The sequence below is a fragment of the Salvia splendens genome, chromosome 10, assembly GCF_004379255.2.
Source record: "Salvia splendens isolate huo1 chromosome 10, SspV2, whole genome shotgun sequence".
NCBI lineage: Eukaryota > Viridiplantae > Streptophyta > Magnoliopsida > Lamiales > Lamiaceae > Salvia > Salvia splendens.
Window position 1 is genome coordinate 27,559,549 of NC_056041.1, and position 136,015 is coordinate 27,695,563.

General features: G+C 40.1%; 5 protein-coding genes, 1 long non-coding RNA gene and 2 pseudogenes across 14 annotated transcripts; 3 read left to right on the forward strand and 5 right to left on the reverse strand.

Moving 5' to 3' along the window:
• Positions 1 to 8,414: 8,414 nt before the first annotated feature.
• On the reverse strand, positions 8,415 to 26,402 carry LOC121752861 (annotated as a pseudogene).
• Positions 26,403 to 29,814: 3,412 nt separating this feature from the next.
• On the reverse strand, positions 29,815 to 31,261 carry LOC121751540. Its single transcript, XM_042146295.1, has 2 exons — positions 30,224 to 31,261; positions 29,815 to 30,017 (listed from the first exon to the last, which is right to left on the reverse strand). Exons 1-2 carry the CDS (start codon positions 31,255 to 31,257, stop codon positions 30,014 to 30,016), a joined length of 1,038 nt encoding a protein of 345 aa, XP_042002229.1. The 5' UTR covers positions 31,258 to 31,261; the 3' UTR covers positions 29,815 to 30,013.
• An 8,645-nt stretch (positions 31,262 to 39,906) lies between these two features.
• On the reverse strand, positions 39,907 to 44,137 carry LOC121751501 (annotated as a pseudogene).
• Positions 44,138 to 60,203: 16,066 nt separating this feature from the next.
• Positions 60,204 to 61,895, forward strand: LOC121752862 (serine-aspartate repeat-containing protein I-like). Its single transcript, XM_042147952.1, has one exon. It carries the CDS (start codon positions 60,204 to 60,206, stop codon positions 61,893 to 61,895), a length of 1,692 nt encoding a protein of 563 aa, XP_042003886.1.
• Positions 61,896 to 83,247: 21,352 nt separating this feature from the next.
• LOC121753217 (cAMP-regulated phosphoprotein 21-like) lies at positions 83,248 to 86,904 on the forward strand. 2 transcript variants are annotated; one of them, XM_042148427.1, is made up of 4 exons: positions 83,248 to 83,529; positions 84,758 to 85,370; positions 85,553 to 85,829; positions 86,677 to 86,904. In XM_042148427.1, exons 1-4 carry the CDS (start codon positions 83,409 to 83,411, stop codon positions 86,728 to 86,730), a joined length of 1,065 nt encoding a protein of 354 aa, XP_042004361.1. In that variant the 5' UTR covers positions 83,248 to 83,408; the 3' UTR covers positions 86,731 to 86,904. The 2 variants fall into 2 exon arrangements, with proteins under 2 accessions (XP_042004361.1, XP_042004360.1); XM_042148426.1 differs by having other exon boundaries at positions 83,250 to 83,529; positions 85,547 to 85,829.
• Positions 86,905 to 91,897: 4,993 nt separating this feature from the next.
• On the forward strand, positions 91,898 to 102,392 carry LOC121751268. Of its 2 annotated transcripts, XM_042145984.1 has the most exons (6): positions 91,898 to 92,440; positions 92,772 to 92,844; positions 96,094 to 96,243; positions 96,366 to 96,395; positions 100,235 to 100,405; positions 101,907 to 102,392. In XM_042145984.1, the coding sequence occupies exons 1-6, from the start codon at positions 92,391 to 92,393 to the stop codon at positions 101,961 to 101,963; spliced, it is 531 nt and encodes a 176-aa protein (XP_042001918.1). In that variant the 5' UTR covers positions 91,898 to 92,390; the 3' UTR covers positions 101,964 to 102,392. The 2 variants fall into 2 exon arrangements, 1 of the variants encoding a protein (XP_042001918.1); XR_006040041.1 differs by lacking the exons at positions 91,898 to 92,440; positions 96,094 to 96,243; positions 96,366 to 96,395; positions 100,235 to 100,405; positions 101,907 to 102,392 and adding an exon at positions 92,936 to 94,835 and having other exon boundaries at positions 92,770 to 92,844.
• Positions 102,393 to 104,001: 1,609 nt separating this feature from the next.
• LOC121753206 lies at positions 104,002 to 110,432 on the reverse strand. 6 transcript variants are annotated; one of them, XR_006040360.1, is made up of 6 exons: positions 110,144 to 110,432; positions 109,143 to 109,369; positions 108,827 to 109,050; positions 106,522 to 106,921; positions 104,660 to 106,252; positions 104,002 to 104,571 (listed from the first exon to the last, which is right to left on the reverse strand). It is a non-coding gene; the product is annotated as an uncharacterized LOC121753206 (long non-coding RNA). The 6 variants fall into 6 exon arrangements; XR_006040356.1 differs by having other exon boundaries at positions 106,444 to 106,921; XR_006040355.1 differs by having other exon boundaries at positions 104,660 to 106,921.
• Positions 110,433 to 124,027: 13,595 nt separating this feature from the next.
• LOC121752196 (probable mediator of RNA polymerase II transcription subunit 26b) lies at positions 124,028 to 127,093 on the reverse strand. Of its 2 annotated transcripts, XM_042147139.1 has the most exons (9): positions 126,324 to 127,093; positions 126,158 to 126,226; positions 126,009 to 126,091; positions 125,659 to 125,711; positions 125,433 to 125,557; positions 125,302 to 125,329; positions 124,805 to 125,169; positions 124,620 to 124,710; positions 124,028 to 124,493 (listed from the first exon to the last, which is right to left on the reverse strand). In XM_042147139.1, the coding sequence occupies exons 1-9, from the start codon at positions 126,708 to 126,710 to the stop codon at positions 124,372 to 124,374; spliced, it is 1,323 nt and encodes a 440-aa protein (XP_042003073.1). In that variant the 5' UTR covers positions 126,711 to 127,093; the 3' UTR covers positions 124,028 to 124,371. The 2 variants fall into 2 exon arrangements, with proteins under 2 accessions (XP_042003073.1, XP_042003072.1); XM_042147138.1 differs by having other exon boundaries at positions 124,805 to 125,329.
• Between the last annotated feature and the right edge of the window lie 8,922 nt (positions 127,094 to 136,015).

The window sequence follows — 136,015 nt, forward strand, 5'->3', positions numbered from 1 at the left end:
ATTTGTCAAAATGTGCTTTATTAAGAAAACAGAGATTTAATTTCTAATTAGACTGTACAACTGTATTTACAACAGTATATTTCTCAAAATTGGCACTATATATTACATTGATTAGCAGCAGAATTGAGAGTCAAATGTCAATTCCCACCATACAAATATCATTAATTCTAAATAGCAAAGTAACAAGATTGGCTCTTTCCTTTGTATCTAAGTTCTTTCCATATTTAGTGGTTCCGTAACAATGGTATGATTTGTTCCTCAAATACCGCTAGCCATTTCAGAATAATCAAATTATAAATTTAAAATATTTTTTTTACCAATATTATATATACAGGTATCGAAATCCAGTCTAATTCTTATTCGGATACGCTAACATTTCCAAAATTATTAACGTATAACAACCCATAATAATAAGATAGCATACATAATTACTCCCTCCGTCTCGTAGCGATGGTGTTATTTCCATTTTAGAAAACGTTTATTTTTAATATGACAACCCAAAAAGGAAAACGTTTCATTTTTAATGAGACAAAGGGGTATTCATTATTTCACTTATTAATTTTACGTTTTCTTTGGAATACAGGGTTTAAATTGCAATTATAGTTATAATCGAGTCAATTTAATTATGTAAACCTGTTAAGATTTAGTTGCTTTTATTATAGAATTTATTTGGAAATATATTTAAATTACACAGATTACTATACTAGCATAAAAAAACAAAATTCGTGCAAATAAATGAAATTAAAGAAAGCAAATAAAATCAGAATAAAGAGTAGTACTCACGTCCCACTAAAGATGATTCACTTTCCTTTTTGGTTTGTCCCAATAAAGATGACTCATTACTATAAATGAAAACACTTTTATCTCAACTTTATTCCCTCTCTCTTACTTTCCTCTCTCCACAATTGCATAAATTTTCGTGCCACACATCTTCCTTGGGACGGAGGGAATAGATGATAAAGAAATGAGAGTGTTAAAGGAAAAGATGGCAAATAGAGAGAACAAAATTGGGCACAAAGATAAAGCATAATGTAATATTCTTCATAAAATTATGACATACTAATTGCAATTTTTCCACAGCACGATCTCGGTTGCGGCTTGTAGTAGATTAGATCTCTTGAGTTTCCTGGAATAAGATGGTTGAGAAAAAATGAAATCAGCAGGATGCAGAAACCAATGGAATAAGAATAATTGAGATGGATGAAATAATTCAAACCGAATTTTGAGGTTTGAGAAATCGGGTGATTAAAGTTTCAAAGGTTTCTATAAAGATCTCGATTTGATTGGCTATTTTGAGTTCGGTGAAGGATAGTTTTTGCAATTCAGTCTCGAAGCTTTCCGCTTTAGTTTGGCCGATGAGATTAAGGTTGTCGGCCACCGTCTCCGCTTTATCCATGTACCGGAGATAACTGCTCAGCGTTGGGTAATTTTCCTCTTTCAATCTTTTCTTCTTCGAAACTGATTTCTGCTTCAATCTTTTTCCTTCCCTTTTCTTATTCGAGACGGATTTCTCCATATTTTTTTATTTTCAATATTTACTGTAATTTACCATAGTCCATATATATAATGCATCTCACTCCTCCATTAGGGCATCTGCAATGGGCGGACGATAGCACGCCCGATGGCGCGCATCGTCCGCGTCATCCATCGTCCGCACCCATTGCGGGTGCGCGTCATAGGGCGAGGACGATAGTCGCGCCCTATACTTCGGTCGCGGAGGATAGCGCGGACGATGGCCATCGTCCGCGCCATCGTCCGCCCCATTGCGGCTGTCGTGGACGATGGCCACGGACGATTGCCATCGTCCGCGCCATTGTGGAGGTCGCGGACGATCAACCGCGGACGATGGCACGCGGTTTCGTTTTTTTATAAATACCTGTTCATTTGTAACATTTCATTTCACTCGATTTCATTTTCGAAACTTACATTTACATAATTACTACGAAATGGATTCAAGCCCCAATAGTCCTACGTTTAGCGCAGGGGCGCATTGGCCGGGTACAGAACCCGGCGATTATCGTTCGTTCGACACCAACACCCATTACGATCCCGATTTCAGTACGAAATCGTATGGGTTGTCTGACATGGAGCCGTCTCCGCACCGCCCAACCGCAGCGGCCGATCCCGACCCCGCCGCGACCGCTTCCGCCCCAGCCAGAAAGAAGCGGAACCGACAGCTGGCTCAGAAGTTGCCGCCTCCCGGTGATTGCGATGAGTACGCCCCCGGCCGTACGAACTACAACGACGACGAAACTCTCACTTTGGCCCGGTGTTGGGTAGATATATCGGAAGATTCGATATTCGCGAACAACCAGCGACAGATCGCGTACTGGGAACGCATCGCGGACCTCTACAATTCGGTCAAGCCGCCGACCGCGTACAAGCGCAAGCATGAGCAACTCCGCAAGCACTGGGATCAAGTCAAGAAGCAAGTGAACTTGTACGCGGCGGAGTTCAAGAAGTTCACGCGGTCACAGGGGAGGGCGAGAGCTTGAGCGACGTGCGCGCTAAAGCACTGTTGTCGTACCGGTCGATGTACGGCGACTTCAAGCACGAGGCCATCTGGGAGCTCTTGAGGGACAAGCAGAAGTTCCAAGGTGGAATTCTGCACACTGGTGCGTCGAAGAGGACGAAGACCACTGAAGCTAGTGATTACACGAGCAGCGGCAGTGGCAATCACCCGGTTGACCTCAACCGGACGTACGTGGATGAAGAGAGTTCCGGCACACCGGTGTCCGTCCGGCGTCCTCCCGGCGTCAAGGCTGCGAAGGCCAAGGGGAAGGCAACCGCGACCTCATCGTCGACCGCTGCAACCCAAGCTCCGGTCCCGGTAGAGCTCCCGACCCAGACGGCCACCGCGTTTGAGTCGTTAGCAACAGCGTCGATGGCAAGGACGATGTTGCAGACGCACAGGGCCCTAAAGAAGTGTACCGACCCCGACGAAGCCGAATATCTCCGGGCGTTACTCGATGAGCTGCGCCGGAAGTTGGGAATTGGTCCGACTTAGTTTTTTTTTTTTATTAGTTCAATGATGTAACTTTTTTTTATTAAAACTTCGCCGTTTGTTATTTAGACCGTTTTTTATTTACTCGTTACTTGTTATTTGAAAACAGTTAAATTAATTAAACAAAACAATAAAATGATGATGTGGCGCACCTTAGGGCGCGCCTTAGGGCGCCCCACTGCAGGTGGGGAGGTAGGAGGATAAAACTGCTGACGTGGCGCGCCTCATTGCTAATGCTCTTAATGTGAAATTAAGAATGCTATACTTTTGTTTATTGCCTTTTCATCTATTATAGTATTATTGGAAAATATCCTCACCGTATCCAAACAAATAATACTCCCTCCGAAATTTGCCTATTAATTCTGCTTCTTAATATTTATTTATAACTTAGATAAAATTACAACCCAAATATCCTGCCTAAGTAGGATTGATCTAGAACTCATTGGACTTGTCCAATTGACATTTCTACTTACAAATGCCTTTCAACTATAAATCATAAATGAGTTGTTTTTTTGTTAATTATTGAGTTGTTTTTTTTATTTTGGAAGTTCTAAGATAATTTTTGACAAAAAGTAATATTCTCTCTTACTTAATTCTCTCTTATCTCTCTTATTTTATTCATCATCCACTTAACAGACTATTATTCTTCTATTAACAAGGAAAGGAGGAAAAGGAGGAAATATAAGACTTTACAAACCATGTTTAATACCTTTTCGACACTAATGCATTTAAAATATATAATACCTCTTGTTCTTTTACAAACCATGCATGTTTTAATTTTATGCGTATTTAACTTTTTTTTATCATTTTTCTACTATTATCTTGTGCAGCATCTTAATTCTTTTTAATAGATTTAATTTTATATTTTCCAATGAATTTATAATTTCTAATGCATTTAATTTTCTCTTGTATTTATTTTTTTTCTAATGCATTTATTTTAATTATTTTGTTAAGCATTTTAATTTTTTCTTTGGTGCATTTCATATTGTTTTCCTTTTTGTTTCTAATGTGTATTTTTTCTACTTTTTTAAAACAACTAAAATTTTGTTTAAATAAATCAAAAAATGATTTCTCCAACAAAACAACATATCCTACAAAATTTTAATTAAATTATATGTGATCTATAAATCTAATAATTTCTATTTTAGACTATAGAAGTTATCGAATCGTAACACTAGAAATAATTGGTTGTCGAATAAAAGAGTCATCCAAGTAGTAATAAAAAAATCATCAATTTGATAGAGTAATGTTTTTCAAAAAAAAAATAAATATATCAACAAAAAGATAAAAGATTTGTCAAATTTTAAAGCTCCTTATTGGTATGATTAATTTTTACACCCTAGACTGAATATTCTAGATCCATCATTGCTAATATATTAGCCGCGCTAGGTGACACAGTAGTCATACAATTTAGCTTCTGACCCAATTCAACGATCCACTCCTCGAACTAGAAGCATCAACTATAACCTCTGATGCTTCTAGTTCATTGAGTTTCCTAATTATGCTATGCTCCTAAGCTAAATCCACGTTAAACAGACGTTGATTGTAGCCAAGTTCTAGCTATAATGCTCTGAAGCACAATAACATAGTAATTCAAGCATAATATAACTCATGAAAACTTGAATCATTCAATAAAGGAAAATATGTTTTAAGTTACGTACTAAAACTAGAAGTAATCCCAAACGTGTAGACATATTAATTTTTTTAACATTATATTTTTCATTTTTCTTTTCTGGAATAGGATAGTGTGAACTGAAATGTGTAGTTATTGACGATTGGTAGGGACAAAACTAGTGGCTGTTGGGCATTCCTTTTTTAAAAATACTTTATTTGGTTGAACTATAACAATTATTTATGTTTATTAAATATTTATATATAAGTACTTTAGTTTTGCCTTAATTCACGGTATTTACATCTTCATTTGTATAGCTAACATATTTGATCTCAACTGCTACTATATTTGATGCTACTAGTATTAACTCACGTACTATGCACGGGTTATAGGATTTTCATATAATGGATATTAATACAAATGAAACTATAAAATATAAGAATTCAAAACAATAGAAAGATTTACAAAATCAAAAAATGTACTTATCATATCCCACTCTAAATCAATAAAAAAAAATATTCCTTCCTAATAAATGAAAACATTTCAACTTTAGCAAACGATTTTATACAATTTTAATTTATGATAATTTTAATTTATGATATAAGTGGAGTAAAATAAATGACAAAGAAGAATGTGCAACTAATGTTCAAGGAGTGTGAGTTAGTTAGACTACTATACACAAATAAAGAAAATATGTGTGAATAGAGATAAAAAAGAACAAATCAAATTATTATATAAATATAATAATTATATAGTTTAATTGGGTATTATCAAATATAGAGTACAGTTTTCATATATCACATGATAATTAGAAAAATCTTGAAGTTTGTAATAAAAAGAAGATATTTTAGCAACCTCCAATCTTCAAAAGAGATAATGTTAAAATATTCATATAAGTATATTTAAGAATTATATACTACATAGCAAGCATACTAAATTTAAATGCATTACATCTATTTATATTGTATTCTATAATTTGAATAATTGATAAGTATTATCTCTATCCAATTAAATATGAAATATTATTCATTTTATTATTTATCCTAACAGTCAAATTTCTAAAATTGTTAGAACCTAACTTTAAAGTATAATAATCATGGGTTATGAACACTTTCACTTGTTTACTAATTAGAAATCCCAAATTAAGACCAAATCTCAACCAATAGATTAGGAGATCAGTGGTTGAAATAATGCCACATGAATTATATTTTAAATTAAAAAAAATTATTAAATAAACTTAAATGGTATTAATGTTAATTCTTAAATATGGTAATTAAAATTAACCACTTTCTCTCGCCTCAAAATCATCTTAAAATTCATAAATTACGTAACTCTCTCGATTTAAATGATTATTTTGTAAAAAATATATCAAATTAAATGTAATTTCATAAGGATTCCAACAAGATTTCAATTGCATATGTCCCGACAATGATCAGATGAAGAAATTTTATAATTTTTATTTAATTTTCGTATATGTTAATAAACAGATTATATCAATAAATGCACCAGACAATCTCAATATAATGCATGTACAATATCAATAAAACTGTGTTGATATTTTCTGTGTTGAGATTGGCGTGTCACTGTGTTGATATTTGTAATACATTATGTTGATATAAAAAAATTCGTGAAAATTAATATGTTATAACAGATTAACTATATTACCCTTTTGTTGATATTTTATATACTATTTATTGAAATTTGTGAGCTTTAATCTCATCCACTTATTTTAAGATCCAATGATGTAGGATTGGTTTTAGTTGTAGGATTAATTTTAGTTATGGATTGGATACTATATGCATTTTAACACCCTAATAATCATTAAATAGTTTAACATAAAGTATTTAATCAGAAAGAACATTAATTATATAATACTCCTTTAAGAGCCCAAATTATATGCTACATTCAGAGCCCAAATTATATGCTACGTTCAAAGCCCAAAATTAGAGCCCAATTAGTATACGATAACTAATACTCCCTTCATCCCTGAAATTTTGTCACATTTTTCTATTTCCGTCCGTCCCACAAAATTTGTCACATTTCACTTTTTACCGTTTTTGATAATGGATCTCATATTCCACTAACTTATTCCCACTCATATTTTATATAAAACTAATACTTTAAAAGTAGGACATACATCAACTTTTTTAACCCACTTTCCATTACATTTCTTAAAATCCGTGCCCGGTCAAACTATGATAAAATTTGAGGGACGGAGGGAGTAGTATTCCATGAAACCCTAAGTCAAAATGATGCGCCTTATTTCTCTCTCTCCCCCTCAACGGATCCCACTCCTTCCGCCCTGCCATGCGCCGCCGCCCGCCTCCTTCAGCTTGCCTCGACAGCACACTTCCTCGGCACGCCTTGCCTCGCCGTCCATCGCCCTGATTCACCGCCCACTTACTTCCACCCGCCACACTTCATAGCTCGCTCAGTCGTCGTTCCCCGCCTTCGTCACCTGTCGCACCGCTGCCTAGCCACCCTCACACGCCAGCCTAGCTGTGGTGCACTCCGGCGGCTCTCTCGGTCATCAGCCGACCTCTCCTTTCCTCATCTCTCTTTCCGTCGCCGTTGCCCATCGCCGCCGCTTTTGACGTCACTGTCGCCACTGCAATCAGCGGCTAGACTCACCGCCGCCGTCACCGGTGTCGTCTCTATTCATGCCAGTGTCACATGGGTTATTTTTCTATTAATTTTATTTCATGTTTTCAAGAGTTCTAATTTAAAACTTCTGTTTTGGTCATTTGGTGTTCTAAAGATTTTACCTTTGTCCCTCACTGGACAGACAGTTGCATCACTGACGCTTCCTCTTCATCTTCGGCATCTCTATCGCCGCCTCTCTCGCTAGCCGTCGCCAGATTCCAAGCAGAACCACACATGTTATGCTGCAAGCCTGCAATCATAAAATCAGTTCACAAAATTCAGATTCTAGTGCATCTATTTAAAAATGTTTTAAATCTTCTCCAAGAAGTTTACATTTGATTGGACCTTTTTTTATCCAATAAATTTTGACATGGCTCTAGGTAGTACACAATAGATACCACTCAAAAAAATGGCAACATTTGTAAAAGAAAAAAATAATCAATTACACAATGAGCTTTTCATTTTTCCTCCAAAAAGATTCCTCCAAAAAGAGTATAAAAGTGATATCACCCAACTGCCCCTTTTAATTATTATAGATTATTGATTGAGTCGAGCTTATTACTAAATTGAGTGATTTAAATAAGTTACATCAAAATATTGGCATTTGTGGTCTCTTATCGGAGTCCGGGTTCAAGTTTGGGTACTTATCTGAATATTGATTGGACGTCAAAATAGCACCTTCTTTATATGATAAAAAAAATGATTTAAAATGAGGTTTATATATGTTTTGTATATTTATCATGATCTTATCATGTTTTGGTTCCCTAGTTTGACCGGCCTTTTTGACATTACAAAAATCGTGCCGAAATTGCAAAATACACCAAATATTTTGGTTTATTAGGCCATTTATCCTAAAAACATCCATAGATTTCGTATCCAAACACTATATTCTACTCCAACATTCTATGCAAGATCCTCGAACAAGAAACATAAACATATGAAAATTAGCTGTAATAAGAGAACAGAAAATAAAACAAAAAAGGAACTTGCACGTATATTACTACAAGGACCATGGTACATCACCTAACATCGGTCTACACTCGAACTTATTATGCTAAATTCCAGTAACATAAGCAGTTAACAAAGTTATACACTGATCTTCTCATTAACAAAGGCTGCGCCTTACACTATCTACAAAACCGGTGACCATATATTTCACGCAGTTACAAGATGAGGAGCAGCCTTGAAAGGAAGCATGCACGAGTAAGTGACGTACCTGACGCTGTCCAATAGTACAACAACAAAGATTTGTGACAGGGACTTCGTCCCCATCACGCCATCCGCCTCAGCATCAGATACCTCTCTGGGGTCAAAGAGCACCGAGACCACCATTGAAGATGTATTTTTGTTTAAGTTCAAATCCTCTTTCTCTGATCTTCTTCGTGTATGCTCGCCAGAGATGTTGTGAGAGGACTCTGGAAGTGGGATTGGATGGAGGATCCGCCTGTTTCTTGCCTTGCTTGGGTTCGTGGAATTCATACTCTCTGCTTCAGATATGTTTCTTGAAGTACTGGTGGGGACTATAACTCCAGATGCAGAAACAGGCGACACGTCAAACTGGAAAACTTCTGTGCACATACAAGCGACAATTAAAATGAGCAGACCTGGGGATGGTAAAGAAAGAGGCTGTTATGCTTTTTGGACCGCGACAATTAAAATGAGCAGACTTCACGAGATAGTACAGTAAAGATAGCTTGTTATAGAGTAAGAGTTCCTCATTACACAAGTACATAAGTTTACTCATAAGTAACAAAGTAGCTAATACATTGAAACACATGGAGAATATAACAAATCATGTTCGAAACATATTGCATCTATAGTCGGATAAGACCAACAAAAGTTGTTCCGCACCACATGAGTTGCAGCGTTGTTGAAATATTCAAATATACAGGAAAGATTGCAACAACATCTTGATGATATTTAGCAATATAAAGACGTTGGTTTTGAAAAATTCACGTGTAAGGTATCAAAATTACCGGCCAGGCCTTCACTAAACCACTTCTGAAGCCTACCATCAGTTGCTGTGGACTTCATACCATCCTTATCGACTGCACCAAGAGCTCTTAAAAGGGGATGTCTAGCACCATTTCTTCCCACATCCTGACCAGGAATTGCAGGAGCTAAATCTACAGGAACTGCCAGGCCGGTCTCACCACCTCCATTCTGGTTAGATGCCATAGCCTTTTCACTTGCCAAAACGGAATGGATGATTAAATTCCCATCAATCTTAACAAGCTTATTGTTCATGGGTACATACAATGACGCTGCAAGAGGTTCAGTGCCATTGCCCAAGCAAACAGATTCATCTGCTCTTGGATCCCCTGGACTTTCCTGGCCTCTTTGACCGTGATATACACTACTGTAATCTCTTCTACCACTATGTTTCTCATCAAAACCAGTACCATTTACCATCAATACTCTCCCAGGATGGTTCTCACTGAACCCGCCCGCAATATAACTTTCTCCACCTCTGAATGCTTCCCTAGCTCCTCCATATCTAACATTAACCATTGGAGCCAAGCCTCTGAACAACATTATGAAGAACAGCAATCCAAGAAAACTAACACCTGCAACCTTCTTGGTCTTAAGCCCATCATTCTTCTTGGTCTTAGGCTTCTTCTTGCTTTCCCCCTTCTTGCTCGTCTTAGGCTGCTGCGGTTTCAACCTAGGGATTGGCACCAACGGCACTTGAGTGCCCTACGACTTGACCTTATAAGGTTGAGCATATGGCATCCACGGATACATCATGGCTGGATGTGTGTACATCCCAGGAGGAGGCACAACGGCAGGGGGGGCGGTAGAACCCACACCCATCTGTTGCTTCATAGTAGCATTTTCTGCCATGATGTATGAAATCTTGGAATTTAGATCTTGAATTGTTGAATGCATGCTCCTCACTTTATCCTCCAACTCCTCTACATAATTTTTCTTCCTCTGTCTAGACAATTGGGCACTCTCCCGATTCCTCAACAGCCTTGCCTTTCTTTTCTCATCCTCCTCACTCAACCCCTAATTACTATTGGTACTTGTATTAATCTCTGCATCACAGATAGATTTCCTATACTTAATCCTTGGGTCACTATGCCTCAAATCATCACCCTCTTTTTTCCTTTTCAGCAAAGAAATACTGCTAACGTTACTAGCAGGCTCCTCTAACTTAATCTTCTGATCAACAACACTATTTCTAACCGAACTGTTACTCGAATTAGGCGAAGAACTTGCCCGATCTGGCAACACGATTATTTGAATCCGACACAAAATTCCCGGAGCCCTGTGAGTCTGGTGAGGGGCAATTCATCTCCTTCACTCCACCATCGCAATTCGATTCGTTTGATTCGGGCGACGGCATGTTGAGATAGCCAGAAATATGCTGCGACTCTGAATCCGGAGAAGCGGAATTCATGAGCCCCGAACCATCGCAGCTCCGCATGCCATCTCCAGAAAGGTGACGCAGCTCCGAAGACGACGATATGAAAACAGAATGCATTTGATCGTAATTGGAACCAACTTGGGCGAAACTCGGATCTGCGCCGTGTAGAGAATGAAACTGCCGCAGCTGCGAATGGTCAAGGAGGTGATCGAGATCGTCCGCGGGGGGAGGCCGAGATCATCGAAGGAGAAATCGAAATCGAGGGAGTTTTTTCTTTTTTTGTTCTAGAATAGAGATAGTATTCCTTGCTTGTACTGAACTTTTTTTTTGTTCCGGGTTTGGGAGAGACGTCCGAGAACAAGAAAATGATTGGGCCAAAGCTGACGTCCGAGAACAAGAAAATGATTGGGATGATCGTCAAGAGGGATCACAAGATGAATTCACCGGGGATGAAGCTTAGGCCAACCGTCAACCGCCGCCGGCCAAGCCAAATAGGTAAGTAAGGTAAGAGAACTACGTGGACTTTGATTCCCTAATGCAAATGAGCAATTGGGATACGTAGGCACCTCAACTTAAATTTTAAATTTAAGTTGAGCTCAAGTCCTTTTTCTTTTATTTATTTTTTTCCATTAATTCCTACTTTAAAAATATGCAAATACAATTACATACTTGTATTTGTATATACTCTAGTCGATGAAGTATATTTCTCTATACGGCTAAATGAGGGAAACTTTTGACAATTCTACTATAATTGTTGATTGTTAGACGAAACTCAACATTTAAAGTTGAATTGCTAAAGGTGTCCTTAATTTAGTTATGTAGAAAGATCTTCTTCGCCGGTTAAGAGTATATATATAATACACTTATACGTTTAAGAACTTCAATGTCGTTCTTGTCATTTGTAATTAGTTGTTGACTAGTAGTCTCATTTGTATTTAAATTTTGTTTAAGACTTCAAGACCGGCATATGTTTTCGATTTGTAATTGTTGTAACTTGTAAACATGGAATTTCAATAAAATTGCAACTTTAGTCGTATTTTTTTCAATTTTATTTACTCGCATTTCATACATAAACAACTTTGAAAGTGTAATGTAATTTGATTAAAAATTGAATAGTTGAAAAATGAAAAAAAAAAAAGTCGACGAATCGTCGAACCGGCCCAGAACCGGCGGTTCAAGCCGAAAGCCGGCGGTTTTGAACCGCCGCGTAAACCACCGGTTTTTTGAACCTGAACTGGAACCGCCGGGAGCTAGGCGGGCCGGTTCAGGTTCAAGCATTTCCTGAACCTTGAACCGCCGGTTCATGAACCGGAACCGGCGGTTCGTGACCCTTGTGCATGCCTATCTCCTCGTTTGGGGATCGATTAAATCAGGATTTCACCACCTCCGGTGACTTCCAATGCTGCCTCCGGCGATATTTGAAGCCGCTGGCGATGATTCCTGGGCGGAAAATCCCATTCTCCGTCGAAGTTTGAAGCTGCTGCCGGTGATTCTTGAAGGAACCTCAGTCCCATTCTTCCTCTTCCTCCCTCCCCAGATTTTACGGAGCTCCGGCGACGTAACTTAGGTGGAGAGGGGAGGACTCCATTTGTTCGATTGAAGACCAGAACTGACGAAGAAGAAGGGGTGTCTTGATTTTGTGAAGTTCGGATTTCTCACCGTCGCCGCACCTCTCGAAGACTAGTAGCTTGCCGGCGATTGATTTCAAAAGGCGAAGTGAAGAGGCAGGTCCAACAAGTAGAGAAGTGGAAGGCCGACGAAAACTCCACAGCCACACTATCGAGACTAAGATCCCCTTTCCTCTCTTTTTCAATTTGGTTTTCAGTTGAGTTTCTGCTGGATTGTGTGTTCATTTGGCTTCTGTTATCATCGATTTTGATTGGTGATTAGATGGATGCGTCTCTAAACGTTTGAATTAGTTAAAGAGACCTTACTAATTAAACATGTTTCATAGTAGTGGTAAATCTCCCTCGTTATTTGATCATTTCTCCCTCCATCCTTCTCTCCCTCTATTGCTTGATTAGCTTGTGTTTAAATTTCTCCCTTGCATGTTGGAGTTTTATTGCATTGGAATTCGATTGAGATCCTTATTTGGTATGACGTTTAACTGATGTAGTCCAGTTATGAAAATCGATATAGTCCCAATCCTCTGACTCCATTATCACCAATGGCCTCTCCATCCGCTCTAGATCAACATGAATCTATGCTTTAAACAACATTCCAAAGTGCGCTATTGTAAACAATGCCTTCAGCTGAATATGACCACAATTACATTTTTATACAGCTTCTTCTGTGGATTATTTTCCTTTTTATTTTGCAACTTCCAATATTTTATAAATGTACAATAACCAACATGTACTTTGATAATAAATTAACTAATTACTCTACCAATATAAATATAGAGAACATAATAGCAATGTCATAATGAGGTTAAAATAGCATTTTAGATTATTTTAGGATTTTATTTAAGAATAAAGATATATTAACAAAGATTGTATATACAATATACCCTTATATTTTAAACCGATTTTTATTTAAACCAGTTTTTGTATTAATTATTATATCTTCACTAAACTACCCTTTTATTATATTTGTAAAGTCAACTCATTACCAAATTGCATGAATTACATAAGGTATGAAATTATATACCATCAATGCAATTAAAACGCTTCCATTTGTTTAGTCAAGTGTCAAATATTGATGACCCCTTTATATTTCAAATTATACAATATAAATGAAATTATATACAATCACTGTAATAATACACTTTCATTTGTTTAAGAAAATATAAAAAATTGAATTTCTTGACTACTAAAGTTTTTGTTTAACTAGTACTATACTATTATCGAAGTGATATCATCAAATTTGAATTCCCATTCATCTAGGGAAATTTCATAAATTGAATTTCTTGTCTAATAAAATTTTCATTAAACTAAAATTATCATTTAAAAATGGAAGGGATGCCTTAAAATTTCAATCCCCATTGATTTAGGAAAAACTTCATACATTGAAGATAACAAAAATTATCATTTAAAAAGGAAGAGATACCTTTAAATTTCAATCACCATTTATTTAGACAAATTTCATAAATTGATTTATGAATTTCTTAACTAATTAAATTTCAATTTAACTAGAATGGAATTAATACGTTGCATTTCAATTCTATGATATATAAAATTTCTCGTTGAAAACTTTCCATTTATTTAACATAGCACAATTACATTCAAAATATAACATTTGTTATAACTTTTACACTTATTTTTACTGCAATTGCTCATTGATCTAATGCACCATTCAACGATAATTTATTTTGTAGAAGAGATAAAGTCATTCTTGTAATGGAAGAAGAAAAAATGAATTGATTAGGAAGATGTAATAAATCATTTCCTAAAATGTATAAATGTTGATTATGGAATGATTAAGTTTCCTAAATGATCATAAAAGGGTAGTAATATAATACCTTAAATTAATTAATCATTATTAATTTATTGTAAATGTAAAATTACTAAAATACCCCAAATTGTATATACAATTTTGTTAATTTATCACTACTCTTTATTTAAATATATGTTTTGTACATATATCATACTATCCTTATGCATATAAAAACATTTATTTATATTTAGAATTACTTGTTTAGGAAAGTTGTGTGTATTTATATGGATGGCATGATTTAAGCAAATATATACTCTAATCTTCTCACCACAATCTCCAATCTCTCATACCTAAACCGGCTGCATCATTGGTTTAATTTTATACTATTTTGTTTAGGAAGTGTACATAAATGTAAAAATTTTAAATACTCCAATGATGCTAAATTTTTGAATTATTCTTTCCAACTTCACTCACGAATTTTTTTTTTACAAATTTAATCTAATATAATGAATTTAAACTTTATTTAAATAATACAATATACAATTAAATTTTTTGAATTCTAAACTTATACGTACTTAATAGATTTAATACTCAATCTTAATTTTATTATTATAAAACATTATTGAATCTATAATTTTTATTTATAAAATTAATAAATCAATTTAATTGCTTGAGTTCTTAGAGCATCAAAATGATAGATTTATTACACTAGTTAATAAATCTAGTGATTTGAACAGAAGAGAAACATGAATATCAACTTGTATTATACATAATAGGAGGAGCGGAGCATCAACTTACATTTAAGATGGTTGACACCATAAATTATAAATATAATTACTAAAATAGTAAACATATAAAACAGTGATAGGAGTAAAATGTAAATTTAGAAATAAATAAAAATTTGTTTCCAAACGGTAAACAAACAGCTAGGGTTTGAGGTGTTTGATTACCAAACAACGAAACCTGTATGCGAAGTTTTCCAATTTACGGGCGATAAAAAATTCAGCTCGATATATTTTATCCCAAGAATTCTCAAAGCTTATGCAATCTTGTTTGGGAATCATACGCAAATACTCCTCTACACGCGCTGATGAATCCGCGAATTTTTGATGTTAGTAAATGCTGGTAGAGAAAAGAGACTATGACACAATGAATTTACGTGGTTCGATTTACTGAAGTAAATCTACGTCCACGGGAAGAAGGGAGGGCAAGATTGTATTGCTTGATCTGGGATTACAGCTTACAACACAGACTTGCTATATCATTTTATCTCTAGAGAGCTTAACCTTTTTCTATCTGATCTAAGTTCTATTTATATATTGAACTAAGATCGTGGCTTGCATCACCACCCTAAGTCGTGGATGTCGTGTAGGTCATGGCCTAAGATCGTGGATGTAGCGTAGGTCATGGCCTACGATCGTGGCCTGAGTTGACACCAAGTGGTAGTGGGTGTGTTGGAAGTTGTGGAAATCCTGTATGGGTCCACTAACTCCTTGTTCGGTCGAATACTGAGACCGAACTGCTTTGGTTGCCGATCTGTGAGCAGAGCTTGATGCCGACCTGAGAGCAGAGCTTGATTGGTTGGCTTTTACCGAGCTGTAGGCTGAGGCCGAACTCTTTGTTCGGTCGAATACTGAGACCGAACTGCTTTGGTTGCCGATCTGAGAGTAGAGCTTGATTGGTTGGCTTTTACCGAGCTGTAGGCTGAGGCCGAACTCTTTGGTAATGCCGAACTCATACTCTTCCTTGGGCTTTGGGCTGATGGGCCGTCATTGCTGTTGGGCTTGTTTAGTACGCACCCCATCACTACCCCCCCCCCGAAGGGCGAAGTGAATCACTTCGGCGAAGTGAGTCACTTCGGCATTCTGGATAAAGGCAAGGGGGAGGCTGATGTCAGGGGACGTGCCTTGCATTAAATGCGACAGTAAAATCCGGCCGTTGAATCCTGAAAAGGTGGGATTCGAAACGGTGCGACGATTTTGAAATCTTCGCCGAATCTGATAAATACCTCCTTTCTTCATCATTGAAGCACTTTTGCGACTGCTTCTTCTGCACTCTCTCTTTTTTGCGAAAATTCTCTCTCCGCTTTTAAGAATTTCTTCAGACTTTCTTCACCTTCAAAAAGTAAGAAAAATGTCTTCTTCTTCTTCTTCGGAGTCGGGTATCGGTAGGAGAGGCGGTAAGGGGTCTTCTGGCCGGAAAGAGTCCGGGGAGAAGACCGTAGAGTATTTCCATAGTATTTTGAGTAAGGATACTGTGATATCCCTACCCGAAAAATACTTTTTTCCTGGGGGGAAGGTGGTGGTACCTGACGGTGATCATAGGGCTGACTCCCCGCCGGAGGGTTACGCCACCGTGTACGAGGCCTGCTTAGAATGCGGGCTTCGTTTCCCCCTCCCTTCTGCCTTTATAGATTTACTAGATTTTTTTCAGCTTCCTTTAGGCCAGGTGACTCCGAACTCTTGGAGGCACTTGTCGGCCTTCGCTGCCGAACTCCGTAGGTTAGGAAGGGATTTGTCTTTGAAGGCGATCCTTAAATTCTTTCAATTTAAGAGGAAGGGGTCTTGGTTTTACTTGATCCCTGTACAGCCCTTTAGGGCCTTTTGTAAAACGAAGTGGCCGAAGTGGCAAAACCGCTTCTTCTACTATGATAGGACCGCGGCTCCTAGTTTTCCCTGGAGAGGGCCGAAGTCCGTTATCCGTCATCCTCGGCCTGAACCGTTGGACGAGCTCGATGGCGAGCTCAACAAGATTCCCATAGTTAGGAAACAATACACGGAGTCTGAGCTCGTCAAGGGCGACGTCGTGTTCGACATCTCGTCTTCGGACGAAGAGGCCGAGGGTGAGGATTTCTCTTTATCTTTATGCTCTACTGCTTTAACGAAGAAAACTAACCTTGCTTTCTTGCTTTTTGGCAGTGTACATGCTGAACAAGGCTATCCGAAAGTCCTCCGAGCTTGTGGAGCCGGAGAGGCAGAGAGCCCCTCGCTCGGCGTCTGAAGCCGAGAAGAATCCGAAGAGGCAAAAAACCTCTTCTTCGGATCCGAAAGTGCCGGAGTCGTGTTCGGCTAAAGGGAAGGGGAAATTTCATGAGTCCCCAAGAGTGCCGGGGAAAGACCTGGTCATCTCCGAGGTGGTTGCAGACATCCCGGAACACGTCCCTGAGCCTTTTCAATGGCCGACGAATTTTGTGGAGGTAAGCTTTCTGACTTGGCTTCTTTTCCACATTTTTTGATGGCCATTCTGTTGAGTTTTTTCCTTGTTCATCTTCAGAGAGCCAAGCTCGTCTCCGTGGAGCTCTCCAAAGCATCCCACGACTACGAGGAGATGCAGAAGGAGTTGCATCTTGCTCGTAGTCTGGCCGAACAGGCTGAGGCCAAATTTGAGAGGGCCCGAGCTGCTAGGATCTCGGCTCAGGATGAAGCCCGGTCAGCCAAAAACCAGCTCATCATCCTGCAAGAGCAGACGAAGCACCGGGAGGCTCAGAAGGAGGCTGCCGCCGTGGCTGCCCAGGGGGAGGCTCTCCGTGTTTACACGGAGAAACTCTTTTTGAGCAGCCAGTTCTCGGCCTTTGTCGGTAGTCTGGTAAGGCTAATTACCGATAAGGGCGAGCAGGGGGCCGACGTCGTGCTGCCTCTGTACAGCCGAGAGATAGCAGCTCGGCTTCAGAATCTGCCGCTCCTTGAGGAGCTCGCTTCATCCTCGGTCCTGCTTTCTGCAGACCGAGTCCGGAGTTGTCGAGCTGATCGGGACGAGAACCTGGAGGCTATCTTTGCCTCCGTGGGACCCGTTTCACCCGCTTCGACTTACAACGGAGAGGGTGAGGCCGAGCCGCTGGAGCGGGAGGCCGAAGTCGAGCGGGCCGGGCATCCGGAGAAGGAAGCCGATCAGGAGGCGGAGGCGAGGCCGGCAGGATGCGAGGCCGAGGCTGAGGTAGTTCAGGAGAAAGAAGCTGAACCAGGCCGAGGAGCCGGAGACGAAGCTGGCGGAGTATGATTTCGTCTCCCTTCTCTTAGTCCAGTTTCTTCCTTGTAAAATGGCTTTGAAGCCCTCCTAGTGTAAAAAATTTTCCTTGTGAATGAAAAATTCTCTACACTTGTCTTCGTATAGCTTTTCGTACTCGCCTTTATTCCTGTTGTATTCTACTATCTGCTCGGTACAGCTGCCGAACTAATATAGCTGCTTTGTACTCAAGGAGATGGAGATACTTCACTGGAAACGGCTGTACTCTTCGGCTTTAGACGAAGCTGAGAAAAGAGCTATAGCCGATCAGACGAAGAATGACGAGCTTCTGGCTCGTTTAGTGAAGCTGGGGGCCGATAATAAGGACTTAGAGTCCGATAAGAAGGATCTGGAGGCCGAGCTGAATACGACCATTGCTGAGAGGACTGCGTACGAGGATTACATCCGTGTGCGCGGGGGAGTGACCATATCAGATGTTCAGAGTCGAGTTGACGAACTGTGGGAGGAATATCATGTACTCCGGAGGAACAATGCGCTGGAGAGCTCGGCTTGCCAACAAGTTGTGAAATCATTACGGCGCTGGGCTTCTCGGTACGACATCATTCTTTCCCGGCGTCCCGCAATCGAGAGATTCCTTAGGCATTTCCCGCCAACAGATGCTCGTACTCCAGATCAAGCCTCTGGTTCCCTTGTTCAAAATCCTACTCCAAGTCAACAACGAACTCCGGAACAGCCGGAAACGTCAAGACGAGAACGGGCTCAGGAGCAACCGGAATCGTCAAGACAGGGACGGACTGAAATTCGCCGAGGAGTTGTGACTATGAGCGAGCAAGATCAGCAGATGCTTATTGCAGAGACTCTTCATCGCCGAGGGGTTAGAGCTTCTGGGGCTCGCGGAAGAGGTGTTGGGTCGAGGATAGCGTCTCGTCGACCTGCTTATTCTTCATCTGCTCGGAACAACCGAACTCGGCTTCCAGAGGATTTTGCAGATAGGTGGCTTAACTTCAGCAACCCTGGACAGTAGAATAGTCCTTTGTAATAGCGTAACGCCATTTTGTAGGGTAGCTGAGTTGTATGCCGAACAAGATTTGAAAAATGAAATTTTGTTTTCGCTTCTAACACTGTATTTACAGCTTAGCGAAAAAATTTCATCGTACTTGTCCTCGGTCTTATGAAGTAAACTTCTTTGACCGGACTTGGTCCTTGGTCTTGTGAAGTAAACTTCTTTGACCGGACTCGTCTTTGGTCTGATGAAATAAACATCTTTGACCGGACTTGGTTTGTGTTCTAATTTGGCGATTTTTGTCGCCGGGATCGAACTTTCCGTTGTCCTAATTTGGGGATCGGACTTTCCCTTGTCCTAATTCGGCGAGTTTTATCGCGTGGATCGGACTTTCCCTGTTAACCGAAGTGGTCTCATGCAGTAAACCTCTTTGACTAGACATGGTCGTCCCCGGTCTTATGAGGTAAACTTCTTTGACCGAACTTGGTCGTCCTAATTCGGCGAGGTTTATCGCGTGGATCGGACTTTCCCTTATTGCAGTTCGTTTCAGACGAAGTGCTTATTAAGCTGAATTGCGGTCTTGTATCCTCCTTGGAAGCTTGGACTCACAATCGTTGGCTTATTGCAGTTCGTTTCAGACGGACTGCTTGTTAAGCTGAATTGTGGTCTTATATCCTCCTTAGAAGCTTGGACTCACAATAGTCTTTAATAATCGATCTAAAAAGGGGATCAGTCTTTAAAGAACGATATACCTTGGTACCATTTGTAAGAGACGACAAGCACATAGAGACAGAACACATAGAGAAAAAATGAAAAAGATGAAGGAAAAAAACTTTAAACTTTTTTTTTTTTAAAAAACGACAAGTAAAAGGTACAAGTAAGAAACAAACAAATAAAAACACATACCCCTATGACCGAACTAGACACGAGACGGACTGACCGGACTTTTGTCTCTTACAAGTGGAACTTCTTGAGGTTGGAGACGTGCCATGTTCGGGGTACTTGTTCTCCTGACATGTGAGTCAATTTATAAGACCCTTTGCCGAGGACTTCTGACACCCGATATGGACCCTCCCATGTGGGTTCGAGTTTGCCCAGCTTTTCTGCTCGGCTTACTTCGTTGTTTCTCAAGACGAGATCTCCCACTTGAAATTGAAGCTTTTTCACCCTTTGGTTATAATACCGGGCTACTTGCTCCTTATACTTGGCTGCTTTTATGCACGCCAATTCTCTTCTTTCTTCGGCGAGATCTAGTTCTGCTCTCAGTCCGTCGTCATTCATTTCTGAGGAGAAATTTAGAGTTCGGGGACTGGGTACGCCGATCTCCACGGGAATTACGGCTTCAGTGCCGTACACCAGACTATACGGAGTTTCACCGTTGGAGGTTTTGGGTGTAGTTCGGTAGGACCATAGGACTTGAGGGAGATTTTCTACCCATTGTCCTTTGGCTTGTTCTAACCGAGCTTTTAACCCTTTCACCAGAATCCGGTTCGTTACTTCCGTTTGTCCGTTTGCTTGGGGATGGGAGACCGAAGTGAACCGCTGTTGAATGTTCAGCTCTTGGCACCAATTCTTGAACGTCTTGTCGGTGAACTGAGTCCCATTGTCCGAGATGAGGATGTGGGGTATGCCAAATCGGCACACTATGTTCTTCCAGACGAAGTCCAATGCCTTTGAGCTCGTTATCGTAGCTAATGGTTCAGCCTCCACCCACTTCGTGAAGTAGTCCACGGCAATGATAAGGAATTTCATTTGCCGAGGAGCTTGAGGAAGTGGTCCCACTATGTCTATGCCCCATTGCATGAAAGGCCAAGGGCTTTGCATAGTGTATAGATCGGTCTGCGGCATCCTTGGGACATTTGCATGAATTTGGCACTTCGTACACTTCTTGACGAGCTGCACTGCCTCTTGTACCATGGTTGGCCAATAATATCCCCATCTCAGAACTTTTTTAGCTAAAGCTCTGGCTCCGATGTGGCTACCGCACGATCCTTCATGAACTTCTCTGAGGATGTAGTCCGTCTCTTCTGGTCCTACACACCGCAATAACGGCTGGAGGTAAGACTTTCTAAAGAGGACTCCTTCATGAAGTTCGTACCGAAGTGCTCGGCAAGTGATCTTCCGAGCTTCTCTCTTATCCTCGGGCAATTGTCCTTGATCCAGATACTGCAAGATCGGCGTCATCCAGTTCGGCGAGCTGGATACTGAATGTACCTCGGCTTCATCAATGCTTCGATGCATTAATTCTTCCGCCTTTGAGCTCGGATCTGAGGCCAACTTACTTAAGGTATCTGCTCGGCTATTTTCCGCTCTGGGAATGCGGATTATCCGAAAATAGGAGAAACTTCGGCTGATGCTTTGCGCTTTGTCCAAATACTTCTTCATTCTCTCGTCACGAGCTTCACTTGTACCCAACATGTGATTTACTATGACTTGTGAATCACAATAGACTTTGAGAGATTTGACGAGCAGACTTTGCGCTAACTGGAGTCCGGCCAGGAGGGCTTCGTACTCGGCTTCATTATTAGTAGTGGGGAATAGGAACCGAAGTGAGTAGGTTACCTCGTGTCCGTCGGGAGCGACAAGTAGAATACCAGCTCCACTTCCCATCTTGTTTGAAGCTCCATCTACGAATCCGCTCCAGCAGTCCGGCGGCTCTACTTCGGATTCCAAGGGCTGTGCTAGTTCGGCATTGGCGGAATTCTTCTGTTCGGCAATAACAGGAATTGCTTGATCGAACTTTGCTTCTGCAAGAAAATCTGCCAAGGCTTGTCCCTTGATGGCTTTCCGAGGTAGATATTCAATTGTGTGCTCTCCCAACTCTATAGCCCACTTGGCGATTCTGCCTGATGCTTCTGGTTTGGTCAACACTTGCCGAAGTGGCAGATCAGTTAAGACGCATACCTTGTGAGCATAGAAGTATGGCCGCAGTCTCCTTGCTGCATTTACTAATGCCAGAGCAATCTTTTCCAGAGGTTGATACCTGGTTTCTGGACCTCTTAATGCTCGGCTTGTAAAATAGATGGGAAGCTGCTTTAGGCCTTCTTCTCGTACAAGCACCGCGCTGATGGTTTGATCCGATGCCGCTAAGTATAAGAATATTACTTCGGCTTCGGTTGGAGCAGAGAGAATAGGAAGCTCGGCTAGATAACTTTTGAGCTCGTCAAAGGCCTTTTTCTGCTCGGCTCCCCACTCGAACTTTGGTGCATTTTTCAACACCTTGAAGAACGGCAGTTGCTTTTCGGCTGCTTGGGAAAGGAATCGATTCAGTGCGGCTAGACATCCGGTTAGCCTTTGCACGTCATGTATGGACTTCGGCATTGCCATGTTCTGAACGACTTGAACTTTTGAGGGGTTTGCCTTGAGTCCGTCCTTTGAAACCCAACAACCCAGAAACTTTCCCGAATCTACCAAAAAGGTACACTTTTGGGGATTAAGTTTGAGGTTGGCTTTCTTGAGCACGTTGAGAGTGGACTTGAGGTTGTGCTCGTACTCCGAAGTGCTTTTGCTTTTGACGACTATATCGTCAACATACACTTCGACCTCCTTTCCAATCAGGTGCCGAAAAAGCTTGTCTACCATCCTTTGATAAGTGGCTCCGGCATTCTTTAAACCGAATGGCATCTTTTTATAAGCGAAAATGCCGAAATCAGTAATGAAGGCCGTCTTTGAAGCGTCAATCTCATCCATTAAAACTTGATGGTATCCTTTGTATAGATCAAGAAAACAAAAAATTTCAAAGCCTATCAAAGCTTCTACTTTTTTATCTCTGTTCGGAAGGGGATAGCAATCTTTGGGACAGTGCTTATTTAGATCGGTGAAATCTATGCACATCCGCCATCCTCCTTCCTTTTTCTTGATCATGACAGGATTGGCCACCCACGAAGGATACTTCACTTCGAATAACACATCCGCCTTCAATAATTGACGGACTTCGTCATGGATGACTTGACTTCGTTCTGCCGCAAAGAGTCTTTGCTTCTGTTTTATCGGCCGGACCGAAGGATCAATATTTAAACGATGAGTGATTACCTCGGGGGGCACTCCGGTCATGTCCAACGGAGACCATGCAAAGACGTCTTTGTACTCCTTGAGGAGCTGGATGGTTTTTTCCCGAAGTAGAGGCGTTCCCGCGAAGCCGATCTTAACCGTTCTGGATGGATCGTCTTCGTACAGCTGAACTGTCATCGAATTCGGCTCCGGTATGACTTCGGTCATTGCCTCTGACTCCGGCTGCTGTGATTGCTATGCTTGGTGGTGCCGATCTGAATGCTCGGCACTTCTAAGCGCAATTTGCAGACATTCCTTTGCTCTCTTTTGGTCACCTCGGATGACCGCTATCCCTCCTTTAGTAGGGATCTTGATGGTGAGGTGATAAGTGGAGCAAATGGCCCGAACTGTGTTGAGCCAGTCTCTTCCCAGGATGACGTTGTACGGGGACCGAGCTTTCACCACGAAAAACTCAATCATCGTACTGGAGCTAGTAGGCGCTTTCCCCACCGTGATCGGAAGGCTGATAATACCTTCAGGGCGGGTGTCCTCCTGGGCGAAGCTCTTCAGGGGAAGCGGAGCCGGGCTGAGCCGAGCTGGGTCCACTTCTAGTTTGTCGAAGCACTCTTTAAAAAGAATGCTGACTGACGCTCCTGTATCCACAAACACCCTGTGGATCAGTTTGTTTGCCACTCCGGCTTGGATGACAATGGCGTCTTGGTGAGGAGAGATGGCCGGGACGGGATCAGCATCCGAGAACGTAATCACTTCGTCCTGCTTCAGCCTTTTATGCGTTGGCTCCTCTCGATTGGAGCCCCTGCGCTCTGACTTCAGGGACGACTTGGTCTTCCCGGCAGGGAGAGCGTCAATAGTCAGGATTACTCCATCATATTGCGGCTCGTCATCGTCTTCGGGATCCGGCTGCCTTTTCGGATCCTGAGGAGCGCAGTTCGCACCTCTCTGCTTCTTATTCTTCTTTGACTGCTTGCTTTGGTATTTTTTCAATGTTCCTGCCCTCACAAGAACATCGATACCTGCAGCCAAGTTTCTGCACTCCTCGGTATCGTGACCGTGGTCTTGATGGTAGGAGCAGTAGTTATCCTGGGGTCGGCGCGCGGCTGATTTCGTCATCCGCTTTGGCTTTTCGAACAGGTCAGAGTGCAGTTCGAAAATTTCCGCTCTCGGCTTGTTCAGCGGTACGAACTGAGCGGGCGGCTTCTCGGGATTGAGACGGGGTCCCAATCTGTCTTGCACCGGAGTCCTTTGAATCCTTTCAAAAGGAGTTCGGCGAGGATGTCCCTGATCGCCAAAAGGAGTTCGGCGAGGAGGTCCCTGATCGCTATGATCGGGCTTCCTCCTGTCTCCTCGGGATGAGCTGTCTAAAGACCGTTTGCGACGGTCAGCCTCATCGGCACGGGAGAACTGGTCCGCAATGTCCCACATCTCTTGAGCTGTTTGCGGACTGCATTCCACGAGCTTTCTGTAGAGAGCTCCGGGCAGGATTCCATTTTGGAATGCCGAAATGACAAGTAGATCGTTGAGATCATCTACTTGTAGGCATTCCTTGTGGAATCTCGTCATGAAGTCGCTGATCCTTTCGTCGCGACCTTGACGTATAGAAAGCAGCTGAGCCGAAGTGATCCGGGCTTCCGCTTTCTGAAAGAACCTCCTGTGGAAAGCATCCATTAGATCTCGGTAAGATCTAATGCTGCCTTGGGGGAGGCTATCGAACCACCTTCTCGCGTTCCCGATGAGCAGCTCGGGAAACAGCTTGCACATGTGGACCTCGTTGAGACCCTGGTTCGCCGTGTTATATTGATAGCGTCCCAAGAAATCATGAGGATCCACGAGTCCGTCATAGGTTATCGACGGAGTTCGGTAGTTCTGTGGTAGGGGAGTTCGGGTAATATCGTCCGAGAACGGAGTCCTCAATGCTCTGTACATGGCGAACCCGACATTTCTTCGGTATGGAGGAGATGGAGTTCTCCTGTGATTCCGGTACCGAGGATTCTTTCTCCTGGAAGACATGACACTACTGCGGTAGTGACTATCTCGTATGGAGGGAGAGGGGGAATCCGCCGTTTTCGTCTCCGGCTGCTTTTGGCTTTTTTGCAGGAAGGTTAAGAATTCCTCCTGCTTTTCAGCCAAAAACTGCTTGACAGCCTCATTCAAATCGGGCTGCTGGGAAGACTCAGTGGGACGATTTTTGGAGCGGCTTGTTCCTTCGCCATGAGAACTGGTGGTGGATTTATCCCTAGGCTGTTTTCCAGACCTATGGGATGGATTGGCTTCCTCCTGGTTCTCACGGGCAGGAATACGGGTACTCTGCGATCTGGTATGCATTTTTTGGGTGGAAAAAATGGATCAAAAATTCGCTTTATCACAAATTTTGTTCTCTGGTTCCCACAGACGGCGCCAGTGATGAATCCGCGAATTTTTGATGTTAGTAAATGCTGGTAGAGAAAAGAGACTATGACACAATGAATTTACGTGGTTCGATTTACTGAAGTAAATCTACGTCCACGGGAAGAAGGGAGGGCAAGATTGTATTGCTTGATCTGGGATTACAGCTTACAACACAGACTTGCTATATCATTTTATCTCTAGAGAGCTTAACCTTTTTCTATCTGATCTAAGTTCTATTTATATATTGAACTAAGATCGTGGCTTGCATCACCACCCTAAGTCGTGGATGTCGTGTAGGTCATGGCCTAAGATCGTGGATGTAGCGTAGGTCATGGCCTACGATCGTGGCCTGAGTTGACACCAAGTGGTAGTGGGTGTGTTGGAAGTTGTGGAAATCCTGTATGGGTCCACTAACTCCTTGTTCGGTCGAATACTGAGACCGAACTGCTTTGGTTGCCGATCTGTGAGCAGAGCTTGATGCCGACCTGAGAGCAGAGCTTGATTGGTTGGCTTTTACCGAGCTGTAGGCTGAGGCCGAACTCTTTGTTCGGTCGAATACTGAGACCGAACTGCTTTGGTTGCCGATCTGAGAGTAGAGCTTGATTGGTTGGCTTTTACCGAGCTGTAGGCTGAGGCCGAACTCTTTGGTAATGCCGAACTCATACTCTTCCTTGGGCTTTGGGCTGATGGGCCGTCATTGCTGTTGGGCTTGTTTAGTACGCACCCCATCACGCGCCTCTTCTGGAAAATAGAGGCGAAGATAGTTGCTCAACAATGGATACTTCTTCGCCCTTGTTTTCTTCTCTCTCTTCCCAAAACCCTTCTCTTTTGTTTCTTTCATCTCTTCCTTCACTTTTATTTCTTTCCTCTCTTCCTTCCCTTTTGTTTCTTTCAAGCGCTGCGCCGCCTTCTCTTTTTTTTCTTTCATACGCTGAGCCTTCTGTTTTTCGCGTCTCGCCTTCTCTTTCCTAAGTTGCGCCTTCTCTCGCTCTGTGGGTTCATAATCGGAATCCGAAGACACATGGAATTTCCCCATCTTTGTGTTCCACAATATTATAAGTATATTGTTAGGATCCTATATAAAAAGAAGGAGCAAAATAGGATAATAAAACATTAAATAAATTTGGTTTTACAATAAGTTCCAACTCCATCTTCAACAACAAATTTCCATGGTAATTATTCTGCGAAAGGGGAAGAAGAATTGAGATTTGAAAGCTTACTTTATCGGATTCAAGCGGCGTGAGAGTGAAAATGGAGAGGGGGCTCAATTCTGATGAAGGGTTATTAATATGTAATCTCTTTTTAAATATGTTAAGTTCCTTTTTTATGCTTTATTTTCTAATTAAAATTCAAATTTATCCCACTTCATACAAAAATACAAAACAATCTTTACCTTAAAATTATATGTTGATATTATTGGCTGTGATACAGTATTATTTTTGTAGAACTATACTCAATCTCATACGGATTATTGGCAAAATGAAAGGATATTATATTAAATTTGAATTTTAAGGAATAAAATCACCCGCCTCATCAAAAAGGTTGTTATATATAGACTCCTATTTCATAACTAGGATTTCGCTTGATTTTATTTAGTTAGGAATAAATTAAGAATTAGTTATATGTAAAGTTAAATACTACTATTTTCTTAGACAAGATTGGAAGAAGATATGATTGAGGGATCGGATTAATTGGAGGTGTGGATATTTTATTTCTAGCTAGTTTATATTCAAACACTTTGTTTTGTTGCATATTCTTGAATTCAAAGGTGAAGGTGAAGGTGATGGGGAGAGATGTGAAATTTATAATACGAGTGGGGGAAGATTATAAACTGGAGAAAGCCGTGTGCAACCATGGATGGTTTATGATGGCTCCCAACAATTGGGATCCTTCCACCAAAACCCTCACACGCCCTCTCCGATTAACCAATCACACCTCTCTCACTACTTCCATACATCAACCTTCATTCCTTAGCTTCATTTACGTCACGGTCCAACTTGATTCTCATTACGCGCTTTCGCATCACGACCAACTCTTCATACAAGTATTAATTGGAGGATTTATTCATTAATTGATTAAGTCTATTAATTGAAAACTCATTTCATTTTCATATACATCTATTTTTTTTGTAGAGCCAGGTGGAACGCATGCTTCGGATCTCAAGTGAAGATGATAGAGCCGTGCATGAGTTCCATGATGTCAATCCAAGGGCAAAGGAAACCGGGTTTGGTCGCATTTTTCGTTCCCCAACCTTATTCGAAGACATTGTCAAAACCATTCTCCTTTGCTATTCTTCGTAACTACATCTTTCATTGTCACTTACATATATTTTCATTTTGTCCAAATTAATTTTGTATTTAATTTTGTTTTAGATGGCCTAGGTCGCTGGAGATGGCTGAAGCCTTGTGTAGTCTTCAACACAAGGTATTATGTTGTGGAAGTAGAAAGAAGAGAAAGCATTGTGATTGTAGTGGAAATTTTCCAAGTCCAAATGAGATAGCTTCATTGGATTTTGAGACTATTAAACGACACTGCAACCTAGGAATGAGGGTTTCTACCATTCTTGAATTAGCACGAGATATTCAAAATGGAACCCTCAACTTGGACGATATTTCTCCCCCTATTATTGATCCACCTCAAATTCACGCCCGCCTCATGAAAATCAAAGGATTTGGTTCTTTTGTTGTTGCTAACATTATGATGTGTCTTGGTATTTATCAATACATCCCTATAGACACCGAGACTATCAAACACTTGGAACAGGTGATCATTTATCTTAGTACTATTTTATTTCAACCTAACTATTCACCTTGTTTAATTATAACCTTTTTCATTGTTAGATTTATTAAATGGTCCCTTTGTTGGTTTTATTCTTGGTGACATGTTTAGTTCTTGGTTCCAATTCCAGGTTCATGGCAAGAAAAAAATAAAAGGCAGGAAAGCTCAACAAGAGGTTGTTGCACAAATTTATGATGAGTTCGCACCATATCAATGCCTAACTTACTGGTAATAATTAGTCCATTTGAAATGATTAATTGTTTCGATATTTATTACGGGATAAAGCAACTATAGCATGTATATCAAGCTGAGGGTCTAATCTGAATTGTCAATTGTATGGATAGGATGGAGCGCGTGGATTTCTATGAGAAGCAGCTAGGAAAATTGAGCGAGATTCCACGCACTGAATACCGTTATGTAACTTCTACCATCATTGAGAATGTTGGCAAAACTAGTCTTTTTAAATAATAAATAGGTCTCTTATACTCCCTCCGTCCCGGACTATTTGCATGTATTTCCTTTCTGGGCGTCCCAAGTTATTTGCACTCTTTCCATTTTTAGTAAAAATTATCACCTACAGCCGCAATTGTTGACTTTGCTATACACTCATTCCTTAATCTCCGTGCCGAAAAGGAAATGTGCGAGTAGTCCGGGACGGAGGGAATATTTTACATTAAATAAAATAAGAGCAAGAACATTGGACAATAGTCCATACAAAGCTATCAAACTACTATCTTGATGATACCCACAAACCTATATGAGTTTACGTTGGGCCTCGTTAAAATCTCCTAAAGACAAACTATAACATAAATAGTTGCATGCGGCCTCCAGTGTCCCAATGTCTCACTTCTCTGGTAAATGAATATAACATAACCATGTGTGCGAACAAAGAGTAAAGAACGTTGTACATCTTCAATTCACTTCAAAGGCTACCCTCTGAACATCAAATGGCTTCGCATTAAACACAAGTGTTTTGCGTGCCATCCATATAAAGCGCACGAACAACATCAGAGCAATTCACTTCGCCCTCTAGACTATAAGTGAACCTTTATTATCTCGCGACATCCACTTGATAGCAGTCTTGATTGTGGATAGTCGTTCTCTAAAGACCAAGTCAAACCTTCACCTCTTCCTACACCTTCTTCGTCTCTATTTGTTTTTTCTTTTTTTGTAAGTAAAGTATAAGCATGACTCTGGTATGCCTGAGTGATACAGCTAAAATGAGATACACTAAACTCTCTTGTTTTGACATTCTAATGATTTATAAATAGTTATGTTTGTCTATTTCTGTCTAAGTATGAATTTGCTTAAGTTCCCCTTCTTCCCCGCTTCTTAAACCCTTCCTTGTTGCGATCAATCGTGCTTTGTATCCATTGAAAGTGCGGGCGTGACACTAGCAAAAGTCTTCGGCGCAAATTTTACAAGCATATTGTTTCATTTAAACGAGTTAGAATTTAAATTAAGATTTATGTTGGACGGATACAACCTAATTTGTTTTAGGCTTGTTGAACCTATAAATATCATAAAACAGGTGCTAGAATTCGTTCTAGGCTTGTTAAATTATGATTTAATTTTTTTTAGGACGCCTCAAAGTTGATGCAAACTATTAACCTTATTAACAAACAAATTCCATTTTTATGTTAAGTGGCATGTCAATTACAAACAATAAAATTGGTAAATATCAAACAGAATTGATATAAGCAAAAACTACATCAATTAATCCTGTTTCAGAAAATGACGAAAATAAATGAAAACGATAATAACTAAATGAAAACGAGAATAAGTAAATGAAGTTCTATCAACTTCTCCTTCTCAATCTCCATGATGGCTTTGACTCCTTACTAAAATTACTCCGTGATGGCTTTGATTCTAACTACAAAACAGAAAATATATAGGGCTTATGTGACTCGTATATGTGAAAGATCTTAGTATACTACCTATGAGTATAAAAATTGATACATAATTAAATCATAACTTAGAATCATACATATGAACAACATGGACTAAAATAAATTGCAAATTTATAGTTAATTATATGCTAATATATAGAAAAAGTGACATAAGAAATGAATGAAGTACCTGTCCCCGGGGTGAGTAAGCTTTTTAAGCTCGAAGCGGAGCTGCTGAGCTTTGAGTTCCCTCCACTCGTCTTCGAGTTCTTGAGCGCACTTTCTCCCAATCGAAGCACGTTCCTTGATGGAGAGCTTCGGACAACCAGGCATCTTAAATGAGGCACACAAGTAGGGATATTCACACTCAAATTCATCCAATCCAATCTCATCCTCTCGCTCTCCTTCACCAATAGCAGGAATGGTGTTGGCCTCATCTTCATTGGTCTTCGTCTTCTTATTGTGTTTGATTTTCTTGTATGATTCACCGGTAGCAAGAATGGTGTTGGCCTCATCTTCATTGGTCTTCCTCTTCTTATTGCGTTTGATTTTCTTGTATGATTCACCGGTAGCAAGAATGGTGTTGGCATGATCACCTTCATCGGTTTTGTTGTATGATTCAGCAATAGAAAGAATAGTGTTGGCCTCATCTTCATTGGTCTTCTTCCTCTTCTTATTGTGTTTGATTTTCTTGTATGACTCACCGCTAGCAAGAATGGTGTTGGCCTGATCATCTTCATTGGTTTTGTTGTATGATTCATGGAAAGCAAGAGTGGTTTCATTGGTATTGGTCTTCCTCTTCTTCTTGGGTTTTCTCTTCTTGTTTTGGTCATTCAATTCATCTTCCCACAACAATTTGGAGAGCATGTACACCGTGGCTTCATGAGGGTCCGATGGCTTCACCCGAGCATAGTGGAACTTGTCATTGAGGCTTCGGATCTTCTCGGACACCTGGCGGTGCGTATATTCTTTGGAAAGATCATCCTTGACGAACCGGTGGAACTCAACCCACTTGTTGCTCTTTCCACTAGCCCAGAAATCGGCCAGCCTTTTCAACAAGCAAACGACGTCGTCCTCGCTGAATATCTTACCGTTAGACGACATCTTGCCACCCGACCCGGCTTTCGCTTTCAACGGCGTGAAGCACTCTTCCGATTCTCCGGATTTGGAATTAGTGACTTGATGTGGAGAGTGAAACTCATCTCTTTGTGGTTTGGGCGCCATGGGATTGGAGGAGAATTGATATTTAAAGGTTAGGGTTTTGTAAACCTTTTTTGTGAATAGATGTTAGGGTTTGGCCTATATAGTCTTTCTACTTTTTTGGATGATATATGGTATATCATACGTGATTTGAATTTGAGATCATCGTTTTATGGAAAGATATGCTTGATGGAAGATCAAGTTAAATAAGGTTAATATCAATCAAAAAATATTGTTAAATATAAAATCATTTTGATCTTGATTATAAATTCATAGTACATTTATTTTGAAATAGCGCTATAGCCCTCTAAATTTGTCAAAATGTGCTTTATTAAGAAAACAGAGATTTAATTTCTAATTAGACTGTACAACTGTATTTACAACAGTATATTTCTCAAAATTGGCACTATATATTACATTGATTAGCAGCAGAATTGAGAGTCAAATGTCAATTCCCACCATACAAATATCATTAATTCTAAATAGCAAAGTAACAAGATTGGCTCTTTCCTTTGTATCTAAGTTCTTTCCATATTTAGTGGTTCCGTAACAATGGTATGATTTGTTCCTCAAATACCGCTAGCCATTTCAGAATAATCAAATTATAAATTTAAAATATTTTTTTTACCAATATTATATATACAGGTATCGAAATCCAGTCTAATTCTTATTCGGATACGCTAACATTTCCAAAATTATTAACGTATAACAACCCATAATAATAAGATAGCATACATAATTACTCCCTCCGTCTCGTAGCGATGGTGTTATTTCCATTTTAGAAAACGTTTATTTTTAATATGGGACAAAGGGGTATTCATTATTTCACTTATTAATTTTACGTTTTCTTTGGAATACAGGGTTTAAATTGCAATTATAGTTATAATCGAGTCAATTTAATTATGTAAACCTGTTAAGATTTAGTTGCTTTTATTATAGAATTTATTTGGAAATATATTTAAATTACACAGATTACTATACTAGCATAAAAAAACAAAATTCGTGCAAATAAATGAAATTAAAGAAAGCAAATAAAATCAGAATAAAGAGTAGTACTCACGTCCCACTAAAGATGATTCACTTTCCTTTTTGGTTTGTCCCAATAAAGATGACTCATTACTATAAATGAAAACACTTTTATCTCAACTTTATTCCCTCTCTCTTACTTTCCTCTCTCCACAATTGCATAAATTTTCGTGCCACACATCTTCCTTGGGACGGAGGGAATAGATGATAAAGAAATGAGAGTGTTAAAGGAAAAGATGGCAAATAGAGAGAACAAAATTGGGCACAAAGATAAAGCATAATGTAATATTCTTCATAAAATTATGACATACTAATTGCAATTTTTCCACAGCACGATCTCGGTTGCGGCTTGTAGTAGATTAGATCTCTTGAGTTTCCTGGAATAAGATGGTTGAGAAAAAATGAAATCAGCAGGATGCAGAAACCAATGGAATAAGAATAATTGAGATGGATGAAATAATTCAAACCGAATTTTGAGGTTTGAGAAATCGGGTGATTAAAGTTTCAAAGGTTTCTATAAAGATCTCGATTTGATTGGCTATTTTGAGTTCGGTGAAGGATAGTTTTTGCAATTCAGTCTCGAAGCTTTCCGCTTTAGTTTGGCCGATGAGATTAAGGTTGTCGGCCACCGTCTCCGCTTTATCCATGTACCGGAGATAACTGCTCAGCGTTGGGTAATTTTCCTCTTTCAATCTTTTCTTCTTCGAAACTGATTTCTGCTTCAATCTTTTTCCTTCCCTTTTCTTATTCGAGACGGATTTCTCCATATTTTTTTATTTTCAATATTTACTGTAATTTACCATAGTCCATATATATAATGCATCTCACTCCTCCATTAGGGCATCTGCAATGGGCGGACGATAGCACGCCCGATGGCGCGCATCGTCCGCGTCATCCATCGTCCGCACCCATTGCGGGTGCGCGTCATAGGGCGAGGACGATAGTCGCGCCCTATACTTCGGTCGCGGAGGATAGCGCGGACGATGGCCATCGTCCGCGCCATCGTCCGCCCCATTGCGGCTGTCGTGGACGATGGCCACGGACGATTGCCATTGTCCGCGCCATTGTGGAGGTCGCGGACGATCAACCGCGGACGATGGCACGCGGTTTCATTTTTTTATAAATACCTGTTCATTTGTAACATTTCATTTCACTCGATTTCATTTTCGAAACTTACATTTACATAATTACTACGAAATGGATTCAAGCCCCAATAGTCCTACGTTTAGCGCAGGGGCGCATTGGCCGGGTACAGAACCCGGCGATTATCGTTCGTTCGACACCAACACCCATTACGATCCCGATTTCAGTACGAAATCGTATGGGTTGTCTGACATGGAGCCGTCTCCGCACCGCCCAACCGCAGCGGCCGATCCCGACCCCGCCGCGACCGCTTCCGCCCCAGCCAGAAAGAAGCGGAACCGACAGCTGGCTCAGAAGTTGCCGCCTCCCGGTGATTGCGATGAGTACGCCCCCGGCCGTACGAACTACAACGACGACGAAACTCTCACTTTGGCCCGGTGTTGGGTAGATATATCGGAAGATTCGATATTCGCGAACAACCAGCGACAGATCGCGTACTGGGAACGCATCGCGGACCTCTACAATTCGGTCAAGCCGCCGACCGCGTACAAGCGCAAGCATGAGCAACTCCGCAAGCACTGGGATCAAGTCAAGAAGCAAGTGAACTTGTACGCGGCGGAGTTCAAGAAGTTCACGCGGTCACAGGGGAGGGCGAGAGCTTGAGCGACGTGCGCGCTAAAGCACTGTTGTCGTACCGGTCGATGTACGGCGACTTCAAGCACGAGGCCATCTGGGAGCTCTTGAGGGACAAGCAGAAGTTCCAAGGTGGAATTCTGCACACTGGTGCGTCGAAGAGGACGAAGACCACTGAAGCTAGTGATTACACGAGCAGCGGCAGTGGCAATCACCCGGTTGACCTCAACCGGACGTACGTGGATGAAGAGAGTTCCGGCACACCGGTGTCCGTCCGGCGTCCTCCCGGCGTCAAGGCTGCGAAGGCCAAGGGGAAGGCAACCGCGACCTCATCGTCGACCGCTGCAACCCAAGCTCCGGTCCCGGTAGAGCTCCCGACCCAGACGGCCACCGCGTTTGAGTCGTTAGCAACAGCGTCGATGGCAAGGACGATGTTGCAGACGCACAGGGCCCTAAAGAAGTGTACCGACCCCGACGAAGCCGAATATCTCCGGGCGTTACTCGATGAGCTGCGCCGGAAGTTGGGAATTGGTCCGACTTAGTTTTTTTTTTTTATTAGTTCAATGATGTAACTTTTTTTTATTAAAACTTCGCCGTTTGTTATTTAGACCGTTTTTTATTTACTCGTTACTTGTTATTTGAAAACAGTTAAATTAATTAAACAAAACAATAAAATGATGATGTGGCGCACCTTAGGGCGCGCCTTAGGGCGCCCCACTGCAGGTGGGGAGGTAGGAGGATAAAACTGCTGACGTGGCGCGCCTCATTGCTAATGCTCTTAATGTGAAATTAAGAATGCTATACTTTTGTTTATTGCCTTTTCATCTATTATAGTATTATTGGAAAATATCCTCACCGTATCCAAACAAATAATACTCCCTCCGAAATTTGCCTATTAATTCTGCTTCTTAATATTTATTTATAACTTAGATAAAATTACAACCCAAATATCCTGCCTAAGTAGGATTGATCTAGAACTCATTGGACTTGTCCAATTGACATTTCTACTTACAAATGCCTTTCAACTATAAATCATAAATGAGTTGTTTTTTTGTTAATTATTGAGTTGTTTTTTTTATTTTGGAAGTTCTAAGATAATTTTTGACAAAAAGTAATATTCTCTCTTATCTCTCTTATTTTATTCATCATCCACTTAACAGACTATTATTCTTCTATTAACAAGGAAAGGAGGAAAAGGAGGAAATATAAGACTTTACAAACCATGTTTAATACCTTTTCGACACTAATGCATTTAAAATATATAATACCTCTTGTTCTTTTACAAACCATGCATGTTTTAATTTTATGCGTATTTAACTTTTTTTTATCATTTTTCTACTATTATCTTGTGCAGCATCTTAATTCTTTTTAATAGATTTAATTTTATATTTTCCAATGAATTTATAATTTCTAATGCATTTAATTTTCTCTTGTATTTATTTTTTTTCTAATGCATTTATTTTAATTATTTTGTTAAGCATTTTAATTTTTTCTTTGGTGCATTTCATATTGTTTTCCTTTTTGTTTCTAATGTGTATTTTTTCTACTTTTTTAAAACAACTAAAATTTTGTTTAAATAAATCAAAAAATGATTTCTCCAACAAAACAACATATCCTACAAAATTTTAATTAAATTATATGTGATCTATAAATCTAATAATTTCTATTTTAGACTATAGAAGTTATCGAATCGTAACACTAGAAATAATTGGTTGTCGAATAAAAGAGTCATCCAAGTAGTAATAAAAAAATCATCAATTTGATAGAGTAATGTTTTTCAAAAAAAAAATAAATATATCAACAAAAAGATAAAAGATTTGTCAAATTTTAAAGCTCCTTATTGGTATGATTAATTTTTACACCCTAGACTGAATATTCTAGATCCATCATTGCTAATATATTAGCCGCGCTAGGTGACACAGTAGTCATACAATTTAGCTTCTGACCCAATTCAACGATCCACTCCTCGAACTAGAAGCATCAACTATAACCTCTGATGCTTCTAGTTCATTGAGTTTCCTAATTATGCTATGCTCCTAAGCTAAATCCACGTTAAACAGACGTTGATTGTAGCCAAGTTCTAGCTATAATGCTCTGAAGCACAATAACATAGTAATTCAAGCATAATATAACTCATGAAAACTTGAATCATTCAATAAAGGAAAATATGTTTTAAGTTACGTACTAAAACTAGAAGTAATCCCAAACGTGTAGACATATTAATTTTTTTAACATTATATTTTTCATTTTTCTTTTCTGGAATAGGATAGTGTGAACTGAAATGTGTAGTTATTGACGATTGGTAGGGACAAAACTAGTGGCTGTTGGGCATTCCTTTTTTAAAAATACTTTATTTGGTTGAACTATAACAATTATTTATGTTTATTAAATATTTATATATAAGTACTTTAGTTTTGCCTTAATTCACGGTATTTACATCTTCATTTGTATAGCTAACATATTTGATCTCAACTGCTACTATATTTGATGCTACTAGTATTAACTCACGTACTATGCACGGGTTATAGGATTTTCATATAATGGATATTAATACAAATGAAACTATAAAATATAAGAATTCAAAACAATAGAAAGATTTACAAAATCAAAAAATGTACTTATCATATCCCACTCTAAATCAATAAAAAAAATATTCCTTCCTAATAAATGAAAACATTTCAACTTTAGCAAACGATTTTATACAATTTTAATTTATGATAATTTTAATTTATGATATAAGTGGAGTAAAATAAATGACAAAGAAGAATGTGCAACTAATGTTCAAGGAGTGTGAGTTAGTTAGACTACTATACACAAATAAAGAAAATATGTGTGAATAGAGATAAAAAAGAACAAATCAAATTATTATATAAATATAATAATTATATAGTTTAATTGGGTATTATCAAATATAGAGTACAATTTTCATATATCACATGATAATTAGAAAAATCTTGAAGTTTGTAATAAAAAGAAGATATTTTAGCAACCTCCAATCTTCAAAAGAGATAATGTTAAAATATTCATATAAGTATATTTAAGAATTATATACTACATAGCAAGCATACTAAATTTAAATGCATTACATCTATTTGTATTGTATTCTATAATTTGAATAATTGATAAGTATTATCTCTATCCAATTAAATATGAAATATTATTCATTTTATTATTTATCCTAACAGTCAAATTTCTAAAATTGTTAGAACCTAACTTTAAAGTATAATAATCATGGGTTATGAACACTTTCACTTGTTTACTAATTAGAAATCCCAAATTAAGACCAAATCTCAACCAATAGATTAGGAGATCAGTGGTTGAAATAATGCCACATGAATTATATTTTAAATTAAAAAAAATTATTAAATAAACTTAAATGGTATTAATGTTAATTCTTAAATATGGTAATTAAAATTAACCACTTTCTCTCGCCTCAAAATCATCTTAAAATTCATAAATTACGTAACTCTCTCGATTTAAATGATTATTTTGTAAAAAATATATCAAATTAAATGTAATTTCATAAGGATTCCAACAAGATTTCAATTGCATATGTCCCGACAATGATCAGATGAAGAAATTTTATAATTTTTATTTAATTTTCGTATATGTTAATAAACAGATTATATCAATAAATGCACCAGACAATCTCAATATAATGCATGTACAATATCAATAAAACTGTGTTGATATTTTCTGTGTTGAGATTGGCGTGTCACTGTGTTGATATTTGTAATACATTATGTTGATATAAAAAAATTCGTGAAAATTAATATGTTATAACAGATTAACTATATTACCCTTTTGTTGATATTTTATATACTATTTATTGAAATTTGTGAGCTTTAATCTCATCCACTTATTTTAAGATCCAATGATGTAGGATTGGTTTTAGTTGTAGGATTAATTTTAGTTATGGATTGGATACTATATGCATTTTAACACCCTAATAATCATTAAATAGTTTAACATAAAGTATTTAATCAGAAAGAACATTAATTATATAATACTCCTTTAAGAGCCCAAATTATATGCTACATTCAGAGCCCAAATTATATGCTACGTTCAAAGCCCAAAATTAGAGCCCAATTAGTATACGATAACTAATACTCCCTTCATCCCTGAAATTTTGTCACATTTTTCTATTTCCGTCCGTCCCACAAAATTTGTCACATTTCACTTTTTACCGTTTTTGATAATGGATCTCATATTCCACTAACTTATTCCCACTCATATTTTATATAAAACTAATACTTTAAAAGTAGGACATACATCAACTTTTTTAACCCACTTTCCATTACATTTCTTAAAATCCGTGCCCGGTCAAACTATGATAAAATTTGAGGGACGGAGGGAGTAGTATTCCATGAAACCCTAAGTCAAAATGATGCGCCTTATTTCTCTCTCTCCCCCTCAACGGATCCCACTCCTTCCGCCCTGCCATGCGCCGCCGCCCGCCTCCTTCAGCTTGCCTCGACAGCACACTTCCTCGGCACGCCTTGCCTCGCCGTCCATCGCCCTGATTCACCGCCCACTTACTTCCACCCGCCACACTTCATAGCTCGCTCAGTCGTCGTTCCCCGCCTTCGTCACCTGTCGCACCGCTGCCTAGCCACCCTCACACGCCAGCCTAGCTGTGGTGCACTCCGGCGGCTCTCTCGGTCATCAGCCGACCTCTCCTTTCCTCATCTCTCTTTCCGTCGCCGTTGCCCATCGCCGCCGCTTTTGACGTCACTGTCGCCACTGCAATCAGCGGCTAGACTCACCGCCGCCGTCACCGGTGTCGTCTCTATTCATGCCAGTGTCACATGGGTTATTTTTCTATTAATTTTATTTCATGTTTTCAAGAGTTCTAATTTAAAACTTCTGTTTTGGTCATGGTGTTCTAAAGATTTTACCTTTGTCCCTCACTGGACAGACAGTTGCATCACTGACGCTTCCTCTTCATCTTCGGCATCTCTATCGCCGCCTCTCTCGCTAGCCGTCGCCAGATTCCAAGCAGAACCACACATGTTATGCTGCAAGCCTGCAATCATAAAATCAATTCACAAAATTCAGATTCTAGTGCATCTATTTAAAAATGTTTTAAATCTTCTCCAAGAAGTTTACATTTGATTGGACCTTTTTTTATCCAATAAATTTTGACATGGCTCTAGGTAGTACACAATAGATACCACTCAAAAAAATGGTAACATTTGTAAAAGAAAAAAATAATCAATTACACAATGAGCTTTTCATTTTTCCTCCAAAAAGATTCCTCCAAAAAGAGTATAAAAGTGATATCACCCAACTGCCCCTTTTAATTATTATAGATTATTAATTGAGTCGAGCTTATTACTAAATTGAGTGATTTAAATAAGTTACATCAAAATATTGGCATTTGTGGTCTCTTATCGGAGTCCGGGTTCAAGTTTGGGTACTTATCTGAATATTGATTGGACGTCAAAATAGCACCTTCTTTATATGATAAAAAAAATGATTTAAAATGAGGTTTATATATGTTTTGTATATTTATCATGATCTTATCATGTTTTGGTTCCCTAGTTTGACCGGCCTTTTTGACATTACAAAAATCGTGCCGAAATTGCAAAATACACCAAATATTTTGGTTTATTAGGCCATTTATCCTAAAAACATCCATAGATTTCGTATCCAAACACTATATTCTACTCCAACATTCTATGCAAGATCCTCGAACAAGAAACATAAACATATGAAAATTAGCTGTAATAAGAGAACAGAAAATAAAACAAAAAAGGAACTTGCACGTATATTACTACAAGGACCATGGTACATCACCTAACATCGGTCTACACTCGAACTTATTATGCTAAATTCCAGTAACATAAGCAGTTAACAAAGTTATACACTGATCTTCTCATTAACAAAGGCTGCGCCTTACACTATCTACAAAACCGGTGACCATATATTTCACGCAGTTACAAGATGAGGAGCAGCCTTGAAAGGAAGCATGCACGAGTAAGTGACGTACCTGACGCTGTCCAATAGTACAACAACAAAGATTTGTGACAGGGACTTCGTCCCCATCACGCCATCCGCCTCAGCATCAGATACCTCTCTGGGGTCAAAGAGCACCGAGACCACCATTGAAGATGTATTTTTGTTTAAGTTCAAATCCTCTTTCTCTGATCTTCTTCGTGTATGCTCGCCAGAGATGTTGTGAGAGGACTCTGGAAGTGGGATTGGATGGAGGATCCGCCTGTTTCTTGCCTTGCTTGGGTTCGTGGAATTCATACTCTCTGCTTCAGATATGTTTCTTGAAGTACTGGTGGGGACTATAACTCCAGATGCAGAAACAGGCGACACGTCAAACTGGAAAACTTCTGTGCACATACAAGCGACAATTAAAATGAGCAGACCTGGGGATGGTAAAGAAAGAGGCTGTTATGCTTTTTGGACCGCGACAATTAAAATGAGCAGACCTCACGAGATAGTACAGTAAAGATAGCTTGTTATAGAGTAAGAGTTCCTCATTACACAAGTACATAAGTTTACTCATAAGTAACAAAGTAGCTAATACATTGAAACACATGGAGAATATAACAAATCATGTTCGAAACATATTGCATCTATAGTCGGATAAGACCAACAAAAGTTGTTCCGCACCACATGAGTTGCAGCGTTGTTGAAATATTCAAATATACAGGAAAGATTGCAACAACATCTTGATGATATTTAGCAATATAAAGACGTTGGTTTTGAAAAATTCACGTGTAAGGTATCAAAATTACCGGCCAGGCCTTCACTAAACCACTTCTGAAGCCTACCATCAGTTGCTGTGGACTTCATACCATCCTTATCGACTGCACCAAGAGCTCTTAAAAGGGGATGTCTAGCACCATTTCTTCCCACATCCTGACCAGGAATTGCAGGAGCTAAATCTACAGGAACTGCCAGGCCGGTCTCACCACCTCCATTCTGGTTAGATGCCATAGCCTTTTCACTTGCCAAAACGGAATGGATGATTAAATTCCCATCAATCTTAACAAGCTTATTGTTCATGGGTACATACAATGACGCTGCAAGAGGTTCAGTGCCATTGCCCAAGCAAACAGATTCATCTGCTCTTGGATCCCCTGGACTTTCCTGGCCTCTTTGACCGTGATATACACTACTGTAATCTCTTCTACCACTATGTTTCTCATCAAAACCAGTACCATTTACCATCAATACTCTCCCAGGATGGTTCTCACTGAACCCGCCCGCAATATAACTTTCTCCACCTCTGAATGCTTCCCTAGCTCCTCCATATCTAACATTAACCATTGGAGCCAAGCCTCTGAACAACATTATGAAGAACAGCAATCCAAGAAAACTAACACCTGCAACCTTCTTGGTCTTAAGCCCATCATTCTTCTTGGTCTTAGGCTTCTTCTTGCTTTCCCCCTTCTTGCTCGTCTTAGGCTGCTGCGGTTTCAACCTAGGGATTGGCACCAACGGCACTTGAGTGCCCTGCGACTTGACCTTATAAGGTTGAGCATATGGCATCCACGGATACATCATGGCTGGATGTGTGTACATCCCAGGAGGAGGCACAACGGCAGGGGGGGCGGTAGAACCCACACCCATCTGTTGCTTCATAGTAGCATTTTCTGCCATGATGTATGAAATCTTGGAATTTAGATCTTGAATTGTTGAATGCATGCTCCTCACTTTATCCTCCAACTCCTCTACATAATTTTTCTTCCTCTGTCTAGACAATTGGGCACTCTCCCGATTCCTCAACAGCCTTGCCTTTCTTTTCCCATCCTCCTCACTCAACCCCTAATTACTATTGGTACTTGTATTAATCTCTGCATCACAGATAGATTTCCTATACTTAATCCTTGGGTCACTATGCCTCAAATCATCACCCTCTTTTTTCCTTTTCAGCAAAGAAATACTGCTAACGTTACTAGCAGGCTCCTCTAACTTAATCTTCTGATCAACAACACTATTTCTAACCGAACTGTTACTCGAATTAGGCGAAGAACTTGCCCGATCTGGCAACACGATTATTTGAATCCGACACAAAATTCCCGGAGCCCTGTGAGTCTGGTGAGGGGCAATTCATCTCCTTCACTCCACCATCGCAATTCGATTCGTTTGATTCGGGCGACGGCATGTTGAGATAGCCAGAAATATGCTGCGACTCTGAATCCGGAGAAGCGGAATTCATGAGCCCCGAACCATCGCAGCTCCGCATGCCATCTCCAGAAAGGTGACGCAGCTCCGAAGACGACGATATGAAAACAGAATGCATTTGATCGTAATTGGAACCAACTTGGGCGAAACTCGGATCTGCGCCGTGTAGAGAATGAAACTGCCGCAGCTGCGAATGGTCAAGGAGGTGATCGAGATCGTCCGCGGGGGGAGGCCGAGATCATCGAAGGAGAAATCGAAATCGAGGGAGTTTTTTCTTTTTTTGTTCTAGAATAGAGATAGTATTCCTTGCTTGTACTGAACTTTTTTTTTGTTCCGGGTTTGGGAGAGACGCATGACCCTCATGCGTCTCCTTTTAATGAGACGCATGACAATTATGCGTCTTTATGGGAGACGCATGAGGGTCATGCGTCTCTCTTTTTTTTCGATTTTTTTTGAACGACGCACGAGGATCATGCGTATTAGGGTCTCTAATGCGTCTCTAATTTGCCAGCCACAACCTACTGCCTAGCTGCTTCATCAACCCACTGCCTACATTTTTCAGCTACTTGGTAGGTTTCTGAGGCTTTTTTATTTTAAATGGTTGAAAATGAAGTTTCAGCTCATAGAGTCTCGAATTCCAAGGAGGACACATTAATTGGAATTTTCATGCGTATTATAAAATCACTAAAAGATAACTCAAATTTATTTTGATGATTGATATTGATTAATGAATTAAATAGAGGTATATCCAATAAGTGAGTCGTGCCCATATTTATTTTTATGATCAAATAATATTGAAGAATTGATTAATGAATCAAATAGAGATGTATCAATCAATGAGTTAAAACATGTAGGAGTGATATAATATTTTTGGTGTTTGAGGAGTGATAGAATATTATTTGAATTTGAACTTGCTTGTTGAAGACATAATCTACGTGAGTTGGTTTCTTTTATCAATGTAATTATTTGAAATTTTCAAAAAGTGCACTTGCAATAGTCAATCAGATTTGTTTGGCCAAAAATATATCTTGATGTCTAGTTTTTTTAGATTAACACCCAAAGCTTTTTTCATATGTCCGTTGGCCATCATATGAATCAAAATTCATAAGAAACAATTGAAGTAACATTCTATGTTACAACAACAACACTAAAACACAAGTAACAACAAGTAATGTCATGTGTAAAGTAGCCCATTTCATATTAAGAATCACAAACATTATCATTAATTAATATACATATTTTTTACAAAATACCGTTTTGTATTCAAATAGTAATTAACTATTATTATTATCTATGACTTAATTATAAATAGATTTCTCTCTCAAGAGAGATGACCAAATTCAAACATGTAATTGTCACAAAAATCTATTTTTCAGTGTGTGACGTTACCAAAACATTTATAGTAATTATAAGGAGTATAGTAAATATATTGTACTGGCGCCCAGAAACCTACCACACATCTATGAGCTGAAACTTCATTTTCAACCATTTAAAATAAAAGAGCCTCAGAAACCTACCACGTAGCTGAAAAATGTAGGCAGTGGGTTGGTGAAGCAGCTAGGCAGTAGGTTGTGGCTAGCAAATTAGAGACGCATGAGGATCATGCGTCTCTCCCTAAGACGCATGATCCTCGTGCGTCGTTAAAAAAAACCGAAAAAAAGAGAGACGCATGACCCTCATGCGTCTCCCATAAAGACGCATAATCGTCATGCGTCTCATTAAAAGGAGACGCATGAGGGTCATGCGTCTCTCCCAAACCCGGAAAAAAAAAAAGTTCAGTACAAGCAAGGAATGCTATCTCTATTCTAGAACAAAAAAAGAAAAAACCCAAATCGAGGTCCTCCAGCGCGACGACGTCGTCTGTGCCGTTTTCCCTGGCCACTCCATCGCCATTGAAGACGTGATGCGAGAAGAAACCGTCGTCGAGAGGCGCAATTTGCAGGCAAGAGTTGAAATCGCCAAAGTCCGACGGCATCTCCGTCGGTGGATCCACGGCGACCACCGTAGCTTCAGGCATTTAGTCGGATTGGAAATGAGAAATTTGGGGGAAATTTTTCAGGATTTAGGAAAGGGAGAACACTTGGTCTAACTCCAAACTGTGTTATTACATGATTTTTTCATTTGAGTTTATTTCAAAATGGAAAAGTGTCAATTTTTATGAGTTTATTTCAAAATGGAAAAGTGTCAATTTTTATTAGACAGTGAGCATGATTTTCGCCCCGGATCACCTCCAACATTTTATAAAACATCACGTAATACACCAACAAGAAATTGACACGTGGATATTATTTAAAACATCATAATGTGGAAGAATAAATTCATGGTTATACAATGCACAAAAGAACAAATATGTAAGAAGAAAAGAGACGGGAAGTTTTTCAACATTGTTTTGCAAAGCTTTTGCATTCTCTTCTTCAGGAGTGCATGTGGCAGTAGTACTTCCAATAGGTTGTGAAATTCTTATTTTTCTTTGTTTAGAACTGACCGTGTTACCTTAAATTGGACGATGCCCACAACCGGTCTACTAAAACAAAGACTTAGACTTTGTTACGTTTTCTCATACATTTAAATATGCAATAAACAACCATTAAATGTAAAACATAACAACATTATGACAAAAATAATCTGTTGCATTTATTGGAAAATAACCATTAGAGTTTTACAGTATGCAATCACTCAAAAGGTGATTTCTAGTATACAAAAAACCCTAACAATCTCCCACTTATACTCAAAACAGCTTTCGAGTATACAAAATGGTAGTGCACACGTCTAAATTTCTCCCACTTATACTGAAAGCGAGTTGAGGTCTTGAATGAGTCGAACTCACATCCCTTCAACGTGGCAGTCGAACGGTTTCACCGCCAAAGCCTTTGTAAAAGGATCTGCCAGGTTGTTCTCTGACGCAATCTTGACCACTTTTATGTCTCATCTCTGCACTATATCTCTAATGATATGATACTTCCGCTCTATGTGTTTGCTCGCTTTGTGAGCTCTTGGTTCTTTCGAGTTTGCCACAACACCAGAATTGTCACAATAAATGGTGATGCTCTTGGGCAGATTCGAAACCACACCTAAATCCATAAGGAAGTTCTTGAACCATACAGCCTCTTTTGCAGCCTCCGAAGCGGCCACATACTCGGCTTCCATGGTCGAGTCCGCGATGCATTTCTGCTTCACACTCTTCCAAATTACGGCTCCACCTCCTAAGGTGAACACATATCCTGAAGTAGATTTTCTCGAGTCCTGATCAGCTTGAAAGTCTGAGTCAGTATATCCCAAAGGACAGAGATCGGCTGCATTGTAAACTAGAGCATAGTCCTTAGTCCGTTTAAGGTACTTGAGTATGTTCTTTACGGCAGTCCAATGTCCTTGGCCCGGATTCGACTGATATCTTGCCACCATGCCAACAGCAAAGCAAATATCAGGTCTAGTACAAAGCATAGCATACATGAGACTTCCAACTGCCGAAGCATATGGAATCCTTCTCATTTCCTGTATCTCAGACGGCGTTTTAGGGCACATCTCTTGAGATAAATGGATGCCATGTCTAAAAGGTAAGAAACCTTTCTTGGCATCCTGCATGCTAAAACGACTAAGTACTGTTTCGATGTAAGATTCTTGAGATAAGCACAACATCTTCTTCTCTCGATTCCGAAGAACCTTGATCCCGAGGATGTGTCCCGCATTTCCCATATCCTTCATCTCGAACTGGTTTGATAACCATGTTCGAACTGATGACAACATCTTTTTATTGTTTCCAATTAGAAGAATGTCATCTACATATAAAACTAAGAACACTACATTCCCCTTATCAACTTTCTTATACACGCAGCTTTCACTTGGGCACTTTTCGAATCCAAACTTGCAAACAGTTTGATCGAAACATTGGTTCCACGATCTAGATGCTTGCTTGAGGCCATAAATGGCCTTCTTAAGCTTCCAAACCATGTGTTCTTTGCCCTTTATGGCATATCCTTCGGGTTGTTCCATGTAGATGGTCTCCTCAAGACTGCCGTTTAGAAACGCAGTCTTAACGTCCATCTGCCATACATCCCAATCCATATAAGCTGCAATAGACAACAGTATCCGGATCGATTTGAGCATGGCCACTGGGGAAAAGGTCTCATCATAATCGATGCCTTCCTTTTGGGTATACCCCTTGGCCACTAGTCTTGCTTTGAAGACTTTAACTTGTCCATCGGGTCCACGTTTACGTTTATATATCCACTTGCTCCCAATGGCAGTACAGCCTTCGGGTAGGACGGACAAATCGTAGACGTCTTTGTCTATCATAGATTGTACCGAATCCATTGCTTTCACCCATTCGCAATGATCGACATCTGTCTGCGCCTCCGCAAAGTTCCAGGGATCTAATACATTGCTGTCCGAGGAGTGATCCATAGATTCTCCCAAACCAATGTATCTGTCGGGCTCATGTGAGACCCTCCCACTGCGGCGCGGCACTACAATATTTTGAGTAGAAGTTGAAGTTTCGGGAATTGTTTGTACACTTGGTACTTGTTCTTGGTTAATGGAACTTGTGACAGAAGTTAGCTCATCAAGAGCCACTTCACTGCTGGGTTTATGATTCATTACATAGTCTTCCTCTAAGAATGTCGTGTGAGTACTCACAATGACTTTCTTGTCTCGGAGGCTAAAGAATTCATAGCCTTTCGTCCCTCTAGGGTACCCTATAAACAAACATACCTCCGTCCTAGATCTTGGCTTAGTTGGATCCTTTTCCAATACATGAGCCGGGCAACCCCAAACCTTGAGATGTGCTAGATTGGGCTTACGCGCCAGGCCACAACTCATATGGAGTTTTAGGTACGGATTTTGATGGTAAATTGTCTAAAATGTGACTTGCAGAAAGCAAGGCATGTCCCCAAAATGAAATAGGCAGACGTGCATAACTCATCATCGATTGAACCATGTTTAACAAGGTCCTGTTCCTTCTTTCAGCCACGCCGTTCTGCTGGGGCGTGCCCGGCGCAGTCAGTTGGGATTCAATTCCCGACTCCGATAAGTAGTCCAAAAATTCGGCACTGAGGTATTCGCCTCCACGATCAGATCGTAGGCATTTGATATTCTTTCCATGATACTTCTCCACAAGAGTCTTAAAGTCTTTAAACTTGTCAAAAGACTCTGACTTGTGACGCATCAAATAGACATATTCAATTTTCGAGAAGTCATCAATAAATGTGATTAAGTATCGAAAATCACCTCTTGCCTCAGTAGACATTGGTCCACATACATCGGAATGAACAAGCTCAAGTACTTCCTTGGCCCTATTGCCCTTAGCCTGAAAAGGCCTCTTGGTCATCTTGCCTTCTAAGCATGACTCACACTTATGAAAAGGTTCCTCCTCTAGACCTTTGATAAGATCTTGTTGAACAAGAGAATGGATCCTCCTTTCATTGGCATGACCAAGTCTAAGGTGCCACAAGTACGTTTCGTTCATTGAACTTGAAGGTTCCTTTCGTTTCTTTGAAATTTTTGATGTTGTATTGAGTTCTGATTTGCGATTATTAAACTATGTAGAAGTGATTGTGTACAGATTATTTTCCATGATACCACGACAGATATAAGAACCATCTTTCTTAATAACGCAGTTGTCATTAAAAGAAATCGAATATCCATCATAAACCAATTTAGAAACTGAAATTAAATTTCTTCTAAAAGAAGGTATCAACAAAACATTCTTCAAAATCAAAAATCTATCACTACTAAAACGCAAATAAATGTCTCCCACTACAACGGCCGCCACTTTGGTAGCGTCGCCCGACTGGACTTCGATTTCACGATCATGTAGCCGTCTTGTCACCTGCATTAAGTCAGGATCAAAACAAATATGATCAGTGGCTCCTGTGTCAATAACCCAAGTGCAAATTGATGTCGAAGTCAAACAAGACTCGACAACTAGAGCCTGGTGCATACCTGTAGCCTTGCCCCGTTTAGGACAGTCTGGCTTCCAATGCCCCTTCTCTCCACACTTGAAACACTTCCCCGTGGGATTCTTGTTAGCCCTCTTCTTCTTCATTCCCTTAGCTATCTTGGCCAGTCCTGAGTTCGGTGCCTGCCTTTTTCCTTTGCTAGGCTTTAAGCCAGAGGAACGAGGCGCCGAAATCATCATGGCCGCTTTAGCTTGGACCATAAGGTCCTCTGCCGACTGAAGTTCAGTCAACAGCTCTGCCAAGGTGTAATTCCTTTTGTTCATCTCGAAGTTGAGCTTGAACTGTTGGAAGCTAGGGGGAAGACTTTGAAGGATGATAGTCACCTGGGACTCGGGATCGATGGTTCCTCCCAAGACCTCAATTTGGTTGAGGTGGCCCATCATCTCGAGGACGTGATCCCTCACAGATGAGCCTTCCTTAATTGTCTTCGACATGATACTCCGAAAGGCTTGAGATTTAGCCGTTCGATTCTGAGTACCAAAAAGATTTTTGAGATTCTGCATAATCTCGGCGGCTGTTTCCATGGCTGAATGCTGATGCTTGAGTAAGACATAGAAGCCAACATGTAGCACTTAGCCATCTCATTCGCCTTATGCCACCGTCTGTGTGCATCTCTGACTCCTGCCGCAGCGTTAGCCGGCGGCACTGGAGGTCGCGGGGTGGTGAGCACAAAGATGTACTCATCTGCTGTGAGAAACGATGTCCAAATTTTATTTCCATTCTATGTAATTTTGGCCCTTGAGTTTATTTTCTTTGAGAATTGCGGAAAGAGGATTAAACGACATATTGACGATTTGATTTGCACTGCAAAACAGAATATTTTACTATTGTCATAAACTTATGTAAGAAGTTTGATTAGATTAACCATAAAACTTTTCAAAATCTTACAACTGTAAAATTAAAATTTTGTACCCTCCAGAGGAAGTCAATACGCATTAAAATCTTACAATTTTACTGGTCACAACGCCGACGAATAGTCAAGACACCACAGAGTGGCATGGCCGCCTAATGTTGCCTAAGCAAGACCATCTCTTTAGCATTACAGAGTCTCATTTCTACAACACACTCCCATAACAATGCTCATGTGCTGCTAACAAGATCAAGCTATCTCATAAATCCTGTGTGAACTTCTGAATCTCGCAGTTTCTTAGGATTATTGTCCCCACAGAGCAGGTGGCGATAATACTGGAAACTACATTCTAGTTCATACTATTTATATTTGAGAAGTCCGCCCTCATGAACTTGCTATTTCCTTAGGATTATTGTCCCCACAGAGCAGGTGGCGATAATATTAGAAAAAAGGCTTCATAAATTGCAGACCAATTGATGGAGACCATATACAAACATTGAGTTCGTAATTATAGCTTAGATATTTTGGGTTATGGTTTTACTTTAATTATCCTTAGCCTTGAGGCAGTTTAAGGCTTAATTAAATTCTGTTGGTATTTAATCTACTGGATAATTAAATCTTTAGATTAATATTGTTATCTTCCTGTAGGAAATTGTTAATCTAAAATTTTATTCTCATTCATGTCTACTATAGGGTATATCTAAAATAAACAAATTATTTAATCCTTAATAAGACATGAAAAATAAATTCAAATTATTTCCTTGTTCTAAAATAAACAAATTATTTTATTATTTAATGTATTCATACATATCTATCCTTATTAGGATCTTAGATATATAAAATTTTAGGAAACTATTAAATTATTCTCATCCATATCATTTAGGAATAAAATAATCATTATTTATTTCCATAGATATAGATAATAATAAAAATATTCCTTAAATCTAGATAAATATTAGGAAACTATTAAATTATTCTCATTTATATCATCTAGGAATAAAATAATATTATTTATTTCCATAGATATAGATAATAATAAAAATATTCCTAAAATCTAGACAAATCTTCCAAAAAGATTTTATTTCCATTAAATAATAATATTTTAATGATATCTTTTAATAAAATAATCAAATAATCATTAAAATAATCATTCATCGTTATCTCATCGCACGAGGTTTGCACGAACGATGAACGATGAAAATTCAACGAGTTCGTCGTCGGAACACGAAGCACGTAGCGTCTAGGCCACCGGCGCGCAGGTGGCGCGCCAGCGTCTCAGCCCGTCGAGCCTTCGGGTGTCGTCGCGTCTCGGCCAGCGGCGAACGCCCGTCTCGGTCGTGTCGACCGTCGGGTGCCGACGCTCCTCGGCCGTCTCGGCACGTCGGGTGACGCGGTCCTCGGCCAGGAGCTTGCTCGGTGGCGCGGCTCCTCTCGGCCAGTGGCTCGTCGCCCGTCGCGGCCTGCCTGTCCAAGCCACGATGCTCCCACTGCCTCGGCACACGGTGCGCGATACCGCGCGTCCGTCTCGGCCAGCGGCTCGGAGCCCGTCTCAGTCCTTCCGCCTAGGGATTGGCCTGGTGTCACGCGGTGTCTCGGTGGTTCTCGGACGAAGCACCACTCCGCGTGTGGCACCACCTCGTTGATCTCGACCCGGGTTGCGTCTGGGGCGTGTGGTTTCGGCCGACGGCGCGCACGAGCCCCACTCGTCTGCGCGTCGCCCCGTGATCACGGCTCCCGGCTCACACTGTCTCGACATCCCTACCTCGATCGCACGTGGTGCGTTCGAGCAATTCAAGTTCTTTGATTCGATAGTTCTTGAGTTCATCATGAATAAAATTAAACAAAAACACCAAGAACATGCTTCGCAATCAAGTAACACATGCATACATGAATTTCGCGAAATTTAAATCCAAATAATCAGAGCCAAAGGCTGGCTCTGATACCAATTGAAGGGGTGGGCAGCGAAAGCGTGCGTTCAATATCCGATCACATGAATTTGATCTATTTAGCAGATTATTTAGACAAATTCTATTCCCGCAATTTTCACATGTATCATGCTCATAACTTGAATTAAAACATGCTTTAGCATATAAAATCCCTAAAACATGCTTACTACGGAATTAGCCAGTTTACCTCGTAGATTCAATCAAGAATCGATGATGGCTTGCTCCGTCTCCACGTGAAGATCTTCAATACAAGACCTCGGATCTTCTGATTGGTGTCCCGGACTATACGCTGATATTTGTGTGGACAAATCTCACCAACGTACTAGGACTCGAATAATGGAAGACACAAAAATTGCTCACGGAGGAAGCTCAAATTTCGAGCTCTCTCTTTCTAGAGGGGGACGAAAATTTTGTGTATTCAAAAGTGTATTTTCTGTCTCCTTTATTCTCCTATTTATATAAGTCACATATTGGGCCCAGTCAGGGATCTAAGGAAGAATTTGGATCAGGCCTCACCCAATTAGCTTTTTACTAATTAAATTGAACCCACAATTTAATATAAGCTTATATTGGAATATTACAAGCAACCACTACAGAAGTAATATTGCACTGCCTTTCCAAATCCGAAATTACAAGTATTCCGGGTTTCCTTTATTCGCGTTCAATTTATTTCCCGTGCTTAAGATAGAAACATCCATTAATTAATTATTGTCTGCTATGGACTTAATTAATGAACATATTTTATTCTCCAAGAGTGGACTCAGCAAGAAACTCTTATTTATTATTCATAGAGTAATCAAACTCCAACTAGTTAGGTTCCGAATAATAAAACCTCGTTTTGAGCTCCTCTTGTGGATGTTATCAAACGAGACTCTCCTCGCGCACGTTTCAACATAATAGCAATCCTAGCACCTCTAGATAATGATCACCACTACCCAATATACCTGGATCGTTGGGTTACGAAAAACCCGCACCTTTGGTAAGTGATAAGTCGTATTCTAGGCCTTGGTTACTAGTCAGTATGATGTGCATATTTGAACTTTATCTGCAAAACAAGTTGCTTAAGTGTGCAGGTTGAGTGTTCTAGCCAGTAGGCAAAGCTTCAGATACTTCAGGTGAAAAGGGCGTCAGGACGATTACGTACTGACCAGTATACATGCAAAAATGGCTCGAGATGGAGAAGAAGGATAGCTGGGACTGATCAACCACAATTAAGGGCAAAGAAGTCATCTCACCATAAGGTTTTACCCTAAAATCAAGGGTAAGCCTCCCTATAAAAGGAAGCCACTTGGAGAGAGAAAGGATCATCAACAGATTCATCATCATCACTCTTAGGTAGAATTCTCTCGGTAGTTCAGTCCTTCAGCCCAGTCCAGAGTCTCGTTCCTCGCCACTGCCATGGTCACTTGAAGGTCGTGAAGAAGTTCCCGGAGTTCCAGACGTTCTCATCTAGTCAGCAAGATCGTAGTTAGAAGTTCCATCGCCCGGCGTGGCAAAACACTTTTATTTCGCTTTCGTAGTTAAATTGCTTGTTTTTCCTTACGCTGGATCTTTGTTTGCTTTGAATTTCATTGCCTAGAAGTACTTTGTTTGCAGATCCAAACTTGTTTTATGCTATGAAATTGTTTTCTGTTCAGTTTACCTCGCTGATCTCTTTTCCTTCTGCCTAGTTAGCTTAGATCTAGAGTTTCTGGTTGTTTTAAGTGTTAAATCGGTTGTTGCTGTTTTCGTCGTAATTTTCTCTGAGTTAGTACATTCAAGAACTGTTTGATTGTGAAGTAAATCGTTGCATGCAAAGTCTAGTTTGAGTTTCGATTCGTTTTCATGTTGACCGGTATGCGGAGTTACAGTGTTGGTGTTTGATTTCAGATTTGGAATTTTTATTTGTGGATCTGTGTTCGTGAGTTGTTATTCTGTGTTTTACGTGGCGAATCTGGAGTTGTCATTTAATTTTGATCAAGTGTGTTGAAGAAGATGATGTCCATGTCAATAGTTGGGGACCACTTTTACTTTTTAGATGCTTTTTGCCTTTTGTCCTTCACTTTTAGTTTGTACTCTGCAGATCTGTCAGCCTAGTCACACAATTCCCACTACCTTCGGATATTCCGTTTGGCCCAAAATAGAAACCCAGTACTTCTCGAATATTTTCTGTTACACCATGATTACCCATTTCCACTTACACAGCTGCACCTCTACACTTCTCCCCCATTCTAGTCAGTAGGATACTACTTTTAAATTCTTGCCTAGGTAGAGACTCAACCCGAGCGTGGTAGCTAACCAAACCCTCCAGAGTATCACCGCAATAGTTTTAGCGCACCATCTCTGTGGGATTCGACCCCTACCTTCACTATACTACCCAGTAGAAGAGGGTTGAGGATTCTTTGAAAGCAGGTTCTAGGCTAGCGGGGATTCTTATACTGATCAGTAGGATAGATCCTTGCTTGAGCGACATCTACGCAAACTTGAGATCTTTCAAATGGCGCCGTTGCCGGGGATGAATGCCGTTATTTGAAGCTATTGTGTGTGATACTTTGGCGTATATATTGTGCATAACGTTTTCCTTTTCTTTTTATTTCAGTATATGAGAAGCAGCTCGGCTCCTGACCAGTGGAGGCCGAAGAAACTTCAGCGAGGATCTATATTCGTAACCACTCGATCCGGTTTGTCGACGGCTCTGTCTGACTTAGGTTCGAGTAGCGACGAGGAGCAATACACCATAGAAGGACCAATACCAGAAGAGATACCACTGTTGGAAGGCAACCCAGGGGAGATGGCTGCCAACGGAGATGATGATCCAGAGATCGGTACCCTGAACGCGCATACCGAGGGAGAACCACCGCAAGCCATTGTAGTCACCCCGGGTCAGACTGCCTGTGATGTGAAGCCCCATGTTATCGCAATTCTGCCTACATACTGCGGAAAGAGCTATGAAGGACCTTACGAGTTCCTGCATAAGTTTTGTAAGATTTGTAGGGCGCAAAGGAGGCCAGCAGAGGCGACCGAGGATGACTATAGATTGAAGGCTTTGCCGTTTGTTCTAAAAGGGGAAGCCAACACTTGGTTCATGCGTCTGCCACCCAACTCCATTGAGAGTTGGGCCGATTTCAAGTCAGCATTCTTAGGCGAGTTTTTCCCATCGTCGAAGACAAGTGCGCTGAAGAGAGAGATAACTAATGTGAAACAAGGGTACGATGAGCCTTTGAGTGATTACTGGGCGAAATATATGAGCCTCTTGAATGCGTGCCCCAACCATCGCATGGCGGATATTGAAGTACACCATGTCTTTTATGAAGGGATGAACAAAGCAACCAAGGATCTAGCGAATTCCTCGTCAGGAGGAAGCTTCACGCAGCTAAGGGTCAGCGAAGCTAAAAGGGTCCTAGGGAAACTGTTGAGCGCAAAAAAGGAGTATGACAATTCCAGAGATGGTTACAGCAGAGAAAGGATTGCCAGCGCCTTGTCTACTGACCAGGAGTAGAAGATAGAACAGAAGATGGATTTGAAGATGGACGAATTGAAGAAGACGCTCTTGAGCGCAATCGAGAAAAATGCGCCACCAACTTCCCCAGCTGGAAACTACAAGGGTGCAGAACAAGGGAACCAAGGGCCGAGCTATGATCAGCCCAATGACTTCGTGAATATGGAGCAAGTCAACGCTGCTGGGTATTACAATTCTAGTGGGCATTGGATCCAAGGGAGACAACGGGATGCACCATGGAGGGATCATCCGAATTTTCGATGGGGAGATGGGAGCCAAAATCAAAACCAAGGTCAGAACCAATAAAACCCCCACCCGAACCAGAATTTCAACCGTGGCCCGGAAAATCCAAACAACCAGTTCAACTGGTCGGGAAGGAACCAACAACTCCACAGTCAACAACCTCAAAACCAACACCCACAAAACCCAAACCCTGTTTATGTACCACCCCACCAGAGGAACTTTCAAAATTATCAGTCAACCTAACCAAGGACCACCACCTCAGCAAAACCCAACCCAGTTCCAAAACCAGAACCAGAACCAGAACCAATATCATACTGACCAGTACAACCCTCCTGGCCAGTATAACCAATACCCACCTAACCCGAACCAGCAAAATTTTCAAAATTTCCAGCCCAACCAAAATTCCCAGTATAACCAGCACCAAGGGCCGAATCAATCCCAATATCCTAGCAGGTCAAGGAGATCTATGGAGGACTTGATGGGAGAATTGCTCGCATCGCAACAAGGTATCAAGGGTGAGTTACAATCCCATAATGAAGTAGTGCAAGGGATGCAGAGTGCCCAGAAGGAGCATAAGGCGAACATGGATATGATGAATAGGCAGTTGGCCCAACTAGCCAGTTCGATGGGTGAAATGAAAGGAAACTCAGGGAAACTCCCGTCCACAGTCCATGTGCCTGAAAAGGCGAATGTGAGCAAAGTCACACTACGATCCGGTACTACCTATGAAGGACCCCAGCCAAAGAAGTCTAGTGGAGAACCAAGTGGAGCAACATTATTGGGGGACGTTGTCTCGGAAGAAGAGCTACGCAGACCTCTACCCCAGATGCAGGACCTATTTTTCTTGGGAGAAACACCATGTGGAAAAGGCGAGCCCGAGAACGTACTGGTCAGGAAGGAACCCCATCAAGAGGTAGAATCCAGAACGAAGGAAACTCAGACCCAGAATCTGCCCAAGGAAGGTCCCAAGAAGGTTGCTGAGGGACCGATAGAGGAGAGAAAGGGGGAAAAACCATTCCCTTACCGTTTCGTAACTAAGAGGAAGAAAGAAAACCCAGTGGATTACTTGTCAATTTTCGGGAAGCTGGATGTTACCATACCATTCCTCCAAGCCGTGAAGATACCCCCACTTGGGAAATTTATTAAGGAGTTCATAGCCGAGAAAGCCCAGGAGGATGGAAAAATTATGGTAGAAGGGATCGCGTCAGCAATAGTGCAGGAGAAGCTACCGCCCAAGAGGGCCGATCCAGGTATGTTCACCCTGCCTATAACTATAGGAGATGTGAAAGTCGAGCATGCAATGTGTGATCTTGGATCTTCTATTAATGTCATGCCTTTGTCGATCTATAACCAATTGAAGGGGGTTAGATTGTCGAGTACTAGGGTGTTGATCCAACTGGCTGATAGGTCATGCATAAGTCCTGAGGGTGTTTTAGAGAATGTGTTTGTCAGAGTGCATGAGTTTACCTACCCTGCTGACTTTTATGTGATCAAAATGAGTGAGTCTGAGGCTAGGGAATCTAGTGGAATATTGTTAGGTAGGCCATTTTTTAGAACGGCCAAGACGATAGTAGACATGGCTGAGGGAACAATTTGCATTGATTTTCATGGGGAGAAGTTTACCTTTGATATTAATGAGGCCATGAAAAAGCCTATCGATTCTGAAAATTTATTCTATGTTGATGTGATTGACCCCTTAGTCCAAGATTTTCTTGAGACCGAACTATTGCAGGAAAAGCTCCAAGCTTTAGATGTCTATGAACAAGCTGACGTAGAAGCCGCTGCATGGTGTGATCTGATCAGTAGCCAAGGGCTGACTGATGAAGAGATAGAAGGAGCAATTAAGGACTTCTGCCAGAAATCAGAGTTCATTGGAGCCGCAGGGGCTCAGCTACCAGTCAGTATAGAGGAATCTCCAGAGGGAGAATTAGAGAAAGGAGGAGAGGCTGAGAAAAACCCTCTACCCGAAGACACACTTCCACCCCAAGTTGAGCTGAAGCAATTGCCATCGAATTTGAAGTATGCCTTCCTCGGAGAGGAGAACTCACATCCAGTGATCATCAGCAGCAGCCTTACGAAGGAACAAGAGGCTAGGCTACTGACCGTGCTGAGCAAGAACAAGAAGGCGATTGGATGGAGTCTCACATATTTAGTTGGAATTAGCCCCGACGTCTGCATGCACCACATTAGGTTGGAGGAAGGAGCAAAGGCACATCGAGACGCTCAAAGGAAGATAAACCCTAACATGCGAGAAGAGATATTGAAGGAAATCTTGAAGTTGTTGTCGCTAGGGATTATCTATTCAGTGCCGGACAGCGAGTGGGTCAGCCCCATTCACATGGTTCCAAAGAAATCAGGGATCCAAGTCGTGAAGAATGAGAAGAATGAGCTAATACCAACGAGGCTAGTCACAGGTTGGTGAATGTGCATCGATTACCATAAGCTGAACAATGCGACCAGGAAGGACTATTTTCCCTTGTCTTTCATCGACCAAATGTTGGAGAGATTAGCTAGGAAGAAGTACTTCTGTTTTCTGGATGGGTACAGTGGTTACTTCCAAATTTACGTGGATCCTGAAGACCAGGATAAGACCACCTTCACTTGCCCATTCGGAACTTATGCATACCGACGCATGCCTTTCGGTCTATGCAACGCTCCAGGTACGTTTCAACGATGTATGATGAGCATATTTTCCGATTTGATTGAAGACTGCATAGAGATATTCATGGATGACTTCACGGTCTATGGAGACTCTTTCGATTCTTGCCTTCATCATTTGGGTATAGTTCTAGAAAGGTGTCAAGCAAAAAGTCTGGTGTTGAATTTTGAGAAGTGTCATTTTATGGTCACCGAAGGGATTGTTCTGGGACACGTGGTTTCAGAGAGGGGAATCCAGGTGGATCGAGCTAAGGTGGATGTTATATCCAAATTACCGTTCCCTACTGATCAGAAGGGGATAAGGGGTTTTCTAGGGCACGCCGGATTTTATCGAAGATTTATCAAGGATTTCTCAAAGATTGCCCAACCCCTTACCCGACTCCTTCAGCATGAAGTAGAGTTTGTTTTTGATGAGCAATGCAAGGCTGCGTTCAACCTTCTCAAGGAAAAGCTGATATCCGCACCTATCATACGGGCTCCTGACTGGGACTATCCTTTCGAAGTGATGTGCGACGCCAGCGATTATGCAGTGGGAGCCGTACTGGGACAGAAGATCGATGGGAAGAGGTACGTAATTTTTTATGCATCTAAGACTCTGAATCAAGCCCAGCGGAATTATGATACCACTGAGAAAGAGATGCTGGCAGTGGTGTATTCTTTCGAGAAGTTCCGGCCATACTTGTTGGGATCCAAGGTCATCGTTTATACTGACCATGCAGCGATTAAGTATCTGATTGCCAAGAAGGAATCCAAACCCCGCTTGATCTGATGGGTCCTTTTGTTACAAGAATTCGATTGGGACGTGGAAGATAAGAAGGGAGTCGAGAACAAGGTGGCGGACCATTTGAGTAGAATAGTGCAAGAGGGAAACAGCGAAGAAGTGTATGACAAGTTTCCAGAAGAGCATTTATGTGAGGTAAATTTTGAGGCCAGGAAGATTGACTGGGAAGAAGTGATGAAGCTTACTGGCCAGTACGATACTGAAAAAGGAAAAGAAAAGGTAGGGCAAGAGCCGTGGTATGCAGACCTGGCCAACTACCTAGTGACTGGAGAACTTCCAGAGGTGCCGAGTATTACCAAGGCCCAGAGAATGAAAATCAAGAGTGAGGCAAAATACTACTTTTGGGACGACCCCTATCTGTGGAGAGTAGGATCCGATCAAGTGATAAGGAGGTGCGTTCCTGACTGGGAGCAAAGGGACGTTGTGACACATTGCCACTCTTTGGCATGTGGAGGACACTTCGGTCCTAAGAAGAAGGCAAGGAAGATTCTGGACAGCGGCTTTTATTGGCCAACGCTCAACAAGGATGCGTACGAGTTCTGCAGAACTTGTGAGCGCTGTCAACTAACCGGAGGAATATCTGCCCGGGATGAAATACCGCAGGTACCCGTCATTATTTGTGAGCTGTTCGACATATGGGGAATGGATTTCATGGGTCCGTTTCCTTCGTCCTATGGCAATTTGTACATTTTAGTTGCAGTGGATTACGTCTCCAAATGGGTGGAGGCCAAGGCCACAAGCACGTGTGAAGCAAGGGAGGTGGCCAAGTTCCTAAAGAGTCATATCTTCAGCCGGTTCGGAGTACCAAGAGTGATCATATCGGACCAAGTTACACATTTCTGTAATCGCACAATTGAAGCATTAATGAAAAAATACGACGTACACCACAGACTATCAAGCCCCTACCATCCGCAAGCTAACGGTCAAGCGGAGATTTCTAACCGCGAGATAAAGAAGATCTTGGAGAAGACTGTAAATCCTTCTAGGAAGGATTGGAGTGCAAGGGTAGAGGATGCTCTATGGGCATATCGTACAGCCTACAAGACCCCCATAGGAATGTCCCCATACCGGATCGTTTTTGGGAAGATGTGCCATTTACCGGTTGGAATTGAACACCGGGCATACTGGGCAGTACAAAAAGTGAATACGGATGCTACAGCCTGTGAAGAGGAAAGGAAGCTGCAGCTGCAGGAGCTTGAGGAACTTAGATTGGAGTCGTTTGATTCAGCTATGTGGTACAAGGAGCGAACCAAATTGTGGCACGACCGGAATCTGAGGACCAAAGATCTCCATGTTGGGCAGAAAGTACTACTCTTCCAGTCGAGGCTGAAGCTCATGCCTGGGAAGCTCAAGTCGAAATGGACAGGGCCTTATGTCATCACCTCACTCCGTTCCAATGGAGCAGTGGAAATTTCAGGGAGTTTTCCTAACTCTGAACCTTTCATAGTAAACGGACATAGGCTAAAAATGTTTAGGGAGAATAGTGAGGTGGGTGTAGTGGATGAAATTCCACTGCAACCACTTACTACGGTTGTATACTGATCAGTAAGATAGGAATTTAGAGTTCCACGTGGCTAGTTTCTTTTTGAAAATAGTTTGCATATACTGGCCAAGTAGAATTCCAAATTGCCTAAGGAAGATGTAAATATTGTAAATACGTAGTTAATCTCTGCATGCAAGATAATTTCTAAAAATCCAAATATATTCTCGGGCCTAATTTTAATTTGGAATACGTATTGAAAAAAAAATAATAAAAAAAAAAAATTTGCCTATCTGGTGCTATTTCATTTTTTATTTAAGGGCACATTTGATTTATTTTCCTTATTAGGTAAGTATAGGGGGGGTTATGGAGAGGACGAAAATTTGAATTAAAGTTGGTGCAGCTTTTGTAGGGTGGCAGTGGCTGGGAGTGGCGCATGAGCAGAGAGAAGGGACACGCTGACCAATCAGAGGCCAGCAATCTCAACCGCCTCCCATCTGAAGCGTCGCGACCGGCAACCCCTGATAACCGGTTACAACCACCTGCAACTGCTCTCTCTCTCCCAAATTAAACTCACCGTCCCAACCCTTTTCCCTCACAAACCCTCATTTACATTTTCTCTCCCAAAAGTTTCTTTCCCATTTCGACCAGTTCAATCCCTACTTTCCACCACCAAATCGTAAATTTCCGATCATGGGGAAGAAAGCGTTCGCCAAGAAAATCAAACCTCACCGCCAAGAAACCCCGGAGGCACAACCACAGCCAAATCCACCACCACCGGCACCGACCGCTCAGCCGCCACCCATGATTTCCTTGGATGCCATGATGGCATTTCTTCGCCAACAAGACCCGACAAGGGACTGGATGACGGCGCTGACCAGTTTCGGCCAAATGGGGGGCGTAGGAACCGCACCCAGTGAAATTCCGCCTGCGCCGGTCAGCCATAAAGCAGTACATTCAGAGGAGGGAACTTCCTCGGCGACCGCGCCATCGGAAACCTCAGTACCTAATTCGGCGGAACTCGACGCCATCGCTGCCCACTACGACTCCGGCCTTGAGGAGCATGAGGAAAAAACGACTCAAGAGGGGAGCGGCGGAATGGAGAAGACGCCCGAAGCGGAGCCGGTATCTCAAGAAGTGGCAAGGGAGGACTTAGATCTGAACGAGTCAGCCCAGAAGCGGACTCTTATGACTGATGAGGAGTTCGATTCCATTTTGAACCAAGTGAACCAAGCAGCACAAGCTACTACCTCGGAGGCTGAGGGTCTAGACCCCGCTTCGAAGGCAGTAGGCGTGAGTGAAGAGACAGGGGGGGTAAGTGAGCCAGAAGGCCCGGCATACCAGCCGGAAGAAGAGAAGGGTAATACGATTACAGAAGCCAAGGAAACAGAAACAGAAACAGAGGCAGCAGAACCAGAAGTAGAAGCACATACCCCAATGGCACCTCAGGTAGTAAAGCCGATTCCCGTCAGGCGGAGACTGGTAGTGAAGACAGACTCCACGGTAGACCGACCCAAACCACAAAGGGTGTCGCAACGATGTTTGGGTAAGTGGGCATCCAGCAGGGCGGAACCGAACACGGCGGCAGATCCGCTGGAGATCGTGAGTGACGACGAACGGACAACTCCCACAAAACCTGGGGAGGAGTCCTCACCTTTTACCGACCCAGAGGATGCCGAAATGGTGGTCGAGGAACCCTCTCTGGTGCAAGTGGATCAGGGTGTGGAAACTGAACGGATGGCTGAGGGTCCGGACCTCGCATCCAAGGTAGTTAGCCCCGAAAGACCGGAGAAGGACGACGCCAAGGTAGAGAGTAGCCCCACTACCCAGGAGGAAGTCCGATACAAAGAGGAGAGGAAGCGAAAAGGCAAGGCCATTATGAGGAAACAACCTAGTACCAAGAAACCGCGTGTCGTGAACACCAAAATCGTCATTACTGAAGCAACTCAAAGAACTCCACCAAGTCGGCGGGAGTTGAGTGACGACGAGTACACAGCCAGCACTGAATCATCTTCTGACAGCAACATCTCTCTGGCCGATGAGGAGTACACTGAACAACAGCTCTTGGATGATCATAGAGAGTTAGTCCACCCACCGGTAGAGAGATTAAGATACCGGAAGTGGACGGTTGACCTCACTGACGACGTGGTAGAAGAGATGACGTTGTTCGATTCCAAGGAGCTCAAGTCTGCTTACCGCACCAAGGACGACAAGAGCAAGCAAATCAAGAGTGGGAAGGTACTTCATCTCCCTTCTTTAGATAAATTGAAAGCTCGCGAATCATTTCTCGCCCTTTTGCATGCGTTGGGTTTCGAATGGCTGTTGGAAAATGAGGTTATGAATATCCCGGTTAAGCTGGCCAAAGAATTTTTCTCGACTTTTTGATTTAAAGTCACCACTGGACGAGGAGTGCATCAGTTTTAGGGTGTTTGGGAGTGAAATTAAGCTGAGTATAATCGAGTGGACGGTAAGAATGGGTATGTGTACTTTGGAGGAGGCGTTGAGTTCGGAGTGGAGGAATAGAGAGAGGGGAATCCCACGCAGGCATGTGGAGTTTGAACCCCAGGAGGCATGGGCAGAGTTAACCCACCCAGCTTCGGGAGAGTTCCGGTCCACCCTCTCGCGGTCCATCCATTTCAACGACCCTATTTTACGCCTGGTGCAGCTGTTTTTAGACTTCAACCTTTTAGGCCAGTCAAATTCGGCAGTGAGAACATCGATGACGGAGTTGTACCTCTTGTGGTGTGCCAAGAAGGGCAAGAAGTTGCACTTGGGATTCTGGGCCGCGTACCAATGCCACCTCATCGCCACCCATCCAGCACGGAATCTTTCCCTCTGCCACTTATTGGAAATTTTTGTGAGAAACAATATAACCGTCTCGGAGGGAGAGGACTTATCCCCCTTGACAATGGTGGACGGCCCAGGTTTGTTTGATACCCCCTGTTCATCCGAACGAACGCGGTCCACTTAAGGCAAGGCGTGCCACGCTTTTATGCAATGGGGGAGGAAGCTTTGCCCACCGGACGGGCAGCAGCAGCCCGGGAGGAATCAGCACAAGAGCAGCGTCAAGAAAGGATTGAGAAGGCTATAGACGAAATAAGAGTAGAGAACAGACAGATGAGAGTAGAGATGATCCGGTTAGCGTCGGTAATGGAAAGGATCCTAAAGGAGTCTGCGGGACAGCGTATACTGACCCAGAAGCAAGCTACTATGGAGACGATAGTGACCGAGCTAGGAGAGGAGAACCAGCGGTTGATAACTGAGATGAACAGGATAGCATCTGTGATAGATGAGATATTGGAGGAAGTAACCAGCCAGAGGAAGGAAGAAGCTACAGGAGACAGGGGCCATAAAGCCCAGCATCCCGGACCAAGTGTACCAGTAGAACCCGAGACAGAGAGAGGAGAGGCCGAGGAGCCGGCGGACGTAGATGAGGAGCAAGCTGGGACCGAGAAGGAACAATCTCCTGCACCACCTGCCCCGCGAAGGAGCAGGCGACACAAATAGACCACACCCCCCGACCACAAGTTAGTTTTTCTTTTCTTTCTCTTTAGTTTTTCGTATTTTTATTGTTTTCTATGCTTTTAGGTAGTATAAATTGTGTATGTGCGCACACCCCATTCCTAACACTTAGCCTACTTCATAGTCTAAGTGTGAGAAGTAAAGGGTTTGTTTCCGGGCGCATGCTTTCTGTTTTTCTGTTGTTTGTATTTTTCGTTAGCATGTTTCCTCACACTTAGCCCATTGTCTGGCCTAAGTGTGAGGAGTTTGTATATATATGTGTTTTGTGTCTGTTGGTTTCTGTTTAGGTTTTCAAACTCTTCCACTTAGCCTATTCCATAGTCTAAGTGTGAGAAGTTTTAGTGTTAATATGTTGTGTTGTTGTTTTATCTGTGTGTCCACCATACTGGCCATTACCTTTTCCACTTCACAGCCTTATCTGAGGGCAGACACTTGTGAAGTGGGAGGGGGGACGCAATGTCCAGTATGATGTATGTGTGGTTTCTGTTTGTGCTTGTGTTAGTGTTTTGTTAGGTATAGTTTTTTTTTTATTTTGTGTGTTGATTGGGCTTAAAACTCAACTGTCTTGAGCTGACGGTGAGGGGAATTGAGGGAAATAAGACATGCTGGAAAACAGAAACCACCCCCCTTAGTACCTCCTAGCCAGGATAGATGATGTGACTATGAGAGAAAAGCCCATACTTAGAGCCAAACACGAAAGCCCTTTAAAATGTGAGTTATAAGCTTAAGTGGAACCACTTTCCACATGTTTAGAAAAGAAAAGAGCGGCTGCCACAAATTGCCTAGGGTGTGACTGCGTGTAACAACACTGAAGGCAGTAGGAACCCCCCCCCCCAAAAAAAAACCACCTTTAGAACCTCTTTTCTAACTCTTTATACCCAGATAAATACCCCTAGCCACTGGGACTGTGTGTGTGCAAGGCATGAAGCGAATGAAGCTTACTGGCTAGAAGGGTGTACAAGAAAGCAGAATCCAGCTGGACAAGAAAGTTTGGAAGAAAATTGGCCAGGGAGTCATCCCAGGCCCTAAAAGAAGGTATAAGGGTGGCGAAGCCACGGGGGAAAAAGAAAAAAAGAGAAGAAGAAAGAATATGAAGAAAATGGTCAGAAAAAAACTCGGCCACAAAAAAATGAAGAAGGAATAAGGGTGGCGAAGCCACAAGAAGCTACTGACCAGTTGGAGATCATAGCCAGAAGCGCCAGCTGAGAAAAGCAACTGATCAGAAGCCTAATGCACACAGTTCTCCCACATCAATAAAGAAGAGGTTTTGAACCTTAGAGCCTTAGGAACATCCACCCCAAAACACTACAAGCCAATAGCCCATTTACAAGCTTTTAAGTCCTTCAGTCGCTGCACGTGAGATCTAAGTCTGAAGCATTTTGTGGTCCAGCAATTAGAGAGAACAGTCCTAATACTCCTGGTGAGGTATGAGTGACTGAGTGAACCTAGTGTTCGGCCGAGAGTGTGGGCGATCTTGACAAGCGGATGTACTGACTGGGAAAGAAAAGGGGGGCGGCAGAAGTTCAAGGCTGTCTAAGGCCGGATAGCACCTGATCCCAAGGGGAGGGATGGTTGAAAATATAGCCCGATCTTTCTGTTTTAGTCTTTTTATGTTTGTTTGTGTGTTTTTCTATGTTTGTTCAAGTGTTTTTCTTTGCATCGTAGTATAGAGTCTAGTTTAGGTAGAGTCGGTCAGGGGAGTAACCAGACTAGAATTCGACTTATTTCTTTTTGTTTGTTCTTCACACTTGAGGACAAGCATGTGGTAAGTGTGAGCAGTTTGATAAGTCGTATTCTAGGCCTTGGTTACTGGTCAGTATGATGTGCATATTTGAACTTTATCTGCAAAACAAGTTGCTTAAGTGTGCAGGTTGAGTGTTCTAGCCAGTAGGCAAAGCTTCAGATACTTCAGGTGAAAAGGGCGTCAGGACGATTATGTACTGACCAGTATACATGCAAAAATGGCTCGAGATGGAGAAGAAGGATAGCTGGGACTGATAAACCACAATTAAGGGCAAAGAAGTCATCTCACCACAAGGTTCTACCCTAAAATCAAGGGTAAGCCTCCCTATAAAAGGAAGCCACTTGGAGAGAGAAAGGATCATCAACAGATTCATCATCATCACTCTTAGGTAGAATTCTCTCGGTAGTTCAGTCCTTCAGCCCAGTCCAGAGTCTCGTTCCTCGCCACTGCCATGGTCACTTGAAGGTCGTGAAGAAGTTCCCGGAGTTCCAGACGTTCTCATCTAGTCAGCAAGATCGTAGTTAGAAGTTCCATCGCCCGGCGTGGCAAAACACTTTTATTTCGCTTTCGTAGTTAAATTGCTTGTTTTTCCTTACGCTGGATCTTTGTTTGCTTTGAATTTCATTGCCTAGAAGTACTTTGTTTGCAGATCCGAACTTGTTTTATGCTATGAAATTATTTTCTGTTCAGTTTACCTCGCTGATCTCTTTTCCTTCTGCCTAGTTAGCTTAGATCTAGAGTTTCTGGTTGTTTTAAGTGTTAAATCGGTTGTTGCTGTTTTCGTCGTAATTTTCTCTGAGTTAGTACATTCAAGAACTGTTTGATTGTGAAGTAAATCGTTGCATGCAAAGTCTAGTTTGAGTTTCGATTTGTTTTCATGTTGACCGGTATGCGGAGTTATAGTGTTGGTGTTTGATTTCAGATTTGGAATTTTTATTTGTGGATCTGTGTTCGTGAGTTGTTATTCTGTGTTTTACGTGGCGAATCTGGAGTTGTCATTTAATTTTGATCAAGTGTGTTGAAGAAGATGATGTCCATGTCAATAGTTGGGGACCACTTTTACTTTTTAGATGCTTTTTGCCTTTTGTCCTTCACTTTTAGTTTGTACTCTGCAGATCTGTCAGCCTAGTCACACAATTCCCACTACCTTCGGATATTCCGCTTGGCCCAAAATAGAAACCCAGTACTTCTCGAATATTTTCTGTTACACCATGATTACCCATTTCCACGTACACAGCTGCACCTCTACACTTCTCCCCCATTCTAGTCAGTAGGATACTACTTTTAAATTCTTGCCTAGGTAGAGACTCAACCCGAGCGTGGTAGCTAACCAAACCCTCCAGAATATCACCGCAATAGTTTTAGCGCACCATCTCTGTGGGATTCGACCCCTACCTTCACTATACTACCCAGTAGAAGAGGGTTGAGGATTCTTTGAAAGCAGGTTCTAGGCTAGCGGGGATTCTTATACTGATCAGTAGGATAGATCCTTGTTTGAGCGACACCTACGCAAACCTGAGATCTTTCAGTAAGTCAAAGTAGTGGATACTCAATATCGTATGCTCAATGCTAACGTACATTGATTAAGAAATTAATTATCAAGACCTCGTCTTTCAGTAGATAGCATAAAGACTCGTCTTGCTGTTAGATCCATTCAGTGCTATACCACACCAACGTCATCTTATTTCAATAAGGTTTAGAAATAATCGGACTGACATTGCAACCTTTCGCGATAGGTAGTCTAGGCCTATCTAGGTTGTGAAATTCTTATTTTTCTTTGTTTAGAACTGACCGTGTTACCATAAATTGGACGACGCCCACAACCGGTCTACTAAAACAAAGACTTAGACTTTGTTACGTTTGCTCATACATTTAAATATGCAATAAACAACCATTAAATGTAAAACATAACAACATTATGAGAAAAATAATCTGTTGCATTTATTGGAAAATAACCATTAGAGTTTTACAGTATGCAATCACTCGAAAGGTGATTTCTAGTATACAAAACCCTAACAGTTCCTTGTTCCGCTTGTATGCCCACATCGGTTTCACCGTGTTGTATCTGGCCTCAATGGCCGTCTTCGTATAGTATATCAAATCCTCTGATATATCAATCTAACACTAAGCCACATTCGTGTACTCTTCCGGGTTGTAGTCTTAATGCCCCACGGCGTACTCATTGTTGGGATCATTGGATGGGAATGGGACGGCTGGCGCATTTTCCTTCCGGGACATCCTCTTCTTCTGCGTCATCGTCCGAGGCTCCGGAGCAGAAGGTTGCCCACAGCTCGGCTCCATCTCATCGACCCTGTAGGAGTCGGTGTTGAAGAACAGATCGAACTCAGATTCCGACTCGAATGTGGACACTATAGATCCAGGAGTCTCGACCCTATAGTTTTTTGTGGCCCGGCTAACGGGCGCCGCCGCCACTGCTGAACATCAACATACCCTCGTCGACACTGTTCGGGTTTGAGAAAGTGTAGAGGAGTGGAGTGTGTGAGGAAAAGTGAATTGAGGAAGTACAATAAATGTTTGAAAAATAAAAAAAATTTTGATAACGCGTCGCTCGTCCGTGGGAAAGCAATGGGCGGACGAGGCGATGGACGAGGCTTGCGCGCCCCTTTGTCCACGCCTGAAAGTTCGGGCGTGGCGATCGTCCGTCGCGTCGTACGTCGACTTGTAGTGGTCGGACGAGCGCGGATGATGGTGCGGCGGGGGATCGTCCGGACGAATTTCACAACATTGTGGATGCTTTAAGGCGGCATCGACGAAAGGCGTTGAGAGAAGGAAGAAGAGACAATGCGTTTTTAGAATAAAAGAGGAGTATTCCAAGAAAGAGAGAGTGATGGAGAGGGGTTTCAACTCCGGCTTGCACGCCGGTATTAAGGTAGGCCGCGGTGGAGGCGGCATAAGGGCAGCAGTGACATCTACGGCGGATTGTCGCGAGATGAAAGAGACAACGCGAATTGAATAGGAGCCAGAAGAGAACGGAGGTTGGACGTGAGTATCCCCGACCAGAGATGCGAACGGAGGCTGTTGTGTTTGATCGCTCCAACTGCCTTGAATTCAGCAGAGACAGCAACGCTGCGCGCGGCTGTGAGTGAGAATTGAGGTAGAGATGAAGAGGTTTGGCGGCGGTAGAAGCGTGAATGCATTTGGTCGAGAATTGCGGACTGAGGAGCTCTCAGTAAAGAAGGAGCTCTAGAATTGCGGATTGTGGAGCTTCAAAATTGCAAATTGCATCTACAGTAATTCTTTGAAGATTTTTTTATTTAATTTTAAGTTTTAATTCAAAAAATAGTGTTATTTCACAATCATCAAATCGGTTTCCAAGTCATATTTACGGTTGTCCACGTTGGACAATTTTGCACCGGAGATTTGGTATTTGGGTCGGGTTGGTAAATTGCAAACAAATCGAAAGTTGGTGGTTTTAAAAATGATCTTAAAGTTAGTGGGGAAAAATGGAATTAAGATAAAGTTTATGGATTTTAAGGCCAAAAACCCTTTTCTAGAATAATTTGAGGATCGTGTCAAATAATTATACCCTTTCCGTCCTATAAAAATATAAGTTGTTAAATTATAGACTTATATTTTTGGGACGAATAGAGTATTACTCCCTCTGTCCGCTTTAGCAGTCCAAATTACTTTTCTGCACTCGTTTTGTAAAATTGATAATAAATAGTTAAAGTGGAGAAATGGTAAAGTAAGACAGAGAATAATGTAGATAAGACTTATACTCCCTCCGTTCATTAAAAAATGGATCCATAACAAATGAAATCCTTGTCGATTCGGTCCTTTTTTATGGTTATGTCAGTCAACCGCCGATTAGCAAATTTTTTACCCGATTAGGCTTAATTTGGGATTATTAGTCATCAAATTATTTCTAATTATTTTTCTAATTATATTGTTTCCTATTTCTTTTCTAATCCTTTTTCCATTCCTTACTCAAAATAAGAATGATCATTCCACACTCCAAAGTGAGAAACGAATCGACTCCCTAACTCTTTCTTCTCATCGTTCTCACAATCCCCACAAACCCTAAGTCCAATTCCGACCAAGAACGCCGCCGATTATCTCTTGTTGGCCATGAGTTGGGAATGGCTGAACCTTTACTTTCGCTCCACCGGCGGACTTGTCAACGTCAAAGCGGCATATTCGAGGCAGGGGAAGTCCAACCGCCTGAAAATCAAAGTGGAAGTGAAGGGAGGTCGGAGGCCGATTCTAACAGACACCATTCTCCTCCGAAGCAAATTGAACAAGGTCCGTCGGTGAACCCTAGTGCCAACACGGAAGTCAAGCTTTCTCCAATTCCAGAAGTTGAGCCCGACGGTGAAGTCCCTGAGGAAGAAGACGATGCAAGGAGGAGGAGGACAAACCCTATTTCTTCCGACCATGACCGTGGAGCTCCGCCGTTCCAACGTCCAATTTTCCAGAAATCGACAAGGATATTCCGAAGAAGAAGAATTAATGAAAGGGTGTTTGGCATTGTCATGTTCATGTTGTCTATTTCTGAAGATGGTTTTGTATTAATGAATACTCTAGATACTTTTTTGTTAGTCACTACTTGTTTTTATGGTTACTAATTTTTTTTATGTTGATTTTGATTGTGCTAGTGCAATAGAAACCTGTTTTTGACATCATTCGACATGGCCTTGAATTCAATTGTAAAATATCCAGGACCTATTTGATCTTGATTATGAATAACATAGACCATTTTGTCGTTTAACATGTTGATGGTGTGTACTTGTTTTATAATGGTAGGTACTATTTTTTATGGTGGATTGAAAAGTGCTTGCTTTGTGTCTTTCTTCTTCGTGTGCATTTGTATCGTTGTGGACTGCTCAAGTCAAATCATTAAACTGATCCTGGCCAGCTAATTCTATGCCCTTCTACCTGTGAGAACAGGTTAGTGGATCCAGTTGAAACTCAGGCTGATCACCTTGATTTACTCCGACTCAAGAGAGAAGAAAGGAAGAACTCAAGACAAGCGTGCTTTCAAAACCTTAACCTACTAATACTATTAACTAGTATAGGAAAGTAAGGATTGATCCCACAGAGATGAGACGTTTGAGATTTGCATGCTAGACACGAGAGGGGAATGGCTGCGGCCACGCTTCTAGGGGTGGGTTAAGTTAACTACTAGACTAAGAAGATTAAAGCTATTAAACTGATCAACTCATAAAGCTTAATTAGTCTACTTGCTCAACTCAGCTGAACTTTCCATAAATGGACAAATAGAATAAACGAGGGGCTGTCAGTCCCCTCCAAAATGTACGATAAAGTAAAAACTTTGTAACGGCTTCATCTTCTTCGCAAAATCAACCTGGAAAACTGAGCAGAAATGTAGATCTGAAAGATCAAAGAAGATTAAACTTCAAATCAGCTCATAAACTACATCAACTTCTAAGATCTAAACTACAACTACGTAAAACATGAAACTAACCCATAATCATGCATGAACTGAAACAGAAACTACTGGATCTAAACATACTACGGATTCTCAAGCATAAAACATCAGATCTGAACAAATCAAAGCAGAGCAAAACATATCTAACCTAGAACATGCGAAATGAAAAGGAAACAGAAAGCAAATCAGAAACATCATGCATAAAACAGAACACGGTGACCTGAAATGAAAACATAACTTCGAATCCACCAATTCAAAAGCATCAACCGTCAATAACAACAAAAGTAAACTGGAAACAAACAAGGAAAATAGGAAATTGTTTCATCACCTCTTCTTGGAGTGGAATACAGAACCGAAGGATGAAATGTGCAGAAAAAAACACCAAAAGCGCCAACTAACTAAACTAAACTAGAAAAGAACCAAGTGTGTGTGTGTAAAAACAGGAGAACGAAGTGTTGGAGCTCCCAATTTCAGCTCTGGAAGAGAGCCAAAAACTAATGAGTGGCACCGATTGAAGCCCCCCTCATTCCTCCTTCTCTATTTCCATTTATAGGAAGGTGTGAGGTCTTGATCCTTAGGGCATTTGGGCAGCAGGGACTCCATTCTCTTGGAGATGATCTTCGTGATGACTTTATAGACAACGTTGCAACACAGGATTGGCCTAAAGTCCCCGACTTTGGGATTATTGTTCGTCTCGGGAATAAGAGCTATGATGGTTATGTTGAAGCTTTGGAGTAATCTTCCCGAGTGGAAGAATTCCTTAACTCCTCCAACAAAGTCTTCCCCGTGATAGACCAATTCTTCTTAAAGAAGGCCGAGGAATACTCATCTGGTCCTGGGGCTTTCCCATCTTCCATGTTGAATAAGACATCTTTTTTTTTGTTTTTTATTTATAATTAAATCAATTGAATAGATAAAACATAAGTTACACACTACTTCTTGGGCATACCCAAGGAACAGGATGTCGGACAGGCCCGGGCATCCAACGAGAGCACAAAGGACTCGAAGGGAACAACCCTAGCGAGGAGTAAACTAGAGATACATAACTAACATATCAAGTTCCAAACGGTGGCACTGCTCACAAACCCAGGGTTGGGTCGGGCCTCATTAAAACCACTTTAGACCAAAAACCAGTAGGAAAAAAAGATCCCAAGAGGAAATAGAGTACCTAAGTGAGCAGCACCAAAAGGCTCTCCAAACTGCGGACACTAGGTGAGGGGACCTAGGCACTCCTTCGCTTCTGCGGTAGATGTTGAATGACTTGATCATCAGGAAATCGAGAGTAGAGAAGATTATAAGTGGTTGACTTGATGAGGAAAGTTTTCCTGACCGCATCAAACTTCTTACAATCCTTGATGTGAACGTTTTTGGCCTTCCAAATAAAGAAGACTGAGGCCATAAGGCTAATCATCCTTGCTTTCTGAACAATGGCCAAGCCCGTCTTGTACCTCGCGATCCATTTAATCGTACTCTTGATGGTCGTGGACCGTCGTTGCATCCCAGTCCAACTTCGGATATCTTCCCACACTTTCTTCGTTTCCGAGCACTTCAAGAATAGGTGCTCAATCGTCTCATCTTGTGTCGTGCAAAAGGCACAACTCTTCTCGGTAGTCGTCCAGGTAACTCGGTCTCGTGTTGTGAGTCTTTCCCGAAGTGCAAGCCAGCATATGAACGAGTGCTTCGAGGGGATGAGGTCTTTCCATAGAAACTTTGCCCAGAACTGGCGTTCACCATGTGGTCGGAACCAATCGTATGCCGCATGTGTGCCTTTACCCCAACTACATTGCGTCAACAATCTTTTCACTTCCTGCCTGGGGACTTTTCCCCCATTTCATCCCGGATGGATGTGAGGTGCTTGATGATGGGGAAGTCGTTCTAAGTATAGAAAAGATACTTATGGAGCGTAGGCGGCCCCAGAGAATTCGGAGTGTGAACGAGATACACAGCCTGCCCTGGCAATAGTGTGGACACCTCAAGCCCGCGCCCCACTTCTACTCCCCTACACCTAAAAATGCCTCTTGTGATCCGAACCTTGGCCTATAGGGAACCTTTGCACGATAAACAAACGGGTCAACCCTAAACAATTGGGTAGGTCCTATCTAGATCCGGTCTGGCCTATATCTGATCCCAAGATCCAAAGCCAAATAGACCCGACCCGGATCCGCGCCGAACCCTAAGCCTAAAGAGGAGCCGCCAAATTCAAAATGTGAATTCCTTAGTCTAGGTTCAACGAACCTGACCGTTTGAAGGGCGACGCTGATGGTTGGAAGGGTTCCGGCGACTGTTGAGATTTCGACAAGGTGGCACCGGAAAAAGTAGGGTTCCGGCGAAGGCTGCCCTGGAAAAACAGGGGAGACAAAGCAAGATGAAGGCTGACAGATTCAGCGGCAGTTTTAGGAGCGTCGGATCTTTGTTTTCGGCCGAAAATATGCCGATAACTGCACACAACCAAACAATATGGATTTCTTCCAAGGATTAGTAACAGTAACAGATCATAAACTTCAATATCAGATTCAAAATTAATGGGAAAAAGAAGGGGAAAGAGAAAATATGAAACCGAAAACACCCAAATTTCTCTAAGTGTTATGAGTCGATTATCTTCCAACTTCCACTCCCAATCCACTAAAACACTTCGATTAATCTGGTCACCACACTCGGATTCTACAAATCAAGAGAAAACCCGAGAAAAGAGAAGAACATAAGTCAGGAAATCAATGTAATAGTAACCACCACCAAATCAGAGACAACCGATTCAAACTTAGCAAACATTCACCCAATTCCCTCAAACATTAATAGCTTAATTAAGAGCAGAGATAGAGAAACTTATGGGAAGTGTGAAGCAAAATTTGGTATGGCGAAGAACTTCAATCGAACACAACACACTTCACTTTAAACCCAAAGAACCGGCCTTCCTCAATCTGCTAAGCTTCACCGGAGACGGCTGGCTACCTATGAGGGAGCTTTCAACTGGGGGTGAAGGTGGGATCTTCAACTAATGCTCCACAGCCACAGCAAATCGGAGAACAGCCGTGAAACGTCGGAAAATGCAAAATCTGTGAGAAAATGCAAAACCGTCGCCGCTTCGAATCCTCTCCTCTCCGCTGGTACGTCGTTAATCACCACCTGGGGTGACCTCTGATGCTACTGGATTGGAGGGGAGGCCACCGGAAATTGGTAGAACCTTCAAATCTGTCGGAGAACGATTGTTAGATCCGAAATTAAAATTCGATGAACAACCACAAAACTTGATCAAATCTGGAGTTTAATGGATCAAAATCGTCGCTTGGTGATAGGGAATCACTTCCGCGTTGATTGAATCCACCAGAGTTGTAAGAGAAGTGAGGGCGTGAGAGATTGGAGAGAAATCGCTAGAAAGAGAGAGGGTGGGATTCTAGAGAGAAGTCAGAGAGAATTCTTCTAGAGAGAGAAAATCTCAACCCACGATTGAGAGGTGAATAAGGAAACTTTGATTTCTTGGATATTGACCTCACGGATGAGGCCAATCTTTTCCTCCTCATCAAGTCGGTAGCCATTTTCAAGCACCTCTGACTTAGTCGGGGACGCATCTTTCTCCGTTCCAAAGAGCCCTTTGTAAAAATTCACAAAACTCTCAATGATCTCGTCTTGATCGTCAATGATGGTGCCATTTTCTCTGCATAAGAAAGATATAGTATTCCGAGAGTTGTTAGTCTTAACCATAGAATGGAAGAAAGAAGTATTCATGTCATTAAGGAGAAGGTGTTTGATTCCTACTTTTTGACTGTAGAAATTCTTCTCCAACGTGACTAGAACTCAGCCTTATGTTTTAGCAATTTGAGTTGTGCCCGAAGAGTCATGTAATTTCTGTCCTTGTCCACCTTCATTTGGATCTCCTCCAGCTCCTTCGAGGCTTGCTTTGCCCATTCCGAAATATTGCTAAACTCCTTGAAGCTAAAAAGCCTTAAGTACTTGCTTGAATGTCTTGCCTCTTTGAAAGAGGGTAAACTGTTTGAACCCACAACATACGTGCGCCAATTCTCCCCGAGAAGAGGCTCAAAACCTGCATGAGTCATCCAATAATTAAAGAATTTGAAAGGCTTGGGATAGGACTTAACATCACCGAAATTTTTTGTTTTTTGCCGGCGAGTGGTTCGTTTGGAAGCCCGCTGGCATGAAGGTCATGTCCACGATGAACCCAGCGTCAAACCAATCTTGGTTGACCATTGTTCTGTCAATTTTAATGAACACGGCGTCGTTGGTCTAGGTGAAGTTAAATCCCGTTGACGGGGTGTCTTGGATTCCAAGCCATGCATAAGCTCTGATTGGACCATCCATCTCTCTGTTTTCTAGTTTCCTCCTGCCTCGGCGCTCATCCACATGCATGACTGCATTGAAGTCCCCACTAACAAGGTAGGGGCCACCCTGCAAGCCAAAGTCGACCATCGAATCCCACAAGAGTTAACGGACCTCAAGTGAGTGCAAGCCATAAACAAGAGAAAAGCAAAATTCATTTCTAGAGCGAGTGCACCTGATTTTGGAGTGAATAACTTGTTCCTCAATTCAAACAACATCAAAATCCACCGTTTGTGGAACGAAGGAACATCCGACAGGTCCCGTTCCGAGTGGCAAGGACATAAACATGTTTCCATGAGGGGAAGTATCTCCCCATAAACATATTGATATTGGTCATTTGTAACTTAATCTCATTGAGACCCATCACATCGACCCGGTTGGACCTGATGAAGTTCGCAACAACAGGTTGTCTGCAGGGCTGTTGTATACCCCTGACATTCCAGGTTGTCACAATCATTGGTGTGACTTGGCATTAGGCAGAGACACATCCAAAGGACGGCCAGAACGAGAAGAAGGATGTTCCTTCAACTGTTTTTCCTCAAACACAAAGCCCGAGCCAGCTGCCCCTTATGGGTCTCAACTTTTTGAACGTGTGGAGTCCCGACTATTTGAACGTGCAGGGTCACGACTCTTTGAACGTCCTAGACTCTTAGATCTTGTAGGGTCTCAGCTTTTTGATCGTTTTTCCTTAGCAGTGATCCCTTGGTGCTTTGGCGGAAGTCCTACTAATGGTGTCACAATCCCTTTCCCAACATTCCACCCACCCTTTTTGCCTTTTTTTCCCGGAACCTTGCCACACGACCGCTTTGAGTGGAGGGAAAGCATCATGATCGGTCTCAAAGGATGCAGCACAATCAAGAATCGAGTCACCAATCGTCTCAATCATGGGGTCAAAGCCAGTGGGCGCAGGGGATGTCTCAAGTTTCTCAATTTCTGAGTCCTCTGGCACATTGGTGAACTTTGCCATCATCATATTATGGGCAACGTCCGCCTGTTCCTTAGTCTTCGTCTCTTTCCCGTATTGCACCGAGAAAGTAGAATCTTTAAGCCGCAAAGGGTAAGACAACTTCTCACCCTGATTGCGAACCAATGATTTGTCCAGGGTAGCACGTCGTTGCTCTGTGTTAGCCACCGCCATCGATTCCTTTGGGGGGTTCTCATCTTCAAGGGCAGCAAACTGGTTTGTCGTTTCGACCGCAAGGATGCCTTGTACTTTTACCGTACCTTTTTCTTTGTTTTTTCCCGCAGGTTGCCAGATTGAGCATTGGTCCCAGCCAATTGAGGGGGCTCGACTACGCAAAGGGTCACGGGACTTAGCTGGGACTCTGATTTGCGCGCCTAATTTCTCTCTCTCTTCGAGACCAGGGCAACCATCACTAACATAGCCAAATTCTTAGCAGGTCCGGCAGTACTTTGCGATGAGCTCATAGATGATTTCCTCATCGAATTTCTCTCCACCCGGCAAGATAATTTCGATTTTTTTTCGGGGTTGGACAGGTGGTCTATCAAATGTATTTCTCAAGATTATGCCATCATCCACCATAACCGGTGTACCAACCGTGGTGGCAATCTTTTCTATTGCCGATTTATTCCATAGGGTCAGCGGAAGATCATGGATCCTGATCTAGATGGGAATATTAACCTTCATTTTCTGCTTGAAGTCAAAGTCTTCCGTGATTGGCTCCAAGAGGAGTGGGATACCAAAGATCGAATGAGGATCATTCTCTCGGACTGCTTCCATATCCTTAATGTTGGCGAACCTGAAAATAATCCAGCCTTTCTAGTGGAATGATGCCTTAACACGGACACCCCATCGTTTGATCATGGCAGACACCGCATCTTTTTCGGGGAAGCGGCCTGCAAACATCCCACAAAGAGACGGTCCCTAGCCTTCTCAGATAGGCATGAGGTCAGTATTAGTTAGAACAATTAACTGTGAGGATGTAGAAATACCTTCTGCATTGAGGAGGGTTAGGGCCTCGGTGCTTGTGTGTGCCCGGACTGCTTGGTTGGCAGGGAGCCATGCACTATAACGTTCCGCCTCAAGCCGAATTCCGATCTCATTCCTTAACTCCTCCTCTTATTTCTCGTAAACATCCCCATGATCACCATTAACTCTAACGGGGATCATGTACTTCGTGCAAAGGTCCTAGAGGCTAAGGTCTTTTCCAGCGTTTCTCTAGAGGTTCTCCATAAGTCTTTGTCGAGCTCCAACTTTTTTCGCTTCTTTAGCCTTCTTTGCTTCAACATACTTATTCTTTACCAAGTCATTGTTCATTTGTCAAGGAAAGGTTAGGGAGAAAAAGGGGGATCACTAGATGAGGGGTCGTTACCAACTTGGCTCGAGGATTGCTCGAGCAGAAGAGCAGAGAGTTGGTCATCAGTCGTGCTGCAAGGGTCTGGGACACGGCTGGCGTGGGCCTGGCCGACAGGATCAGGAGTTGGTCCAGTCATGTATGCAGGCAAAGACAAGGGGGGCCCGAGAGTGTCCGGTTGACTCGGGATCAGGCATGGAAGGTGCCGACATCAATGGTCACCGAGGGCGAAGTTGTCCCCAAATGGAGGAAATTGGCACGGCGGTGGCACAAGAAAGGCCAAAAGGGGGCACCAATGATACGATCACTCGGCAAGGACCTGCGGAAGTGGTTAGTTCAAATAAAAATTTCCTAAGTGTTGGAGAAATACCACACGACACGGTGTCATTTTTGGGGTTTGAGCACTTGGCACGTGGAAGTCCGAGTGTCCGGGGTGATGGACACACGAATGTTGTTCGTGGTTTGCCAAGGTAGGAGCACTGCAAAAACAGAGTTACTAACCTATGAGGCGTAGGGGTCCCCCAAGATTTACGAAGCGTGCCGTGAGTGGCTCGGCCTGGCCAAGGGATAGCTCGATACTTCGATCTAACTTCCACCACTTTCACACTCTACACCAAAGAACGTCCCTCCTTGACCGAGTTCTGCTCTATGAGGATGAATAGTATGATAAACAAAAATGGGTCAACCCGTATGATTATTGGGCTGGATCGCTCCTGACCCGCACCGGCTCAATCCTCTAAATCAAGCCCAATAGCGGTGGAGTTCAAACCCGAGCTCAAGGATCAAGCCCAATAGTGGTGGATCCCAGATCCTGTTCAGGCTCGACCCGACCCGGATCCGCGCCCAATGAAACCCTAATCCTAATTTCAGCCGCCAAATTCAAATTTGAATTTGGGATGTCTAGATTCAATGTATCTGACCGTTGAAGCTATTGGACTTTCGGCAAGGCGGCGCCGGAAAACTCACATGCATCTCTTCAATAGCTTCGGATTTCCGCGGTGGAGCAAGTCCTCGAAGGTGCCAAAACGCCCAGAAAATCACTGGAACCTGCAAAACAACATAAATACAGCCACAATCTATCCAATATAGCTCAGGTTCTGTCCAAAACAATCACCAAAAAAGCCAAAAGAACCGAAAAAAAAGATGGGAGAAGAGAAAGAAAAAACCAATGAACACTTAGGATTTTTTTCTAAGTGTTGAACTCTCTGCCGCCTCCAATCCACCAAGAAATCGATCCTCAAGTGCTAACAGAAATCCAATAAGCACTCCTCAATGGAAATTCACCACTTATGAACTGCGAAGAGGGAGGGAAACAATAGCAACAACACAAACAATTCAAAAAAAATCAATGTAACCGTAATTTTTCCAAAACCGGTATAAACGAACACAAACCCAAATAAATCAAACCCAAACACTAAATAATCGGAAGATTAAACAAAGAAGGGAAAGAAAAACTTAGGATTGGAGATGAAAACAATCTCGCTTCACAAATAGATCTTCAACCGAAAATCACACTCTCACTTTAACCCAATGAAACCGGCCTCCCTCAATCTGACTAGCTTCGTCGGAGAAGATGAAAAAGCCTCTGAGAAGGGCGTTCAACTGGGCGTGAGGTGGAGACTTCAATATAAGACCTACAACTTCACCAAATTGCAAACAACTTCAAGAACACTTCACCGCCGCAAAAAGAGAAAACCGCCGCAAGACCACCTCCTCCCCTCTCCGCCAGATTTCACACCGTCAGACACCTCAAAGGTGACCTCCGATGCTACTGGAGTGGAGGGGAGGCCGCCGGAGACTGTATTTGTCCTTCAAAGTCGCTGGAGAAGATTTTCAGATCTGAAACTTTTCAATCCAAGAACCGCCTTCAAAATTCATTCAAATCTGGATTTTAACGGCTTAAATTCTTCGTTTAATGATAGAGAAGCAGGTCCACAGAGAATAAATCCACCGGAAACGCATTAAGGCGATAGAGAGAAGAGAGATCGCGCTAGAGAGAAGTCAGAGAGAATTCTTCTAGAGAGAGAAAATCTCAACCACATGGGGTCTCGCCCTTAATTTATGGCGGCCTTACGAAAGATCTCACTATTTATTGGCTTGCCGAATTCTTTATCTTTCCTGGGGATAGGGGCAACCCTCGCTTAAATGGCCAAATTCTTGGCATATACGACAGTACTTTGGGAGGAGTTCATACACGATTTCCTAGACAAATTTCTTCCCTCCAGGCAAAATAATTTCCTCATTTTTCCGGGACTCATCGAGCACATTGATAATAACTTTGACTCGCGGGCCATCTAAAGTTTCCCTCAAAATTGTGCATTCGTCCACCATGACCGGGGTACCGAATGTGGTGGCAATTTTTTCGATAGCTGACTTGTTCCAATGGGTCAATGGTAGATCGGGGATCCTAATCTAGATAGGCATGTTCACCTTCATCTTCCCCTTTAGATCAAAATCTTCAAGGGTTGGCTCCAATAGGAGTGGGATCCCAAAGATGGAGTGGGGTCCTTTTTCACGCACCGCTTCTATGTCTTTATGCTTAGCAAAGCTAAAGATGATCTATCATTTTCTGTGGAACGCAGCCTTGACTGACCTGCCACCATTGGATCATAGCATACACCGCATCTTTGCCTGGGAAGTAACCTGCTAACATCCCACACAAGGACGGGCCCAGCCTTCTCGGATAGGCATGAGGTCCGCATCAGTGAGAACAACTGACTTTGAGGAAGTAGAGATACCTTCGGCATTGAGGAGAGTTCGGGCCTCACTGCTGGTTAGCGCACTAACTTATTGTTAGCAGCTAGCCAAGCGCTATACTGTTCCTCCTCGATCGGTAATTCAAGCTCCTTCCTAAGCACTCCTCCTCTATTTTCTGGTATATGTCCCATGATCTCCTTCGACAGTGAGAGGGATATCATATTTCCTGCAAAGATCAAAGAGGTTTAAGTCTTTTCCAGCGGTCATACGAAGGTGTTCCAAAAGCCTTTGTTTTGCCCCTTCTTTTTCGGCTTCTTTGGCCTTAGCAAACTTCTGCATTTTTTGTTTTTCGCCATTTCCCAATGTTCATCTGTCATGGTAAAGTTAGAGGGAAAGGGGAATTCACAAAACGAATGATCGTTACCAACTTGCCTTGAGGATTACTCGAGACGCATCTCAGAATGTTGGTCGATCGTCGGGTCGCTCGGCTCAGGAGCACGGGTAGGCTGCCCCTGGCCGAGAGTATCGTGAACAAGCCGAGACATGTGTGTCGATCGCGGCACAGACGGCTGGATGGGTTCCGACAGCTTCGTGCGCTGAGGGCATAGTTATGCCTGCAATGTAAGACCTGTTTTAGAGGCTGTCCGAAAGGGTTCCATCAGATACATGCACCGAGGGCGTAGTTGTCCCCGCAATGTGGAATCTGTCTCGGTAGTGGCACAGGGTTGGTTGAGAGGGTCGCACAGATGGCAAGCCTAGAGAGCAAACCTGCAAAAAGAGTTAGGAAACAAAAATTGACTAAGTGTAAGAGAAGCAACCTGGGGGCGTAGGAGGTCCCTGAGTGTAAGGTTGGCTCGAAAGTTGCACGGCTGGTCGAGATGGGGTTCGAGAGCTTGTCCCACTTGCTTGTCCAGTTCAGGAGTGGACACAGGAGCCTGCCGCGAGACCAGACCACCTATCCCACAAAGAGTAGCTAGACCTGCAAGAAGAGTTAGAAAACTAAAAAATTGACTAAGTATGGAAAATCAACCTGGAGGGCGTAGGGGGCCCCGGGAAATGAGGGTGGCTCAGAAGATGGCACATCCTGCCCGAGAGCTGGCTCGGACCACTGAGCCCTGTGTGCACCTAATGTCCCTCCCTCCCTGACACTAAGGAATGGCCCATTAAAACTACATAAAACAACACTACATTTACTCACAAAATAACGCTACATCAAAACTCGTGCCGATTCTCAAATGATGCATATTTAATAGGACGGGGTGAGTAATAAATATGATCATAACTTAAATTTATTAATTTTATTTTTTATTATATAATCTTGTGTTAGAAAAATATTCAAGCATACCATTTCATATTAGGAGTATATAAAAATGCTAACAATGAGACATTAATATGATTGTAACAATGTCCATTTTAAAGAATATGTTCCGTGCAATGAACGTTCATGTTCATTGCGCGTTTACAACTCGAATATGCCCATATTTAACAAATATTTATTGTATTTTTATGTGTATATGTGATTTTGTTGAATGAGGTAGATTTGGTGGAAATAAAGCTTGTGATCACCTCTTCATACCTAAGAGCACGTCCTTTTTAAAAGTAAATAAGTAATAAGTTAATTATAAAATAATTAGCCGTTACACTTAGGTCCTTTTTAAAAGTAAATAAAAAATAATTTAGTTATAAAAATAATTCGTTGTTACACTTAGGTCTTTTTAAAAAGTAAATAAATATAAGTTAATTATAAAAATAATTTGTTGTTACCCATAGTACATATTAACGACAACATGAGTCTACTATAGTTTGGTTCTTGTTTTATTATATTATTGCATATGATTATGTTACAATGCATATAGTATCCGATCCACAATTAAGACCAATCTTACACCATTAGATCTTAAAATAAATGGATGAGATTAAAGCCCACATATTTCAATAAACAGTAGATAAAATATCAATAAAAGTGTAAAATGGTCAATATAACGTATTACAAATCTCAACACAGCGACATGAGAATCTCAACACAAGTGCCTGAAAATATCAATACAATTTTATTGATATTGTACATACATTATATTGAGATTGTTTGATTCGTTTATTGATATAAAATCTGATTATCACATATACGAAAATTGAAATAAAAATTATAAATATTCTTCGTCCGATCATCGCCGGAACATATGCAATTGGGATCTCGTTCTTTTACGAAAAAATAATTTAAATCAAGAGAGTTACATAAATTTAAAATTTTAAGAAGATTTTGAGGAGAGAGAAAGTCATTAATTTTAACTACCATATATAAGAATGGACATTAATGCTCTTTAAGTTTATTTAATAATTTTTTTAATTTAAAATATAATCCATGTGTCATTATATCAACCACTTGATCTCCTAATCTAATGCCTAAGATTTGATCTTAATTTGTGTTAGCAATTGATTATAACCCTTATTGGACATTATTATTTATTATTATTTGTTTTAATGATATATAATTAAAGTATGTATGTGTATAAAATATAGTGTGTATATAGATATATGGCATTATATAAAATTGATGATAAAATGGTATTTTTCCAAATCAACTAGGTAGACTAGATTTGTAACATAGCAAATTGGGTAGTTATATTGATGCTTGAAACATAGGCTTTTGAGTGGGCTTCGTCCGGCCGGATACAAAACACAGGTTATACAGATTTGTAACTAGCTACCAAACACACAACTAAACTCGGATAAACTCCATTATCTAGCTGTAACATAGCTACCAAACAGTTCCTAAACAATTATGTTTTAATATCGTGCCGAAATAAAATGCTTCTGTTAACACGGAACGGAGGGAGCATTTTCTAATATTAAAATTAGAATTTCAATTTTTATCGGTTTAATCGACCTATCAGTTAGATTTCCTAAACTATATCCCAGAATCAAGCCGTATGACTTATTTTCAGTTATAGATATTGATGTTAATTGGGTCATCCTGCTCGGATTTTGGCTAAGCCATCAGACCAATTTTTATTAATAATTTTATATCTATAATAAATTAAAAGACACACAAATGAGTGTTATTTAACCTCAAAACTAATATGTACCTCATAGAGAGATGTGAATATATTTTTTAAAAGTAATTACAAATTCCTATATATATATATATTTAATTTTATTTTATCGATATAATAATAAAAATAAAAGTAGTAATAATAATAGTAATAACAATAACTTTTAATTTTCCCACAATTTGCTTATTGTCCTTATGGACTTTTCAATATACTCCAACTAAAAATAAATATTCTCCCGTCTCTCAAAATTTTTTATTACATGTATAAAAGTAGAATTCGTATTTTATTTATTTTCAATATTTTTTTATTACCATTCTTAACTTATATTACTCCCTCCGTCCCACAAAGATTGTCCCATTTTTCCATTTCCGTTTATACCATAAAATTTGTCTCATTTCACTTTTTACCATTTTGATAGTGGACTTTCTTATATTTCAATAATTCATTCCTACTTACATTTTATTATAAAACTAATATATAAAAGTATAACTCATATTCTATAAACTTTTTCAACTCAATTTTTATTATATTTCTTAAAATTCGTGCCCGGTCAAAGTGAGACAATCTTTATGGGATGGAGGGAGTAAGCGACAAATTTTGTGGGAATATAAAATCTGCAAAATGAAGATAAGAAGAGTAAAAAATTCCATATAAATCCAAATCTTAATTCTCAATCACTCTCTTCGACCGGTGGAGGGATAATCCCAAGGAAAATTCGAGAAAGGGCCTTTCCCTTTTCTCAATTCCCCTCCTCTTCACAAGGACTCACTATATCTCTATCTACTGCTGTAGATTGTGCTTGATTTTTCTTTTTTTATCCGAGATATGGATATGGATTCGACCGTTTTGGAGCACAAGGCTGACGGGGATCAGCCGCCGTCTTACGCTTCCATGGTGGATCCTTTTCTCGTCGAGGCGCTTCAGAATCCTCGCCACCGTCTGACCAGTTAGTCCTTTTTAACTTCATTTTTTGCAATTTTGTTCCTTAGTTAGTTAGTTAGTTTCAATTCTGAGAGTAAATTTCAGATGCGTATTAGTTAGAATTCTAGTTTTGATCATTGGATGTGTTACGTCGTTGAATTTATTCAGCTGATTTTAGTTTTGTTGCAAGTTTCTGCTTTGCTGAAATTTGTAGATCTGAATTGTGTGATGGTCTGGGTTGCGCTTAAACAAACTGGATTTGGTTGGCTATATCATCACTTGATGTTGCATATTCTAGAATTTCGCCAAAAGTTTGTTTGTTACAATTTAAGCTGAATATAAATACTATACAAGAAAGCTATCCGTAGCACATTTTTTAAATTGGTGTTGTGTGTTGGATTTATTGAGGTTTTCCCTTTCTGGCTTTCCTTAACTGATTGAGTAGCTGTATTAGTTAGAAACAAATCACAATGCTAATAAGTGTTCCTAAATGTGCATCTGTATGTTGGAAGTGTGAATATAAAGTAAGGGAGTACTAAATGGAAACTTTATCCTTGATGGAGTTATGGGAGGAGCATATCCCTTCTCTGCTCCTGCAATGTGATTGTGATAGCTAAGTCAATACTAGATGATGTGTGATATTCTGAGGTTGACACGGATGGTTGAGGTATTGGCTAAACATAGGTTGATAAGAAAGAGTACAGTTTGCGGTTTTTGTTGATTGGTTTATCATTGTTTATCTTCCCTATTTGGTAATGTTAAGATAGACTGAAAACCATGTTTTGTTAAGGAGAGTACCAGAAGTTTGACATTTGTACTGTGGTATCATACATCCATTATAGACAAGCAAATCACAAGCTTTAACACTTATCTTTTTAGTTTTAAGAGGGTGCTTGACCACTTTAACTAAGCTTATCTTATTTGTATCATCTTATTAAAAAAGCATTATTGGACATTTAGGTTATAGAATATAAGATTGTTACAAGTGACAAACTTTTAGTTACAGTAACTTTAATATTATGGGTTTTACAATAAGATGTGGGATTGCCAAATTCCAAGTAAACCTATTAGCTCCAAAGCATCTTAGAATTGTTGTAAAGAGCACATATGCTCAGAAAAACACTCATTAAGAGAATAAGAGCTCATATCTGCATATATCTTCATATATTATGAAGATATGGGTCATTTTCTGCTTCTTGTTTAGTTATTTTGCAATTTATTGGTGATGACATACATCGTATCTGGATATTCAGTTTTGTGGATGGAACTCGATATACAGAAGTTCTTGCAAAACAATGATCTACAGCAGTTCGAGTTTCCTCACTTCCCGACTTCATACCTTCGTCTTGCCGCCCACCGTGTTGCTCAACACTATGGTCTGCAAACCATGGTTCAGGAAAATGTTTCGGATGGCCAAGGAATCAGGATTTTGGTTATAAAGAAGCCAGAGTCCAAGTTCCCTGCAGTCTGCTTGTCAGATGTTCCTGCAAAAGAGTCGGAAAATGATAAACTTGATCAGATCAAGATTGTCATTAGACCAAGGCCTAAAGATTCCTCTAATGACCTCAATGAACTTGGCCATAAACGGAATCCAGTAAGAACTGTGGAAGAGAGAAAGGAAGAGTATGACAGAGCTAGAGCTCGTATTTTCAGCAGTCCTAGTAATTCTGGAGCAGAAGAGGCATTTCCTTGGGCTGCTTCAGATGGGACAAACGCTGTTGATGACACTGAAGTTTCAAGAGACTTGGGTTTGGATTGGGAAAGAAGGACCTGCAGCACGGAAGGTGGCAATTCTTCGAGAGTGGCAATTTTTAGAGATAGGGAGAAGGACCGCATTGATCCTGATTATGATCGCAGTTATGACAGGTAATCAAAAGTGACACATTTGAAATTCTAAATTCTCCGTCTTTTTTTATGACTGCAACGATGTCCCAAGTTCTAGTTAATGAATTTTTGAATATTCTATTTTCTCAATCTCAAGTTTATTTTATTGTAATTGGCATAGGGATTGATATATTATTTTCGGTTTTCCCTCTTCTAAGATGCAGATACGTCAAGAGCATCCCCACTGCTCAGAGTTTCAGGATGGCACCTTTTAGTTTACAAAATTTTCAGCCTCCATTTGTCCAGTATGACTCTGTCTTCCCACAGATGGGTCAGATGCCTCCTCCTCAAGCTTCCCTCAACTACAGGACCCCAGTGATGAGCCCTTATTGTGCCTTAGGTTCAAGTCAGAATTCTAGGGATGCATTATATGTGCCCCTGCCCACGCATACCATGATGTATGCTCAGTCATATGATCAAATGCGGCATGCATCTTTTCAGGTACAATCTACAATTCTCTCGTGTTGCTTTTCCCTCATACTACCTCCGTCCCACATTAAGTGTCACATTTTGCCATTTCAGTCTGTCCCACAATAAGAGTCACATTTCACTTTACCATAAATGGTAAGTAGACCCCACATTCCACCAACCAACTCTACTTACATTTTATTATAAAACTAATATATATAAGTGGGACTCATAGTCCACTAACTTATTCAACCCACTTTTCTTTACATTTCATAAAATCCGCGCCCACACTAAATGTGACACTTAATGTGGGACGGAGTTAGTATTATCTAATTAATTTACATTATCCTCCTAGATGCTTGCCATTTTTTACACCCTGGTAAGTCTTGACAAGTACGCCATGATCCAACTTCATAAACAATCATTTAGATAATGAAGCTAGCATGAACTTTGCGGATATAGTTAAAGTACTAATATCAAATTGCACCTATTTCATATTTTAGTTGATCTGAGAGAAAAGGTATAGAGAGTTTATACTTTGTCCAATATGAATTATACTAGATATCAAATGAGGCAAATACATGCCAGTTCCATCTTCTAAAGAAAGTATCCAGAATTGTCGAAGTTACCACATTTTTGAGTTCTTGGCTGCCAGTGCTGTCAATTTTGCGTAACTATGTCTTCTGAAATTGGATCGTGCAATGAATGTGATAATTTTAGATATGGATTCCTGAAACTAGGATAGGACCTATGCAAAGGAACATTTGATGCATTTTGTCATTTCCTTATTATGCTTCAATAATTCATTCTGTTTTATGTAAAACCCGTCTTGTCCATTTCACATTCTTCTAATGAATTCTGTTATGTGCGTACGTTGTAGGCCCCCTTCTGTCAGCAGCCTCTAAGTTTTGATTACTCCCAGAACCATCGATAACAGTTGAAACTGGGAAATTCATGTACTCTCTCTGGGGTGTCCAATTTTAGGTTGGTTTGTTTTTGTTAAAGACATTTGAAATTAGTTCCTATAATTTTGTATTTTTATTGTTAAAGTGGTCACAAGCTGGACTTGTTATTTGTTATATCACATAGGGAACATTTTATAGACCCAGTTTGCTGTTCATGATGGCTATTATTATTTCCGTAGAAGTTGAGTAGATTTCTGAGTTACAGATTGTTGAGAAACATCATTTATTGAATTCACGAAAACATGCCTAACCCTCTCGCTGCTGCCCACCATCTCCTTAACTTCTACACACTTAAACCTCTTACCACCATGTAGCCTAATCCTGGGTTAGTGCTCAACCTGGCTAAGGAACCCTTCAAAATGGTGCATGCATACACAAAATGGGTATAGTGCTTTAAGAACGGGCCAAATCTCGGATTTTTCTGGTTATTACTTTGCGTATCAAAGACCATTGATTGTAGTGTTATGGTCCCTCTTATATACTTCATTTGACCTACAAGAGTGTGCATTTTTTTTTTCTTTTTAGTCTTATATAAAAATATGCATTTTCTAATTTTGGGAACTCTTTTCTTTTTAATAGAGTAAGACTGATTCTCTACTAATAATAATACTTTAATTTTTTTTTTCTATTTCTCTCTTTACCAGTTGTGCATTAAATCACATGCACAACTAAAAATGTGTATGCTTGTGACACGGAGCGAGTGGTAAGTATTCATCTTGACTCAACTCATCTCATGTAATCCATCAAAATTATGTACCTAAAATAATGGTCGTCTATATTGGATTTAATCAATACTGTTGTCATTAGAAACATTATCAGCCACAATCCAATTCACTCCAACAAAAGTAATTGGTTGAAAGTTTAGTAATTGGATTTAATGTTTGAACTCCAATGTCATTGAACTTATTTATCTCCCAATCGGCAAAAAAATAGTACCTTTACTGTAATCAAAAGATTGAATTATTTAATATTGACAAAACTACATCATGTGAGATCTTGTTTTGTACTCGAAATATATATAAAAAATACAAAATCTATAGCACATGGCCCAAGGTGGGAGAAAAGAAAGGCCGAATGATTAATGATGCCTTGAGAATAATCCAATGACAGCTTGCCATCAAATTATATTTTACAAACTTAGTAAACTCATTTAAATAAAAAATCCATTTCTTGATGTTATAAAACTATTGAGTTGGTGGATAATGGAGGGTTTGTTTATTGATTTTTCTGTACAAACTCAAAGATTGGGATGGGTCTCTTGGATTTGGATTCGGATTAATGTGGGTGGGAACTGTCAAACAATGAATGAAACCCCTATTTAATTCAGACAAAATCAATATTGAATATCAACTACGCCCCTTTTTTTATGTAGTACTATTGGTTAGAATAGTTAATTAGATTGTGTGGTGTATCTTATGTTGATGAGGTAATAAGTGATTTACTAACATTCTATGTGCGTTACTCTTGTGACGCAGGTCATGATTCAAATTATTTTTTTACTATGTTTTATTGATATATTTATAAATTTATTGGTTACTATATGTATAAGATGTTACATATGAGAAGTTAAATTTACAATTTTAATTTGCTTTATTAAAGACTACCAATATTGGGATATAATCATCGGTTTGTTGCTATAGTCTGTATATAGATTGATGTTATTATGTTCTCGTCGAATACCATGCAACACTATTTGTTCTCTACGATCATCTGTTTGTTGCTATAGTCTGTATATAGATTGATGCTACTATGTTCTAGTTGAATAACATGCAACACTATTTGTTGTCTATGTATGATGATTTAGTCATTTTATCCAAGGAATATTTTAGAGAATTTTCCAATTATTCCATAGATATTTTGAAACTTGATCTTATCCATTAGAGTGACATCCACTAATATTTTTCTTTAATATTTTAATTTTAATTTCTGCGAAATGAATAGTTCATTATTTGTTTCATTCGCTCATCTTTTCCCCCTATCGTTGAAGTACTAGAATTCGAGCTATAGTTAGACTTAGGGATAATAGCAACTTTATTTAAAATTTTATGAAATCTAACTTGTTCAAATTTTAATCATTCTTATGACTTAAAATATTAAATCACAAAATTTTAATTTTTTTCAATTATCATATTCGTATACAAATCAATATCTTTTAGTGTATTATAATATTGTATTATAATGAAACGTGTCATTTTAAACATCATCAAAAGATGATATTTTATTAATGGATATGACAATTAAAAAATCTGAAAATTTTTATTTAATATTCTAATTTCTTGGATTTAATGACTATTCTTAAATCGTATATAAGTATGATTTTCGATAAGCTTTTTCCAGTCATTCAAAATGTTTTGGTCAATGTAAGTCGCTCTCAAGAGATCTATCATACACGAACCAATGCTCAAAATTACAAATCATTTAGGAAGTCTTTTAAAATCTATGGCTTAAATAAAAGAATTAAAAATCTGACGATAAGGAACGTTTAAAAACAAAATTAAATGCCAGGCGACTCTATCTCGTGGTCTATGTAGTTGTTTAGCTTTGCCCACATGAAAATGAAATCACAAACCAACAAAATGCAAATAATTCTTCTGCCTGATTTTTCTTTTAAAACAGTTTTTGATATGCATAAAGTAATTTTAAAATATCAACTTGTGTACCTACACTTCAATGTAAAGTTCAGTGTTCCAAGTAGTTGTTCTATACTAAAAATACACAAAAAACAAAATTTTATATATAGAAAGCTACAAAAGATCCCCAATATATATCAACAATTTCATAAGATGAAAATCGATGTTTTTTGTTGGGATTTTTTCAATTATTATCTTTAAGGTTTTAATTTTCTATTTTTCATAGAGCAAATCACTGAAAGCTAAAAGTGTTTTAACTTTTATATAGAAAAAAAAACCATAAAATGTAGTTTAGTGTATAGAAAATTTCTCTTTCAACTAATATGCTAGTACGATTTTAAGTTGTTAAGGTTACTGCCGTGGAAACCTTTTAATTGATGTAATAAACTAAAAAATATGTATATATACCAAAAAAAAAGCGCCAGGACCGATACCTATTCGGTTAGAAGTATGTCTCTTGCTAAGTGATGCATATATCTTTTTCGGATGTTTCAAGTTAAATAAGTCAATTTTTTTTGGGAATTCTCTTTTTTATTTTTATTTTTATTCTTCTCTACTTTATTCTCCTTTCACTTTATTCTCTTTCCCTAAACTAATAAAACCCCATTTTCTTAAATCTAGTGTCTAAAAAATGTGTCATTTAGTAAGGGATGGAGGGAGTATAAATTAACATTATAGTACAAAGTAAAAAAACCTTATCCGAATTGCATTTAAAGAGATATTAATATGATAAACCAAGCAAGTGAAAACAGCTAATTCTCTCTTCTGCACTTAAAATATTGATGAGCTGTAGGAAATGAAAATCCAAGAATAGATTATCCATAGACTATTAGAGCTTTACTCAAAAGAAGTTCCAACAAGACTAATAAAATCAAAACAATAATGTACTTAGGAATCAATTATAGCCTAAATTGCATAAATAATACAGAGAGGGAAAATATTAATGATAAATAGAAGTGCAATAATAGTAATTGAGTTGAGTGGAAACAAGAAATATTAAGTAATGAGCAGGGATGGAAGTGGATTAGTAATTCACAGGTAAATGAAAGCAGTAATAATTGAATTACTAAAAACAAAATCAAAATAAGCATCAGCGAAAGGCGGAGGGGAAAAGGGTGAGAATTTTGGTGCCATCGTCGAGAGCATTATTTATTAGTAGGGATGCCTAATTGTGGGAGGGCAGGGCAGGGCAGGGCAGGGCAGGGGGGCATCCGCTTGAGATAGAGCCTGTATTTCTGGAGATGGCTGGCGACGTTCTCGCGGGTGAGGCCGTCCACGCTCATCAGCTGCATTAGTTGATGCCGAGGTGGGCCACCGCGTCCACGAACCTCTTCAATGCCTGCTGCTGCTGGTTGGAGTTGTGAATATTGAAAGCCAGAGCAAGATCAGGGGTTATTAGGGATTGGGAAGGGGGCATCAGATCCTCTGCCCACGGCAATTCTTCCTCCCATTTCCACAACCAATTTGAATCATCTTCCCTCATTCTCTCTCTCTCTCTCTCTCTCACCATAAAACGAGGAGCCGTGATCGAGCTGGATTTTGTCTTCTTCTTTTCCCCTCTTATTATTTTCTTATCATTTTTATATTTATTCCATGGCTTCCTTCAACACCTTAAAAGGGTTTTCTTTTTATTTTTGTTTAAATTCAATTGCCTAGAGATAAGCCTTTGGAGCGTAAGTTGCACGCCAGATTCTGATTGGTCTGGGGATGCCCAATCAGGTTGTCAGGTGATTGTTTGCCGGTGATCAAACTCAATATCTAAAATCATTGTTTTATACTCACTCTCTCATCTATCATGTGTTCCACTTTTATGTAAATATAATAAAAAATTATTTAAAAATTGTTCATGGATCTTATTTACTACTGTATTTTCTTTATCCATTAAAAATAAAATATTTTTCTTTTTGGATTGTCTCATTAAACATGAAATGTTTCATAAAATGAAAACATCTCTATCTCTACTTTTTCCATCTCTCTTACTTTATTCTCTATTCATTAACTCACAAAACAATACTACATAAAAACTCGTACCTATTCCCAAATGTTGCATATTTAATGAGATGGAGGGAGTACTATCTATTAGTTTTATACTCCCTCCGTGCCAACTAAGTTGAGACATAATTTTTGGGTACGAAGATTAAGAAATTGTGTTGCAAATGAGGAGAGAGAAATAAAATAGAAAATATAAAGAAAGAGTAAAGTAGATAGTGAAATAAAGTAAAAGTGATTGGATGTTTTTTTTGTTAAAAAAAATGACTCAACTTAGTTGGGACATCCCAAAGAAGAATGCGACTCAACTTAGTTGGAATGAAGGGAGTATTAAATTACTATTTTGATCATAAACATATGGTCGAAATATTGCTCCCCACATTATGGACAACCATAAACTGGTTTAAAGGAAGAAAAAATCGGTTTAGTAATTGGTTTTGGTTCAATAGCAACTAAGTTACTAAATTACTTTTCTATCCTTTATAATAAAATTGCCTCCTCTTCTTTCCTCTCCAAAAAGTGGCGCCTGATTTTTCTTCTCTCCCACTTCCTTTTTCTTGATTACTGTACAAATAAGTAATGCCAACACAACTATCCATATTTAGGGCTTGATTGATTGTGTGGAAAGGACAATATAAGAGATAAGATAGTAATATGCTTTTCCATATTAGTTGGACAGAGTTAGTAATCCCATATAAGTGTTTGGTTATCTATATTGTTAACTTAGGTTTGCAAAAGTGTGCTTGATTGACAATATAGCAGACATGGTTGTTTCCAATACAATTTTCCCAAATTACCCTCAAATTTGCTCAAGCGGGAATTGTTAATTTCCCAAATTTTCTTTCCTCCAATTTCAACAATGCCTTTTAGAAATTTTCTTTCCCAAATATTAGAAATTTGCTCAAGCGGGAATTGATAATTTCCCAAATTTTCTTTCCTCCAATTTCAACAATGCCTTTTAGAAATCTAATACACACATCAATTGAGAGATACTCTCGTTGGCTTCCATCATGGGGGAGAGGAATAGATCGACACACAACGCTACACTCCGCATTATCAGGCATGGTTTCATTTCACTTTCTTACTCGGATTGATGTTAGTGAAAATTCCCAACCTTAGTGGTGTTCAAGGGTTCTGATTTTTTAATCGCCTACTTTTTCTCCAAAATTTTTGTGCTTCAATCTGTATCGTGCTTTGGCTATAGTTTGTAAGTGCTTGTTTATTTTTCCAAATTTGGGGATGTTGATTTATGTTGGATCTTAACCAGAATTACTCACTGTGAGTTTTGTTCATTACATGGCATTGTTTACAATTTGACATGTGTGTTGTTTCTTCATCAAGTAGCTTTATACAAAGTTGGTAATTTGTGCATGGCATGAAACAAATTGTAGGAGTTTTGGTGAGGACTTATGGCAGACTCGCAGCTACGTAGCAATGCTTTCGAAGGGAATCCAAGTTGTGAAGGTTAGTGCATTACAAATTCATGATTTAACTTGTTTATGTTGGTGCATCATATGAAGGAAAGACTGTCAGGAATTATGAGTATGTTGTACAGATAGCAGTGAGTTTGGTCAGAGTAAGGCACTAATAGGAAATAGGTCTCGGCATTGTTGGTCAGACCGAGAGGAGGCTACGCTGTTGTTAGCTGCATTGAAGGAATTGGTTGCAATTGGATGGAAATCTGATAATAGTTTTAGAGCTAGGTATTTACAACGATTGCATGAAGCACTGAAGAGGGAGTTTCCAAGAACATATATAAAGCCTTATTAATGTGAATATTAAGGATTCAAGACACATATGTTTGCCCCGGACTTGCTCTTGTAAATATTTCAACAACCCAACAAACCCAACAAGAAATGAAACAATAAAAAAAGGTGGAAAAGGAAGAAGATGATGGTGTTATGATTTAGATAGATGCTTGGAACATGTGGACCTTCTACAAAACAATGAAGACAACCCAAGACAACTTTCATTAGCAAATATCTAATGGCTCCACAAATTAGCGACACAAGAACTAGCAAGCATACCTTAACAAATAATCTAAGCCCGACAATAGAATAAATGCAACCACAAGAGATTTTGGATAAATCTTCAATGATGAAGATGGGTGTTCAAATTTAAGTCTTTGTTCTTCAATAATGTTCAAAGACTGCCATGGAAAAACCCTAACATGTCTATTTATACTAGACATGTTAAAAAGTCACATCTCCGACAAAACACCCGACCAGGTGTTTCCCAAGGCTCATTTCACCCGCCCGTGTGAAGTTTCTGGACAAAAACTGATTTCTCGACATAAACGCCCAACCGGGCGTTTTGTTTGAGGAAAAACGCCCACCCGCTCGTTTCTTTCTACATTGCGCGACTTTCTTAAAACGACCATAACTTCCCCATCCGGGATCCGATTGAGGCATGCAAGATACTCACGCGAAGCTCTTTTGACGATGAAGACAATGATGGTCTCAGGAGAGCATTTCGACTTTATCTTAATTGGGAAATTCGAGTTTGAATCAGACATCCACATTCGGCTTGGGTCCTTGTCATGTCTCCACCCTCTTCTCGGACCCCAATCAACCCATGGCCTTTGACATTGTTATATTCTATGATTGTGAATACCTAGATTCACATCACTCATCTCACGTTTACTCGAAGGTCAGCACTTGGAAGAAGAACTATTCCTCACTTTGTGCCATCCTCGATCGAAGAAGGGTAGGTTTCAATGTTCACGATGATTACAAAATAGAGTGCGATGATGAGCAATGGTCTCAGATTGTGCAGGTATGTGTGTCATTGATTCATGCTTAAGTTATAATAGTAGCATACTGATACGCTCGGATTTTTATCTTTTGGTCCGTTTTTAATGTCAAAGTTGCGTTACATGTCTAATATTTGCATATTTTATCTATTTTGTTATTTTGACATGTTTTGTGAGAAATTTGCATACTTGAGCCTAAAAAGGGAGTCAAAATGCAAAGTTGGAAATCTGGAGCTGTTCTGAATTTCCAGCGGTCCGCTGCAACACTGCCGACGACCGCTGGCGCCCAACAACTGCTAAGCTAGTAGCGGTCCGCTCCGGCAGAGTTGTGCATGAAGTCAAGACACGCCTAGCGACCGCTGGAGGATGCGTGGCGACCACTATCGAGAGTCCAGAGAGTTACGGGATGTTGGCTAGCGGCCGCCAGCCAAGAGTCAGAAGTCTCGGACCAACCCACAGCGACCGATGGCCAACGTGCAGCGGCCGGTTGGGAAATAGTGGCGAACAGAATTTGCCCTACTTTCTCCCCAAGATTTACCATATTTTGCAACCATTATCCTTATATGATGAGGGGTGATTTTTCCCCTACAAATAGCCCAAAGCTTCATCAAAAACAGATCTTCTCTTTGCCAAATATTTCCAAAGCTTAAAAGTTAGAGTGCTTTATTATGCAAGTAGTTGAAGAAGGAATCAAGATCATCAAGGCTACAAGGATTCAACCTTTGGATTTTATTGTTTTAGTTCTTATGTTTTCATTGTCTTCCTTTCAATCTATGTTTTTAGCTTATTCTATTATGTGTAACTAAACTCATAGGATTCTAGGGTCGTGTTAGTAACTTTTATTGGTTTATACAATTCCTATTTCTATTTCTTCCTTAAGTTAATGGATAATTCTTCACGCTTGAGTGACACATTCAGTGATGACTTAATATAACTTGCTACATAATCGTGAGAGGAGGTTGACGAGTTAGATCCACTTAATAGACACTACAATTAGCTTCCTTTAAAACGACACTATTAATTGAGAGTGGTGACTTTTAAGGGTCTTAGGAGCTTCTAGGAGTTACGTATTTAGGATTAACAACCCTAATGTTTGTAATCAACGTTTGCATCGCATGAGCATAAACTAGGTGACTCGTTCTATCAAAGTAAGAACTGTGCTAGGGTGTTGTAGTTGGAATTTGTATAACCAGAACTGTGCTAGCATCAACGTCATGCCACTTAAGTACTATGAAAAGCTCAACATCGGACCTCTTAAGACGTCGGATGTGATCATAAAGTTGGCCGACAACTCGACAATCAAGACAGTGGCATGATTGATGTAGGTAGAGGCGAAATCACGATTAGTGACAACTACTATCACTCCACCTACAAGATTGAGAGTGAAATGATTAAGTATGAAAAGGCACAACAAGCAAAGATGGAGCGCGAATACAGGGCGGTCATGATGACCGACACGTCTAAGCCTTATAAGCCATTTGGAGGGGAGGATTCTTCTAACCCTTCTATATTTATTGTTCATACTCCTCCCTAATCTCCTAAAAAGAATACACCTAAACATGATAAACCTCCTTTTCAGGAGAAGGCCAATAAGAAGAAGAAGGCCAAGAAGTAGCTTCAAGTTCCAGTCTACCCCGAAGTCTTCGTGATCAAGATCTCGAACGGGAAATACAAGTGGTGTAGAAAAATTGGTAACAAAATGATCCAGTTCGCGGTCTTGAGCACAAGGGTCGTTGATCCGCCCACTTAGTTGGGCCACTTCAAGCCGAGCCAACGACTCTAAACAAAGGCGCTTGTTGGGAGGCAACCTAACTTGTTTTTTCTTTATTTCTTTATTTTTTTCGTTTTCTGCTTTTCCTTTAATTTTCGTGCATTTTTTCTGTGCATATAAAAAAATAAAAATAAAAAATTTAAAATTATATAAAAAAAATTAATCGTAGCGACCGCTGCATAATCCACAGCGGTCGCCACCAAGTGTTCAGTTTGCAGGAGCAGTGCGGGCCGCAGCGGCCCGTTGGAGAGGCGCCGTTTTCACAACACGCGCAGCGGTCGCTGCACGTTGCGTAGCGGTCTCCACAGAGAGGCCAGAGACGAGATTTCACCTATATAAGGTGAGTTTTCTCTCCTTTCCACCATCTTCTCCAATTCTCTCTTGCACACGACCCCAACTACACAACATCACCAAATTCACACACCCACATTCTCATTTTCTCATTCCATTCCGAATTTCAAGCTTTCAACGTCCAATTCTCTTCAACTCAAGGTATGAATCCTACACTTAATTTCTGAGTTTTGTTTGAATTCTTACATGGATTTTGTTCATTCTTGATAAATTGTTGGTTGAATAGCATGCTTTAGTTTAGGGATGAGTGTGATGATGTTTTTACTTGTTTTTCATGGTTAGATTTTGCATATGGTAGTGATTTGTTGATTGTTGTTGGTGATTTCCCTCTCGTTCTTAATTGTTTATATGTTGCAATCTTGTTCATAGCATTGTGAGACTATTAGAGCATCTGCAATGGGGCGGACGATAGGCCGCTCGATGCCTCGGGGGAGTCATCGTCCGCCACTGTGGGTGTGCGGACGATGCCCGATGCATCGTCCCCGCCCTATAGATCGTCTGCGGACGATACGAGGACGATAGGGCATCGTCCGCGCCATCGTCCGCCCAATGTGGGCGACGCGGACGATGCAACGCATTTTTTTTATTTTTTCATTTTTTAAATTTGAAAATTATTTTTATATAAATACCCCTACCCCACATTCACATTTTTAACATTTCCACTCTCAAATTACACTATAAAATGGATTCCGGTGAATACCCAGGTCCGAATAGTCAGATGTTTGGGGGTGGTGCACATTGGCCGGGTACAGACCCTGAGGAATATCGGCCCTTCGACTCCAACATGCAGTATGATCCCGAATTCAGTATGGATTCTTACGGTCTGTCCAACATGGAGTCGTCTCCAACCCTTCCCGCCGCACCGCCCCCGCCGCCGTCCCTGCCAGAAAGAAGCGAAACCGGCACCATGCGTATAAGTTTCAACCTCCGGAAACGAATAAAGAGTACGCCCTCGGGAAGACGAACTACCAATCGGATGAAACCCTCGTCTTGGAGAGGTGTTGGGTGGATATTTCGGAGGACTCGGTATTTGCAAAAAACTAAAAGCAAGTTGCGTACTGGGAGCGCATCGCCGAGCGCTACAATGAGGCGAAGCCGCCGAACGCGTACAAGCGCCATAAGGAGCAGCTCCGCAAGCACTGGGATCAGGTGAAGAAGCAAGTCAACCTGTTCTCGGTGGAGTACGAGAAGTGCTTGAGAGAGCAGGGAAGCGGCGAGAGTTTGAGCGATGTGCGCGATAGAGCGCTGTTGTCGTACCAGTCATTATACGGCGACTTCAAGCATTTCAACATCTGGGTGTTCTTGAAGGACAAGCAGAAGTTCCAAGGAGGGATTCTGCCATCGGCTGCGCCAAAGAGGACGAGGACCACCGAAGCCGGTGCTTACACGAGCAGCGAAAGCGGCGCATATCCGGTGGACCTCAACCGGACGATGTATGAGGAGGAAGAGAGTTCCGGCACACCGGTGTACTCCCGGCATCCCGTTGGCGTCAAGGCTGTGAATAACAAGGGGAAGGTAAAGGCGACATCCTCCTCACAAGCCGCGGCCACCCCCCATCGCCGATCCTGACCCCGACCCGACGTCACTTGCCTACGCGGAGTTGGCAGTGGCCGCCAACCGGAGGACGTTGTTGGACACGCACAACGCCCTCATGCAGTGTCAAGACCCGGCCAAAGCCGAATACCTCTAGGGGATGATCGATGAGCTGCGCCGCAAGTTGGGACTTTTGTAGAGTAGTCAACTTTTTTTTCATTTCTAACTCCTGTAACTTTTTTTTAATCAATGTAGAATTTTCCGTTTTTAATTAATCGTGGTGTTTTTTAATTATTTTGCATTGACATATTTGAAAACATTTAAATTTATTAACAAAACAATAGTGAAACCTATAAGGCGGCCTTTAGGACAGCTTATAGGGCGCCCCACTGCAGGTGGAAGGGTAGGAGGATAAAAATGATGATGTGGCGGTGCATAAGGCGCCTTATAGGGCGTCTCATTGCTAATGCCCTTATTACTTCCATGAATTGCAATACATGTGTAATCATAGAGATTGTTGTTTTGTATTGTTAATGTTGATACGTCTCTGCATGGGGGATGAATTCACGTTAGGGGTTGAATTTTTAGTGTTCTAAATTGTTGGTTTTGTTTTACATGATCACATGCTACAATTTATGATGCTTATATGATACAAACTTGCACATATTCATTGATTTGTAATGTATGCTTAGTTGAGTGCAAGTTTGGGGGAACCCTTGTTTGCTTGTCTATTATGTGGTGCTCTTTTAGAGTTTGAACTTTCTTTTGTAGGACAATGACAACAAGAGGAAAGCTCGAGAATGAGAAGAGCTACGGAGTTGGCCTTCTTACGGATGGCCACAAGGCGATGTGAAAGAGAGTCTCGACAAGAGACACGGTGCCCTCACGGTACCCCCACGAGCTTCCCCTTGATACTTTGGAGGACTTTTGGGCGTTATGCAACGTCGAGGAGGGTAACGGCTTGATTCCCATGTTCCAAGGGAGATGACCCTCTTATAGGAGACTCACTCTCGAGTTCCTAAGCACACTCAAGGTGCACAAGAACCGCCGTTCCCGCAGCCCCGAGAGGATCGACTTTCACCTCGGCAACCACAACCACACTTTCTCCATGGAGGATCTTTGCGAGGTGTTCTATTGCTATGACCTTAACCCCGATGAAGAAGTGGAGTATGAATATTCCGATGTTTGGGGTGCGATGACGACCGAAGGTGACGATCATGAGTCGGGCTACGCCAAGTCCTCATCCATCCGCAACTCCGTCTTGAGATACCTCCACCGAGCCATGACGCAATTGGTGTTCGCTAGAGTCGATAGTGGAATTGTCTCCCAAACGGAGCTCCATGTTATGTGGTGCCTTCTCACCAAAAGGGGGTTCAATTATGGGATCCTCTTCATTCTCTATGTTGACCGGATTTCCAAGAAGGACGGGAGTGATATTTGTTGCGAGGGATTGATCACGGCGCTTGCCGAACACATTGGCTTCTCGACCGCCGGGTTCGCGGAGGATATGGGGGAGCGTTTTATCACTTATGAGGTGCTCTTCTTGGTTGGGCTATTGAAGACCGATTCTAGCGGTCAAGCGTTTTTCATGCAAGTGGCTCGGGATCACTTTCCCGTTTCCATTCCTCACTTGACCAAGGTCGACACGTGGGACAACCAAGCCATGTGGAAGCTCGACACCGCCGCCCAGCGAGGAGCCTTTGCGAAGCCAACCCCGTCAATGGGGAGTTTAGAAGGAGGAACATTCTTTCTCGCATCCCCACTTTCGAACCCAAAGATGACTCCGCCTTCGACGCCATCGAAAACTATCAAGAGGAGGCGGAGAATTCTCAAGCTCAAGGGAGTGGGGCGCTGCCACCGCCACAACATGAAGAAGATGAAGAAGAAGAAGAGGAAGAAGAAGAAGAGGAAGTTGAAGCCCACCGCCGCCGCATTAGAGCCAACCACCGTCGCTGAAGGCCTAATGTCAATGAGGAGTTTCAAGCCAACACCTCCGCCCAATTAGGAGATATGTTCTCCAATATGCAAAACATGTTCAACACTTTGGACAATAGATGGGCAGAGCAACAACAAGAAAACGCCTTCAACCGCCAAGAATAGACGGCACAAGGTGATTGGCGGACGGCAGAACAAGACTTTTGGGAGCAACAAAGGCTAGAGGATGTTCATCAACGTCAAAAAATCGCCGAGCTCCAAAGGATGGCCGCCGAGGCTCGCGACGAGTGCCAAACCATGAGTAGCGACATCACCTATCTCATTGGTGCCTTCGACGACCTCGATGCTCGCTTCCCTCCTCCTCAAGAATGAAGAAGTCATGATCATGACTTTAAATGAGCACTTGTATCATTATTTGTTTTGTTTTGGATTGAGACCATTTTTATTTATGCTTTTGAACATATTTTTGAAGAAGTTTTTAGTTTAGTTTTAATATTGAAATTTTTTCGCAGGTACTGGACCCTTCCCAGCGACCGCTGGCTGCTCACTGGAACGGTTCTGACTCTAACACATCGACCGCTGCAGACGTCCAGCGGCCCGCTGGCCATTCACCGCCCTCCAGCCGTGAATTTTTTAATTTTTCAAAATTTCGTCCGTCCAACCTCTACACGAAAAATTTCAAGGTATCTTTTATTGCTTTCTGTAGTTCACTCACGTCCCTACCACTCTACAAACTTATTTTACACTTTGTTGTAAATAAGTTTGGGGGGATGAAGTGGTGGACTGTGAGCTTAGGTTTTTGTTTTATTTTTGAAAATTCCCGAAGGTGAATCCTTGTCATGAACTTAGCATGAAGAACTTAGAAACACGCATGCTTAGGGACACATTAGACCGAGTTGCCTATGATATAAAGTTCTTTCATCTTTGATTAAGTATGGATTGACGTTTTAATATGATAGTTTGGTGAAATGGTGCATAATTAGTGAATTGCTTGTTCGCCTTGAATCATGCTTATACCTTGTGAGATTTGAGCCTTAATTTCTTTCATGTGTGATTTATATGTATTCATGTATATGTTTCTAGAACTTACTCCTAGTCTGCCTAAGTTTACATAGTGTTTAAGTTGATTTAGGAGGATGTTATGCCATCTTTTCATACCTACTTTTATATCCAAAATTTTGACCCTTTTCAAAAATTCTCTTTTATCCCTTTTGGAGCCAATTTTGAGTCTTTAATCCTATTCTTTGGAATCCAAATCAATGGGGACAATTCCTTGGGTTAGTATAGTTATTTTTATTTGATCTTGTGTAAAGGAATTGGAGAGATAAGGGGAAATTGTGAAAAGTGAAAAAGTAGTGTGCTTAATGTTATAAAAGTGCATGTTGTGAAATTAGAAAAATTCAAAAGTGTGCTTAATCTATAAAGGATGCCTATGTAAGAAAAGAAAAAGGAATAAAGGTTAGAAAAAGAGAAAGAAAGGTTGTGAAGAAAAGAAATATCAAAGGTTTGGGAATGTGAATTGAAGGAGAATAAATGTTAAAAGTGTCTTGGGTTTATAAGAAAAAGAGAAGTTTATTTTACTCTACTTGGGATTTTATTTTTAGCCACTCTTTAGCCAAATATTCCTCACCTACCAAAGAGCTTACATTACAACCAAAATTAAAGACCTTTCGGACTTTTGATGCTTAATCACATCTAGTAGAGGAGGGATTAGACTTTGAGCAAGCCTATGGTAAACTTTGCATGATGCATGATTTGAGTGCTTAAATAGTTTACCTTATACACTTTGAGAGTGAGAGGACACTTCCCATCTTTGGAAGTTTGCCACATGTGAGTGCATGAATTCAAGGTGTTCCACGAGCTAGTAATGAAAGTGCACTAATAAGCCTTACTTGATTTGATTGCGTTAATACATGTTTGATCTATCTATTCTTGTGTCTTCTATGTTTTGTTCGAGGACAAACAAAAATGTAAGTTTACGGGAGTTCATATGCTCGGATTTTGCACAGTTTTAAGGCCATCTTTTGGTCCGTTTTTAATGTCAAAGTTGCATTATATGTCCATTATTTGCATATTTGATCTATTTTGGTATTTTGACATGTTTTGTGAGAAATGTGCATATTTAAGCCTAAAAAGGGAGTCAAAACGCAAAGTTGGTAATCTGAAGCTGTTCTGCATGTCCAGCGGTCCGCTACAACACTACCGGCGACTGCTGGCGCCCAACGACCGCTATGCCAGTAGCCGTCCACTCCTGGAAAGTTGTGCATGAAGTCAAGACACGCCCAGCGACCGCTGGAGGATGCGTGGCGATCGTTACCGAGAGTCCGGAGAGTTACGGGATGTTGGCTAGCGACCGCTGAAACAAGTGCAGTTGCCCGCCAGCCAAGAGTCAGAAGTCTCAGACCAACCCACAGTGACCGCTGGCCAAGGTGCAGCGGCCCGCTGGGAAATAGCGGTGAACAGAATTTGCCCTACTTTCTCCCCAAGATTTACCATATTTTGCAACATTTTTCCTTATATGATGAGGGACGATTTTTACCCTATAAATAGCCCCAAAGCTTCATCAAAAAAAGATCTTCTCTTTGCCAAATATTTCCAGAGCTTAAAATTTAGAGTGCTTCATTGTGCAAGGAGTTGAAGAAGGAATCAAGATCATCAAGGCTACAAGGATTCAACCTTTGAGTTTTATTGCTTTAGTTCTTATGTTTTCATTGTCATCCCTTAAATCTATGTTTTTAGCTTATTCTATCATGTGTAACTAAACTCATAGGATTCTAGGGATGTGTTAGTAACTTTTATTGGTTTATACAATTCCTATTTCTATTTAACATCCGTTTGATCTTACTTTGTTTCTTACTTAAGTTAATGGATAATGCTTCACACTTGAGTGACACATTCAGTGATGACTTAATATAACTTGCTACATAATCGTGAGAGGAGGTTGGCAAGTTGGATCCACTTAATAGACACTACAATTAGCTTCCTTTAAAATGACACTGTTAATTGAGAGTGAGGACTTTTTAAGGGTCTTAGGAGCTTCTAGGAGTTACGAATTTGGATTGACAACCCTAATGTTTGTAATCAACGTTTGCATTGCATGAGCATAAACTAGGTGACTCGTTCTATAAAAGTAAGAACTGTGCTATGGTGTTGTAGTTGAAATTTGTATAACCATAATTGAGAAAGCACATCCCTTGAATTCCCTTATCTCTATACTTTTATCTCCGTTGTTTATTTGCAATTAGTTGTTTCTTTGCTTTTTATTGTTCTTTGTTTTCAAAAAATTCCCAAAACTTTCGGTTCTCCAAATAGTAATTGAGTTTTAGTAGAAGATAGACAGTCTGTGTTTGTTTTCCCCGTGATCGATATCTGGTACTAACCTTTAGCTATACTATTCCTACTCTGTATACTTGCATGTATTTATAGTGCTAATAAAAAGTGCATCACATACTAATTTTTATTATGTGCTACAAAACATATGTTTCAGTGGGTTAGTAGACCACCTATATTTCGTTGTGTATAATGACTCTGTATTTGCGTTCTCATATAAATTAGAAGGACAACAACGGGAGCTACATGCAAAACAAATCTTGGCCTCTTTGGGATGCATGGAAAGAGATCTTTGGCAAAGATTGTGTTGTTGGTGCTCGGGCGAAAGGTGCGGGGGAAGCTGTCGCTATTATGAAGGTTTCACATGATCAAACCAACAATTATGTGGAGGGTGATTACTATATGAGTTTAGACGACCTATTTCATGATGAAGTAGTAGCGAATGAAGTAGTAGGTGAGCATGTCATCCCAGAGCCGGGAGATGAAAACAATACTCATGGGGATAGGTCTGAAACTAGTTAAAAAAGGAGGTAAAAAATGAAAATCTGTAGATCAGCTGGAGAGTGTCATTGATATCATGAATAAGATGAATGGGAATACAACAGCACGACTAGAGACCTTATCATAAAGGATTGGATACAAGTTTGGACAAAGTGCTAAGCGAGAGGAGGTCTACAAGCTGCTAGGAAACATCTCTGGGTTAACAATGAAGCAAAAGTTCTAAACATCTGCAAAACTTGTGAAGGAGCCGGAGCTGTTTGATCTCTTTTGGAGTATGCCGGAGGACGACCGCCTAGAGTTTGTGGTGTTCTTGCTGGAAAGTGATGGCATAATTTGATGGGAGATGTATGGTTGGACTATTTTACATCTTCTTTTGTAGCATCTTTATGCAATTGTTGGAATGTATGTTAGGTTCTTTTGGGATTAAGGCTCTATGTCAGCCCAAGTATTCAACAAAAGTTTAACTAAGTAGCAGCTAGACAAACGTGCTTACACAACGTTCTTCAACCTACGAAACCATAGGTAGTCATCCATAACTTGATCCTAAAATGTTTACTCGTTTTACACAAGCCACAATCAAAAGGGATCCAGACTTTCATAGCTGATATCTAATATTTAGTAGGAGGGGCCCGAGCAACATGGTGGCTTGGGGACAGATCCATAAGTAGAGGAATTTCGGTCTAGAGAATCCACATAGTCCGAGGAGAAGAGTTTGCGCCGCACACCTTTAGCCATAGGGGCCATAGGTGAATTGACTTCATCCATATCAGGTTAGAAGATGAGATAAACACCTTTCACATTGTTAAAACCTTCAGACGAGTCCGATATAATGACAAGCTCTGTCATATCTTGTGACTTCAGTACCATCTAGAGCTCGGCCAAAAGCTTGAGGTGTGTCCATCACATTGATGACCTCCATATCATCTTCCTTTTTGACATCCTTGAGCTCGAAACAAATAGCAAGCATATTGTAGTTTGGCTCGTCGCGATAGTAGTAAGCCTCGACGAATGGATCTCGCTATGATTGAAAACAAAAAATCAAGGAGTTACAACGTTTACTTGCTTCTCATGCAAAAAAAATGTAAATACCTAATATAAATTGAAACCTTCAATATTTCACTCCACACTTCCTCTGTGGCTACAATGACATTATGTTTGAGGTCTTATGTCGCGCCATTTGTTGCAACAACCTCATTGAAAATGTCGTATCGAGCTTTGAGCACTTGTAGCCGTGTTGAGAGTTCGTCACACGTGAGTTGAACGACATGCTCTCCGGCGAGTATTGTTGCGGCTTCACTGATTGCTACTTGTTGAATGCTTGTGCCCTCCCATATACGTTTCCTTGAGATGAGAAAATGTTAACAACAGGTGCGTATCAAGCTTATACGTCCATGTTTGTCTGTAGAAGAACGTTGACTGAGGATGGACGTAAATAGGCATTTCAAGCTGAAGGGTTTAGGAATATTTTGTTTGGAATATTGGATGGTTTAGCTGTCAATAATGGTGCAACTTAATAGAAGATTTATACAGAATTTCCATCACCTAAATACCTACTCATCTTTAATGCAACTGGCGAGAATTCAATTTAAGCATGGTGACAAAATTCAATCACTCAAAAATCTGCAAAAGCTCTCCAACGCCATTTCCTCTCATTAATTTTAGGTTTTGAGTGCAAAGAAACCACCTACTTTAGTGTGCATATCTTCACCTAGCCGGCCTACTCCTAAAATGCATTCATTTCTACAACTATTCCAATCAGATATTAAAAAAGAACAAAGCTGATGCATAGTGATAGTTCCACTAGATTGAAGAATTAAATAGGAGGAAACCCTATGTCAATGCTCACATTTCACATCCCAACTACTCAAAAATAATGGCGCAACCTCCTCACTGGATCCGAATGGGTAAGTTCCTTCACTCAACCTCTTCACATGAAAGATTTGGTCTCACACCATTGATCTCTCTTTTTTTGTGTGTAAATAAATCAAATAAAATAAGTAAAAGTACAATCATAACTCGGGCATACCCGAGGGATACGACCAAATAGTCAAGCTAGCAGGCCGGGGAGAGGAATAACAAAATACAACCGATCTTGGGCATACCCAAGGGCTTGTGTCAAGCCAACGTACAACACAAACACAAATTATACTTGTAGTCCATAGAAAGCCTAATGGCTTAGACAATCGTCCTTGCGGTAATGAGGTTTACAAGGAAACATAGGCATACCTATGTGGGAAGGTCCGGGTCTACCCCTAAACCACAAACCCTCCAATGGTGGAGGGCGGGCCTCATTAAAACCTCTTGAGGCAAAACCCAATGGGATAAAATCCTCAAGAGGAAAAAGAGTACCCTAAAGAGGTAGGGGGAAAAGGAGTTATAGCTTGGACAGTCGGACAAACTAGTGCTAGGCGGACCTTTTGTTTATCATGCAAATCATCCCTATACCGACCGACTCGGAACACAAGGGACATTCTAGCTTGTGGGGTGTTCGTACCCCCCCCCCCGAAATGACCCAATTAAAAGGCGATACGAACCAGCGATTCAGGGGTTGTTTGCTGCGCCATGCCGGTTTAGACACCTTTGGGCTAGGGCACTCGGATTGTCGCCCAGTCCCACGGATGATCGTCCAAAGCTCCCTTGGCTAGAGGGCTCGAAACATGTCAGAAAGTCGGAGCTAGCGCATGGTCCGACTCCTGAAGCTACAAGGAAATGGATAAAGTATGCGACAGGATTAAGGATTAGGTCGTTCAAAGACATCAGTGTCCCAATCTCAAAGGCCATCCTACCAAAGGGTATACTCCTTTGGTAGTGGCATACACACACAACCAAGGCAAAGACCTTGGGACCCATCTTATTGCAAGTAAAGAGTAGCAAAAGTTACTCTTTTTACCTCAAAGAGTAATCGTGCCATGTCGAATGATTTGCTATCAAAGATAAGCGCATTTCTGGCTTTCCACGTAAGACTTACCAAAGCAGCGAGTGCTATCCATTTTGCTTTCTTCTTGACAGTCCATCCAACATTCTCTCGCGCCATCCATTTAATGGCACTTGGTATTGTTGTGAGGGGTCTTCTGATGCCAAGCCACATCTTAATATCTTGCCAAGTTCTTCTAGTTGTGTTGCACAAAAAGAAAAGATGGCTGGCCGTTTCTGGTTCCTCGTTACATAGTGGACATACCTGATCAATGTCAAGGTATGTGAGTCTGTCTCGGGTTGGGAGTCTTCCCCTGATTGCCTACCAGGTGGTAAAGGAGTACTTTGAAGGGATATAACCTTTCCACACATGTTTGGGCCAAAATCTGTGTTCGCCCTGTGGGAGTCTTCCCCTGATCTCTTGTTTATACACAAAGTCGACGATGATGCCTACCCTGAAAACCGTCATTCATCAAGATTTTCAACAAGGAAACAAACATCAAAAACATTGTTAGTATCTCATTTGTATTTGCAGTTTTTACTCTTGTAATTTCAATCCACACTTCTTCTGGGCTAAAAAGAGAGACGACGGATAAATATGCTTCATTTTGACAATTTAAACTAGCTTGGCCTCAAGTTATTTAAGCTTTGCAATTTCATAAACCTTCTAATAAATACATGTATTATAAAGGCATGTCTTATTAGTGATGTTTTGTATTTTAACATATAGCGTTTACCACCTGAATTCGTCGCTTAGCATGAAAACACCCTATCATTCCATTGTCGATTGGTGCTGCCTAACAGACGCTCTTGGGAAGTAGGTCTTTTGAACATTGCTAGTGATTGTCATTTTCGTACGGGGTGGTCCAATTTCATCCAAGATAATAATATCACACACGATGACACATTAGCCTTCACTCTTGTAAGTGATGGAATATTTGATGTGAAACGCTATAGGGCAAGAAGTGGATGTCCTCCGAGGCGTGACATCGAAAGTGTGAAAACATGTTAATTCTTGTACTTACTTATTGATCTCGCAACTAAACTGTAGTAGCTAACCTGAATCACTAATTGTGTCTTTTTGTACGGGATAGGGATGATGAATATGAAGTGCCAAACTCGCCGGATGTTGACACATCTGAAGACGAGGAGCCATCAGATACTGAAGCCGAATCATGTGCAGAGTGCTCAAGAGCCATGAGCGCGCTGGCCTTAGCCGAGTACAACCATCCAACTTTCATAGTTGTCCGCACTAAGTTCGACATCAAGAAGAGTTTGGTATGTTTGATACCCAACTATTTAACATCATACATTAATTATCATTGGTAGAACACAACTTGATTCAATTTGTTGTCTTCCTAGCAGAAGATCTCTGTTGATTTCTGGATGCAACATATACGACCCTCAGCACTAGAAGATCCTATCTACTTAACAGTTGAATCAAGAGGAACATGGTTGCTTGAGCTTGCGCACTCCGAGAGTAAGATTTGGGTGAAGAAAGGCTGGGACGTTTAAAAAATGATAATCAGCTAGTTCCGGGAGTTCGATGCACTTTTCAGCTTGTGGATGTGAATGAAGTCCACTTCTATGTCTATTTTGAACACTAGAATGAACTCGTGTATTGTCTTTATCTATTTGTAGTTACTTTGTGTCCTATTTTGGTGGCGCTTGGAACCTCTGAAAATTGTTATATTAGGTCGAGTCTTACTAGCATTAGACACATTTTCAATCTATAGAGGCCTGATTTTAAAAATGTGTGATCTTCATGGTGGACTCAATTTATACCCGAGAGCATTGACGAAGTCAGGCAGAGCTGATGAAGTGCTTACGCACATGCCAACAATTTTTTTTTCTATTTTTCCTATTGTTAAATACTTTGAAATCTTAAAAATACAATATTTAGCTCTTGCTAAATTAAATCCGTGTTAAATAGTACTCCCAATTATAATGGAAGTTTACTTTTAAATAGTGATAGATTCAACTTTTAGGAGTTTAGACGTTTTAATGTTGATGTGTTCAGGTTGAAATAATTTGAAGTTGTCTGAAGTAATATTTGTCTTTTATCATATTTTGCATAGTATTAAAAAATATTTCGTCCATCCATGATTCATTATTTTAATTATCTTACTCTTTTAAACTTTGCTTGGGGTTTGAAGAATTGTATAAAAATGGATGAAAAAAGTTAGTAGAATTTGAGTCATACTTTATATATTTGTAATTTTTTGAAAAATAAATTATGAGAATTAGTAGAATGTGAAATTCAATTACTAAAAGTAATAAAAGTGTAAATGATATAATTATTATCAGATGAATAAAAAATTAAATATCAGACGAATAAAAAATTAAATATAATGTAATACCTCTTGGTACTTTGAAGCCAAGTGGTCTACTGAGTGTGTCTCGCAACATCCTCGAGCCCCCTGCAGATCCCTCCCACCCAGGTAACACAGATAAATTTTAGACGGTGGTCGCATACAGCCAATGTGTTGGTGGCTATTTGTCCTTTCCTATTGTGTTACTTGAGAAAATCTGATGTAGGAACACGAACGCTGATGTATGTCTCGTCCAATGCTCCAAGACATCCCTTTGGAAAGAATAACAAGTGTGATATATTAGTTCAGTTGGAGATAAGCATATAAGATTCAACAAACGATTAATTGCCACAAATAAACAAACCTTAAACCACTTCCACCTTGTGTCGGTGCAATTTTCCTCAACCGGTTCAGGTTTCACTAGCAAAATTTCATGAAGCTTTAGCATGCCATATAAAACAACATGCAGGTAGCGAGAAACGGTCTGCGATGAGCGAAAGAAATCGAAACCAACCACACGAGTTTTTTTGTGGTGAGACAGTATACCCAAGAACATTGCTACTTGTTCTTCAAGGGTGACGAACTTCTTATCTACAAAACCACTGACATCATTCAATAAATGGCATAGTCGACCGAATGTGTTCCTATACATGCGTAGATTATCCAAGAATGACCGATCAGTTACACCAACCAATCTATTAATGTGGTGTACATTAGCTGGAATGCGCTAAAGCAATGAAAACCTATTCCTCCAAAACCTTCTAGTTTTCTTGGTCTTCTTGGATATGATAATGGAGATTAACATCCAAATAACTAACATATTCAACCGATGGTTAGTAATTATCTCCTCAAGCATTAGCATGAAGTATGATAGTTCTTTCCGCCTACGTGCAACATAAAGAATGACGCAAAAGGGAGAATTATTGATTTCAATAGCTAAAAATGATTGGCACAAAAATAATAAATTTGTTTCGTCATTCAACTGGCAACCATAACAAGATACTTGCATTAACATAGTCTCTAAGATGCTCAATCCAAACTGCAGGAATATTAGGATATCAACTTATTCAAATTCCAGAAATATTTCGACTGAAAAGTATAGTTCTATCCAACACACAGAATAAAGTCTACATCTCATTCATTAAATCTAGACTTCAATGCAAATTCACTGACACAAACCTTCAACACAGTATCCATTGAAAATTGAATGAACTAATCCCTTACTGCAAATTCGTGGAACAAAAAATGGTAACAGAGGGAACCCTAACCCTTCGACGCAATATCAGAACCGTAAATGAAAAATCGATTTGTGAATTCGACAAAATATGGTAAGAGAGGGAACCCAATTGAGGGAAATAGACCTACCTTAGTCTGATATAGTTGGTCTGTCATGGCCATGGAAATACCTCCCTTAGCCTCTAAATCGATCTTCCTCTTATGGCCGCAACTATAGAAACTCAAGTTTTGAAGCTCTCACTTGAATTTGGGGCGAGGACAGTGTACAAGAAGGGGAATTGAGGGGAAAAATGGTCTGCAAAGTTCCCTATATTCAATCGAGAATTTTGGGTTTCACACAATCGGAGGGGTGGAGGTAGTATCGTCTAATCTGTCGAATGGTAGATATGAAACTAAATTTCAGCGGGTCAAGATAAGAATCCCGGGTCTATTGGACGTATTCTATACAATCAATCAAGCCTTTAGTTTTTTTTATCAAAAATGAAATGACTCAACTTTGTTGGGATGTGCTAAAAAGGATTAGTTTGGACGGAGGAAGTATTATTTACACCGTATTAGGGCATTGCCATAATGTCAAAAAAATTCATTTTCTCTATGTAAAAATGGATTCTAAACAAAAATGAAGTAGGAAAATCTCCCATAGCTGCATCAGGTCACGGAGGGAAGAATGATGAGAAAGATAGCTATTTGAAACTGTAGAAGAAGGGGTGTACAATGTTTTCGGTTTATTAAGATATTCCATCACTTTGGAAAGAGGATATGATGATAGCAGAGTAATATGATGGGAATCGCTGCATCACATAATCAGGCACAAATTAAACAGCAAGTTAGACACAAATTATTGTCGCTTGGTTAGAGATGCTAGTTCATAAAAAAAAAAGGCATCTACACAATAAGAACCATCAATTTCGTCAAAGAATACAACCGAAGGAGCATTAGCCCTGGCCTTTGTGAACAAAGTACATACTGTTAGCATTGGTATAATGAAAAGCATATTTCGAGCATGTTGCACGGATAGAATTGTTTGTATACAATAAACTCTACAATCCACTAATCCAAGGCGAGAAGAAATAATTTTATCGTATTGATGTTTGCTTATGCATTTATAAGATGTCGTCAAATATTTAAATGTATAAGAAGCAAACAAGTCTAATTCTTTTGCATAGTAGACTGGTCGTGAACGAAGTTCACAGAAGGTGACGCAGTCGGTTCTTTGTAGAAGAGAATTGTCACGACCGCCCTTACTAGGGGTACTAAAAATGCGGCGATCGTGACCAACAATAACGACAACATACAAGGATGACAGTTTATGAAAACTCAATTAGCTTAAAGGAAGAAAATATTTTAGTTTAAAGAAGTTTAATGTTATAAGTTTACTATTAAATAGAAACGACTTATGACAGCTATTTTTAAAAGAAGAAGCGGAGAAAATAAATATTAAAATTCAATTAACTTCTAAAAGAAAACATTTGGTTTAATACACGGAAAAACCATTTTAGAGTAACAAGGTAAACACAAGGTTAAAGTCTAACACAACTATACATGCTCAACACAGTACGAAAAAGATTAAAGTCTTGAGACATAGTTCAAAATATGGCAGCGGAAATAAGGTTTAAAGAGAGTCGAGGATAACGCCTATGTATGAAGACACAACGCATCCCAAGTTCTTAGGCCAACTCAACATCCTCCGCAACATCCCGCTCAACCTGCACATAAAGAAAAAGAATATGCAGGGCTGAGTACTTGTTGTACTCAATTGGGCTCATGGCGAAAACATTTTAATATAATTATGTCATCCATACCAGTGATCTCGAGTTTTATATAAAGTAAGAAATATCACGAGAACACAAAAATATTTCAAGTCTGGCCAGACAATTTATCTCCCCACTTTTCACATCAATCCATCAATCACAATCATCATATCACAGTGCGACGAAAGTGTGGCCACACTATTCGCCCACGAGACCGGCCGACTAGCAAGGACGGCTCACGATCCCATCAGTGTACACAGCCTGATAGGGTTTTTGGCCCTACTCAAACCCGAATTCGTTTCACAACACAGCCATATAGCCTAACAGAGCAAGCTCAGACGAACTAGGCATCAGGCAACAATCTCACAAACAAAATAACATGGCATGACATAACAAGTTAAACCACCCTTATAACACTAAATCGTATTTTCAGAAAATAAAAAGGTTTGAAAAGAAAGCCCACCTCGATTGCTTAACAACACAATTCCAACTTATGCAACTCTCGTTCCTCGAGCTCACGTATACTCAATCACCCTTGCCAACGACAACACAATCAGCTTTCCATAAACTTATGTTATCATGCATGTCCTATTGTTCCTTTTTCGTTCCCCTTAAATTACCCATCCCATCATTCATCGACATAAGGAAAAACATGCCATAATATTTCTCAATGTGTCACACATAATCACGTCATAGGATACTTTCCCAAATCATACATGCATCATATAGTTCATCAAACTTAGCAATAAGTGATATTTTCACATAACAACAAAACTGGCAGAACTGCGCGGTTGGTTTGTAAAAATCACCAAAAATTCATCCGACCTCATATGAAGATAAAATTTGGTCACAACTCAGTAGACACATTCAAGTTCATTCAGTGAAAGTTTCACACTCAAATCATGGCATTTGTTCAGTCAAAACATTTATACAACTCTCTGGTCGGAACATAAAAATTCTGGCAGCATTGTGCAGTTTATTTGAAAAATTCACCATAAATTCATCCGATGTCCAATTAGGCTGAAATTTTTACACGACTCAGAAGACACTTCAAATGTTCATTTAGTTTAAGAATCACATCAAATGGAGGTCATTTTGTCGGTCAAACAGAATACGAAACTTTCTGGGCGAGAACACAAGTTTCTGTCAGAATTGCGCAGCCAACTTCAAACATTTATTAAAAATCCATTTTTCAACAAAAAGGGCTTAAATCCACACGAGACACAGAAAACACCTTGAAATTTACTCAGTAAAATTTTTACATCAAAATTCGATCGTTTGATAGGTCAATTATACATCAGAAATAGTTGTTCGAACGTCACAATGGAATTATTTAAATCCTCAATTAAATAGAATAGGATTTAAATTTGGTAATTTCTTTATAGGAAAAAGGCTCCCATAAAATAGGTAACATTAAATAAATTCCCACAAGGAAAATAATAGCTTGGGGCGTGTGATATGGAGGGTGCAACACAAGGAAATATTCACATCCCCAATTAATTTGGCTTAGGTATTAATTTGAATAAAAGGGTTTCACAAAAAGGAAACAATACATTCTCCTCTACAAAATAATGAGGGGCCGAAAATAATTAGGCTTAACTAGCCAAGAAATTATTTCAACTTTTTATTTAATTTGGGTGAAGAAATAAAATGTGACATGATTTAATTGGATTTAATTCAAAAGAAGGGAGTCAACAAGGCACCAATTAAATCGAAGAAAATAATTCATCCTCCTATTTTAAATAGGGGATTTTTGAAACTCCCAAGGATGGTAGGCTAGAGTTCGAATTTCATGTAGTACAATTTATGGATCATTTGGTTTGGATTTAATTTGGATAAATATCCCAAAACAATTAATTAAATCCAAGAAATGTAATACTATTTCAAGTAATTAGGAAGGGCCGAAAATTCCAAAGAATTGGCTAGAAAAATATATGCATGATCCTATTTAATTTATTCACAACATTGCAAAATATAAAATATCAAACACTTCACTCCACATCACCCACGACAATGTTTTTCACAAAATACCCTTGATCGCATTAAAACAAAAGTTTCATAATTGAAACTTCAAATAAATATATAAAAAGAGTCACAAAATTTGGGATGTTACATCCTTCCCCTCTAAACAGAAATTTCATCCCGAAATTTGATCATCTCACGTAAACAACTCGGGAAACTTTTTTCATTTTATCTTCTAACTCTCACGTGGCTTCCTCGGGACCATGGTGCTTCTACAACACCTTCACGGACGCTATCGATTTATTTCGTAACTCTTGTACCTTCCGATCTAGGATTGCCTCGGGCCTTTCCCCGTAGCTCATGTCGGGGGTTAAGACCACTTCCTCTTGATGAATCACATGCTTGGGGTCAAACACGTACTTGCACAACTGCGACACATGGAACACGTTGTGCACATTCCCAAAACTGGGAGGTAACGCCAAGCGGTAAGCCACAGGACCTACTTCATCGATAATCTCGTACGGTCCTATCAAACGCTATTTCAGCTTGCCTTTCACTCCAAACCTCACAACTCCTTTCGTCGTGGATACTTTCAAGAACACTTTGTCACCAACGTCGAATTTGATTTCCGTTCGACGGACGTCAGCATACGACTTCTGCCTATCTTGAGCTTCCTTGATCCTTGCGCGGATTTGATGCACAATTTCGGTCATTTCCTTTATAGCGTCGGGTCCTAACATCTTCTTCTAGCCAACTTCATCCCAATACAGTGGGGATTGACACTTCCTGCCATACAAGGCTTCATACGGAGCCATATCGATCGTCGTTTGGTAGCTATTGTTGTAGGCGAATTCAACCAACGGTAGAACAGTTTCCCAACTTTCCCCACGATCTAAGACAACGGCTCGCAGCATATCCTCGAGCGTTTGAATCGTCCTCTCTGACTGCCCGTCCGATTGCGGGTGATAAGCAGTGCTGAAGTTCAGTTGTGTGCCCAATTCCCGTTGCAAACTCATCCAAAACTATGATGTGAACTTCGTATCGCGGTCGGACACAATGGTCTTTGGCACCCCATGCAAACGCACAATCTCATTCACGTAGAGCTTTGCTAACTTGTCCGCGCCATAAGTAGTTCGAATCGGTAAAAAGTGCGCGCTTTTAGTTAGTCGATCGATGATCACCCAAATCGTAGTGTTGCCCTTCTGTGACTTTGGCAAACCCGTCACGAAATCCATAGCTACATGCTCCCACTTCCATTCGGGAATTTTGAGTGGTTGCAACTTCCCATATAGTCGTTGGTGTAAGGCCTTCACTTGTTGGCATGCTAGACATCGTTCAACATATGACGCACGTCTCCTTTCATTCCACTCCACAAAAAAAACATTGCTTCAAATCTCGATACATCTTCGTGCTTCCGGGGTGAGCAGTGTAAGGCGTGTCGTGTGCTTCACTCAAAATCTCATCTTTTAGCGCCTCATCGCTCGGCACACACAATCGTCCATCGTACGTCAAGGCATTATCCGCCTCCTCACGGTAATGATCAAGCTTCTCGGCTCTCATTTTCGCACGTAATTATTCCAACTTCTCATCACATCGTTGGGCTTCTATGAGCTTGGTTCTCAAATCTGGCTCAATCATTAGCGTCGCCAATCTCGCTTCTACTGTCTCGGGCGCTTTCACTATTTCCAATCTCATTTGTCGAATTCCTGAATCAACACTTCCTCTTGCGTTAGGAAATAAGCCAGTTGAGATTGGTTCTTCCTACTCAAAGCATCGGCTACTACGTTCGCCTTGCCCGGGTGATAGTGAATACCACAGTCATAATCTTTCACAATCTCTAACCAATGTCGTTGTCGCATGTTTAGCTCCTTCTGCTCAAAGAAGTACTTGAGACTCTTATGATCCGTATAAATCTCACATCTCACTCCATAGAGATGGTGTCTCCAAATTTTTAGCGCGTGCACTACGGCTGTTAACTCCAAATCATGAGTCGGAAAATTCATATGCAATCACCTTCCCATCCTGCATCAACACGCATCCTAGTCCTACTTTCGACGCGTCAGTATAGACGGCGAAGTCCTTGTCGGGTTCTCGTACTGCTAGGACTGGTGTCGTAGTCAATTTCTCTATCAACAGTTGGAAACTCGCCTCGCACTCTAGCGTCCAAACCACCTTGATTCCTTTCTTTAACAGTTGCGTCATCGGTCTCACAATCTTAGAGAATCCTTCAATGAATTGTCGATAGTATCCCGCCAATCCCAAGAAACTGCGGATTTCACTCGGCGTTTTCGGCGATTTCCAATTCTGCACGGCCTCCACCATTGCTGGGTCTACTTGAATTCCATTTGCCGTCACAATATGACCAAGAAAGTTCACTCGAGTCAACCAAAACTCACACTTACTAAACTCGGCATAAAGCTTCTCCTTTCGCAACGTTTCCAACACTGTTTGTAGATGCCATCCATGTTCCTCCTCGTTCTTCGAGTATACTAAAACATCGTCGATGAAGACTAACACGAACTTGTAGAGATACTCGTGGAAGACTCGGTTCATCAAGTCCATGAAGACGGCCAGGGCGTTGGTCAGCCCAAATGGCATCACGACAAGTTCATAATGGCCATAACAAGTGCGAAAAGCAGTCTTAGGCACATCCTCTCGTCGGACCTTTAGTTGATGATATCCCGACCTCAAGTCCATTTTCGAAAATACGCCCGCTCCTCGAAGTTGGTCAAACAAATCATTAATCCTCGGCAGTGGGTACTTATTCTTCAAGGTCATCTTGTTGAGCTCACGATAGTCGATGCACATTCTCATCGTTCCATCCTTTTTCTTAACGAACAATACAGGCACCCCCACGGTGATACACTAGGTCGAATAAATCCCAAATAGAGCAATTCTTGCAACTGAATCTTCAATTTAGCCAACTCTTTAGGGGTTATTCGGTATGGTGCTTTCGATACTGGCGCAGATCCAGGTTCTAAGTCGATGGTAAACTCCACTTGCCTGTTAGGCGGTGGTCCAGGCATAGTTTCAGGGAACACGTCAGTAAAGTCTCGTACTACTGCGACGTCTTTCTCTTTCAAATCCTTCTTTTCCTCCCCGTTCAAGTACACAAGATACGCCTGACGCCCTTTTCTTATCATCGTGTTTGCTTGCAATGCGGAGATTATGGAGGTTCGTCGGTTCATGGAGATCCCATATAAGATGGTCGGCTCTTTGCCCGGGGCTTGAAAAGAAATCTGTCTCCCTTTACAGTGAATCATCGCGTGGTTCTCGACAAGCCAATCCATTCCCAAAATTATGTCAACGCTCTCCAAGGCATGACGTGTAAAAGTCGAGCTACTACTCTTAACTCTCCTAACACAAACTTTAGTCAAACAGTCTTAACTTGGATATGAACCGATTTTGAAATATAACAATTGGTTATGATCATCCCCACGGAGCTTGAAAGAACATAAGATAGTTCATGAATATGGGATGAAATCAAATAAATGTCAATTCTCATAGTAGGCTACCAAAAGATAATTTAGTTGTTCGACCAAATTTGGAAGGTCCACACATCAATAGATAATTACTTAAAGTCAGTCAAAACATTTATACAACTCTCTGGTCGGAACATAAGAATTCTGGCAGCATTGTGCAGTTTATTTGAAAAATTCACCATAAATTCATCCGATGTCCAATGATGCTGAACTTTTTACACGACTCAGAATACACTTCAAATGTTCATTTAGTTCAAGAATCACATCAAACGGAGGTTATTTGGTCGGTCAAACAGAATACGAAACTTTCTGGGCGAGAACACAAGTTTCTGGAAGAATTGCGCAGTCAACTTCAAACATTTATTAAAAATCCATTTTTCAACAAAAAGGGCTTAAATTCACACGAGACGCAGAAAACACCTTTAAATTTACTCAGTACAATTTTCACATCAAAATTCGATCGTTTGATAGGTCAATTACACATCAGAAACTGCTGTTCGAACGTCACAGATTTCAGGCTCACAAATTCAAAATTAGGGTTTCTTCCTCAATCATCCAAATACAATTTTTCATGCTTATAACACAAAATCATGCTCAAAAAGGTTCTCATAATCATGTTTGCACATACACTCACATCATTCACCAAAGATTCAAATCAAACTTCACATAAACTCATTCTAAATCGCATGTTCATCAAAGTTCTCATGCAAACACAAATTCCCACCGATTAATTTTGCGATCTATGATTCCTACACTCACTATATGCATGTAGGATTCAAGAACACGGATTAAATGGAAAGATTGAGGGAAAGTGAATCAAATATACCTTTCTTGATAAAAACGAATCGGTAGAAACAACAATTGATGCGATTCGTCGGAAACTCTTGAAAATCAACTCCAACGGATGCAAGAACAAGGATGAATGGAGGATTTTTGGAGAGCATATGGAGAGGGAGAGGAGAGGTGTGTGAGAGAGAGAGGGAGAGAGTGGACGGCTAGGGTAGGAGAAAATGGGGGCTAGGGTTTAGTTTAGGTGATTTTATAGTTGTAGGTTAAATCCAAAATTTAATTAATTGTGGGGGAATAAAATAGAGGTCAATAATTAAAATTCCCACAATTAAAAGAGGCATAATTTTCAAAAATTATGGCTGAGAATTAACAAGGAATTATTTGATATTTACTTGGAGAGAAATAGATCCACAATTTAGGAAATAAAATAATGAATATTCCATAAATAAGGGAACAAAATAAATTAAATCTCCAAGTAGGAAAAATGAGGTAGGGGCCGAAAATTTAAGAGGAATTGCACAAGGGAATTATTTAAATCCTCAATTAAATAGAATAGGATTTAAATTTGGTAATTTCTTTATAGGAAAAAGGCTCCCATGAAATAGGTAACAATAAATAAATTCCCACAAGGAAAATAATAGTTTGGGGCGTGTGATATGGAGGGTGCAACACAAGGAAATATTCACATCCCCATTTAATTTGGCTTAGGTATTAATTTGAATAAAAGGGTCTCACAAAAAGGAAACAATACATTCTCCTCTACAAAATAATGAGGGGGCCGAAAATAATTTGGCTTAACTAGCCAAGGAATTATTTCAACTCTTTATTTAATTTTGGTGAAGAAATAAAATGTGACATGATTTAATTGGATATAATTCAAACGAAGGGAGTCAACAAGGCACCAATTAAATCGAAGAAAATAATTCATCCTCCTATTTTAAATAGGGGATTTTCGAAACTCCCAAGGATGGTAGGCTAGAGTTCGAATTTCATGTAGTACAATTTAGGGATCATTTGGTTTGGATTTAATTTGGATAAATATCCCAAAACAATTAATTAAATCCAAGAAATGTAATACTATTTCAAGTAATTAGGAAGGGCCGAAAATTCCAAAGAATTGGCTAGAAAAATATATGCATGATCTTATTTAATTTATTCACAACATTGCAAAATATAAAATATCAAACACTTCACTCCACATCACCCACGACAATTTTTTTCACAAAATTCCCTTAATCGCATTAAAACAAAAGTTTCATAATTGAAACTTCAAATAAATATATAAAAAGAGTCACAAAATTTGGGATGTTACAAGAATAGAATTTCACAACCTAGATAGGCTTTGACTACCTATCGTGAAAAATTGCAGTGTCAGTCCGCATGTTTCCTCACCTAAGGAAATAAACGACACTGGTGTGGTATAGCACTGAATGATCTAACAGTTGAGATAAGTCTTTCTTGCTATTTACTGAAAGACGAGGTCTCGGTGATTGTTATTTCTTAATCATTGTTGGCATAACATTGAGCATACGATATTGATTATGCACTACTTTGATTTATCAAATGGTGCGGATTTTTCCCAATCCAAGAATCCTAATATCTTGGGTAATGGTGATCAATGTCTAGAGATGCTAGTATGGTTATTGCAATGAATCGTATGCTGGGTGAGTCCAATTTAATAATATCCTCAAGAGGTGTTCGAAAAAGGTTTTATTATTCAGAAACCGGCCGGTTGGAATTTATTCCAGAATAATAAATAAAGATTTTGAACTAAACAACTCTTGGAAAAAATATTAATTAATTAAAGTGAAATAGCATACTTAAATTAATTAATGAATATTTATATCTTAAACATGGGAAATAATAAATTAAAGAGGTAAAGCCCAGATTACTCCTAATTTGGGATTGGACGGGCAGCCAATATTATTTTATTGCAGTGGCTGATAATAATATTCTGTCGGACTTGTATTAAATTGAGGCTCAATTTAATTAGTAAAAGTCCAACGGGTTTGGCCCAAATCCAACCTCCATGGATTTCTAATCTAATCCATTATAACTCTATATAAAAGGAGATTAGAAAAAAAGATTTTAGGGTAATTTAATTAAAATTTCGTGCTCCCCTCTGGGAGTGGATGAAAAAGTCGGTTCTTCACATAACTGAAGTTTTGTCTTCTTTCTAATTAAGCCATTTTCGATTCTGACAAGCTTTGCCCACCCAAAGGTCATAATCTGAGTTCAGGATATAAATTAGAAGGTTCGTGGTTGAGTACGAAGAATAACACGCGGAGCAGGCGCAAGCAATCGACGATTCTTTGTAGAATCCGATCGATAATTCCAAACCGTAGAAATTCATGAATTGGGGTTTAAATTCCTTAAGCATGAATTAATGTGCGTTCATGTATGCAATTTTGTGTTTAACATGTGGTTAATTGATCTCATAATCAGTCAAATAGATTTGTATGCATGATTTATTTGTTTATGCATGACTTTCGCTGTGCAAGGGGCACCAAACCCCAGCACGTACGACCTTTTAAGAGCTCGGGCTTAAGAAGCTACTGCACGAGCCAAAAGAGGCTTGCGATCAAAAGCTTCCTTGTGTTTATAAGGCCATTGCACACTTTCCATAAGTTGCACCTCAACTTCATGCCAGCCAACTTTAGGAATTTCAAGTGTCACCTGATCAGAACAGGCTATAACTCAAGGTAGCATACACCATAACAAAACTTCCGGACATGTAGCGAGCTATATTATTTTGTGACAAACTCAATCATTTCAAAAATAAATTGCATGATTTTCCATTTCAATATTGGCATTGGTGACGCCCAAGACAAGTCTTCTACTTCATAGCAACGACGAATAATTTTTCAAGTAGACATATGTAGAACTCCAAGAAGTTATACATATGAAGGAAAATTAAGGTTTTACCAAATACAAGTAGTATGTCTAGATATCACGCAGAGAGAACTGCTATACATACCTCGCTCATCTCCTCCATCTTTACGTGCAGGTGCAATGGCATCCAACTCATCTATGAAAACCTAAAATAATGATCATCAACCATTTAATACCCAAAAAACATCAAATTGGTATCACCGCCACTTTCCTCCTATTCAGTTAGACTTATTTAATTGAAATTGGTTTACTTAAATATCTATTCTAATTTTTAACCATGGACCTAAATTTTAGGACCTCTTCCAAATTGATTTTGTGCGTAAAAAAAACACTAAATTATAGGATTTCATATCTTAATTTCAATGTTCCTAGTTCTATGCCAAATATCTCAGTGTATTTGCTCATCTAAGCCAATATATCTATATTGATATCAAACTCGTAAATGTGTTGTTCCTTGGTCTATGCCAAATATCGCATCCCTATTGTCACTGCATGCACTTGATATGTTGGATGATGTGTATCAAAACCAAGACCTCAGGGTGATCAATAACATATCCACCATACTATTAAAAAGGATATTAAGTGGATGTAAGCATAGGCGGAGGTTTAACAAATCTCTTAAAGGAGAAATGTCAGTTTATTGAGTTTAATTACATAAATTAGATTAAAATGATTTATTTTTGTTTAATTTAATAAATTGTGTTATATAGTTATATTATTACATTATTTTATGGTCTAATGAATTTAATTGGCTTAATTTAAATAAATTGCATAATATATTCTGAAATTTTACATAATACTCATTAGAATAATACTAATAATAAAAAGATACACAATACATTACCCCTAGAAATAAAAAATAACAAACCAAATGGTATTGATGTATTTTAATTTACATGTTGCATAATTTAAATAAATAATTATCTATTCTTTAAGGAAAATAAAAAAAATAAATTCAAAATACACTCAAAATTTATTTAATAAAATTAAAAATAATAGTTATTACCAAAATATAAGGAGCCTCAATATGTAAAAATAACATTTGGCCAAGCAAAAATGAACCCTTGACTTTTTTCATTTGCTCGAAATATGAGTCAACAATATATGTCCACAATGTACAACAAATTATGTTATTTTTGCGAGCAAAATAGTTAAAACAGCATTTTTTCAATAGAAAATAAAAATCAAATTATTTGTTGTTGATATGTGTTTGCAGTTTTTATATTAAATATCTAAATTATTTTAACTAATATAATTGGATTAATTCTAATAAATGATTTTACATTTGATATTTATGATGCACAATTTGATATTATATAAATTTTAGAAGAAAATATAATGTGTTATGTGCATTGCACATAAAATGGGAGGTTCGGGAGAAATTAACATATATATCATATATTGATATAAAATTATGTCATAAGAGCACCCCAACGGTGCTCTTGGGGAAGGACGTCGTCCTTGCCAACGGCACGGCAACCTGTTGTCCCGCTGCGCTCTTGCCGTTGCCACGGACGTGCTCTATGCATAGAGCACGTCCGTGCCAACGGCAAGAGCACGAGCAGCCGACGTGGCATGCTCTGATTGGCAGTTGGTTTATCATTTTTATTTTTTTTTAAAAAAAATGAAAAAATCAGAAAAATTCAGATTAATAAAAAAAATAATTTTCCACTTCCTAATAAAATATATCTGTTTTTTCCATACTTTTAATTTATTTTTTCATTATTTTTACCCTAAAATTTATACTTTCATCTATAAATACCCTCATTTCAAACACGAAAAAATGACACTATACCAAACAACTCTCTCAATCTAATTTTTTAGGATTTTAATTATGTAATTTTTAATTTTTAGGATTTTAATTATGTAATTTTTAATTTTTTAGTAATTTGTAATGGTATCAGGTATTTTTAATGCATTTTAATATCGTGAAAATGTTTTTATTAATTGAAGTATTTAAATTGGATAATGGAATGGTGAGACCCTTGAGCATGCTCTTGCGGAAGAGCATGGATACGGATGTTGTGCTCTTGCGGAAGAGCAGAGAGTAAAAAATTAATAAATGCGTGTCCGGACCCGCATCCATACTCTTTGGCAAGAGCATGGATTGGGTGGGGATGCTCTAAGTGAGGGAAGTCAAAAATACTTTTGCAATTATATGATTGAAGTTTAAGACTTAGGATTTTGTATTTTGTTATAAATTTGAATATGTATGTTGGATATTAGATCGAGTGGTAATAATCTAACTGTAAAGATCTAAATGAATGCAAAATTATCAATTTGGTGATATTAGTATACTTTTATAGTGAAGTAGATAATTAAACTACTCCATAATTTATATTTTCTATCATTTATTATTGGACATTATTATATTGATGAATCTACTTTTATATTTTCCCGTAAATGTTGTTTTATACTGATAATTCATTTTTACTATAATTCTAATCTTTCTAAAGTTAATATACATACTTTAATTTTAAGTTTATTATAATAAAAAACGTGAATATATGACAACCTTTCTTAAAGTGACAATGTACCACCAACTCCATGCTGCCACTAATATTGCAGGATAACATAGCACGTGGCAACACGAGGTCTATGGTACGTTGTCACTTTAAAATTGGTGTCATTATAACGCACCCCCTTAGGGTCCATCTCATTTAGTTACCTATACTACAATTTATGAATTTGGATATTTCACTATTATATACTCCATCCGTTCATGATTAAATGTCTCATATTTGACCGGCACTGATTTTACCCACTTTACTTTAAAGTAAAGTGGGTAAAAAAAGTTATTGGAGTATATTGATTTTATAATAAAATGTGAGTGAAATGAGTTAGTGAAATGTAGAGTCTATTACCAAATATAATAAAAGAGAAATGAGACATTTATTGACGGATATACAAAAATAAAAAATAATGAGACATTTAATAGTTGATGGAGGGAGTATGCTTTGTTAAAAACAAATATCCCTTTTAAAGTAGAATAATTCAATAATTCGCATTCCTTTTCAGTGGATTCTTCCTTATCTAGCAGAAGAATAATGCGTTGTGCCTATACTACGTCGTTTATTGATTTATGATCCCACTATTAGATTCGCACGACACGAGTAAAGACAAAAAAAAAAGAGAGATACAAAAATAAAAACATTTCTTTTCATTCTATTTTGTTTTTCCTATTCAATTTGTATTTTAGTTTGAATCCATGTGTGTTCACTGGAAATATGCATTCTGAATACATATATTTATGGGCTACTTTATGCTTTTCTAAACAATCAACTACAAGATCTATGCTACACCACATGATTTCATTAAGTAGACCAAAATACCCCTCCCCGCCAACCGCCTACTTAAATTTTCCCGGGGATAAACTGAATTGTCTGGTTAGCGACATCGTTCCAGTGGACTCTGACCGGAAGAGTTGGAAGAGATTTGAGAATTATTATCATTATGTTTAGTAGTAGTAGTAGTTACAGGGCTATCTTCGTCCATTCGTCCATTGCCTGTTGTGGTTGCCGGCCCTCATGTGTGGATTCCTTTGTTGGCTCTGCTTGGGGAGATCTTGCAACTCCACAACTTGTATGGTTCTCTGTTTCTTGGCTGTTTCAGACAATGAGTAGCAACGTTCAACGATAAACATAAACACGCATATGATCACGATCATGCCATTCATGAATGATACCAGTAGTATATTTCAAATTTAGTTATAGTTGAGTGCAAGCTCACCATTTTCAGCTTCTTGATAGCGTTCCTGCAGTTTTCTTTTTGCAGCCTCTAATTTCATACGAACTGAAGCCTCGTTTTTCAAATTCACCTTCTGGCATGATAACAATAGAGCATATGATGTGAGACAAGATAGCTATAGAACGAATAGATAGATACAACCAGTAGAGTGTTTGCAATGGACACACCTCCTGTTGTGGAGGCATTGGTTTCCTCTGAATTGGGCGATTTTCGGATTTTTGCTTGGCTTTGATGGTCTCATATTCAACCTTGGGTTTGGGAGATGGTTTAAATCTACCGAGGGCTGATTCAGTGCTCGGAGGCTTTGGTCTTCCTGGTCCAGGTTCATCACTGGAAGGCCTACGAGGTTTTGAAGGGGCTTGTTTCATCCATGTAGCTTCCTCATTTCTCTTTGGCTCAGGTTTCCGGTCATTTGGAGGAGGGCCTGAGTCACGGGGGTTCTGAGGTTTCCATTTACGGTGGTCTGTTTTTGGAATAGTCGGCTTTCTGCCACTTTCTCGGTTCTTGTTGAACTCCCCACTGTTTCGAGGATCTGAAACAACATCCTCCTCAATAAGAAATAATCCATCTTTGTTTTTTTTATAGTGGGAAATTCGACTAAGAACCGAATGGCATACGCCCAGAGAATAAACAGCAGCAGAATAGACATAGGGAAGAAACTCACTTCCATCATCATCAATGCCGTCAAAGAACTTTGTGATCGCGGTTGAATGCAAAAAGAGAAAACCAAGTCATTCTACTAACAAATTGTACGACAAAGTTGGTTGTTTTACTGAGAAAAATGAGATATGGCACCTGTGACAGCTCCATTGAAGAAGGGGTAGCAAAGAAAGCCCCTTCATCGAGTGGAGGAGATGGTAGCCCTTCTTCCTCCTCTTCTTCTTCAACAACAGATGTTTTCACAGATTCTGTTGCCATTTCTGCAGTTTTAATTTGTGATTAATGATTAATCCATTGAATCAAAACCTAGATAGATGTTTTGATTTCTATCTTTTCAAAAAGAAACTTCGAGTTAAGACACCTGCAACAGCTGCCGTAGCATTAACCCACGAATCAACCATCACTTTCCAATCCCTGCAAATCAGAAGCTCAAATTATAAGCAACTAGATGCAGAGTTGATGAAGGAAAAGGTATTGTGCGGTGCCATAAACAATAGATGTGCAACATCCCCAACATAACAATTAAAGAATAATGAAATCCTAAAGTTTAAAATCTTGCTTCATATATCCATTATGAAGTAAAGCAACAGAAGAATCATATAAAAGTGCCATCAAATCCTTCTTTTATAAACCAAAGATGAGCAATGTAACAAGATGATATACAGAACCTCCACAATATCAAATAAGAAATCACAATAGAAAATTCCTTACTCAATCAACGTCCTCACTATATTCCGGATTTCCTTTGATCCATGCTTCCGGAGAGAATTAACAGACTTCCCAATCTCCGTAGCCTGACAGAACCAAAAAGTGTCAACAAGAACAAAGCAAAAAACGCAACAAGACCATTCAAGTCGAACCTTAAGTATCTCGACAGACAAAGGCATGAGCTGAAGCTTCCTCAAACACTCAAACAGCATTGCATCAGACTGCAAAGGGAAAATAATAAGCATCACATTACAAACATCAGGCTGAAGCTAAAGCAAGTGAAATAGATTAAATAAAAATAAAAATAAAAAACAAAACCTCATCCTCAAAGTTATCAACAACATCCTTGATCCTCAACACCTCCCCATAGAACTGCGACTCCTCCTCGATCTCATCAGTCAAAGCCTCAGCCTGATTCGTGTGATCATCAGCATAGTCTCTGCTGCTGCTATTGACCTTGCTCTCCTTCGTATCATCGATCTCGCTCTTCAATTTATCCTCGCTCTTATCGCCATTCAATTCGCAGCCGAAACACTTGACCAGTTTGCAGGTGAAGAGCATCTCCGCAATCCGATCCCTCTTCAATCGGAAGTCGTGAGGGCAATCGGATGCAGCGATCAGTATCGCGTGCTCGATTATGCTGAAAATGTCGGAGCTCGCGCTTCGGAAATAATCCCTCCATTTATCCAGACTCACATCGCCCATGCCGGCAAATTCAAATTCAATTGTTTCTGAAATTCGATCGATCAATAGCTTCGAAATTCGATCTCGATGAAAAAGTCAATAACTACAAGGATTGTTTAATTCAAACAAACTGTGAAGTGATACAAAAATAAAATTATTAGTGGAGAATTTGGAGAAAGGTTTTTATTCGATAATTGATGGAATTTCAGGGAAGAATATATGTCAAAAGGGAATCAGAGGTATTCTATCTCACTACAAAATCAAATCCGGGTAATGATGAGGAAGAAGATAGAATGAAAATTAAATTATTAAATTTTAGAGATTTTTGTAGGATTAAAGATTGATGATAGATAAAGATTAAAAAAAACAGGTGATCAGCTTCAACCCTGTCTATTGCTCAGTGATTAGTCATACATTAAATGATTTTTTGCAAATTAAAGCCAACTTTCTCCTTTCCTTTTACACGAATATGGAAAATATATTTAATGTATTTGACAAAGTAAATGTGTGAACGATTTCCTTAAAAACAAAAATATTTTACCACTACTCCAAATAAATTGTTTATTAAATTTAGACGGAAGCGCATCTATGTGTTTAAATAAATTGTAATCTACCATTAATTAAACAATTAATTAAAATCTCGATAATAAAGGAAAATAAGTTCAGAAGCTGTAATATATTTTTGGAAGAGTGAATATCGCCTTAAACTTCAAAGTAGGGCAGTCGGGTCAGTTCAACGATTTCGGGCCAACTCTACAATGGTTGCTGTACAATCAGCTACAGGCTAAATAAGTTTTGATTTTTTCTGAGTTATAAAAGTTCAACCCTAACCCTAAAAATTCAGTTTCGAGCGAGCTCATCGAGTTGCTGCCAATAAAATTAACATGCGATCAATCCAATAAATAATTATTAAAATTGGTTATATTTATAAAATGTAAAACATTTCATTATGATAAATTTGAGATATATGCTTAGGCCATCCGCAACGCTGTTTCTTATCCGTCTCTTAACCGTCTCAACTCTAAACTATTCATGGGCCATAATGTACTTTTCATCTCATCTCTTAACTAAGAGACAGCACCTGCAACCCTCCATCTCTTAACCGTCTCTTAACCATCTCATCTCTTAACTATTCATTCAATTTCATTTTTTATTTTTATTTCCAACAAATTCAATTAATAAAAACACACTTCATTAAATAAAATAAAATTACAACTTAAGATTCTAAAAAAATTAAAAAAAAAACATAATTAAAAATCCTAAAAAAAGAAAAATACATAATTTAATATCGTCCGCTCACTCTCTCTAAATTCAAAATCTCAAAGCTCAAAGAAGCAGAAGAAAGATCATGTGCGTCTACCGGTTACCAAATTTTGCCCAAATGTGCTCCATTAGATCCTCCTGGAGTTGGGCGTGGGCGTTAGAATCACGTGACCTTGCCCGAACAGACAACCGCTCTTGCAAAGACGAATGCACTCCCGATGGCTCGAAAGGTGGTACGCGCAGATGGATCAAACTATATATAAGATAACCGAACCGAGTGGATCAGTTAGCAAATGTCGTTGCCACTTGATCAAGGCGTTCTCTCTCGTTCACCCAAATATATTTATAACTCCCAGACGTGCACTACTTTAACAATAAAGCAGCAAGTACGAGGTCGATCCCACAGAGAAACCGGTGCACTGAGTGTGTGAATAGTGAACAGGGGTCGGCTGCTGCCACGCTTTAAATTTAAAGTTTTAACTATTGGATTAAGCTAGGCTGAAAGTAAACTAACTACTGGATCAAGGGACTCATCATGCTGGAAAATAACTGACGGATCAAGTAAGCGATAATCTCAAATAAAGACCTAGCTACCTAAAGATGCTTCGGCGCTACAAATCACTTTGTCATTCAACATAGTTAAACACAAGATCGAGAATTTTAAAGTTGAAGCTAAACTGGAACAGTAAACAAGATCCGGAAACAAAATAACTTCGATTTTTATAAAAGATTTCAAACTTGGAATTGGAGAGTGCGGAATACAAGCAAGAGTCTACGAAACAAAATGAAATTTAACTAAGCTAACAAGTTCAGAAAACAAGAAAGTAGGAGAGCGAATAAAGCCGAGAAGCTCTCGGTCGGAACTTGAGACAACACCGAACAAATATTGATTTCTCTGTCGCGCTCCCTTCGGTCGCTCTCTTCTAACTAACCATTGCGATTATCTAACGAAGCTATCTTTGGAATTGGCGAAAACTTGGAACTGGAAACTAGACTAAAAAGAAAGGCTAAACTAGAAGCGGAAGGAAGATCTTTTTAATGGCGCTGCATCCTCTATTTATAAGCTCCTCGCAGCAATCTCCAGCTAGGATAACAATTTGGCAGCGAATATTTGTCCTTGCTGGGATTGAGCGCTTCATCGATTGATACGTGCCCTTCTTCTAGAATGCAGCGGTTCTTCAATAACGGAATGGGGATTCGGCTTCGTCCTTACGTCTTACGCATCACCACGTGCCTTCTAGAATGCAGTACTTGAATGATCGCCATCCAGCGCATTAGCCCCACGTGTCTTTCTACTGGAATGCAGTGGTCCCCCGTCTAACTGCTTGATTACCCCCTTGATCAACTCTCCCGATTTTCGGCCTTTTTTGCCTTCTGCGCCAGCTTGATCAGCTTGGCCTTGTTGCGTTTGGTCAAGTGTCATTCCTGCACAATTAACACTTGCTTTGCGCGATAAAGTGATCAAGTAGCATACATTTTACCCTTAAACCGATGCATGAAATAGGCCTTATCAACTCCACTGCGAGGTGGACTACTTGCGGTAGAGCTTCCCTGGGTTTCAGAGTCCTTCGTCGGTGACAATCATGTTGTGCAAGATTATGCACGTATACATGATGTCGACCATATTCTCCATAAACCAAGTACGAGCCAGGGCTTTGATAATGTTGAAGCGCGCTTGGAGAACCCTGAACGCCCTCTCCACATCCTATCGAGCAGCCTCTTGCTTCTGCGCAAAAAGAGTCTGTTTTTCGTTCACCGGCATGTTGAACGTCTTCATGAAGGTTGGCCACTTCAGGTAGATGCCGTCGGCAAGATAGTACCCCATTTTATACTATCGGTTGTTAGCGATGAGGTTAATGGCCGACGCTTTACCATTCAAACTTCGGTGAAGAGGTCGGATTGGTTGAGCACGTTGACGTCGTTGTTCGATTCGGGGACCCCAAAGTACGCATGCCAAATCCATAGCCGGTAGTCGGCAACGGCCTCGAGTATAACGGTGGGGTGGGTGCCTTTGTGGCCGCTCGTGTATGACCCCCTCCATGCCACAGGGCAATTCTTCCATTGCCAATGCATGCAATCGACGCTACCAAGCATCCCAAGGAATCCGTGAACTTCTTCGTGAAGGTGGAGCAGAAACTGACAATCTGCCGTGCTTGGCTTCCATAGAAATTCGTCGGTGAAGGCTGCCCAGATGCCTTTGCAGAAGTTCATCAAGCACATTCACCCAGTGCTTTCTCCAATGTGGAGGTATTCGTCGAACAAATCCGCCGTTTGTCCAGTAGCAAGCTGACGGATTTCTGCAATACATTTCTGCAGCGTCGTGTGGGTGGGACGGCCGACGGTGTCGAGCCCTTCTTGGAAGAACTCTTCCTGGGCTGCCAATGTATTTGCGATGTGCAGAAATAGTCGTTTCCGCATGCGGAAACGGCGATGGAAGTAGGTCTCTCCCCATACCGGGTTATCACAGAAGTAGTCGCGTACTAACCTTGCGGCGGCTTCCTCCCAGTTACGATGGATGTAAGTCCGGGATCATCTTTGGGGCGGCGCGGCTTCCTCCGCCTCCCTACGTCGATCTTCTTCATGCGATTCTTCCATTATTCGACGCATTTTTGTAAATGGATCCATGAATGGATTAAATTTGGGAGAAGAATAAAAGAGGTGATTTGAAATGAAAATTATAGAGGAAAGAGAGATGATTTGAGAAGAATAGATGTGTGTTTGTGTGTGTAAAAGAAGAGTATTTATAGAATAAAAAAATAAAAAAATTAATAAAATAACCGTTGAACGGTCATATTACCGTTTTTTAATTTTTAATTTTTTTTATTAAATTTGAATTTAAAAAAAATTGATTTATTGCGTCAACGTGACGAATCCCACTCGCGGTCCGGCGAGTGGGCGTCACGCCTAGCGCCAGCGCGCGCCACGTCGCGCGGGCGCGTGGCGAGCTGGCGCGCCAGCCGTCTCAGTGAGACGAGCGTCTCGGCGAGACAGGGACGAGACGGGACACTGCAACGTGTCTCGCGTCCGTCTCGTCTCGGAGGGACGAGATAAGAGACACATGCGGGATGCGTTGCGGGTGCTCTTAAACTCAACCATAAACATGATCAAATACTAATATTTTGTGTAAAATAAAACATGTACATATTTTGAGAAATTTTAAAGCATGTTTTAAAAATTTATATATTTTTTAGTGAATCTGAAGTTTCTTATCTATTATTATATTATTGATAGTTATTTTTCAGTAATCTATATTATAAAAATAATTAATGAAGTATTATGAGTCAAACAAATAAAATAATAGAAATTTTATCGGATTTCGGGCCAGCTCATCGGGTTTTTTGTCTCCCCCTAACGGGGTTGCGGGTTAATTGGGTGCAGGATAATCACGCTATAATTTTATCAGACTAAAAATTTTCAACTCTAATCCTATAAATTTAGCGGGTTATTCGGGCTAGCCCACGAATTGCGGACTGCGTTGACATTCATACTTCAAACTAGGGTTGTCAATTGGGAAAATCCGTTCGGGTTTGGGCCAATCCACTCGGGTTGTCGGGCTATTTGGGTGCGGGTTATTCGGGTTGTGAATTTTTCGGGCTATAAATTTTCAGCCCTGACACTAAATCTTCGGGTTTCGAGCTAACCCAAGGCTAATCGGATCAAAAGTGATCTATGTGTTACTTCTATCCAATCCAAAATTCTAAGTTATAAAATAAAATAGATTGTCACAAATAGTATAGTATTATCAAAGTGATCAAGAGAAAGAAAATAATAGCAATTGAAACTTGAAACAAAATACATAAACATATTACTTAATTAGACCACACAGTAAATTTAACTGCAGTTAATTGGAAATCATGCATTCCATATAACCCCAACTTTTAATTTGAGAGAGAAGACATAATTACCATATATAATCCATATTAATGTTGCGTTTAATAATAATATTACCATACATACTTCATATAAGTATATAACCAAAATTTTTAATTATATTTTTATTTTAAATGCTCAACCCCATGGGCCAGTGGCGGACGCAGGAATAAATTTTGGCAGGGGCTTCACTAAAAAATCTTGGCAGGGGACACACACATATTATAAAAAACAATAAAAAAAGTTCTAAAAATAAATAAATATCTAATACATAAAATTAATCCAAAACAAGTTTGACAAAAAGAATAATACAGTTTGCTAAAGCGTCGGCAACTGAATTCTACGTGTTTTCATCGATTGAAAACGCTGCAGGATCGACTCGTTATCAATCGTTGAAAAAATATCCTTCTCAATGTACACAACTAGACTGTCATTCATCCACTCGTCTCTCATTCGATTTCGTAAATCTGTCTTGATAGTCTTCATTGCAGAAAATGCTCTCTCAACAGAAGCAGTAGCAACAGGTCAACTCAATAATCCGATAGACCAATGGAAAAACAAAATGCTTCTTAGTTTTGACCATTTTCATAGCAAAACTTCCCAAATCACTAAGCACAACAAATTGGGGATCACACCACACATTAGCAATAAAATTACTAACTTGCCGTGGAAGATGTAAACATTCGCTCGCAGAGAAGTCCTCGGGATATAAAGTAGCAATATGAATGACTTGATGCTCATTGAATTCAGATAAAGAATTTCTTGGATCAAGACACGCTATGCATTTTAGCAAGTCGGTGCTAGCTTCAGAAAACCGATTATTCATCTCTTGTATAATTAAATCAACCACCTTAACATTGCAGCCGCAATAAGTTAATGACAAGTAAATATATAGATAAAAATATGAATAACAATATTAGATTACCTGATAAAAAATCTCTACCCGATAATGATGTAAGTTTGTGATCAACTCTGCTCCATGCTTTTTTCGACCAGGGCGTGGTATGATGTCCTCCATATTAACTTGTGAAATATTGTGCAACTCACAAAATCTATTTGTTTGGTCTAACATGGCTTCCCATCCGTCCTCCCTAAAACTTTGCAATTGATGTTTCACACTTTGGATCAATGATATAGGTTGTACAATGTTTTGATCTTTCCGTTGTAGGGCATGAGACAATTCATTTGTAGTTCCTAGTGAGTGTTTCATCAAGTGCAAAGTAAAAACAAACTTATAATTATCCATCCTTTCGATAAGGCCTTCAGTAGTACTTCTATTATCAATGATAGTGGCATCATCTCTAACAATTTCCAACACTTTCTCAACCACAGGCCACATAGAGCATAAACGAAGCAATGTAGAGTAATGTGAGCCCCAACGAGTGTCTCCTGGTCTTACCAAAGTAGTTTCTTGATTTTGACCTCTTCCACTAGTCACTTCTTCATCATTAAGTTGTGCAACTAATCTTTCATGTTTCAATTTCCTAAGTTGATCCTTTCTCTTACAAGATGCCCCAACCATATTCACAATCATAGAGATATAGTTAAAAGAATCCTTCACAACTCTAACACCGTTAGTAATAGCAACAATTATTAATTGGGGTTGGTGAGATAAACAATGGATGTACATGGCATAAGGATTTTCTTGCAATATTAGAGATTTCAATCCATTGAACTCACCTCGCATATTTGAAGCTCCATCGTATCTTTGACCTCTCACTCTGGATAGAGATAAATTATGCTTCAATAATAAAGCATCAATAGCATTTTTCAAAGAACGAGAACAAGTGTCAGTTACATGTACAATCCCAAGAAATCGCTCAATCACATATCCTTCACTATTCACGTATCTTAAAACAACACCCATTTGTTTCTTCAATGAAACATCTCGAGCCTCATCAACCAAGATAGTGAAAACTCTATCCCCAATATCTTTTACTATGGCAAGTGTGACTTCTGAAGCATAAGCATTTGCTAATTCCTTTTGAATTCATGGAGAAGTCATCCGATTATTAGCAGGAGCATTTGTACCCAACACTTTGGAAACATCGACATTATGTTGACCAAGCCATTGAAGCAACTCAAGAAAATTACCTATATTTGAAGAACTACTTTATTCATCGTGTCCACGAAAAGGCAAACCCTGTTTTAAAAGAAAACGAGTCACGTCCAATGAAGCAGTCAATCGAACACGATATGCAACTTCCTTACGAGTATTTGCTCGAAATACATTTGCCACACTGTGTCTTTGATCTTGAAAAGCTACAAACTGAATTCGAGCATTATTGTGACAACTATTTGCAGCCCCAACATGTTGATTGAATTTTCTAGTGCATTTTTCTAATTGTTAAAGCTTGTCTTTGTAAAAGCATCTTCTGCATATCGACCTTCTTTATCTGATTGCTTGAAAAGATAGCACCAAAAGCAAAAGGCTGCATTTTTTGATTCACTATACTCTAACCATGGAAATTTTGTAAATCAAGCATCTTGAAAACTTCTTTCTTGAATACCATACTTCTTTTTCGGATATGTATTCCCAATTGGTTGGGAAGGACCTTTAACCAAATACTCTCTCCGTACTCTATCCCGAATAGCAACATCAAAAGCCTCTATTGACTTTCGTTTTCCTGGATCAGCATCAATATCATTCCAATCCAATTCAACTTCTATTGCAGACTGATTTTCTACTGATTCAACAATTCTAGCACTTGAAGAAGATGAAGAACCACCACTTTTCATTTTTTTAAAGTAACATCCCATCTTCTGTATTAGCAATTTAGCAAATTAGTTCAATAAATCACAAAATACTATGTAAATAAAAGTTATGAATCTAAAATATCTAACACATTGTGATTGTGTAAACTATGACAAAAGAAAAGGAAAAACTGACCTTACTCTACCAATTAAAGTTTTGAAGAAGACAAGTAATTCTCTTTTGGAATTTGTGGGAGAAGTTTCGTTTTTTTTTGTTCCACCATTTGGAAAACTGTGAATGGGGTAGGGCTAGATAAAGACAAATCCTTTAAATTTTTTAATTAATATATCTGCCATGAAACCTAACACCTGCCGTCAAATAGGGAATATGACAGTACTTTTTCTACTTTTATTATTTTATTCATTTAAGTTATTTGTAAGTTAGTGCCTTTTAAATAGGGAATATGGCAGTACTTTTTCTGCTTTTATTATTTTATTCATTTAAGTTTAATGGCTCTTACTATTCATCGTCTTCCTCTTCTCAACTCCATTGTTGGGAAGTTTTTATTTGTAATTTTAATTTTCAGCTCCTCCTTTCCATTAAACCTCTAATAATTTACACATCAAAGCTATTAACTTGGCGAGGGCTGACTGTAGGTTCGAAAATTTTAAAAAAAAATTGCAAAAGAAATTTATTTTAAAAAATGGTTTAGGAGGGGCTTAAGCCCCTCACCTCCTCCACCTGCGTCCGCCACTGCCATGGGCTACCCGCAACCCACACGAGTCGGCCCGCATAACCCGCCGACCCAAATGGGTCAACCCGTGTGGCCCTGTTCTGCATTTGGGTTACGATTTTCTTGTCCTAACCCTATGATTTTATCGGATTATTCAGGTCGACTCACAGATTTCGGACTAGATTGACATCCCTATTTCAAACTAACCAATACTATCCTTAATTATTAAAAAGAAAAATTAAACTTGAACTATCGATTTAAATTGATACTCCTATCACTTGTCAATTTATCGGTACTACCAATAATGGCATGACATGCCTAATTGTCACATTCTATATTATTTTTATATTTAAAAATATCACTTTATCGTTCCAATTGAGATGACCCACTTTTCTTTTAAGTTTTTCCAATTAAGATGACATATTTTTATTTTTGATAACTTTTTCTCTCCATTTAATATATTTAATCACTTTTTTCTCCGTACAATTAAATATTCAAATCTCTTTCTCTCTCCATTTAATACTTACATCACTATTTCTCTCTCCAACTAACCAAATCAACCAACATCTCCTAAAATTCCGTGCCGACTAAGAAATTGTCATCTAGTCGGGTCAAAGGAGTACTATGTTGTACTCCCTCCATCCTGAAAACTATAAACTAAGTATTTCCTTATTATTTTGTTCTTGAAAGTATAAACTTTCTAATTTATGAATAGTTAAACAATATATTATTCTTACACATCATTTTATTTATAATTTGTATCAT

Coding starts and splice junctions, on each gene's coding strand:
- LOC121751540 (XM_042146295.1), bottom strand. CDS start 31,257: ATGGCGCCCAAACCACAAAGAGATGAGTTTCACTCTCCACATCAAGTC.
- LOC121752862 (XM_042147952.1), top strand. CDS start 60,204: ATGGGGAAGAAAGCGTTCGCCAAGAAAATCAAACCTCACCGCCAAGAA.
- LOC121753217 (XM_042148426.1), top strand. CDS start 83,409: ATGGATATGGATTCGACCGTTTTGGAGCACAAGGCTGACGGGGATCAG. Junction 83,530..84,757: donor TCCTCGCCACCGTCTGACCA/GTTAGTCCTTTT, acceptor CTGGATATTCAG/TTTTGTGGATGGAACTCGAT. Junction 85,830..86,676: donor TGCGGCATGCATCTTTTCAG/GTACAATCTACA, acceptor CGTACGTTGTAG/GCCCCCTTCTGTCAGCAGCC.
- LOC121751268 (XM_042145984.1), top strand. CDS start 92,391: ATGGGGGAGAGGAATAGATCGACACACAACGCTACACTCCGCATTATC. Junction 96,396..100,234: donor CCAATTCTCTTCAACTCAAG/GTATGAATCCTA, acceptor ATTTTTTCGCAG/GTACTGGACCCTTCCCAGCG. Junction 100,406..101,906: donor TCTACACGAAAAATTTCAAG/GTATCTTTTATT, acceptor CTGCATGTCCAG/CGGTCCGCTACAACACTACC.
- LOC121752196 (XM_042147138.1), bottom strand. CDS start 126,710: ATGGGCGATGTGAGTCTGGATAAATGGAGGGATTATTTCCGAAGCGCG. Junction 125,712..126,008: donor ATAGTGAGGACGTTGATTGA/GTAAGGAATTTT, acceptor TCTGATTTGCAG/GGATTGGAAAGTGATGGTTG. Junction 125,558..125,658: donor TGCTACGGCAGCTGTTGCAG/GTGTCTTAACTC, acceptor TTAAAACTGCAG/AAATGGCAACAGAATCTGTG.